The following is a 144,179-nucleotide window of genomic DNA, read 5'->3' on the forward strand; positions in this document are numbered from 1 at the left end:
GGGGACATCTCACTCTGGGAGGCTGTGAGGCTTTTCTTCCTGAAGGACCTGGGCATTACCATGACCCCTCTCCAGGTCATCTAATGGCTGTGGTGCCTTTTCCCTTGCTATTGTGACACCCACTACTGCAGTGGCAGTGAGGCAGTGGAGAGAGCCACTCATCACCAGCTCCCTGCAGGCCACTGCAGTGAGAGGAGAGCATGGCCATGGAGCTGGGTAACTATTGTCCTATCTTCCTGGACAGCTGGGTGGAGGCCAGCTATGTGATGCATTGACTACCTATTCTGCCACCTATGCATCCTGTGTGGGCAGAGAACAAGTCCACGTGCCAGACATTTTCCAGCAGTTTGCACGTCTCTCTTGCAAAGCACTGAGTGTCAAGGATGCTGTGGGGAAAGGTGGCTGCTGCAAAGGATGACAGCCTGAGCCAGCCACCCCAGGTAGGGCCAGCAAAGGCAGCAGCAGATCCCAGTGCCCTGTCTGCCTGGGAGATATCAAAAAGGCAGACAATGTGGCCTGTTGCCTGCACAAATTCTGCTTTGTCTTTCTCTGGTGATGGGCTGGAGAGGGATGCCTGCAACAGTATTTGGGGAATCTGCCATACTCAGTGGGAGGGGGCAGCCATTATGAGGAGTATGTAGTTGGCTTGTCTGCCCTCCTGCACAGCAGGATTGCTGTGGAGAGGGCCAGCAGCTAGTCCCTACAGCTGCACTACAACTTGCACATGATGCAAAGTTGTAGTGCACTTTTTTTGCACCAAAAACCACCCCTCACTGACAAAATGAGTGCTGTGGGGACTGACAGCACACAGAGGCAGTGCACAGAGGCAGGCAGAGCTCCAGTGCCCTCCAACATCCCCTTCCAGCAGCCTCCCACACCAGGCACTTTCCTGAGATAACCGTGCCAAGGGTGAGAAGCACTGGGTCAGACCTGCAGCTGCTGCAGATCCACATGACAGCAGGGTGTAGTGGCAGCCCCTCAGCGTCCCCCTCTATTGCCTCCAATAAACACCAGGGTGTGTATGTGTTTCACAAAGCTGTTGAACCGTCAAGAAACATCTGGCATACTTTTAATGGTATTTATGGGCTATCAGAAAACAGTGGCATGACTTCAACTGATTGTGCATGATCTATCTCTGTTTTTATGTTTTTCCTCCAAGTACACTACCCTGCACTTTCATGCCCTTCAGATAGACAGTATGTGCTGTCAACACTTAAAACCCTGGCCTTCTTGTCATGCTGTAAGCTTCTGGGTGTAACATTTTCCTTCTTCACAGTATACCTAAAGTACTGCTTTCCTACTTAAGTTTCTCTCAGAACAACTGGGGAACTTGGAATAGTTTCAATAATGCACTAGCTGGTACAAAATGTTGTCGTATTAGCAGTAGCAGCACAGGTCATTCACTAAAAGTGCTTGTTCTGGCTCTGTTGCCATTTGTTTTGCCCTCTTATATTGTAGCTTATCAAAAGCCCTTGATAATGGCAAAATTTTCTTTTATGAGATTGGAAGCCAGGTTATGATTACTGGCAGGTACCTGAGAACACAAGTGTGCACTTCCAAAAAGAACTTAGTAGGAGGTGGCTAGGAGGGAAAAAAACACAGATGCTGGGTTCCAGTAAGGCTTCATATTAAAGGGTCATGTTCACTGTAGTGGTATTTAACAAGCGTGATTAAAGGTCACATGCAGAACATTCTTTTTCAATGCAGCATCCCACAAGCAGAGGATACTTCCCCCTTGCAAATGGGCACTTGCACCTTTTTCTTTAAGCTAGGGACACTGCAGGGGAAAGAGGATTGGAAAAAATTCTCCCTGGCACTAAAGTTCAGTCCCTCTGCCATCGGTAAATAAATGGGAGCCTCTCCTGAATAGATCTGGCTTCCTCTGTAAAATTATCACTGCTTTTGCTTGCTGCACCTCAGGCTGTGATTGCTGTTGTGCTTAGACAGCTTCTTTGAGTTCTCAACATCCATTTTATTGCATGATACTTTGCACTCTTCTTTACCACTACTAGTTTCTTCCTTTCCTTTAAATAAGTGGTGTTTATGTTTGTCAGGAAAGAGTGATCAGACATGGAAACAGGCTGCCCAGGGATGTGTTGGAATCATGGTCCCTGAAGTTTTTGATCACTTTTTGATGCAGATATGGTGCTTAGGGACATGGCTAAGTGTTGAAACTGGCAGTGCTTGGTTAATGGTTGGACTTATTGATCTAAGAGGTCTTTCCCAGTCTTAACTATTCTACTAATCTGTGTCTGTATATCACAGCAATGACCCACTGTCCTTTCTGCCTCACAAAGTAGCTCATGCCTACAATGACACCAGGCTGAGCTCATTTTCCTGCTACATGAAATAATTCACTATTATGATGTTTTAGAGCACTGTAATGAAAGTTTCCTTAAGCAAAGGTCAAATAAAGTGATTTGGTGACCAGGGACTTAAACAATGGTAAGATTGGACTTGAATCATCTGTTTCTTGGTTCCCTCCTTTTCTGGAAAAATGTAAATTGTGTTTCTCTCTCCTCATGCAGCTTGCTCTGTAAGTTAAAGTTTGGAGTAAGGGAATGTCTCACCTTCCTTGTGCTCTATGGGCTAACATAGCCAGTAACAACCTACGTTCAAATTAGAGGGGGAAGGTAAACTGAGGAGGTGCCTTACCACCCCCACAGAGAAGAATTTCCTCCTGGCATGTAATTTGAACCCACCTGCTTTCAGATTGACTCCTTTAACTCTTGTCCTGTTGCAGCCCCTCAGCAGCTCTCCTGCAGGCTGCCCTCGGGCCCCGGCAAGCCTCCATGGGGCTCCTGGCAGCCCTCTGCTCATCTTCCATGGAGCTCCCCTCATCCCTCTGCTCATCTTCCATGGAGCTCCCCTCATCCCTCTGCTCATCTTCCATGGAGCTCCCCTCATCCCTCTGCTCATCTTCTATGGAGCTCCCCTCATCCCTCTGCTTATCTTCCATGGGGCTCCCCTCAGCCTTCTGCTCATCTTCCATGGGGCTCCCCTCAGCCCTCTGCTCATCTTCCATGGGGCTCCCCTCAGCCTTCTGCTCACCTCCCACTGCCATGGGGCTCCCCTTGGTTCTCTGCTCATTTCCCACCACCATGGGGCTCCATTTGCCCTCTGTCTGCTCACCTACCACTGCCATGGGGCTCCCCTCAGCCCTCTGCCTCATCTCTAGCCTCCATGGGGCTCCCTTTGCCCACTGCTCATCTCCCATCCCCATGGTGCTCCCTCAGCCCTCTCCTCACCTTCCATCCCCATGGGGCTCCCTCTGCCCTCTGCTCACCTTCCATCCCCATGGGGCTCCCTCTGCCCTCTACTCACCTCCCGCCGCCCATCCCTGTTCTCCTCACAGCAGTGTGCATCCAGAGGGACACGGCACACGGGGTGGTGCACTTTCTTGGGCTGAGATTTCTCATTTAAAGCAGGTGGACACTAATGATAGGCTGTTCTGTGGGAATGTTACAGACTCTGGCTGTGATTAGAGACTAGATCTCTGAGCTTTGACACATGAAACCTCTCCCTTGTGTTTTTCAGTGAAGTTGGATGTAACACAGGGATTAAGTGGTGTCAGCTTGTGTTGCATTACCAATTATCATGCACTTTTGAATGAAGGTATGATTGGTTGCATATCCAAGTAATCTCTCGACACTGTGTTAAGAAGCTGTTGCACCAAACACGGTCTTCATTTAACCAAACATACTCATTCCTACCTTTGTCTTAAATGTGAAGGAAAGATCAAACATGAAATCTGGAGAAATTTTTTTACGCTAATGTTTCAACTTAATTTTTAATCAAATCTTAAACTGCTCACTGACTCACAAATTTAATCTAAAACATCACTTCTGTTGTTTTCTTGAAGATATATATGATAATAGCATAACAGAGTTTGTGCCTGAGACACTTGGCTTCCATTATCCTAAAGCACTCTGCTACTGTAATTGTGCATTTCTGCAGCTTAGCTCTTCGCCCTGCCGTGTGTTGCAGACTAATTCCCAAGAATGAAAGTACATTGCAAAACAAAAGAAGGAAAACATTCTCAAGGCTTTATCTTGACCTGAATGTTCATGCTGACTTATATGATGCAAGTTTGAGTAATTAATGTACCTTTGACAAAGCGAACACTGGGGTCAAAAAAAGAATCCAATGTAAATGTTGTGATCATCATACAGTGGCTGCCTCTGGTTAATGTAGCTTCATATTTCATTGTGTCAGGAAGGTTGCAAATAATTTTTTCTCAGAAGGTCAGAGAAAGAGGTGCAGTTGGACTATTAAAAAAAAAAAAAAGTAAACAACTCCCTGGGAAAATAGTAAGAGAAGGCATATAAAGCCATAACCTTCAGATGAGCCTCAGACAAGGCACTGCAGGTTTTCCCAGACTGGAAATTCCTCATGAGAGCATTCCTTCTGCAGCCATAACATCCTTTGGCTGCCTTGTCTCAGTCAAAATGAGGGCAAGGGTTTTTTTGTTTTCTCTTGTGTTAACTGAGGTGTGAGGGTTAGGGAGACAGACACAAGTCACAACAGGGACGCAAAATTCTGATCAAATGTTGGGGGTTTTTCCCCCCCCATGAGGTGATCAAACACTGGCAAATGTTGCCCAGAGAGGCTGTGGACTCTCCATCCTTGAGAGTACTCAGGATTCAACTGAATGTGATGGCCTGAGCAGATCAGGTCACCTGCAGAAATCCTTTCCAGCCTGAGTTATTCTCTGAGTTATTCTGTCTTATAAAGGTGACATGCCACCTTCCTGGCACAGAGGGACTTTGATGAGCAAAGGGCATAAAGAAAGTAAACAACTTCTCATATGAGATCTACGGAAACTCAGAAGTGAAAGTCAGGAAAAATCAATTTGTGTGAGACACAAGATCACAAATAGAGATTTGTCTCTCCCACCAACCATATCCCAGTATTCTCATTCCTTTGGTTGATCAGGACTGTGGGGGGAAAAGAAAGTTTATTTGTTAGAAGAGGACAAATTTTTCCCATGGTGTTGTTTGTCAGAACAAAATAATCTTAAAATTCATGAGTTAAGACCTTCATATGCTCTTTTTGTTTCATATTTGTCTGAATTTTTGGATCATTTAATTGCAGATATCCTTCAATCTTAATGCATGGGATCCTCAGTTTTTAACTTGAACAATTATTACTTTCTCCACTCTGCCAGAAAATGTGAAATAGCAGAATATTTAAATTACAATAAAACACTTTTCACCTCATCCCTATCCTCCTATACAATGTCCTAGTCAAAGAAGGTTGAAAATAGCTTTGTTCAGTAAACCTGTTTCTTTAATGAAAGTGGATTATTGTCTGGAGACAAGGAGAGTTTCTCTGAGCTAAAAATTTCAGATTCTAAGAAAATCTCTCTGTGGTTGGCCTTAACTTCCATGTGTAAATTTCCTGCAGGGAAAACATACAAAACCAAACATGCAAACTGGCATAACTCCACTTTGAAAGATCCTCTGTCATTTTCAGTGTCAAAATCAGGATTGTGCTGACAATGTTTCAGTGAATTCTTTGCCCATTTATTAACTAAAAGTCTGATCATATTTTTGCATATCTCTATAGACAAAGGGGGATGAATTATTTTCTTAGGGCTGTCTAGTTTTCTCAGGCTATACTAAACTGGCAAATTATGTGTATACACACAAGAAAACAGAGAGAGGAATTGCAAAAAATTAAGATGAGCATGTGCCAAAAGAATGTGCTGTCACTCTGCTGTGGCAGACTAGCAGCTGTTTTGCCTCCTCCTCCCCCTCAGCCCTTGGGGGATGTACATTACATCTCCAATATTGGCCTCTTCCCCCATCAGGGAGGTCACTGACTTGACCCAGCTTTCACCAGTGTATGCTCACAACATTAAACATTTAACAAGGTGATAAGAGCTCAGGGGATTAGCATTTGGGGGAAAAGGTCATGACCTCTAAAACTAGCTCTTAATTAATAAAAATGGACATAAGCGATCTGCTTCAAAATCTCTATTTAGAAGGAATGGGACATAAAGCAGGTTCTGTTTGTTTTTGCAGGAGGGAGAAAAGAGCATGGCTGGGACCTGTAGTTGGATGAAAGTGGTAGTTCTTTTGGGGACTAGTGTTGTGTTAATGTGAGAAGCACCAATGAGCATTTTTTATTAACTGGAAACTAGTTAGCTGAATATTAATTCAACTACCTGTCTCTTCCCACAGTTGCAGGCCTCTCTTAAAAGGCATTATTTTCCATACCATTTGTCAGAGACAGGTTTCTTGCATGTGTGAATCTACCTAAAGAAGAGTTTCCTGCTTAGAATGAATTTCAAAGTATTTATGTCTCTTTTCTAGAGAAAGGAGATTAGGGGATTTTATTGAGACCCATTATTTAAAGCAATCCACTTTTTGTGGTTCATTATGACTTTTTGTACTATTTTAGTAAATGTTGGGTCAGTGTGATCTAAAACAATCTTTGAAAGAACCATGAATACTTTTTTGCACACAAACACCATCATTGCAAGATAGAAATAAAAACATGTAGCAAGTAAATTATTATAATAGTGCTTAATATGTACTTGGTCTTTAACACTATGGTGTTTTGATGGTTCATTATTTATAGTTCCAGTTTTTAAGTCTGAAAAATGATTCCATTGTTATATTTCTGTTAATGTTTACATAACTGCTTATCAAAATAAAGCAATGCATTAGCTCAATGTTCTCAAAAGAGAATAATTGTGTGCAATTCAATTATCACTGGAAATAAGGTAACCGTTTTTTTTGACTATATGGGTGTAACTGGGTTCTGTGATAGTTTTTTGAGACTTGCTTACGTACTGGGTGCTACTGCCATCCCCTGATTTCTCTGCTGAGACAACTGGGCTTATGAACTGCGTGGAAGGTGCAGGACATTCTGACATGGCCCTAGTCTGACTGATGGTGTGAATAGGGGCATGCTGTAGCACTACTCTGCAGAAATAAAGCAAACAGCCTTTGTGAGCCTCTGAAGCTTTTTTGCCCTAATTCAAGTTTCCTGGGTACTTGCAGTATCTCATGAAACAACTTGTATGCAGCTGTCAGAGATCAAAATTCAACCTTTTTCTTTCCCTTTATGAAATAAAATGAGTGAATAGTGGGCATTCACAGGGAACAGGCACAAACAGAGTATCTGATGTTTGTAATATATAGCATTCATTAATCATGCAAAAAATAGTTCCCAGTATTTGTTTATTGATACTCAGAAAAGGTGAAAGTGTGTTTTCATGTCTGTTTGCTTGTTTTTTTAAACACACTGATTATTCTACCTGGAAAATTCAATTTTCTTTTTGCTGTCATTTTCTATAAGGCTTTATCTCAACTCCCATGCAGATTTTGTATTACTCTGTTACTGATTTCCTTTTATGACCTGTCCTAAGGAAATAAAATCTTGGTTTTACTAATGTCTGTGTTCCGTTTCCCCATGAAATAATTTAATAGTATGCCACAAAAAACCCAGAAGAGTAGAGGGCACAAGTGAAAAATGCATATATATATAGTTTGCTTTTGTCTGCTTTTTGCCAGGGATAATTACTAGACTCAGCTTTTGCTGATTTTATTTTGAAAGAACTTAATGGTTTGTGTTAGTGGAAATTAACTTGAAATGCAACCAGTATAGTTTGAGAGCAACAATAATGTCTAATGTACACATACATCATTAATGTGAATTTACAGAAAAATTCTGTTTCGCAGAAAATATGAACATTTCAGAGAAATAGCCATGCAGGAATAAACAGCTGGAAACAACCATAAGATGACACATCCTAGAATTGTGGCTTGGGATCGAGGGGTGTGGGGGTAAGCTGGGGCTTCTGTCACTAGTCAGTGGTTTTTACCATGTGCCAGGAACAAGAGCGACTTTTACTTCGATGAGATTTTCACTAATGAATCATCTCTTAGAGTAGTGACTGCGGGGGAAAGATAAAACCCAATAATGCATAAAAATGGCAGTGATAGACAAAACACTTAAAGAAAGAAAGAAAATTATATCTCCCAGCAATATGCACCATTAAGTGGCATGAGTTTTTGTTTTTCTGGGAGCTGCTTTCCAAGCAGGTGACAATGAGGCTGGCAGAAATGACTACCAGAACCAGCCTTGGATGTTGGAAGTCAGGTCAACATGTGGCAGGGGTATGACTGAAGAATGAGACCTCAAGCAAGGCAGGCAGACAACTGGACGCTGGAGGAGTTGGAATCACAAACATCTCGTTAGTCCATTTTTAAGCAGCATATCAATTAGCAGACATAAGTGTGTCTAGCATTTTGCTGGTGGGCCCTGACAGCTCACCTTTTAGTCAGCTTGCAGGTGACTCATCCCTAGCATTTGACTGCCAACAAGAAGTCTGTGCTGCCTTACACAACCATGTATTAGCCTAAATGTCTTACTCTTCCCATCACTAGAGAAGAGTGAGGCTCATCCCAGCTACTTATCCAGCCAAGATACTGTGGGGAGACAAGAATAAAAAGATGGGCCAGGGGCTGTGAACACACACTGGCCTGGCAGTACTGTGCCCAATGTTTTAGGCCTGAGATAAGGAATGCTTTTGTCAAACCATGGGAAAGGCATTTGAATGTTTTAAATCTAATCTAGTTTGGGAAAAGCCAGATTAGCAGCAGGGCATGTCTTTAACTAGAAGCATGAAAGCTCAAAGCTGACAGACCCTTTTGACATAACCAGTTGGGCATACTACTGCTGGCAACTATGTCAAAACTCAGCCTGCGATCAGCTTGGAGTCATGCCCATCTGTTGGGATAATAGTGGCATTAACCAACTTTCCATGTGTTTGGATAACACCCAAGCACATTGTGCTCCTCCCTGCAGGGGCCAAACACCAGGCCAAGAGGTGCCTTTTATGGGCAACCAGGATACTTCTGCATGAGACATCTGTTTTCCAAGAGGTCCTGTGGGTCTAGTGTAGGGCACTGTTCATTTTGGCCACTGCATTGGGGTGGGGGGAAAGTTGCACATAAGCCTGGCTGCCAACAACAGTGATTGCTTTAAGAGCATCTCAGTTTGCCAGAATACAGGCTGTAGGCAAATACTATCTACCAATCTTGCAGTGAGAGAGCTGTGGAGATTACGAACAAAATGAGTCCCAGAAGGGGACATACAGCTGAAAAGCACAAAAGGCTTTTGTGACTGGTCAGCCAGGAATTCACATAAACCTGAAAAGTAATTTGCGCCTACTAGTATAAAGAAAAATGGAAAATAAATCCATGAATCTTGGGGGTGAAAGAAGCATATGTGTTATAAAAGGTGTGTCAGAAGTATTCCCTTTCAGCTTGTGAGATTGGTTGCTGTGCTAGCAGATGGATTGCAAGTGGGTCACGATACCCTTACAGCCCAGGTTTAGTGCAGCCAGGCAAAAATGAATGTCCTAGCATCACCACATATCCCCAACACACCTGTACACGTGGGACTACAAACTGAGGTGTGAGGTGTATCAGGAATTGTGAGGCCTTGTGAGTAAGTTTTTTTTCATCAATAAGTTTTCCTGCAGTAATTGATATTGTTCAGCTGTGAATTTGCTTACCTGGTAGCAGGTCATTCCTTTGCCTATACCCTGCTTCTTCTGCAAGCTAAATTGCTGGATGATTTAATGGCTTCTGTTATCAGTTTATAGCTGAGATGTGTATTAATGTGATGAAAAGAGACAATATATTCAAGTCCTCACTAGATAATGTAAGCAGTGTTTGTCAAGCATAGCTACTATTTTTCTATAATAATTCTTTAAGCCTTTATATGTTTTAAGGAAAAAAACAGCTTGTTTTTTACTACTTTGACTAAGAAAACACAATGTATTTGTTCTGGAGCCATCAGTTTCCTAGATTTATCTTGTTGTTCTAAGCAAAAATGAAATATAAGAACTTTTGCTCCTTGACATTTGAAAAATGAGATTCAGCATACAGATGAAAATATAGACCTAATTTTCAGGCACTTCTCTCTTAAAATTTTTGTCTGAATGTTTGAACTCTCAAAACTTAAAAAAGAGAAAAGAGAAAGAGGAACAAATTTCAAAACTGAAGGAACAGCTGCATTGGTTCTCTACTATGGCAAACCTAAGCAAAATACCAGAAAACACCAGATAATTTAATAGGGCAACTGCATATGAGGCTTTAGCTAAATGTATTAGGGAGATATGAATGATACTATTGTGTTATGCTGCTGGTTTGCTAGGAAAGCATATTTTAAAAGATTGTAATTCTAAGGTTTAATTTGATAGAAAAAAGATCCAAAATCCCCAACACATGAAAATTACTATGAATTGATTTATAAGATTTTGTATATATTTTTCTAGACCAGACCAGCTAACTTTTAAGAGTGTATTTCATTCTTCTCTGCTTTGGCACATCCAGTGATGTTTCACAGACAGGGACAGTATTTTCAGTTTGAAGGCTTCTTCCAGAAGATGGTCAAGGATAGTAACATCTTTCTTAAACAAATATCTCTTCTGATAGTCTGTCTACAGTGATAGCTACATAACTAGATACAGTGATAACTGCAGCATGTGTTTAAGTTGTAGAATTTTGTGTCCATACTAAGCATCAGAGTGAATTCCCTAAAGTGTATTATTTGTACAAACTATGTCAATGAAATGGTAAAGTACATAGCTGATTCTAAAAGGATGGGAACTTTCAGCTGAGTTTTACTTGAGTTCTGTTACTAAAGGAAAAAGTTTAGAAAAAGACAAGAAAAGTCAAAGGTGATGGCTTTTGTATATAGAAATATAGACCAACATAGCAAACCAATTATAATGCTTTGGTTGAGGTCCATATGTTTTATCTGTAGCTAATCCCCTAGACCACTGTAGACTAAAGGAAGCAAATACGACCCCAAAGGCAAGAAGTGGCTGTAAAAGTAAACAGCTTTCAGATGAAGGAACCAACAGAAATACTTTCATTTTTGGACTAAGTGAAACAGTCTCCACCACTTACACACTTGAGTTTTATTATGGCTGTACTAGATTTCCACAGCTTAAAGTATAATGAAGGTATGAGTGGTTTTGTTTGGTCCAGAGTTGGGAGACTGGACTGCTGTGCCTTGACATGAGCATATCATCACTCCAGACATGAAGAGCATGGTTTTCTGGGGTCTTTAAAATATGTGAATGCACTTCACTTATTATATAATACTTTGGTTTATATTGTATGGTAGGTATCCTTACTGAAAGGGTGCTGGTCAGCTTCTTGGAATGGGAATCTACTGAAGATTACTAAATGCACTGAGAACATCTCTATTTCAATAAATGGCCCAGGCACATGATGTTAGGAGCTGGGGGATCATGTGAGGCAAGTTCTGTGCATGCTTTTTCTGTGCTTCTTTTTCTGACTGTTGTCAATACTGATTACTGCCTGTGATCACCTCTAGCTTCACATGCTGTGACACAATTGCACCTCTAAATTAACAGAAACTTTGATTTTCTTCCTCACTGATTAGCCAGAGTGAGCTATAGGTCTAGTAGAGCTATATATGAAAATATGAAGGAATCTGGATCTGAAGTAGATCATTCATGGGCAAAGCTGGACACTTCAGAAGGAGATTTTCAAAGTCCAGCAAACTCATTAGTATTTACTAAAGCTAATAAAAAATGAGTAGCCTGAATCTTCCTGAATCTGGTTCATGTTTGTCATCTTGGAATCCCCAAACCTGAGCTTCCTACTATAGGCAGTCACCTTTATCTGTTATTTTAATTATCTGAGCAGGGGGTCACTGTTTCTTGGTAGAAAAAAATGGGAAAGCATTACTCAATATTTCTAGAATAGCCTTATAATTTAAAAAAAAATGGTTTAGAAGTAGGAGACATGAGTTAATTTCCTCTTTCCAATCAAAGAATTTAAAAAACACACTGATTTTCACTCCAGAGTTATGATCAAACTATCAGTTGAAGGGATATTTTTTTTGGTGGGATCTTTCCTGCTGACATATTGTCCTTCTGCAGGAAGAACAGAAGAGTAAATAGCATGATAAAAGCATGATTATTTATCCCAGTGGTTAGCCTGTTCATCTGAACAGGGAATTTGGCAAATAATTTTAATTAGAAGACCAGAATCACATAATCTTTATTATTTTCAGTAAAATCTCAGTCATTTTCATTTGAAGAGTCAAGGTTGGTGCATAGGTGGGAGGTGTGCTAAAGGCTTACATGGAAGTCTGAAGAAATGGCTTCCCATGGGTTTGGTTCTTCATTGTCATTGAACAGGAAATAGACAAAAAGCTTCTCAGAATAGATTGTCTCCTCAGATGCATCCAGTAATTTTGGTAATTTTGAGTCTGGGTAATTTTGAGTCAAACAGATAAATACAACCAACACTGGGAAAAGTACTAGGATTTCGGGATCAAGTTTTTGTCCCTTGTGACATATTTTCCTCCCTGTTTCCATTAGGGTATCAGTATGGAAAAAGCAAACACTCTGCAGCTGATTTTTCATGCAGATCTGAATCCTTTTATGGTGTCAGAGTTACTGGTGGGATGAAAAAATCCTTGTGCTTTCACAAAGCTATCTCAGATCTGGAAGCAGCATTGCTGTGTTCACACAGTTCTCTCTGCAGTCTGGTGATGTTGGCACAACATCTAAGCACAGCTGGACCTGTGCTAGTCGATTTACTAATACAAAGTATCTACATTAGAGGAAAAGATCTGATCATAAAGATAATGTATTAGCTTTAATTCCTATGAAAAAAATATTGTTTCAATTCTCTTGAAGTGCACTTCAGTAAATGTTGAATGATGCTACTTGGTACATGACAATTATATTACCCATGGTAAAGAAATTGTGGTGTATGTGTACAAATATCCAATTAGTAGTTCACAAGAAGAAATTTTTGATGAAGTATCTATTCTTTGTTCTGCTGAAGCTATGAAAGTCAAAGGAAAGTACATACAATACACTTTCTTTAAAGAAGACATCACAATTTACAGCTAATTAATTTTCTGGGGAAATTAATTGGAAAGTAAGTGCTGCAATCTGCAGGACAGAAGTAAAATTTTGATAGCCTCAAAATTATCTTCTTAATGTTCCAGCTGGGAGAGTTTCCCCCTGAATAATCAAAGCATGGTACAAATCTACTGAGTGTGTGAATGGAAAAATGGTGATAGAACTTGGTTCTGAAATAAGTCATACATGGGCAAAGATTCCACAGAAAGGAATTCTCGAAGTCCAGCAAGCTCATTAAGGATTTGCTAAAAGAAATGTAGGAAGGATAGCTTGAGGCTCCTTCAGAATGGTTCATGTGTCATAACCCTGTGTGCCACGCCATAGACAATAGTAAAACTACAGCTGCCTGACAGAAAAGATGCTGGGGGTGCTGGTCAGTGGTGGCTGAACCGTGCCCAGGTGGCCAAGAAGGCCGATGGCATCCTGGCCTGTATCAGCAGTAGTGTGGCCAGCAGGACAGGGCAGATCCTGTGTCCAGTTCTGGGTTCCTTCCTATGAGAATCATGAGTCCTGGAGCATGTCCAAAGAAAGACAATGGAGCCCATGAAGGGTCTGGAACACACGTCCTGTGAGGAGCAGCTGGGGCAACTGAGGTTGTTTAGCCTGGAGAAAAGGAGGCTCAGAGGGGAACTTTATCTCTTCAGCTACCTTATCACCCCGACCTGAAAGAAGATAGTAATAAGGTGGGAGTCAGTCCGTTCTGCCAAGCAGGAAGGGATAGGAAGAGAGAGGAAATGGCTTCAAATTGCACCAGAGGATTCTTATACTGGACATAAGGAAAAATTTCCTTTCTGAAAAGGTTATTAAGCACTGGATCAGGTTGCCCAGGGATGTGGTTGAATCACCATCCCTGCAGATATTTAAAAGACATGTAAATGCACTGCCTAAGGATGTGGTTTGGTGGTGGACTTGATAGTGCTAGGCTAGCAGTTGGACATAATGATCTTGAAGTCTTTTCCATGATTTCATGATTCTATGGAACAACCTGTACTTCTGAAATAGGCCTTTGAATTTAAGGCTGCAGATGTCATCAGCATACTGTGCAGCAGTACTGCAGCATCTTAAAATGGCATTGTGCTCTGTAGTGTGAAGGATGCTGCTCTTTCTTCTTTGACTAAGGCATCCAGAATGATTGCTGAAAAAATAATTAATTCAGACATTTGCTCAGGAAAAAACTGCTGCTTTACATAGCTAGGCATGTCTTCCAGAATACCCAAAGTGTGGGACTGACCTTGGCTTTCTGCTTGAACAAAGAAAGATACTTTTCATTATTCTGCAATCATTATTCTGCCTTTGCTACTGCATCACCTCTTTACACTCAGACACTGTAAATGTAAATTGACTGTTTTCCATTTTTTGAAATAGTAGTTTTTGGTAGTTTTTGAAAATGTTGTTCATTACTGTAGGATTTTTCTTCTATTTTCTTTGCTTTTGCATATAATTTTCTGAGTTCTTTTTTATTCTTTAAACTTATATCAATACTTTTAGTATTTATATAGTGTATTAAAAACCCATTTAATGTAAAAAGTGAAGCTGCAAATATAAAACAGTTCTCCATAATTTCCTAATAGTGCTGCTATAAAGAAAATTTACTTTGCCCACAACCTTTGAGTAGAAAATTTTTTTTTCCTACTCTGTTGGGAGATTTGGGCAGTGCTTGGTGGAATATTTTAGCATGCATGCTAGCAATCTCACCCTGTACTCACAGCCATGGAACACTTATGTACTTTCAGTTTTTCAGTCCGGACATGCAATATAGGTAGGGTCCCACAGTGGTTTTTGGTCCTCCACCAGCTTGTTCCCTTCAGGTGCCTGACACTAAACCAACAATTATACAAATCTCAGTAGATGCAGGACCAGTTCTGGCAAATACAACGATCTAGACTCACTTATTCTTTTGTTCTGAAATGTTGATGCTGCTTCACTGTCTTCTGCATGATGCTGACATAATGGTATTTTTGTTTGAATATTGTCAGAGCTGAGTCAAAGGGGATTTAAGCTTAATGGGGTTTAATTAAACTTGGAAAAAGTAACACTGAAAGATAAAATTCTTTTATGTTTCACTTGTGGTGAGAAGGCCTTTTATTCCAACCAACACCCAATCTCAAACTTCAAAGGCATATTTGGAACAATTATGCACACTAAAAATGGAGAACATAGTCAGCTGTCTTTTATTCCAACATTTCTTCCCTCTGCCACCAGCAATGCTTGTCATTCAACTTAAATGCATTTTTATTTATATTTGATACTAGCTCACACTGTAAAAGCAAATCTTCTGCCAGGCAAATTATTTAATGGATAAGAATATTTTCAGTCAATAGGATAAAAGGATGCTCTGCTCTTTCCCCATATTCAGTTAATGTTTTAAGTAAAAAATTAGTAGCATGACAATAATATTAACTACCTATCTGCTACTTAAATGCTATGATATAAAGGCAAGTGCTCACACCTCACCGTTGAAACAAAGAAGCTATTTTTTCACCTGCTAGTTTTTGTTAGTTTTTACTTTTTTGTTGTAAGGGCTGGTTTATTTTGAAATGCAAGGTGAGAAACCTGATAGGAAATACTTGGTCATCTTGATCTCTTTGCCTATCTGACCAGACTTGCAAAAATTATGTACAGAATTTACATACAGAGTGTATGTATTTAGCACAGTCCCTTCCACTGCAGGAACTTTCATGGGTTTGATGCTATGACATTATCAAATGGGATCTGCTAGGCTAATTCCAAATGGAACCAGGATCCCCATTACATTAGCAAGAGATACTGAATTGGTAGCAGATCCCAAGAGTGTAGGATGCAGCAGGTTTTGAGAAAGGGATTCTCAATTTCTGCAGAGAGAAAATTAGGGAAATCTCATACTGGTTACTCAAGATACCTCTTATTCACCTGGCAGGAATGACAGATTTTCCTGGGCTAAATGACATTTAAACAGGAAGCTACTCTTAATTGTAACCTACTTGTTTCTAGCATTGCCTGTTGTGTAATATTGTGGGGAAAATAAATAGTTATAGTTTGGTTTGTTTAGGCTCCAGTTCAGCTGTGAATTGGTCTCTGTGAATATTTTACTGAGCTGTAAAACACTGTGCTGTGCACTAGCCCTTGCAATATGAACACAGAGTGTGTAGTACTCTACTGTTTACTATGTCCTCATGATCCACACGCTGACTGAAGCTACAATCACCCTTGGAAGACTTCAGTACAAAGGACACCTCCACTTCAAATGCATGCAACTTTAGCCAAAAATCTTCTGTCTGTAGTAGTATTTTTTTGGCACCACTGCTTTTAAGACGATTTTTCTGCTTCATGCATAGCACAACTTGTCTCTAGAGAAACATTGCTCCAGAAGGGAATTAATTTTCAACAGATAAGCAATTCCAAGGATATTTATTAGCTATCAACTCAGATATAAAGGATGATGAAATCCCACTTCCTACCCTGCCCTTTTTTTTTGTTTGTGGGTTCCCAGGCATATGATTTATACTTCCTTTGGCCTTGCCCCTGAGACTTCTGAACAACAGGGCAGAGGCCACTCAGTTCAATTGCTGTGGCTTACATTTTGTTCCCCTGAGAATATTTTTAATTAACATGATGCTTATTCTCAAGCAAACATGTCAACTTCTCAATTTCACAAACATTTATGAGTGGCTCAGCCCCATGTGTACTGCTGACAGAGATAATGTTTGTTGGCTTTATGTAAATAAACTCTTGTAGTTGCGAGAAGTTAGATATAAAGAGACATTGGCACCATTGTGAGCTCTTAAATGTGACCTAGTTCATCTCCTTTTACGTCTTTGGAAAGGCAAGCTCCTTGAGAGAGATTTTTGTCAGTGGTGTAGTGAGGGGAGATGTAGAAGTTCCTGAGGCTTGCTTGAGAGGAAGGGTTTAAAATGATTTTTGAGATTATTACATTAGTTGTGCTTCCAGTTTTTGACTAAACAGTTAAATCACATGCTTTCTTCATTCTTCCTTCTCTGTGGAAATAACATCCTGGTTATTTCCAAAAAGCATTTCACTGGTAATCAGTGTTGATACAAGTTTTCAATAGCTATTTACATTCACAAAATGGCATCTCTTTAAGTATATTTGGATAAAATATATATAAGTGCCTGAGAAAGATGGGGAAAAAGTAAGTTTTTCAAGGAGCTGTTTAAGACATAATTTTAGAAAAATCTGTTACAAAATTTCCTGACATGGGCAACCTTTAACAGCTTGGAGGAAGCTTCACCTGAGTCCTGCTTTCTGGAAAGCTTTTACAGATTAGCTCTTTTTTTAGGCTAAAGGTCCAAAAACTCTAAAATTGTATTCTTCTTATTGTGTTGTGGTTGGTATCTAGTCTGATTTGTAAATGGTAGTTGTATAAACAACACTGATGGTAATACTTACATTTGTGTGACATGTGTCTTGAAAGCTAAATGAACCAAAATTTTCTTGCTCATATTTACAAATCCAGAGGGCTTTTTATAAATGAAATGTTGAGGTAAAAATGAAAATTTGCCTTTCAGGGCTTTTCTTACTCTTCTCACAGAAGAGATTGAAAATTGGACTGGAAAAATCTTCAGCCCAGCAGTTCAGCAAAAAATATCTGTAATGTGTTGTATAAATGGCATAACACTCAAGTACTTTGTGAGGCTAAGACCTCACAAAAAAAATTAGAATATATAAAAATTAAAAATATAGGCAACATCATCTTCCTTAGGTGGTTGGAAGTAAGGTAGCAGGTAAGGTAGCTTAGAGTAGGAATTCTGGCAATCACTGCTCCTCAAAATGCTTCAAAATACATTTTATCTATGATCTGATTGACTGTACTTTTTCTCTTCTATTTCTTAGATAGTAACTAGTCTTTGCATATTTTCTTCTTAGGTTTCTGTTCTGTTTGTACAAATGAATGCCACAGTAAAGGGTACGAAGTGGTTATGTATTAGTGGTATTCTGATAGCCCTGTAACCCAACATGGCCCATGGGATGGATCCACCCATCGAAACAGCACCTTCCCGTTCACCAGTGGAAACAGAATATCTATGCAAGCAAAGGCCACTAACTAAAACAACTTCTCATAAACTACCGAAAAATTCCCAATCCAGTGTGCAGCTGGTGTGTCTATGGCACTATACCATTGAACATGTGGAAGACAATATTTGTGAACTTTTTGACAGAGAGCAATGTTTGTTGCTATGTAGTTGGGAAGACAGAAAGCCTCTGGGTAAGAGACACGCCAGAATTGATGGAGTTGCTAGGTTGTTCCAGAAACCAGGGGGTCTGAAGTTTTATAACATGCTCCCCGTTTCAGGTGTATTCCTTCAGACTTATTTGCATAGTCCATAGAGAACCACCTCCAATTCTGTTTCACTCACATGCAAAGCCAATTTTTCTCAGGTCAGATGAAACAAATCCTAATTTCCCTCATTATTGCATTTCACAATTCAGTCCCTCTGAGCATGAATGATTCAGATATGCACTGTGCAACAGTTAAAAATTGTAAACTTAAATTGTAAAAGGCATGACCTACCCTGTTTCTGGTGAAAATACTAGCTTTAGCACACCCTGGTGCCTCCTTCAGTTTGTCTGTGTCTGTGACTGTGTTATGCCTGTGATGCACATCAAACCTCCCATGAGCTGAGAGGTATGTACATACTTCTTTTTCTGAATCATTTTCAGCAAAAGGTCTCCTTGTATCAGAGTACTGTGAATAATCACTTGTGCATGACATCCTATTTTCAGCTATTTTCAGCTGGTTTGTTGTTTTTTTTTTCTTCAGAGTCCTTTCTGTATGATACCCCAGTTTTCACCTGCCTTGGCAATTCCTTCCAGATTTGTCATCATAACAGCATACCTTGTTGCATCAACCTCATTCTCAGGTTTCCTTCCTACAGTCTTAAACAATGATTATTGAAAATTTAAAACAAAAGTGATACCAAGATCCTTAAGGAATTCCAGCACTGTTATTCTTTGAACCTTCTCAATTGCCACGCCCTTTAAATCCAAATTCATAGTAAATATTTTAATTTTCATGATTTCCAGTTCAATTATTTACTACACAAATTTATCCTAGGTGCTGTTGATGTCTATAACACATTTTGCCACATTTTTCTTAAATTAATAATTTAATATTTTCTAATAATGTATTAAAATACATGTAAGGTCTGTCCTAATTTGTCATTGTAAACATTTATTACATGTACAAAGCTGCTCTGTAGAGGAAGGGTACCTTACCTTGGAAACCTGGCTGAGTCACACCACAAGTACAAATACACATGACTTCTATTTCTTCCACACTGCCCCATTAGAGGTTAACACAATATATCTTGGCAGAAACAATACTGTACAATACTCTCAGAACAGAATAAAAAGGTTTTAATTAACAAGGCAGAGAATTTCCATGAATATTTGATCACATAAAAACAGACTTGATTTGGTTGTGTTTGCCTTCCTTTTATGTAATCCCATTGGAGTATTCTAATAAAAAATGTTTGCTGGCAGCAGTGCAACAGAAAGAACGCATTTTAAACAAATTTGAGAATATTCATATATACCACATTTTGAATGTGCAAGCGTGTATTTTTGCCATGACTCTGAATCCAGTCTTATTTTAGCAACATGCCTGTGCACAACTTCTGAAATAATAATATCTTTAGAGTAATGTTCACTGGGACATGAAAACAATATCATGGCTTTTGTGGACTACAAATGAAGAACTTATGTATTAAAAATATAGATTGTAAAACATTGAAGCCACAGCGTGTGTGGTAATTGCTGCTGGTGCTTGCCAAGAATCACTTAAGAAGAGTCATGGTGCTGCTCCAAAAGATTTCTGGAGAAAGAATTAATATAAAAAATCATAAATGGAGTAACTTGCAAGAAAAAAATGCTAACTATGATAAATTATTCTGTCTGCTGTAATTCTAAGTTAGGATTTATATGCTCAGTACAGGAAAATTGTCTTTGGAAGAGCATTCAGAATCTATGTATGTCTGCTTAAGGCAACAATATTTTTCCCTTTATGACAAAATGAGTCCACAATACACAAATGAAATATAGTTTGTTACAACTTCTCAAAGGATATCTCTGAATTTCCTTTATAGGCACACCAAAACATCATCACAATAATCAGCTCTGCTATCAGAATGGTTTTGGTACACATCGTGATACTCTCTGGAAGTACTTTTTAACAACTTGAACTATGAAGCCCATGGCACACCACCAGAAATGCAGTGTTTTGGGCTAGAAGTCAGAATGGAAAGCCTGGAATGCTACTTTGTGTAGATAATACATGGCTCATCTCATCTGTGGGTGACAGTTCATTTCTTCAGGTAAAGATAAAACACTGTATAGATACTGATTTAGATTTTATTAAGACAATTGAGTCAGTTCTATTATTATGTTTGAATTTAAAGTACATTAACTTTTCCGGTGTACCAAATTAATGATCACTATGTTTTTATTAGTATGATCTGTAAGTATTTGCTAAAAAGGAAGGCAAAAAAGCCTGTTAAAATATCTGAAATAGGTTGGTAAGTATTTGCTAAATGAAAACAGACACAGTAATTTCAATTCTTTTACCATCATTGTTTTGAAAAGTTTTGTCCCTGCTCAGTGGGGCATGTAAGGGGCTGAGCAGGAGGAAACATTTTTTCCCTCTTTTTGTGGTTTGCTGCTTTGCTTGTTCAGATGAATAGATTGATATTTTTATCAGCACTGGTGTAACCCTGTTAAGAAAGCAATAATACACAGTATACACTTAGGCCAGATTTTCCCTGTACTATACAGTAAATTAATTCTTGTGGTTTGGTCTAAGCCCAGTGTTGGCTACATTTGAAGTCTAATAGCTATTCTCACGGCATGATCCCTCCAGAGTCATAGGCTGATGTCCAGTGCCTGCCCAAATGCTCTTACTCAGGCACTGGAAAGAGTTTTTCCACAACCTGATTCTCTGCTGGGAGACATGCAAGCATGTGCAGGCTATATAGACACTCTGCCCTTCTGCACAAGGAACAGAACAGAGCAGTTGTGTGGTCACAGGGTGTACACCCAAGTGTGTGCTGATAACTCTGTGTTACTGTGAAGTGCACACAACCACAGAAATTCAGATGTTGAAGGCAGATAAACTATTTAGTTTGAATGGGGGCACATTTTAGCAGTACTTCAAAAAGCAGAAAACAAGCATAAAGTTAAAATAACTTAAACCCAGAAAAACTGACTGAAAGCAAGTGTTTACCATCCTAATTCCAGTTTGGAAATATTGTCATCACACAAAATATTCACTTGCTTGGACATAACATCTGGCTTTGTTCTTCCCATATTTCTTCACAGACTTGCAAGACTGGAGGAGGTACTTATGACCTTGCCATTGCATCTTCATAAGCATGTGTCACAGACATGGTGTTCCCTATGCTTGCAGCTTTGTCATGATGACTCTTAGTGCATTAGGGCATCCACAATCTTCATTGCAGCTGGCAGCATCAAGGTCCCTGTGAACAGCACAGACACCTCTGAGGTGTGGGAGTCAGGAATCCCTGACTTCCTCTGCCTCCAGTTCCAATGCCAGGAAATGCATCCTGGCAATATTTAAAATATCGAACCCTTTCCACTGTGAGAACTCTCAGGGATGGCTTTGTTCAAAACTAGACTGTCCTCACCAAATCTCCCTCATGCACCAGGGACTTAGTTCTGCCTTCCTACCACTTCACTTTCTGCAATGCCCCTGTTTGGTGACACAGTCTGTCCCAGTTCCCCAGTGCACTGTGGCTTGCTCCATCTGATGGAGGTAGGACTTGCACACCTCTGCTGTGTCCTGATGACAATTTTCTCTCTCCAGTGCCAGATCTTTTAGTGCTACTATAGACTGGGTTGCTCCAGAGCATGAAGATTTTGCAATTCAGCTATTTGGGGATTTCCCTCCAGGGCTGTTTTCTCATCCTGGTCATCAGTTCTTCTTACTCAGACTTATGATAATACATTTCTTGCATTTCTGTCTAAATTTGTGAGACAAAATCAACCAGCCTCTGCACTGCTGCCTTAGTGGGTGCTTCCTCCACTGCAAGGCACACAACATCAGCCTTCACATTTCCTTTTTTCACCCTCACAGGCCCTGCTTCTCCTTCCTGCCTTCCTCACCTAACCCCATCCCAAATTTGTCAAAGGCTGGTGGTGGGTGGCTGCCACCTTTGGAGATGGCCTCTGTACAAACCTGTGTCCCCATCAGTGCCTCCTGCAGGGTCTCCTTGCAGTGAAAGCAGCCTGGGAATCCTCGGGCTGAAGGCTTCCCGACAGTGGCCAGCTGCCACCACGTGTGCCCCAGGCACTGGAAAAGGCTCTTGGTGGGTAAAGCCAGGATGGTCCTGCAGGAAGAAGGCACCTCTCTTGTCTATCACACCTCCCCTCAGAAGTGGAAGTTTCTAAATTGCCAAGGCATTGTAGCACTTTCGAACTTGGATAGTTAGTGTTCATTCTTTACTGGAGATATTTTCTGTAATCATAGGGTGATTATCTTAACAATTTTGCTTGCAATGTTCTGTTCCACTCTCTTTTTCCTGCCCTTAAATGACAGACAAACTGGATTTCTTTCGGGCTGCTAGTAGTGACTGCATATTCTTACATACTGTTAATTAATGTATGTACAAAACCCTACCTTTTGATGTGCTATTGATGTTTTAAGCCAATTTAAGGTAGAGAAGAACTAGGCAGCTTTCTCTGTCTTCACTAAATCTCTAGATAATTACCAGTACTAGTACAATATTGCCTTGTACTGATGCAACTTATTAGTATAATAATAATTTTGAAAGAACATTTTAAATTACAACATTGCTCAGTTGGTCGAGATGTCCTGCAAAGATAGATTACTCTGTTCCTGCACATCTATTAAAAATGTACTCTTCAGCCAGACTAAAGGCCATTGGAAACAAGTCACATACAAATCTGATTTCAAACCTCCATAAACCATTCACTTTCCACTTTCCTAAGATTACAGTTTTCTCTGGGAGGCGACATTGATGGCACATCAGAGTGATCCTGAAACTTATAACTAATTGGAGAATTGGATTTTCTGTAACAAACTAGCACAATAGATATATATGACTTTTATATCTTCTGTCCCCACTCTTTCATTCTTGTGTCTCCTTATGCATGCCTGGCTTACAGACTTTTAATGAACATAATACATTTCACCATCTTTGTGTTAAGATTCAAGCAGTCCTCACCTGTATGTTTTAGACTTGCCTCCACACTCCAGAAGTATAGTTTCTTTAGGAGGTTTATAATTTATTCACTGGATTTATTGTTAGTTCACTTGGCTGAAGTGATCTACAGTCTTTGAATGCATATCTTGTCAATGTTAGCTGCATTTATATAGACTTATTCCATATGTTCATGCTGCTCCACAGTGTGAAATACTTTCTCCTGCTCTAGTTCTTTAGTCAACATTTAAAGAACCACCAATTGCAACACTGAAATTGAAACTGAATCTAGAAGAACATACCGGTTAAAAGGAATCTAGAAAAAGGAGCATGCATTTTTCTGCATGTGTGTGGATAGCTAGCCTTGGTGTAAGCTGCTCTACATATAATTCAGCTTGTAGCTCTCCTTTCTCCCCATAATGGACAGATGATACCATAGCAAAAAAGACAGCTGAAACAGATCTGGCCAAATATCTGCGTTTGGAAAATCTTAGCTCTTATGTGCTCCAGCATACAAGGGAAGGTGAAGTCTTACTTAGTTTTTGCACTTCACAATGAAAAGAAAATGGCAAAAGCAGCAGCTAATTGTATGATTCTTGAAAAGAATCTAATTTATGGTCAAGAGTCATAGAATATCCTCAACTGGAGAAGACACACAAAGAAGTCCAACTCCTGGCCCTGTGAAGGGTGCTCCAATAATCACACTGTTTGCCTCAGAACATTGTTCAAATGCTTCTTGAACTAGAAAGGCTCGGTTCTGTGTCCACTTTCCTTGGAAGACTTCCAATACTCAAACACACTCTGGATGAAGAACAGCTTAATATCCAGCCCAAACCTCTCCTGACACAGCTTTGTTCCATTCCCTTGGGCTCTGCCACTGGGCAACACAGAGAAGAGATCAGTGCCTGCCTGCTCCTGCTCTTCCCCTCACAAGGAAGCTGTACCTGCAAAGAGGTCGTCCTCAGTCTCCTCCAGGCTGAACAAATCAGGTGTCCTCAGTTGCTCCTTGTAAGTCTTCTATTCCAGACCCTTCCCTGTCCTCATTCCCTCTGGATGCTCTCTAAGAGCTAAGTGTCAGGTTTTTATATTGTAGTAACCAAAACTGCCTGTGGAACTCAAGATGATGAAGCTGTCCCAGTGCAGACCAGAGCAGGACAATCCCCTCCCTTGCCTGGCTGGTGATGCTGTGCCTGGTGCACCCCAGGACAGGGCTGGCCCTCCTGGCTGCCAGGGCACTGCTGATTCATGTTCAACTTGCCTCAACAAGGACCCCATGTCTTTCCAGTGTCTCCTTCCCCAGTCTGTCTGTACATCCAGAGTTGCTCTGTCCCAGGTGCAAAATCCAGTAGTTTTCTTTGTCAAACTTCATAAAGTGAATGGGATGGTGAATGCAAGCAGAGCAAAGTGCTATCTCTGGTCATCTTTGAGCTGCTTGGGAGGTCTTGAGGGAGAATATGGCAACTGTCCTCCTGGGTTGGTAGATGGTGTCAGGGACCAGAATGGTTGCCCTGTTATCCAAGAGGAGCCAGTCAGAGAACTGCTGAGCCACTTGGATGATCATAAATCCATGGACCAGATAGAATCTGTCCCAGGGTGAAGAGGAAGCTGGCAGATGAGTTTGCAAAGCCTCTCTCCATAATTTACCAACTGCCCTGGCTCATTGGGGAGGTTCCAGATGGCTGGAAGCTGTGACACTCATTCACAAAAAGGGTGGGAAGGAGGATCCTGGTAATTATAGGCCTGTCAGCCTGACCTCAGTACCTGGCAAGGTAATGGAGCAGTTTATATTGGGTGTCATGACGCAGCCCTTATAGGATGGCCAGGGAATCAGACCCAGCCAGCAGGGGTTTAGGAGGGGTAGGTCATGTTTGACCAACCTGGTCTCCTTTTATGACCAGGTGACTGGCCTGGTGGGTGCAGGAAGGGCTGTGGATGTTGTGTACCTGGACTCCAGCGAGGCCTTTGGCACTGTCTCCCACAGCACACTGCTGGAAAAGCTGCAGCCCACGGCTGGGACAGGAGCACTCAGTGCTGGGTTCAGAACTGGCTGCATGGCCGGGCCGGAGAGTGCTGGTGAGCGGTGCTGCATCCAGCTGGGGCCAGGCACCAGTGGTGTCCCTCAGGGCTCTGTGCTGGGCCAGCTCTGTTCAGTATTTTTACTGACAACATGGATGAGGGTGTTGAGTGTTTCATTGTAAATTTGCAGATGACACTAAGCTGTGTCGATCTGTTGTGGAGGGTAGGAGGGCTCTGCAGAGACACCTGGAACAGTTGGGTGGATGGGCTGAGTCTAACAAGATGAAGTTTAATAGGTCCAAGTGCCGAGTCCTGCATTTTGGCCACAATAACCCTGCATTGCTGTAGGCTGGGTACCTGTGGCTGGACAGTGCCCAGGCAGAAAGGGACCTGGGGCAGTGGCTGCCAGCCGGCTGAGCATGAGCCAGCAGTGTGCCCTGGGGGCCAAGAAGGCCAATGGCTCCTGGCCTGGATCAGGAATGGTGTGGCCAGCAGGAGGTCATTCTCCGCCTGTACTCGGCACTGGTGAGGCACACCTCCAGTGCTGTGTCCAGTTCTGGGGCCTCAGTTTGGGAAGGACATTGAGATGCTTGAGCACATCCAGAGGAGGCAACGAGGCTGGAGAGGGGCTGGGAACACAAACCTTGTGAGGAACGGCTGAGGGAGCTGGGGGTGTTTAGCCTGGAGGAAAGGAGACTCAGGGGTGACCTTATCACTCTCTACAACTCCCTGAAAGGTGGCTGTGCTCAGGTGGGGTTGGGCTCTTTCTCCAGGCAGCACTGACAGAACGAGAGGTCGCAGTCTGAAGCTGGGCCAAGGGAAACATATGCTGGATATTAGGAAAAAGTTTTTTTATGGAAAGGATGATAAAGTTCTGGAATGGTCTGCCTGGGGAGGTGGTGGTCACCATCCCTGGATGTGTTTAAAAAATGTTTGGATGTGGCACTCAGTGCCATGGTCTAGTTGAGGTGTTAGGGCATGAGTTGGACTCAATGATCTTAAATGTCTTTTGCAACCTAAAGATTCTATGAAAAACCCACAGGAATTAGTTTTTGTGTCTTTCTTTCTTTCTCTCTTTTTTTTTTTTTTTTTTTCTTTTGTAAATTCTAGTGAATATGGGAATATGGGAAAAGTGAGCAAGGAAACAGCTATTTGTTTCCATGCTCTTCTTAAGGGAGACAATGACCTGGTTTGTTTATGCTGTTTTATATGGCAATTCAGACACCTGGTTGATCACTCAGGCCAACACATATGCAGTGCAATTCAGAGTAAATAATTGCCCAAATGAATTTTTAAATGATCTGAAGATCTTATGCACATGTAATAGATACACATGGAAAGTCTCTGAGTGCTGAAAACAGATTTCTGCAGAATAAGATGCTTCTCTTCTGGCTTTTGAAATAAGGAGTGTCATTATAATATAGTATTTAGTTGTATGGGAGACTGTCCATGCTCATTCATAAAATCTTTGTTCCCCATGATTTTGCGAAGCCTGGGAGTGAAGTTTTAGGATCTGCACCATTCCTGTCTGAAAATAATGGATTTTCAAAAGCAGATGGCTTGCAGAGTCTGGATTTCTTTTCAGATAACTTCCAACTGTAAAATATTGTTCCTGTTCTAAATAATAGAAAGAGGAAATTTTATTTTTCTACATAGAAATTAGAATCAAAATTTATCAGTTTAGACATGACCACGCTTTGGAGGAGAGATTTCTGTGAAAGCAAGAGATCCCTTCATGTCAGGGATACATCTAATGAAGTGTCATTGGATTAGCCACATGAGGAAGATTAGCCACATGAGGAAGATTAGTTTGGTTGATGAATTTGAAAGAATTGCAACATCCAGACTGTGTTCTGAAACTTCCTTTCATAGCTGGAAGGCCTGGCTGGAGCACTGAGGTCCTGTCGCTCTGCATGTCAAACGCTCCCTCTGGTGGTGCTGCCTTTGAGGAAGAGGAGGACATTACCTGATGGGGTGCAGGGGTATGAGTCCTGCAAAGGAGGAAGGCAGGAGATAGCACAAGAGGTCTGATTTGTGGAATATCATGCTTGTAATGGAAGAGAAGCAGGACTTGTTGTAGGACGAGCTGAGGTTTTCACGCAGAGCTGCACAACAGGTCCATACTTCAGTGCAGGAGCCAGAAACTCAAGAGATAGTCTTGGCATGACTGCCAAAAATTTTCCCATTTATAATACTTTACCTGAAATTAGTTTTGGATAGCTATATATCTGAAGGCTATCCACCTTCACTGGAAAATTCTTGCTGTTATTAAAAAGCATCATCTGAAAAGTGAATAGTGGGGATTCTTTGTTTGTTAGATTGGTGTTCTGTTTGCTTGTTTGCTTCTGTAGTTTACACTTCCCTAGGTGAAAAAGAAGAATTTTCATAAACTATTGGCTTTTTCATACCACAGAATGGATGGGGCCTTGAATCTTCTAGTGTGCTTGACCTTAAAAACAATTCAGTTATAGTCTATATTTGACATACAAACCCACTTTTTTCCTAACATGTTTTAAGATATTCCCCTTTCACTCTTCAGCAGGACACACTGTTGCTGCACATGAAAGGCTGGGCTCCCACCTGTCCACCTTTCCCTATTTCTGTCTGAAATTCTTGGTTCTCTTACACCCTGCTTAAAGGTGTCTGGGTGGTGGTGCTCTTACCATATTCCAGCAACTTCATAAATTGTCTGCCTAAGAGATGGTCTGCATTTTATGCAGTTTTTTGAGAGAGAGAATGACTGTTATCTCAAAACTGTCATTGCTGTGGGATTGCTTAAGATAAAAGAAAATGCATCAACATATGTGGATGGATGTCTAAAACTGAGCTGTTTTTCTTTTGGGTCCTGGGTGGATGATGACAATACCTTTGGAATCCTCTCTGTCAACATCTGGAAGTCTCCGCACAGTGCTACTCCTGTCCGAATGTGCATATTTGAGAGAACAGGGGGAGTGTGAGCAATTAGGTGAGTGAAAGGTGCAGGTCCTGAGCCCTTAGTTACATTAATGGAGCACGTCAAGCTAAAAGAAGATAAGAGAGTGTTTGAAAATAAACAGCACATGAGCCAGCAATCAATAACTGCCTGAAACATTAGCTCAGTCAGAATCAGGGTTCTTGGCTAATCCAGGACATGTAACTGGTCTTGAAATGCGTAAAAGACTGCTGTAAAACCAAAGGAACAGTGTGTTTTGCCTGTCCAGGACAGTGTAATACTGGAATAACTTGTCTGTGAGACTGTGATGCCTTCATCCCTAGACATTTTGCAGAACAAGCTGGACAAATAGCAGTAGTAATTAGTTTGCATGTATTTGGGACAGCTTTGGACACAGGGAGGAGAACAGCCACATGACCTCATGAGATCGTTTGCCCCATTGTTTTTCTCTGATACTGTGGAATTATTACATTGCTCTTATTCTTCATTGCTCTTCTTTTGCTGCTCTTCCAGATGCTCTCAGATGTGCCTTTGTGCAAGTTTTCTTAGCAGGGATATTTCTGCTGAATGGGATCTTTGCACTTTACTGCTATATTTGGAGTACCATTTAGGTAGGCATCTTATGAACACCAAAACGCTCCTGAAAAGTCAGTGACAAATTTTCAGTATTTTCTGAAGTATACTGCATGTGTTGTATGATTTGTTCCTAAGTAGAGTAATTCTGTTTCAAGTCAGCCAGCAGGGAAATCTTGAAGGACTCATTCATTCTCATTCTGATCTCTGGACCTGGTTGGTTGAAGGAAAGCCAATGCAGCATAGACATGTATGTACATGTGCTTGAAACTTTTGTCCAGTGCACAGTCAGACATCAGAGACCATTCAGCAGCTGCCATGCCTACCTGACTAAGCAGTAAGATACCTCTTTTGTCTTGCATACAGACCCTTCATTTCTGATTTGAGATAAATTGTCAGCAGTATAGGATAGCACAGTGTTACACCTATATCGTGAGCTGCAGAATGAGTCCACAAAACTCTCCAGGCTTACTAAGCAACCTCATTTATTGGAATCCTTGAGACTATGCACATGCTCATAGTTAACCATATGCCCAAGTGTTTTGCTGCAGGTAGGAGGGGGTACAAATAATTTTCCGATATTTCCAACTTGACAACAACTCTCATAAACATCAGTTTATTTAACAAAAATTAGGTGTGGAGCAAAGCAGCTTTGGTAGAATATACCACAGCAGTACTTATGTTACAATTCTGCTATTGCAACAGGTGTACCAGCTGGTTAAAACCAAGGGATCAATAACTAAGTTTACCAAAAACCCAGGTGCTTAGTGATTTGGTGTTGTTTTAGTGTGCCAAATACTACTGCTTTGGCCAAAACTGATCCTCTGAAACAGTATCTTCCAAAGCATACCAATAACAGCCTTATTTTAGTCTCAGACTAGAAGATAAAATAAACCTGCAAAGAACGTTCTTATAACATTGATCTCACTTAAACATCTCTATTTCCAGAAGAATAGTAAGTATTTAAGCCCTGTGTGAAAGTTATTCAGTCAATGCATGCATGAAAAATCAGCAATTGTCTAGGATGTTCTCTATTCCATTTTTAACTTCCCTATAATTTAAGCCAAATGGCATATAAAATGCATGTACAACTTCTTTGAATGTGGTTATGGACCTTGCTGAGAATAGGTTGGAATTATAATTTGTCCCATAGTGCTGGTCCAAAGCTTAGAACAAAATAATTATAATGGGTTCAAAATTCTTCAGGTACATTTATGGGATTGTTTGGGTTACATTTATGCAGTCAAGCACAGATGCATTTGTGCCTGTATTTAAAGAAAATCACGCTGCACATTACCTGTATTTTGGTAATTTAAAATGCATTAATATTTTTGTGAAATCATATGACAGCAGTAAGAGGCGCACTTGGTAAGAGTTACACAGGAATTTTATTTGGAAAATAAGCAGGATCCAATACACAGCAGGGAAAAATTCCTTGTCTTTGAACAAGTGGAAGTGTATCTCTGTTCTATTGCATAGGTATTGCACAGTCCATCCCCAGTGTATGTCTTCCAGTCTGCTGCTGTGTAGCTCCACCAGAGAGCTAGAGAGCAGCAAAACTCATTCCTTGCTGCCCTTGTCCTGAGTAACCTGAGCTCATGACCCTTTGCCAGATTTGGGTGTCTAGTGCTCACACAAAGGCCCATCAGCTTTTTAGAACAGAGGTGCTGTTGCATGTGAACCTCATGATATGCCCAAGGGATACCAAAGGAGGAAGGACTTCCTCTTGCCTGGATTGTTCTTATGGTGACTACTCAACTAGCAGAATCAGATGTAGTGCTCATTGACACCAATGGGAAGACTTTGCTTGACTTTGGTTCTAGGGTTGATCTAGGAAACAAGATGAGTTGGATGCAATATAAAAGTGAAGAAAGATAGAATTGATAAAAAATGAATTAATTTTAAAATTTCTTCAAATAAAAGTAATAAATTGCCATTAAACCTCCTCAAACCAGCAAGTGTCAGACTCAGTCTTTAGGGCACAGTTGGGTTGCTAATTGAGTTAGGAGTGTGGGCAGCCAAATAAAGTGTGACCCATGTCTAGTACAGCAGAGTTCAGATTTTGAAAAAATTGCATTTTTGCCTGACAAATTCTTTCATAGGTATTTAAAGAAACTTTTTCTGAGCATTGAGAATTAAACTCTCACTGTAACAGAAGAAAAACCACATAGAAAAAGAAGGTTCTGTGTGAAATAACTTCTCTTTTTTCCCTTGTGAAGTTCAGCTATGTCATGCTGTTGGATTACAGTTACATAGAGTTACCTCAGTGCTAAAATTGCATAACACCTTTACTTTCTCTAATTTCCATGACATATTACACTCAATAATACAGTCACCATCTTGATGTGTCAATGTTTGTGGTAAGAAATTATTTTTTTTACAGAAGTAAATAGACATGTCTTATTTGAAAAGTAGATTTTTTTTTCACCATATGTAATATACTAGAAACATTTCTGTGTGATTTATTAATTTCACCCACAGGATAATTAAACTACTCACTGTTTGACCACATTTCACCAAATGTTAGGCTATGAGAGATGTTTTTACAGTAGTAACTTAGAGTCTGAATGCAACTTCTAGAGTAAAAATATGTTTTGATTCTTATATTTCCATCATGAGGCTCAGGTGTTTGTGCAAACTGGAGCTTTCTAAATACATTTCCATTCTTGACAGTCAGTTTTTAAGTTCAGGGTTATTCTTTTCCATTACAGTGTGTGATGTCAAACTTGAACTAAACCCAGGTACACAACCCTGAACTCCTTTTCCTTTTGTCAAATGAGCAGAATATAGCCAGAAGTTTTAATGGAGAAAAAAAACCACAACCTAAACCTGGGAAACATCAAACCAAAGTAAAGAATAATAAAAATGTTAGAGGGGATCTCAGGCAGTTTAAACAGTCTATGAAGGTCACTCAATAGCTTACTCTATGTCTTCCAAAGATGTAACAGGCAAAAAAAAAAAAAAAAAAAAAAAAAAAAAAAAGTGTTTCACCTCTCCTACTTGATGGTTCCTCCCTTAATTACTTCCCCCTTCAGACTTTTCCAGCTCCCAAGGCAGTGCAACTGTGTACTTCTATTCAGACCAGCTGCTCTTGAGAACATGGCTCCATGTGGGAACCACACAGAGTCACAACTTCCTGTAATTCACCTTTCTCCTCCCTACAACCCATGACAAACCTTGTATTTTTCAATATTAATGTGCTGCCAGGCCCCTTTTAATATATCTTTTAATACATTTTAATACAAGCCTTGTTTAATATCCTGGAGCCAGGATAGAAAACATCATGTTCTTCATGGCAAGTGGTTCAGCTTTAAATAGGTTCCAGGGTTTCTTTCTCCTGTACACTCCTTCATCAGGTAAGATGACTCCTTCTCCACCTGCCAAGCTCTGCCTCTGTGGTGAGGATGCCCTCTTTATGTGCAGCATTCCCTCTTGCTTTCTGCTCACTCAGCTGAGGGACTGAGCAATACTTAACCTGAATGACCTTTTCTCCATGTCCTATGTTTCCCATGGCTTTTTAAAGATCTTGTGCTGGGGTTTTTATCCACTGAATATATTCCTTTAAAATCACTTTGGAGTGCTAATTAGAGAGGATTCCTTGCTTAGTCTGTATGAATAGAAAGTCATGACCAACCACGATAGATGTCAGGCAACATATTTTAAAGAGGCATTTTCCCTTTTCTCTGTTGACTGGGAGGTGAAATGATTAGTGTGGTAAAGAACTGAGAGCCATCTCCATGGGGTGGCAGACTGAAGACGTGTGCTCTGGCAGGAGAACCAGTACCAGTGGAAATATGATGATCTAAATTCCTGATGGACATTCCTGCACAATGGCATCCTCTTCCTTTGGAGTATGGTGAGGCAAAACTAACATTACTGAAAGATAAGTGCTCTGCTCTAAGTCAAAACAGACTGAAAAGTTGAGTACCAGGCAAAGGTATGTAAAATGACTCACTGTGAGAGGGTATATTCTTAATCTAGATGAGTCAGTCCTCGGAGTGCTGGAAGACCTAAGACTTGTTTCTTCCAGAAATCTGTGGAGCAGTAGTCACAATGGTGAAAATACACTGATGACATCTGCCAGTTCAGAAGTGTAGATCCTGCAGAGCTCATGCCTGGCTGACAGACAAGACTTGCACTCTTCTAGGTAAGAGCTGGTGTGCCTTTTCTTCTTCCCTCATGCTGTCTCCTCCCTAAAATTACCCTGCTTACACTTCCTGTAAAAAATGACTTATGTGTTTGTCTCCTGTTTCAGACAAGCCAAGTCTAAGCAGTACACAGCTTGTGAAAAGTTGTTGTAATTCATGCCAGGGACATCAAGGACATTTCTGGACATCTTTGTGAGCTCATTTATGGATTTTATGACCAGCTGTTTGTCAGGAATGATGAGGCTGTGCACTCAGAAAGACCAGTCCCCTGTAAAGGAACGTAGTGTCCCATCTTGCATTCCTGCTGGTGACAATGCCAGGTCTGAGCAGGGCTTGCAGACCGCCTCAGCAGTCCTGGCAGATGAGGGACATCCGCAGTGCCGAGATGCTTATCCTGGACTACAGCTGTGTCATCACAAAGCTGGAATGTACAGTATACACTTTCCAGGGGCATAGCTCTGAGCACAGAAATGTGTATACCACCAGCGGCACCTGCCCCTCTATGGAGCAGTTCAGCTGTTGCGATAGCTGATGAGCTAAATTTAAAATTTGCACATGCTTGATCCAATTTAATGCCTTCCAAGGGGAGCTTAGAGGGGGGAAAAAAATCCAGCTTCGGGATCTACATTTATGCAGAGTTTTACAATATTTTTCCTCCTTTAATTTTATACTTAGCTGGATTGGAAGTCACACTGTGTTTTTATAGTAAAAATCTTGGTATATTATGTATTATTCCCTTTATTACAATATCTAATATGCATGAAAATAAAGCTGTAAGTTTTACATTATACTATTAATAGTATTTCCCTTATAAATTCTTGCCTTAATCTTAGATATATTATCAAAACTATTTTGCAACACATCCAAAATTGTCAGGGAGCATATTCAATCTTTCTGTAAGCTGAGAAATCCAGTTTCTACTAGATTTAATTCCTTTATCATTTCCTAAGAGTATAAAAAATAATGTTATGACCACATCTTTGGAAAGATATTCAAAGCATTGGAAGCATATGCTAAACATGGTTTGTTAATCATTCAGGGAATTGTGATACTGCATAAAAGAAACACTTTTATCTTGAATCTGTGCCAAAAAGCCTTTTCAAAATTATTCTCCTACTCTGGCAAAGCATAGCAAATCATTCCACCAGAGACATTTCAGGAGTATTTGAGTACTGGCAGCAAAAAAATGACTTGAAGAAACCTTAAAGTCACAGTACCAATATTATTTCATAAATTACAATCTCCTTAGTCAAATATGTGACTGTGTGTGATGTAATTCTTTGTCAGCAATATAAGCTCCAGCATTAGTAATGCAATAAAGTCATCTTTGGGACTAAAATTAAGCCTAAAGTCATGTTGCCGCATTTTCATCCATCCCTCTGTGTAGTGTTATCAGAAGTGAGATTACCCTCCCTCCATGCATCCAAGAGTGAGTTCATTCAGGTCAGCTTGTATATTCCAGGAGTCTTTTCATGCAGTGATAAACTTTGAATAATCACCTATCTTTAAGTATTATGATAGGCAAAGTCCAAAAAATGAGAAACTGAAACTGCTAAATTTGAAACATCAAGCAAGAAAACCTCATAGTAGCACATAAATTGAATTTCCAAGAGCTAAAAAAGGGGAAAATACAGAAAGGTAGACATATCTGTACCATGTTTTATGCAAACAAATGTTTGCAACCACTAAACACTGCCCTGGAGTTATAGTAAACAAGTAATGATAAGAATGGTGCCATGCTGACTAGCTAGTGTACCGTAGGAGGTATTGTGTATCAACAGCCTGGCAGTGTCAAAGCCAAGTTAGAGTAGCAGGAATTTAGCACTTCACAAACTCGTGACCCCAGAAAGGCCATGATGTGTGTCAGGATGGATTCTAAGCAAGGAGGGCGAGGGTGGCACCCTCCCCTGTGCCTGGAGACCATTCTCTGCTTGGTGTGAGAGATATAATTTGTGTAGTGATAGCATCTGACTGGTTCATTGGCGTTTTCTTTTTTGAGCTGAGTAGCTATGTGTCTTCTCTTTCACCTGGCTTAGAAAGACTTAATATGAATTTATATTTCCCTGCTTAGAAAATCTGGTGTACCTATTTATCTGCTATAGAAAACAACCTTTTATTAGCTGTAAGTAAGGACTTACATTCTGTTCTACAAAATGACTATCCTTCCAGCATAATTGCTCAAAACACTGTGGAGTAATTTACTCTTTAGCACAAGTTATATGATAAGTCCTAATAGTATTCCTGTTAACACACAGACAAATTCCTGTTGAACCTGGCATGAGTGTAACTGAGATGTTCATCAAATTCATCAATACAGCTGTGGCTCTGCACATCATACTCTGGATTTCTGAAAGTGAGGCTTTGGTATGTCATTCAAATTACCTGCTCTGATGTTTAGGTTTTTTAATAACTTAGAAGTATTGCAATCACAGTTGAGAGTTTGCATATATTTGTTGTCTAGTGGGTACTTGACAACAAGTTATCCTGTATCAGCGTGAAGTTTCCAAAGGACTGTTTTCAGTCATGTATTACACTTTTGTAGTAATCATAGGGGAATGATTTAAGGCAGGCAAGTGTGACTGGCAGAGGAGCTGTGTGCCAGCTATTATGACTTGAGTGAGTCCGTCTCTGCCACGGGACGGAGGCTGGCCGGCTGGCTGTCCCGCTGGTGGCCGCAGGGCAGACACGCGAGCGGCCGCCCCGAGTCTGTGCCGAGACTGCCGCGGGTGGCGGTGATTGCTGCGGCGTGGGGAGCACAGCAGAGGCACAGAGCACGAGGAAACCGAGGCACAGCAATGAGGGAAGGACACTTGTCCGAGTCTCCAAAGACTTCATCCTGAAGGAGGGCAGAGCAAGTGACACATCTGACCCTGAAGGGGCTACTTTTAAAGGGGAGGGGGAACACAGGGAGGACACAACCTTTGAGCAATAGGAGGGCATTAGGGGAGGGCTGCAGGGTAAGGGCTCCCCAACAGAAGCCAACACGGGGTGAGAGCAGAACTCACAATCCAATTCTGCTTTGAGGAAAGGATGAAAGACAGGGAACACTCCAGAACCAAAGGAGTGTGCTGTCTTTGAGAGACAGGGGTAAGACGAGGGAACAAGACAGGTATACAGGTGGATTGACACACATTTTGGTGGGGAAAACTGTGGTAAACAACTCAGGACTGAACCAAATGGGGTACATAGAAGGAGCCAAATGAGGTACGTAGAACGAACCACTACAAACTTATAACAAGGAATATCAAAACATACTGCAGAAGAACCAACTGTAAAATAACAAACTACCACACTTGCACAAACCCCATACTTCTTATTCCTACAAACCCTCTTTGCTTTTTAAAATCTTGCAGTCACAAGTTTCATGCATTTGGTTTTGCTAATGTTGCACAGAATCTAAAAGTAGGTTAAATGAGATATTGACAAGTTTCTCAGCTCACTCCTTTCATGTTTACTGTTTGAGATAAAATTAAAGTATTGCATTTGTCTTTGACAGCTAAAAACAATGGTCATTTAAGATGCTAGATATCAACTAGAATTCAGCATGTGAGGTCAGGTAAATACTAATGACAACGTTTTCCTTCTATTTCCCTTGCTGCTCCCTCTCTTTCTTGGGATATGATGTTCCCACTAACAACCCTCCCTTTTCTTTTTCAGAGTATTCAGAATCGAACTACATGTACCAAACATTTCAGACATGGAAAACCAAAGTGTTAATCAGTCACATTAACCCATGCAATTTCATGCATCTGTCATATGAGAAGGTGAAAAGGTCCCAGGACGCAGCTAAGAACTATCCTAAAAGAACAGTGTTGAAAATGCAAAGAAAGAAAAACAAGGCTATGCCTCTAAAATGTTGTCTGCAGCATAACTTCTTGTTTGGTTCTGCAGCGTGTTCTGGGCCAGCAAGTAAGGGAGCACATTTAGTACTCTTCTTGTGAAAGAGGATCTCAGTTCCTGGCAGGGGAGGAGGCACAATGACCTCCGCTGTCTTCTGTGGCATTTCTGAGAAGTGCCTGCCAGCACAGCCTATGCCCTGAGGGCAAACACTACCTCCAGGGCAGGACTCCTCTCTGCAGCCTGCAAAAAGACCTGACAGCCAGTGAAGGACCATTCTATGGTATAGACAGACATTCAGGGAGAGCAGGACAAAGAGCCGGGCCAAAATAACCAGTGTCTAAAGAAGCCCACTGCAAATTAACTATTGAGAATACGTCAGCTTCAGGATTTCCTGGAGTATTTACAGTTCTGGCTTAGTAGAAGCAGTGATCTATAGCCTGCAGTTTGATTATTGTGTTACTATGCTGCATGGCAGTGTACTGTAGAATAAATACAGTAACAGGAGAAAGAGAGAAGAATATGGAAAAAAGCAAGTGAACATACTTAAAGACTCTAGGGACTTAAATCGTAGACTCTCATTGGAGTCAATGGAAATCTCTTCTCATCTAGAAAGTAGGTGAATGGCAGAGAGCACTGAACTAAAAATTTATGTCCTCCAGTGAAATTTAACTAAATCAAATTGGTCCTGCACTTTTCCTTTTTAACTTTAAAAGGTAAGTTTTCATGGTGTCATGACAGACCTTGAATTCCTAACGCATTTTTTATGTAATGCTCCTGAGATTTGAAGTTTTTTGCCCCAAAGTGCAGAGTGCTGTGGGACAGTGGTGTTTGGTTAGAACAATGTTAACTCAGTCTTTTCAAAACGAGTTTTGTGAATTTTCAGTTCATTGCTTCACTTGGGATGTGGGTCTTGACTGAGCAAACCCTTCACCTCATGTGAGCTAGACAGGATATGGATTGTCCTTATACTGTCACCTGTTTAGAGATTTTTTTAGTAGAAGCAGGCCAAACACCATATTTACCTGCTGTAGCTTCTCTGAATATTTTGCTGTTCTCTGTGAAAAAAAGTTCAGCTATTTATTCTAATAACATCTCTGAGGTTAATTCATATGGATGATGTCTTTCTTTGCTTGGCAAAGTAAATTTGTCTTAAAATAAACAGAATTATAACCATGGGGGAAAAAAAAAAAAAGTAAACGTGGTTGGTGTCAGAAAAAAAAATCCAGTTTCTTCAATACAAACAAAAATAATGAGACTGATTTGAAGTAATCCTTACCAAGCCTTATGAGTACTATTTATTGTTGAAGAATGTAAGGCTGCTGAAATCAGGATTTGGTATTAATTTTCTATAAACATTTCTCATTTGTTTTCCATAAATTTGAATTTCTTGCAGGTTTTGCATATTTAATATTTCAAAATGTAAGAGAGAGTTTGAATGCATTTTTTAAAAACTGAATAGACTTTCAGAGAAGTTTTGTTAGTTTTTTGTTTTATTTGTTTTGTTTTTTTACTGAAAAGCAGTGGAAAATAGTGCAGGAATAACTACAATATAACAAAGTCATAAAGTAATAGCAGAAAATTTCAGACCTTGGTGTGCATTTGTGGGAACCAAAGCAATGACTGGCCTAAAGTACATATTTTCAGAGTGTCTCACACAATATCCTAAAAGCATGCTAGATAGTCTGCTCCGAGCTGCAGGTAAGTGCAGAATTACTTGGGTAATTGTAATAGAAATTTTCTGGGAGAGGAAATAGTTGCTGAATGAAAGGAAAGTCAAGTGAAATTTCAGAGATATGTGTTGGCTTTGCTACTGTTAAGACTTTCATCTATGATTTTAATCCTGGAATGAGGCATCTATTCAGTCATTCATTTATTCACATTTCTGTGACTGCAATTTGGGACATCCTGACAAGCAACCTCTGTAGTTTTTCAGGCTGACTTAAAAATTTAATGGAATTATACAGGAACCTAATGGAGAGAATCCTGGATCATCAAAAAAAATCTTGGGAACCAGATAATGAATGACACACTTTGATTTGTTTAATCTGGGTAGGAGGTAGAGAGCAGGCTTAAAAAGCACAAGGGATATTTAGGTTAGAAGAAAAACTTATTAGTGGAACATTACAATATGAATACTGTATTCCTGTAGGTCTTTCAGGAACACATCAGATAAACACTAGTTAGGAATTTATTTAGTATATCTGGTGCTGCTCCAAGTATAAGGCTTCTGATGCTCCTTTATTAATTTTTTTTTTTTTTTTTTTTTGCAACAACAGAGGGTTTTTGAAACATTTTGAGGATGGGTGACCATAGGAAAGAAAACATTTATTTTTATGCTGTAAGCATATTTACTCCTTTTTTCTAATAACTGGCATTAGACTCTGGAAAATTAATGGATTCATAAATAGTTCGACTAATGTGTGAAGGACTTGAACAAAAGCAGGACTGCCATTGCAGTAGGGGGTCCATCCTTGTAGCACAAAGCTCCAAAAATGCTGGTGCACTCATGTCTCATGCAATGGTGCTATGGCTGTGACTTTAATTTTTATGGCCCTTCTGAAAACTGCAGTTGAGACCTAGGACCTAACTAGGCATCAATCCTGCTGGGCTGGCAGCCAAGCCTGGCACGTTTGTGCAAGACAAACAATGCTGTTAGGATGCCACAGCCAGATAGAAGAGATTAGGGAGCACACGAGCTCCTGTGTGTGTCAGTTCTCCCAGGACAACATACTCTGCATGTAGGTGTGCACAACTCTCCTTAGCTGTTTTATGCTCAACTTTGAAAGTGGGTACTTTGGTAGTCAAGGTGAAACAAGAATTAATAGAAGGCATTCCATTCTCCTTTTCATAGAATATACTGTAAAAGTGAGAGAAAAGTGGTCAGCAACCTTTGTTCTTCTCACTTTTTTTTTCTCTCAGTCCTTGTAACATCCTCAGCTTAACGGTTTGGAAAGTGATAAAACCACAGACTGTCAAAATCAAAGAACAGAAAACTTACTGCACCCATTTGACCACACGGTTCAGATGGCAGGAACTGAGCAAATATTTACCTCACTAGAGTATTTTATGAAACTCTCATTAATGAGGCTGAAAATTTGCCCCTCTTAAATGCAACTGCTTAAATATTTTATAAAGCAGTTTCAGCTGAGGACTAACACAGACTCTTTCACCTTGGAGCAACTGAATTGAAACTTCCTACTGCATATGCTATAAATGCAAATATTTTTAAATTAAGAGAAGCTATGTTGCTGACAAAGGCATCAACCACAGGTATGGTCCCTGGCTCAAATAAATTTTTGTGTATCTATTGATATTTAAGGCTTTGTCAACTTTTTACTCCACCTGTCTAAAAGTTCTTATCACTGCTGTGATAAGAACATACGACACTGCTGTGTTGCTGCAAAAGGAATTGTTGATATCACAAGTTCATGTTAAGTGGTCTTAAGAGATTCAGAAAACTCCTTTCAGAAGGCACTACTGGTAAGTGATGACTCATACTTTCTGTATGTGTACATCCATGTATGTCTATAAAAATCTGTGGACTCATCAGCCTGTGCACAGTTCCCAGGGCTCTGAAGTCTCTGCCCACATCTCTTCATGCAAATAATTTTAGAATAGAAATTCTGAATATCACTTCATTCTGATTTTAAATATACTATGAGCACCAAGAAAAATATGATTAAGGAAAAATATATACTTATTCACTATCTTTATATACTTTAAAATAAGGAGCAAGGTGTAATTCTGCAGAAATACTCTACAGATTGAGAAGTTTTTTTGGTTTTTAGAGCCATCTACATTCCAATTAAGAATTCATAAGAGGTGACATTGGACCCCTTTGTTGTCCATAATGGCCAGCATATCTTGACCCAATTTGCTTCCTATCCTTTAAGAAGATTTTTATCTATTCACCAGTGAAACATAACACTGAGGTTTTTAAGTACATGACACGTTTCAGTTTTAATTTCTCAGAGTGGGGCTGACACATCAGAACACCTTATTTCCTTTAAAATGCATAAAACCCCAAGTAAACATGAATATAAAGACACTACATAAATAATGACATTTTATTTCTACCAAGTATTAAACAAGATGTTAAAATAAAAATTAGACTGGTATTTAAAACCATGTGGAAGGTTATATTTGAATAGCATGAGTAGTTGAAAAGCATAAAGAGAACACAATCCTAATTTCACCTTTTCTCTTGTGCTTATTTTTCTCAGTGGCTGCAGTGCACAGAAGCCACATGTGTGCACATGCATGTACACAGAGGATGGCTCTGACTTGCCCCATGACACATGCAAAAGAGAAACACTGTCTGACTGGCACAATCTACACTTGGCCCAGGATACTCACCCAGGAATAGACAAAAAGTGTCTTTGAGGCAGAGGGGAGAAGTCCCCAGCTGGCTTCCAGGCCTGGGCAGATACCACAGAGTGCTGTCAAGCGCCCTCACAAAGCAGTGCTCCTCTTTTTCATCCCAAATCTCTGCCATCCTTTATCCTGTCCCAGATGTCCTTTCACAACTGCCCATTCCCACCTGATTCATGTTTGTAATACTCTCAATTAAAAAATTAGTAATTAAAATGAAGCCTTCTTTTTCCATATTACTCCCAGACATTACACTGCTCCATCTGCCCATTCCCAGACCCCTTCTTGTTTTTAAAAGACTCATTAGCATGTGATCTTGTCTCTGCCAGGATACCCCAGTGCCATCTGCTCCCTTCCTAGATGATCAGTCTCACCCAGATAGCTGTTTACCACACTTAAAAATCTGACACATTTTCTAAGCACTGGTCTTGGAGGATGCTGCTGTATTTCTCTACCAAAGTCAATGGCTATCCAATGGCTATCAGTTTCTTGCCCCATTGACCCTGATCCTTAGATGGCCTGATTCATTCCCATAACTGTGGGGTTTTTGTGATAACAGCAGATCTGTGTCCCTCAGGCTATACAACTACACGCTGTGCTACAATTTATTAAAGGCATTTAGCTTCTTGTGCAGGGTCCAAAGACTGAAGTAACACCTCTCCAAACTCAGCATTCTCTTTGTGGGAACAAGTGGTGTCCATCTTAATTCCTGCAGCATAAAAATACTAAGTTCATGTTGTATTGCTTCAAAGAGTTTTCAAAACAAGGCTTTTCATTTTACCTGTTGGTCCTCATGGTTATTTTAATGCATGCTTATAAATAGGAGACGTAAGAAGTGTAATGCTGAAAAGTTATTTTAGGAAAACAGCAACAGTGTTTACCTCTGTTGTCTGAGAAATGTATTGCGGGAAAAGCTATTCAAGCATCCTTCCAGACATTTGAGCACAGGAAAAATGGGTGACAGGTGATATTTCACTATAGGTCTTCACTATAGGCCTATTCCCTTCAGTGAAGTGGGATCTGCTGTGGTTTCCCATGCCCAATTACCTTCCCAGGAATGATCTGGGTTCTTTCTTCAGTAACTCAGACTTCAAAAAATATCTGGTCATTATTTAAGATCCAGGAGTTTCATGTTCAGACATCTTAATAGCACAGCAGTGTGTTAATGTCCTCCCACAGAGCCCACGACAAGCTCCACATTTTACATGGGACTGACCCTGTTTTAGATAACAATTGGACCAGAAAAACACAGGAGCTCTGTAGGTTTACACAGACATACCCTTAACACAGGGAAGTAACTTCCAGTGCTAATTATCATGGAGTTGGCCCCTTTTAAGATCCAACTCTGCAATACTGGGAGAAAGTCTTGCTCCAAATCACTTAAAATAGGCAACTAAATTTGAGATTAGTGAGTACAAACACCTACAAAGACTTAGAAAGCCATAAACAACTAAGTTTTACATACATTTTTTGATAGATCAATGCTGGTTATGAAATCTGTCATTGCAAATGTGGTGGGTTGTTAAACCTGAAAATATGCTCATTCACTTCAGTGGAGTTTGCCCTTGATGGAATTTGAGAGCAAGACAGGGAGAACTTGTTTCCTATGATTTGTACATACACAGATTATTACTGGGTAAATATTTTCAGGAATTATGTAAACTGAAAAAGCAGATTTTTAACTTGATAAATGAGTGTCTTCAATGCAGTAGTGTTTTGACAATATGCATAAAGTTGCTGATGCTATCTGTGAAGAGTCGCAACTGCTTTTAGCACAAATGAAAGCTAGGACCTGAGTTATTCCTCCTCCTTTTCCGTGGCTGGACTTTATATACATATTTCTTAGAAGTACTTTTTGAACCCTCTTTCATGTTTGTATGTTTTTCTTCCTGTCCTTCTCCTCCAATTTAACTGAAATTGATTTAAAAAGAAAAATCATATGAAAATCTCTATTATGCTTTCAGAGAAAGAATTTATTGTCATACTCCCCCATATAAACCAATCCCTTCCACTCTTTCTCTAGTACTGTAATGTATGAAAGGAATAGTAAGAATATGGCTTCATTGGAATCATATCAGCGGGACTTGGCACACAAACTCCTTCCCTTGCTTTCCTCTAGACTGTGAAAATAGGGCAAACCCTGTAATTGGTGATGGAATTCTAACCTGCCTTTAAATTTCCCACATTTAAAATAACTTTTGTAAAAGTTTGGAAAACACTGCAAGACTGACAATGACTTGTGCTGACGTGGACCTTGTGGGAACCCACTTTGTGAAAACTTCAGACAGTGATGATGAGTTTAGCTTCCTCGCAACCCTTAGCAAAGGTTAGGCCATAAATTCTTTGTGTAGTGGCCCTGCCTCCTTTGAAAGCTTCCTAGCATTCTATTCCTTGTTCCTGTTGCCAGATGGGATCCTGTGATTCAAATAAACAAGGTCATTTTAGGGGATAACATCACTTTAGGCAAGGTATGCCTTCTTTTCCAAACAGAACTTCCTAGCTGTCTAAAAAAGAGAAAGCTGATACTTTGACTTTACTGGAAATGCTCCCTGAGTCACTATATTGCATATATATATATATATATATATATATATATATATATATATATATATATATAAAACTATTTTTATAGCTAAGCAAGGATTACTGTAACATGAAGATGGACCTAAACTTGCCCTAATTACCTAGAAACTTTAACAAATTCCAATAATCAGGGGAAAAAACCCCATTAAATAAACCTGAAACATTTCAGTGTTATGCATGCAACTTTCAACCTGAATGGCACTGCAATTTTAGTATTATAAAAGTATAAAATCAGATACAAAAGAATCCATCCTCATTGCATAGTGCCTCTAATGTACTTTGAATACACACATTTCATAAATAACCAGATTACAGGCACATTAAATATAGACACATATTACAAAAAATTATGTGATTCCAGGTTTTAAATTTAATATAAGCTCAAGAGAAGTGGTTTCTGCACATAAGCAATCAGTACTAAAGAAAAAGACTGGGATAAAAATGAAAGTCTTAGTGATCACATATATCTGGATACTGATATGAACTTGGCTCAACAATTAACTTTGGTTCACTGAGGCTTATTTTATTCACTTTGCATTTAATATTGATCATGAGATATTTACTACAGAACTGAGTTTTCTGATTTCAGTTAATAACTTTTGGTACTTTGCCTCCAAAACATACCTTTAGAGTAGGGGCATGATGTCACCCAATTCAGCATCTCGCCAAAACAATTTATTTTTCTCAGTCGCTATTCCCTGTCACAGCAGGTTCACATCTGCAAATGGTCATTGTGCTGTATTTTATGGGGGTTTTTTGTTTTCTTCCCCCACTTCAATTGGTAGCTTAGCTGCATAAGTGCAAAATTTATATAGGAAGATCTGTGCTTCAACCCAAATCAATGGTCACTGTTTTCTGGTCATCTACACTGAGCTGTGCTGTGCTGCTGCATGTTTGTACTTTTCTGCAGTATGACTGGATTTATTAGTATGTTTCCATAAATGAGTTTGGACTTGTGAATTTCATCCTCTAGGCCAATTTGTTATCATCATCATCATCATCAATCATCATCATCATCACCAATCTTCATCATTAAGATTTTTACCCCTATGAGTTGAGTCTGCTGCTATATGCTTAGATTTGGCCACAGTAGCAGGTGTAAGCTGAGTCACATTATTCTTGAGTGCTGCCATCTACTATGTGTAGTAGAAACTTCAAGTTGGTGCTTGAATTCCTAGCATGTCACCTTGCCAAGTGCTATTACTTAGAATTGTTACTGGACAGAAGGATGTGGTAGGCTGGAGTAAAAGCAAGGAAAGATGATGCAGGAATTGGTTGTATATGAAGCAGTTTCTCATAAGTGATAGTTCTGTGACTTGACCACTTCATATTTAGGTTCAAAGCCACTTTAGCTTAAAAAATATATATATATATTAGGAGTGTGAGAGTCCTCCTTTCCTGTCAGACTTAAATATTTTTATGACTGTTTTGCAAAGATGTATAGGGAATGGTGCTGCATAACAGCATCTTTTGAAGAAACACAAATCTGAATGACATAACAGCATGGTTAATTACAAACCCTCCCGTCATAATGTTGGGCCTATGTAATCAATGCTAAATACACGCTATCAGTACAAAGTAGTTTCATCAGGGTAGAAGAAAAGAGGAAGTCATAGAAGTAATTTTTTAAAAAGTGCATTATTTTGAAAAGACAGTGAGCTAACATTCTGTACAATGGAAGAGAGGTAGTAAATGCATAAAATCCCCTTATTGCCAGTTCCCCTCTGTGGTGACTAACTGTACCATGATTTACTGTGCAGCCTTGAACATGAAGGAGAAATTAAATTCATCACCTTCTGGGTACTGTCATAGTAATTCTTAGGTGTTTCAAAGCAAGGGTGGAATGTGATTCATTCATATTCATTCACTGAGTATGCCAAGGGAGTACATAAAATACCTTCCTTAACCACAGAGGCAGCATTATGAAAATATATAAAAACATCAGTAATACAATTGGTGAACAGTGAGACTTTGCCATATGCAGTTTGATGTTTGAAAAGCAAACCTCCAACATGTAAGTGCATACAGGCAAAGTGTGTGTTAGTATGCCACATATTTTGTTTAAAAACCTCCTGAATTCTTCATTAGGGACTTTATATTGAATTTCAGATATTGAAAAAAAAAAAGTTGACTCTTCAAATAAAGTTTTAACGGCTATATATTCACGATATTTTCTAATTCTGTATTCATCTGAACGTACATCAAATGTACTGAAAATCCCTGGGCTGAGGGGAACGCAGGAGATCCACAAGAGGCTGTTGCACGTTGTGTGTCACTGTGCCTTTGTCTCTGCCAGCCAGACTGTTTCTAGGAAGGATGGATAATTCAATTTCTATAGCCACCACACTCTGCTGGCAGCTATCCAGACGTGGTAATTGCCTCTGAGTATTCCACCATATCCAGGTGGTTCTTCAGCAAAAACTCTGTTGTATGTATGTCCCAAGGGGAGCATTGCTACACAGAGCCATGAGCAGATTATACCCCTGAATGTGGACATTCTAAATGTAGAAATGAGAAGAATGATTTCTTGTTTTCTGAAACTGTCTCACAAACCTGCAGCAGGCTTGCAGATAAGGGTTAGCTCAGAGTTAAAGGTTATGTACTGAAATAAAGTCTTAATGGCTATATCTTAATGATATTTTCTAAGTGAAACTGATGATTCTACTGCACAAAATGAAGCTATGTGATTGTACAGTATTAGAATTGTGCTTATTGTGTTTGCTTAATGAAATCAGCACCTTTTCTCCTCAATTTGTGTTGATCTTGGTGAGCAAAAGCAGGGGAGATAGAGCAGTGATTGCATGGGCTTTTTTGTGGTTTTTCAGTGAAAGTCTATAATGCCAAGCACAAGGATCCTCTGTAGCTACCTACCTTTCTACCTGCTCATCCTCATTTGTGGGAAACTAATTTATCTGGCTGTACTCTTATAGACTTAAAAACATTTTTTTTTTTCCCTCAGAGAATGAGTGTTATTATCCTATACAAACCTTGAAATGGATATGAATTTATAGAATAGGTATTCCCCTTACTTAGCCTGAAGGTATGACTTGATAAAAAGGCAGTCCAAAAATGCATTTGGGAAAGGTAGGGTCAGTACAAGGTTAAATGAGGGGAGAAAAACTCCAAAGAGGTAGAAGGAGGATGGTTGAAGCCTAAAGATAGCTTTATGTTCAGCTCATTTTCTTGAAAAATGATGATATCCTTTAATAGCTACATGCTTTCATAGCTACACTGTTCTGCACTACCTGGTAAGACTCATATTCCAATGCAGTTATGTGTACATTAGTGACAGACCAATCTTGAATAAGAGATCTGCAGTTTCTGGGAGAGTTGGATACAAAAGCACATTATTAAAATTTGACACTTCAATGACTTTTGCACTATGTGGGATGAACAGAGGAAGATACTGTATAAATTAAACAACAGTAGTCTGGCCATTCTTATCTACAATCAAAATCTAAGGATAATAACATGACTGGAGGAGAGGTCTGAATATGTGTGCATGATATGATTTGCTCATAAAGCCATAAAAAAGATTAATTACATGCATCTCATTGAGACAGTATGTATGGTGTCTTTTTCTCAGATTTTTCAGATGCATCTGATATTTACCTACCCTGCTTTTCGAATAACAGACTGTCACTAATTTATTTATGAGCCTTTTCTTAAGTGAAGCAATATATGTATACCAGACTGTGAACTGTTTTAGTGGTTCTCTTCTGACACCAATCACAGATACTATTAAGACCCTGGAAACATGACTTTTTTGTGAATTATTTCTCTTTGAAAGTTTCAGACACTGTAGACAGTACATGTGTGCAAGAGGGAAGCAGCATAAGACAACCAAGCAGCACACTGCAAACTCACTCCTGTCTCACTGCTGCCCTGTGTGGTCTCTGAGCAGCAGGGTGCAGGCAATCAGTAAAACCAAGTGTCTGTAGCTTAGTCACTTACTGCTTGTTGCCATCATCATTTGATTCATAGCAGCTGTGAATCAAAACATTTTTGCCTTGATTTTAAAGAGGGAGATTGAAGCAATTACATTGTACCCAATCTGATCAATTATCAAGTCATCAGCTAAACTACACTTGGTTATGCACCCACAACCTGGCATACATATTCATAAATTGTTACTTGGGAAAGTTGACTCCTGAGTATAGATGGCTTGACAGGCCACATCTATACCAGGAATTTTTAGCTGCCATTCTCCAGGCTGCTGTATATTGGTCTGGGTTTGTTCATCCTGACTATGATGAGTAAAAACAAATGGCACAGAGCTAAACCTCGAGAGACCTGACCTCGAGGAAAAACAGCAATTTTCCATTCCTACAACAATGTTGGGTATGGATGTGATGATAACAAGGGCAGTAAATACTCAAGTAAGAATCAAAAATTTAGCTAATTCAGCAATTTAGTTGAACTAGAGTGAGTCTAGCCTTAAATGCTCATCCAAAAAAAGACAAAATGCCTAAACCATTTTGTACCCCAGATCTTGCCACAGGCCTGACCACAAGCACAATCTTCGAACTAAGAGAGAAAATGTCTGGTTGGGGAAAGTGATATTCTGAATTTCTTCAAAGACTTGGCAACAGTCACGTCATAACTCATTGATTTTCAATACAACACATAGTGTTCTTAGTACATACAACATAGAAATACAGAAATATGCTGTTTTATTTACACTTTAGGTTTCTCAGCCTCAGTCAAGCACTAGTTAAAAGCAAACAGACAACATGAAAATTTCAGGGTATTGGCCTTCCCAAGAAGAATAGAGGTTAAATACTTACACTAGTTTGGCCAGCTGACTATCGAAGACGGTCACTTAAGACAAAAAAATAGTAGCAAAACACTCCTAGAATTATCTGCCCCCTGCTTTTGCCTCATATGTGGTGGGAAATAAAAGGAATACAGAGATGAAAGGATGTTTATTTAATTATTTATTTTAAAGTAGGAGGACTTTGTCATCAGATGCCCTATGTAGTCTTTGTGTTAACCTTTGTCTTCCCTGGCTGGAAATTGCTTATAACCATAGGGAGGAAAACTCAATTTTCCTGTCTTCCTATTTTAACAAAGAATCTGTATAGAAGTTTCCCACAGAGACACATGGATCAGAAGTATTACAAAAACATTGAATCAAGAATTCTTGCTTAGGAAATTGCAGAGTTTGAAGAATCATAATCAGGTTCACATCCATTAAATATAAGTTTCTTATTAATTTGACCAATTTGAACCTGAAAATGACTCTTTGTTGTGGTGAGGTGTTCTTTTCCAGAGTCCAGAAGTCATTATCTGATGATGTGCGAAATCATGGCTGCCTCTGCCCTCCCATGCCAGCTGTAAAGCCTTTCATTAAAAGCAGTAATACATAGATAAGTTTTCCAGTAGGTATAAAGGGTCTAAAAGCAGAAAACTTAAACCCAGAAAAGCTCTGATTAAGATAAATTGTTGTTTTCATGGTTTTTCTGGTCCAGCATGAAGCAAAAAGAAACAGGAACACACAAAAAAAAGTGCAAAGCTAATTTACTTCCAATAATCTCAAGAAGACTGGTGAGGGTTCAAAGAATCACCAGAAATTTCAGATTTTTATCTCAATGGTGGCTTGAACATTTTTAAAAATTATCCAGCAGAATGCTTCCTGTGTAATGCAGAGTAGCTACTGAAAGAACAGTTCTGTAGATATCTGAGGCTCTCCATTCCCAATGAAAATACAGTTCAGGAACTCTGTGCCAAGCTAAATTTTTAATAACCTGAAAAAGGAATCTCAGTGCTATAGCATCCTATCCATTTGTATTCCAAATATATTGGTTATAATTTTTGTATTAACACCTCCAAATCACTTTTCAAGTGGTCAAAATAGCTGATTTTCTTTTTAAATGTACAAAATTTGAAAAATTCTGGGATATTATCAAGACTCCTTCTACCTGTGAGAACTGTGGGTTGACTGGCTGCAGGAACAAAAAGAAATAGGATTTTTCTTTCCTAACAGCACGCACATCAGGCATGCACAGTGAATTTTCTTGTGATGTGCCAGTGAGAAACCAAGCTTCAGGAACAATAAGTAATAGTGCCTTTAAAGGGGTACTATAACTTCCAAAATAAGCCTGCAGTCCAGCAAGCAGTGGAACTGATGTCTCTGCTGCACAAGATGGAGTTATGTGATTGTACAGTATTAGAATTGTGCTTATTGTGTTTGCTTAATGAGGGTCCAAATGCAAAAAAAGTGAAATTTTAGCATAAATGGGAAATCAGTAATTCTTAAAATAGGCTTGAAATAAGAATTATTCCATTTTCTAATATTGACATTTATTCTATCATAATATTCACAGCAATAAGGTAAGGACTTTGGCTTTCCCACTTGGACTTTTTTGACAGAAATTAAATTGGATGCCAATTCTGCCATTTGCAGTATTAAAAATAACAAATTCAGAGTTTTAGGAATTAGGGCAAGTAGTCAAACCCCATAAACACCGTGAGGAGAAAGTACATTGTTCTTAAAAATCCCCAAGACTTTAAAGAAAACTGTAAGTTCTTACAAACTGTCTTCTGCCCGTGTCACTGGGAGCTGACACTGCCCACGCCCACTGTGCAGAGCGAAGTTGTGACTGCAGCAGGGACGTTCCTTGCTGGAAGAACACCGTGTCCAGCTGTGAAGGGGAATGGGGTGCTGACACAGGGATCCAGCATCACACAGGAGCTGCAGGGCATCACTCTGTCTCAATAGCCAGAGGTCAGGAGCTCCAGCAAGGGATAGCCTCACTCAGTGCCTAAGCTCAGTCATTAAGGAAATGTGCAGCTTGAGTTTGGCATCTTGCAAGAGTGGCAGGTGCCTTAGGAAGGAGCCTGGCCAAAGGACAGCTCCCTGTCTCTTCCTTCTCCCACTGAGGAAAGTAAGGCTACAAATTCACATGAAATAACTGAAATTGCCTGCACTGCTGTGTAAGTCTGTAGGTCTTCCTGTGACATTGTCTTCATGACTGTCTTCTAGAATTAGTTGTTTTTAGATTTGTAGTAACTAGGCATGCAGAATTTCAAGTTAGCATGTGCTTCTTACCTCCATCAGGCAGCTAGCCCAGTGCCTTTAACCTTCCTGCCAAAGAAAACATACAGCTTGTGAAATTCTCTATAAAAATCTCATTGTTCTCTCCTGCCAATGACAAAAAAAACCCCACAAAACACATATTGGAAATAAGCAAGGAGTAAGGCAAACTGATTTGTTGTCAAACAGCAAGAACCACTGGCCAGAAATTGTACACCATGAGTTCACAGCACTGGGACTCAAGCTGCAGAGCTTGAATGGTAGAACTATTAAGCTGCCAGCTCACTTTGTATCTGTATGAAGCAGAGCAGCCAATTCATTGCAAGGAATTCTCTCCCCTATCTTTGAAGAAAGATGACAGGGAAAATGCCCTAGGCAAAAATTTTTCCATATTAGCAGAATTTGGCCTTCTATGGGAAATTAGAGGGATATACTCTGTGATGCTGTTGATTGAAGATTTCCAGGAAAATTAAAAGGAAAAGACCTACAGATAACTTCCCTTCTAATATCTACCATTTTCTGTAAAGAAAAATGTAGTACCGTAAAGAGTTTCCACCTTAAGGAAAATTATTATACAACACAGGTTCTTTATGGTTTGTTTTTCTCAATTTTGCCAGAGAACTCTTCAGGTCTGGGTAAACTTTTTTTCTGATGTTTTTGCTTTGCTTTTGAGTTGTCATCTAGATTGTACAAGTCCTGACAGAATCAATTTCTCTAATATTTGTTCATGTACTTCACTGGACACTATGGCTTATTCCCATACTCTGTATTCCTTGTACTCCTTCCCATGTCTGTGGTCTCATAGATCTTCTTGAATCCGTCACAAAATTATTGTATTGAGTTCATATTGAAAAAAGCATGTCTTCTGTCTATGCGTGAGTTTTAACATGCTGGCCTCATGAATCAAGAATCAAAGAGACCCACATTGTCCTATTGATGAAAAATAATGATATACCTCATAGAGCTTAAAATGCTGTTTGTGAGGGATTTGAATATGTAAGATTACATCTTCAAACATGTAAGAAAAATTATCTTAATAAAGAAACTGCTGAATAGGAATGTGGGTTTTTTGTTTAGTTGCTTCCTGGTCTAAGCAGCAGAAGGGGAAATAAGACCCAACTTAAAAATCTATTTACTGTCTCCAAAAGCCTTCTTCAACCTGCTAGAGCTCTTAGCTCTGATCAAGGTTTCCTGTCATGTTTCAGCCTACTCCTATCTTTTTGTTGGCTTAAACACTTTCCAAATGCCTATATAGAGTTAGAGTCTCTTAATGTGATCAGTGCTGAAAAGTGCCTATCATGCTATTTGAAAAACATAATTAGTTCTAAATATAGGCTCAAATATAAAAAAGGGCTTTTGACAACTTAATAACTAGAAATTTATGTGACTCAGAGTAGAAAGTAGAAGAGAGAAAACCAATGGATAGCACATGTATCTTCTGCTACACACTTAGAAAATGAAGGGCCTGAAGTTGATAAAATTAGTATTGCCATTTGCCTTGGGTAGTGTGAGGAATTTTGTGGCTCTTTTCTTGCTTTATGCTTTTTTAACATAATTGCCAAATATTTGAGTTAGTTGTGCAAAAATTGTAGCTCTCAGTGAGTTTTGAACTCTTCTAATGAGTGTTTGAAGTTCCCAGTAGCTAGATGAAGTAGAATGATTTCATCCCACTTCCAGGGATATGGGCTGTTACCACATCATTGCATTGCACTATTCATACACTACCCTGCCTCACAAGCCAGTAATTCTTAAACCCATTTCCCTTTTCTTCACATATTCTATAAAACATAAGGGTGTTTCAACAGAGCCAGTGATATCTCGTGGAATTAAGTTTCACTATGAGTCTTGATGTAACTTTCTATATACTGGAAATAGGAAAATACCTGGTAGCAGATCACGCTTTTTTTGTGGTGTTGGACTCAGCCCTTTAGCACAGTTCAGCTTTCAGACTTTTACAGCCACAAAAATTAGATTAATTCTGAAATTCTGAGGTAATTGTCTAATGCAGTTGCCAAGCCATTCTACATGACACTCAAAAAGCTACAACAGTCAGGGGAAGTCCCAGGTGAATGGAAAATGGGAGATAGATATTGTCTTATCTTAAAAAAAGGGTAGGAAGGACAAGCCTGGGAATTATCCATTCATCAGCCTCACCGATATGCCCAGGAAGGTCATGGAGCAGAGCCCTTTGGAGGGTGTGCTAAAGCACATGGAGAACAGGAAGGTGATCCAAGACATCCACATGGTGAGGCGATGAACTTCCCATCCCTAAAAGTTTTCTGGCCCAGGTTGCATGGGGCTTTAAGTAACCTGAGCTTTACAGGATATCCCTGTCCATGGAAGGGGGATTGGAACTAGATGATCTTTGATGTCCCTCCCTCCAAACCAAATTCTGTGATTCCATGAAATAAAGCAGCTTTCCTGAAACTGAGTGGGTAGGTCTGTGTTTCTGTGCAGGTGGACTCTCATGGACAGGCAAGCAGCTTCCTTTGAAACAACCACAAATGACAACAATTCCTCCCCTGCTCTCACTTAACCAGTCTGTAATTCTGATGAGTTGTATGACATTTTCTAAAGCATGAAACAACATCAGCAGCATTAATTACAGCTTGGTTTTGTGGGGGCTTTTTGTGTTCTGGGATATTTTCTTCCCAAATAGGTCAGTCTCCAGATAAGTTTCTTCTGATGCAATGAACACTGATGCATAGAGAAATACAGGTCTGATTAAGCAGATACTAGCCTTTCTATTTCAATTAATATATTGATGTGATGGTCATAATTGAACTACTAATTAAAATCAATGATAGCCTCCTTCCTTTATGTCTGGTTTTTTTGCTGCAAATGAGAAGAAGTATCTATCTTGAAAATACTCTGATTTGCTGCTGCTCTTTTATTTACATTCTGATGAGTCATGATGACTTATACTGGGCCTCACTGTGCTTTCTCACTCTCATTTCTGCACTTAGTTCTTTTCTGCTTAAAATCATCAGCAAATGTCATTAGTGCCTTTTTCTGCCTCTTTCTTAGCTCATTAGGTAAGTGTGGGTCCTCTGGGAAGAGGAAAGGCTGGAACAGATAATTATCTTGAAAGTACATGGAGGGGAGATCTGGGAACACCTAGTTTGCTAACAAAATTACAGGTTACAAGTCCAAGGTGGAAAAGACAGATGAGAACAAGAGCTAGGAAGCAGCATCACTTTGATGTTCTCCCCCAGAGCCCTGTAGGCATGCTGCACTGCAGCAATGTTGAGGCAGAAAGGTCAGGAGGCATCTCTCATTCCACTCCTCTTCTTGTCCTCCCTGGGAACAAAATTAACCACACTGTGCTCTTCCTGACTTCAGCTATCGGCCTGAGCATCCCTGCCTTCTTAATCAGTGGAAAAGGACAGGGATACAATGAAAATGGATAGATCTGGTATATATGTATCTGCTGTAATCTGTGGAGGAATCATAAAACCAGGGGGAAAAGTGTCTTCAGTTTTGCTCTGTTACATTTTTCATATTTTATGAAATAATGAAATAATTTTATGAAATAATTTTATGAAATCCGTTACATTTACATATTTTCACATGGTGGGGTGGGCTGTGAGACATGTTGGCTGGCTTAATTATGGGAAGCTTCTGGGCACTGTTTCTGCTAAGTTTAGACAACAGATTACATGCTTTTATTTGTATTTTACTGTGTAACTGCAATGTATTAGTGCATCAACAGCACTTGGGGATTTCAGCAGTATATCCTTCTGTTTAGTTTGGCATCCATGGAGATAGGATGATGAAGCTATGTTTTGGTATGTATGCTTTTGTTGATTTTAGCTCCAAGTTGAATCTATGATGGGAAGCACACATTACTACAAAGCTGAACTCACACAAATGCAAGATATTCTTCCTAAAAATATTGGCTTTTCCCTTTGTGAGAGCAGGGTGTTTTTGAGTTTTAGGGTTTTGGAATCAATACAAAAAATCAGTAAATATACACATGTAATATGTTTCAGTAGTTCCTTCATTTCAAATACAGAGTCAGTGCTTTTCCCCCAGTCCATCTTTACTGTGCTTCCTGAAAAAATCCACTTCCTTGTTTTTAATGTTTAGTGTCCATTAATGAAACTAACTCCCTCCTTTCCTCCTTCCCTCCCTCCTTCCCTCCCTTCCTTCCTTCCTTGTTGCTTCTCATAACTCAGCCTGATGGCTCACATGATTAACATCACTCTATTTTATTGTGAATTTTTCTGTTGTTTAAGGTAGCATTTTTTCCATTTTGAGAAACAGATGCAGTTTCTAATTCTGTATTGTAAATTTACTGTACAAATAATTAATTAGTATATGAGAGTAATAATATTATATTGATATGATTATCATAACTCTAATATTGTCAAGTTCAACTTTAGTAGATATGCTTTTCCACTGCTCTAAGTATGAATGTAAAAATGATCTTGCAGGTGGAAAATAAGACAATTAAGTCCTTTTTACTTTATGAGTAACTAGAATAACCCTCACAACCCTGGCACCGTGAAGTAATTGTGCAGACTGAGTACTTCCGACCAGGAGGCAAAATTCAGAGGGGCAGGGTTATTCTCAAAATTCTGGGAATGCTCTTAAATTTTCATTAGCCACAAAACCAGAGGTATTGTCCAGGTCCAGCCCAAAGTTCAAGTATGTCAAACGCTAATCTCTGGGAGTTGTGAAAGGTGTTATATGTGTGTGTGTGTGTGTGTGTGCGTGTGTGTGTGTGTATGCACGTTCGTTTTTTTGTGTAAGTGCTTACATGTAAAACTATATATATATATATATTATAGTTTGCATTCTTAAGCTCTGTCCATAAGAGGATGTTCCCTTGTCACAGGCTGGCTTCATTGCTGCATGGTGTTTCCTGCCTGATTTGAAATTTTTCACCTCCCTTTGTGAAGCACCCAGATACCGCTGCTTTTTTCCCCCAATTTCACAGAGTAAGCAAGGGAATAAGGGAAGGACAGGGGGTTTTGTGCCGAGAAAGAGGTGACCTGTGGACTCAGTCTTTCTTGTGGAACTTCCCTTTTTCCTAGGCCCTTGGGAGTAAGAGAGGAGAGGAGAAGAAGATAACTTGTGCTTGAAGGAGTGGCTCAGGCATCCCGCCTCATGCATGTTAGTATTGAAAAAACAAAATGATCAAAACATGTTCTTAGTTTCTTATTTTTCTCAGTGTATATGCACTGAGCAGCGTAGAAGTGTCTCTTCTGTACCATATGCAAATGATGGAATGTATTCTGCAAAGCTTGGGGAAACAACGACAATAACATTTGTGTACCTTGGGTTTAAACAGGATCTCTTGCTCTTGTTTGAATAACTGCACAAAAAACTCTTGCTAATCCAACTGATTAAAAAAATTATTTTCATTGTTTCCCTACTTTGTAGAAAGGCATGCAGACTCAGGAAATCAATTAACTTCATAGAAAGTATTGCCCTGTAGTGCCATCTGCTTTCTTAATTTCTTCATCACTCTGAATAAACATAAATGCAGATTTTCACTATATACATATATATGTTGAAAAATACAAATATTTTTATTTATTAAGTAAAAAATTAAACATGAAACATCCCAATGCAAACACACTGGTCCTATCTGTGCATTCCCAGCCTTGCACTATGTCCTTAACATCTGCTAGACTCCATTTAAGTTATTACTGTCCATATGGTACGGCCGTGAAAGAATGACAGATCAGTGATGTAACTGCCTGCAATAGCTGCTGATGCTTGCAAACTGTTCACTCAGTGAAAGCAAGAGATAGATGATTATTCAGAATCATGTTACCAAGAACAAATCTCCTCACTGAGCACCAGGCTAATTAATTTCCTAGTGTATTAATTATGTAGCTTTGCCTGTGGTGTTCTGCTGCAACTCAGTGCAACCTCTCTTGCTGAAGTAGTACGCAAGAAGTGGGCAGGGGGAGAAGCTAATTCTAAATAAGTGTAAAATCTGCTTTTTGTCATGGGCAGATGCTAGAAACGTCTGATGCCAAACTGCTGAGTAAGGCTGTGCTAGGACTGCAGCTCTTGACTACATGAAAGCAGAGATGCAATGTTAATTTCGGATATGCTGGAACTTGCATAAGTCATGTCAGTAGGGACACCATCTTTCCACTTCCTTCTTGATCTTGAAAGTATTGACAGAATTTCCTTGGCTAATGATTTACTACAAAAATGAAGCATATTCCTCTAAGAATATTCCTTTCTGGTTCTATGAGGTATTTTTTTCTCTCTTTATTGGATATGGTCAGGGATTCTTTGAAGCAAAAATCATGACAGTAAATATCACTCTGCCAAAACCCTTTACTACTTTTGGAAAGGGACGCAGAAATTTAGCAAAACAAGTCTATCAAGAGAAATTTCCAGACTAAACCAAGGAGAATGGAAGTTCTCCATTCCTTAGTGTTGTCAGACTGCAGGAAAACAGTGCTTTTCCAGAGCCTACGGTTTTAGATAAACAGAGTGGCCCTCTGTACATTGGTCTTTTCCATCCCCATACCTACCCATGAAAGGATTGGATATTTCCAGCTTAGTTTCTTTTGCTTCACAGAAGGTTTAGCTCCATCCCGCTGAAGGATGGAGACATCAGAAAAAAAAAAAAAGAAAAATAAACAACAAAAAAAAACAGCCCAAAACAAGCCCCAAACCCAAAACCCTTCTTTTTTTTTTCTTTTTTTTTTTCCTTTTTTTTTTTCACAAAGCAAATAAACAGCTTAAGTTCCACATTTACCTGGGAATTCAGACATTAAAAAAATTGTGAATATTTGTCAGCTATATCCCCTTGCTATCACCTCCAGTTATTTTCTTTCCCAGATGAATCATTCTGAACACCTCAGCCTTTTTTTGTATCTTTGAGACTTTTGTTCTTGTTGCATGTCTAGTGGACTGAACAAAATTAGTTTAGGCAAACTTTTGGGACACTAATTAAATATAAGGAATCTGCAATTCACTCTTTTACTTAAAAAAAAAAAAAAAGCCATCTATTGAACAATTTCTATGTTGCACTGTCCACAGAAAGGGAAGATATTTTTTTCCTGAATCATTACCATTAGCTTAGGACTCAGTATTCCAAGCAAAATACTTCCTCCAATGTACACCATTCATCAGTGGTAAATGTCATCTGTCATTATGCTGTCTCTATATTTAGCTTTGAAGCAACCTTCTGAGGTTCTGGCTAATTATGTGTAGCTCTGCTTACACAAAATAACTTCTATATCTGTAAATTCTGACACTTTTCACAGCTTTTCCTGGCTACTGATGGATCCCCAATACAACAATCTGATGCAGTTTTACCACCTTGCCTCTAGTACATGTGCTCCTCTCCTTACCTCTTCTAAGGAATTTGGGAAAATTAGCTTTTGGACAATCTACCATCCTAATCTGGATATTAAAAAAGATCCCTTTGATCACTGTCATAAATTGATTATACTGTGGGTGTTCATGCTACTTTCATAATTTCATAATTTTCATAATTTCTTTATGCATCAATTAAATATAGAATATATGGTCTTTGAAAAATTGCTCACTTTCCCTCCCTTAGAATTCAATCCTGCTCAAAAAACCAGATATATTTATTGTATGTTTTCATCTATTGTTACTTATTGCTTCTTATTAAATATTTTATTAAATAAAAATTAGAGCTAAAAAAAAATGCCAGCACATGATTAGATAAGAGATCTGTCTAATAGCATTAATTGTTTATCATCCTTGATCTTCCAAATGCTTTTTACAAATTGCAATAACCAACCTCCAAAACTTAAATTGAGGTATTACTTATTTTGGATAAAATGAAATGGAGAGATGAATGCTCCTAGATTAATCTATTTTTTTATTTTGTTTTTTTTTTTAATAGACGCACATAGTTGGGTTTTGGCAAGACCACATCATGCCCCACTTGAACGTGTTTTGTCTTGAATCAGGTAGTCAAGTATGCATGAAAAGGTTGTATTTCACCCAGTGATCACTTGCACAGTGGTTTGTGGTAATTTAGCAAGTACTCAGGAAAGACCTTAATTATTTCATCATTCTGGTTATTTCTTGGGACAGTAGCCAGTAAGCAGCATAAGGTGCTGAATAAAGAACAGTATTGTTGCTCTTGGGGAGCATGAATTCAAGGCTAATAGATACAGAAAGTAGAGTGATGCCTCCAAAAGCAAAACAATTTGCAGGACACTGAACATAATTAATTTCTTCCAAAGCTAGTTACACTGTGTATAGTTATTCCAGCAGATTGCTGGCCTGCACAGCTGACCAGAAATGGTACTTCTATCCCACAGGAATGTTGGCAGTTTCAAACCTAGCTGTTTCAAATCTAATTGTTTTGAGATGAGAAAAACAACAACAAAACCAAACCAAGCCAAATCAAAACCCAAAAAGGTTGGAAAGTGTAACTCTTTGTTTTTTCAACTTTAAAGTTCTTAACCTTTTTTTTGATATCCTGAAATAACCATTAATACCCAGTAGTTGCCTTCTGTTTCCTAATTTTGGATGATACAGATCATAACAAAGTTCTAGTCATGAGGACCTTCATGCTATTCTAATAAGAATAAACGATTTTGTGATGCAGCTAGGCATGAAGATACTAATCCTGGCCCAGCTGGTCTTAGTTCAAGATACCAAAGCCATGCCCAAGGCTGAAGAGTGAGTGCCTGCTTTGGATTAAGAAAATGGAGTGGAGCTGTGAGTGGAGTGGAGCAGTAAGGAGGATTCTGGCATGAAGGAAGGAATGGTGATGAGGACAGTGAGCATCTAGAATAAATTAGAAGTGATGTTTGGTCATTCCAGGTGTCTACTTTCATACTAAATCTCAAACACTGTAAGGATTCTCAAATGCAGTGGGATTTTTGAGTGAGAAATGTCACAGCCCATGATGCTATAAAGTACTTTTCCCTGCAAAGCAAAGGACAAGGCAAATATATGCAGTTTTTTTCCTTTCTCACAAAATATGTGTGTTTTCATAGTGGGGCCCCAGGAAGCACAAACAGAGCTGCCAATCACTACCTTCTGTGGAGCAATTTCAGCAAGAACTATTGACAGACTTTTGCTCTGCATCTCTCTGTCAGCCACCTGCCTGCAAACTCATTCTTTCCCAAAAACTCTTACAGATTTGTTACTGAAAGGGGGAAAAATTTGAAACTTTCATTCCATGAGGAATTTCAAGTAAGAATCCCCATGTCTGCAGCACCAGCCCTGGATTCCTGCTTGTACTCTGTGGAGTAACACGTGTCAAGTGATCATAAGGCTCAGAGCAGGGTATGGCCAGCACTTGGGGGAGATTTAATTTATTGTTCAGTGGAACGAATGCTATTGTGCAGCGACAGCTGGTGCACTGAATGACACGCAGTGACTGCCTGGCTGACTCCCAACAATAATGCCCAGAGAGGCTTGCACATCTGGCTGTCTTTAGAGGAGTGCAGAGAGAGGAGGCATCTGAGAAAAGTAGGCTCTGCTATGTTTGCTAGTTCAGGCCTGGCTTATGACTACTTGCTCCAATGCTGAACCATCAGGTACATAGTGAAAAAGGAAAACATTAATGTGCTTGAGTGGTGTAGACTTTAGCTTTACTTCTGTTTGCTTCCAGCAGGTGTTTCTCTGCTCTCACTTGTCAGACGACAGGACCAGTGAATACGAACAGGCAAAACGAGTGCATGCTTCAGGCTGCAAGATGGTTGATAAGTTTATGCTTGAAATCCCTTTCCACAGAAGTATTTTTGCTGCCTAAGTGCTGGTATCTGGAATATTTAGGTATCATATCAGAAAGCTGCTATTGTTCTTTACACAGTTTGTAAAAGGCTGTATCCATGTGTCAAATCCATGTATCCATGTTTTCCTTATACATAACTGTTTTTTATACAAGGCCATGGTGAGATAAAACTGACATCTGCATAGACTGAGATAAATTTACTTCTTAATGGTTATAGCTAGTAATTCAAAAAACCTGTGTCTGGGATGGAAGTTGTGCTCCTTCTGAGTGGATTTAGCTAGAGTACACACAGTATGTTTCAAAGCAGAATTGACAAAACAATTCCCATGCCCACACTTTGCACAAATTGACTTTACTTCTGGACAGGTAAACAGATATGTGTCTGATTTAGAGGTGATGCAGAGTGCTGGGATAATGAACTCAATAGTATGGCTCAGAAGCTGTCAAATAACCAGGGCCTTAAAAGTCCAGATGATAGGTGAGGGGAGTCAGGACCTATGGCTGCACCACTGGAATGGCTGGAACACCATTTCCACCTTCCCACCATATGAGGCAAAATAAGTTTATTTGTTCTGATCTGCCATGAAGCTCTTGTAGAAAGAAAAACCCTGGAGCTGTTGTGATGCAGCCAGCTCTCCATGGAAGGCACATGAGTGTGGCACTCTCCTCCCTCTCTCACGTCTGTGGAACAGTTGTACCATTTAATCTCCTGTGCTGGATAAAAATAAGGTGCAGAATGGTCTGGAAAAGGCAGCAGCCAGGGAGTTGAGCAGTGAACTTTTGCAAGTGTCATTTTGATCAAAAAGTAACTGCTGGAAACTGTACTGAGGAAAGAGGGAATGCAGAATGCTTAAAGGGAGATCATTACATATTTGGTATAAGTATTTGTTTGCAAATAATGTTAGGTGCTTTTGAGGAATTCATGTGAACACCAACCACCTTAGATGCCTTTGGGGGCTACTGTGAGTTACCTTACTGTATGCTCTGGTTTAGCTTTTAGAAAAGTTTATCTTTCTAAAAAGCATCAGACTTTCCACTGTTGTGTCAAAAGATCATTGATTTTTATTTTTTTTTCCTGCTAGTGGAAGACATTGATTCTTTATAGGAGGGGCACTTTTCTGCTTGCTTATGCCCAGAAAAGTTGTTAGATTGTTTTAAGTAGCTAAGGAAACCATCCTCAAAACAAAGAGGAATAATTCAGAGCTCCTCCCCCATATCTGCCAGCTGCTCTTGCCTTGCCTACAGATAATTCTTCCCCATTCTATCTTGCAAAACACACAGGCTTTATATATGCCTAAGTTACAGACTTAACAGAACTGAATTTTCAAATAATTTGGTTCATTATGAAATCAATTGTGCTGAAGAATCAGTAAAAAAGAGCCATCATAGGAGCTTCACCATGAAAAATTTGGCATAACTTCCAAAGGGAAAGTGATTTTACCTTGATTTTTGCTGCTATGATATGCAGCTAAAGTTTTCCTAATGTGAAAAAAAAGTTAATCTTTTGTCTTCTGCATAGTTTTATCATTCTGCAAACAATTGATGTAAATTTGTTTATAAGGAAATTTGAGCATTTCACACATGCACATATTTCTCTTGATGAACAGCAAATTTTAGTAACATAATTTCTATATATTTCAATTATTATCTGCTTGTTATACACATCTCATTGCTCAAGTATTTTTAAGTGAGTATTGAAGTTCCTTCCAGAGAGGTATATTTTCTGTCCAGCTAAATCCACACTGATCAGCATCATGCAGATATGTCATAAAAATGTTTTTAATGGGCTTGGCTCTTCCATCTGAGATGCCATCTTCTTCTATACCTTCTTTTCTCATATGCTGTTCAGATACAATATGAACTAAGAAAGAATACCACACTAGAGAAAGAGAAACAAATATAGATGGAAATTCATAAGAAAATATTTCCAAGGTTAGTGTATGGTGTACTATGATTAACACTGCTGGTAGTTTGACAGATTATGCAAATCCACACACATAAGGGCAGCTATCTGTAAAAAAATAATTAGAAAATCGATTTCCCCTTTCTCTTCATGAACACCAGAAGTAGAGTCTTTTGAGATTTGTTTCTCTACTTACTGAGTAGAGTAATTTTGGGAATAATTTTTAGATAATATGGCCCTTGAAGCAGAGATTGAGTGTAATCCAGGATTCCAGTTTCCTTTTCAAAACCTAAGTTCTTTATAGAGCAGAGAGAAAAAACCTGGTGATGGCAATGCCTAAAGGCAATCTTCTGGCTGTAAAAGAAAGGATCAGTGTTTAATGTGCATGCAACAGCAAGAGGTATTGCCTATTCCTTATGCCATTAAGCTCTACCAGCTGCTTTCTAGCTCATGCAGGGTGGCACTGCAGCCGAGCTTCGTGCTGGTGGATGCAGCGTGGCTGCACTGGCCTGTCTGCGTTTGTACCCCTGAATCCCTTCTGGCAGCCCTGCCTGGCTAACACAGCTGCAGTAAAGGGGTTTGGCACTTGGAGCACCTTTCTTTGGTGCATTTATTGGCTGCCCATATCCCTTTCCAGCTATTGGATGTTGTCAGCCCATGGGGGTAGAGTTCCTCACTAGCACTCCTCTCACACCACCTTGTGACCCCCACTGCTTCTGCATTATATTGGTGTTACTACAGATGATTTGTGAGCCAAATTGAGAGGTGTATTAAGTCTGGTAGAAATAAAATATATGCTACAGAAAAAATGTTTTACCTAATTCCCAGTCAAAATCTTCAGAGAGAAGGAGTTTTGCACTGTTTTTTACCCTTTAGAATTAATGCAAAGAGATATATCCACATTACTGATTGGTGACTCAGGCATGCTTTGTGTTTAGGGTGAAAGGAGAAGTCTTGAGGCAGGATCTTTTTTATCTATGTTTGCTCATCTCTATGTTCATTTGCAATTTGTATGTTGAATGATCATGCACAACTGAACTTCATGTGAATTTTAAAATTTTTGTAGTGATTTAGTAATGAAAAGTATGATTCTCTGAATATTTTCAAACTGTGAGATTATAAAACATATAGACCAACAAAGCATTCTGAATAATTTTCTCATCTTTATTCTGTCATGATTGCTGATCAAGAATATTTTATTGATTTTATCTTGTTCCCTAAATTCTGAATATTTTCAATGTGTGGACCTGTGCATATGTGTGTGTGTATCTTCCTGTATTCCTCACTCCAGTTTGAAGCACAGTGCTGTGCCTGGCCAAAGTCTCCCTTCCTGCCCACATTTCCCTCTAGGGCAGCAGGATGACCCAGAATATCCCCGAGTCCTCAGGCTGGAGCTGGGACAGAGGGCAGTGGTGGGGGGATCCTGGGCACAAGTCGGGGACCACACTTTCTGCCTTCTTTCATGAAGTGCCCACAAACTCCCAGGAGTGCCATGCTCTGTGAAACTTGTTATTCAATGAAAGGGCAGCATTTTGGAAACATGCTGCATTGCCAGACACAGAGTGCTGTATCTCCTATGAACATTTGTTAATGTTTAAATTTTTCTGTTAGAAATATTTCACAAAATAAAAATTATGTTTCTTGGAGCCCTGTGATTGCTGGTTTGTGACTGCCATATGCCTACATCATTTATCTCTCATCATTTACCATTACCCTAGGGGGAAGTCTTTCCAGGATACACTTACACAGGACAGTGCTCCATGGCTTTTATAATCCATTTTACAATGTGTTTCTAGACTTTAAGTTTGCTTACTGTAATACAGGATGTAAGCAGCTGGCCTGCTTTGGGTTTTGCCAAAGGTTTTTGTGTCCTATGCAGAAGCTTGTAGATAGCTGGGGAAATCTGAGCTGGGAATATCACTGGCAGTGGGTTTTACTGCTATCAAAAGGCAGTAGGGTTATCTCACTAACACATAGCTCAGATGTGCCAGGCACTCTGTGAAAAGTAGGATTCTTCATTTGGAAATTTTATTAGTATAATACCTACACCAAAAGATTAATTTTGGAGAGTAGAGTGAGAAGATGCACACAAAGTGGAGAGATAAAGTCTTTGGGTATTTATGGATGTAGACATAGATACTGCTTGAGGGGAACTCAAGTGATAACCTACTTTCTGATTCACGTTTTATCATCAGCTAATCTGTGAAATTACTTTGGGTTTCTTTCAGCTGTCTGAGTTTCTTTGCCACTGACAGGCACAGCTACAGAATTTTAAATAAATTACTATAAATGAATACTCTTAATTCATGCATATGAACTGAGAGCAAACAATATGAGGGAAATCAGCAACCACTGAGTGTGCACACAGGAAAAAGGATATTTCATTTTATTAACAGAATTTTCTGCCTCTTCTTTGCCATGGAAATTAAATGTATTTTAATATTGGAGCTTTGCTGCCTCCTAGTGGCAGAAAGTTTATTATGTAGCCATTGATAGGGTTCTATTCTGGAATAAGATAAATTCCCTCTGTGGGGATATTTGTGATTATAGTGTATGCCAGCACTGACTTTTCTTTAAATATTTGATCTAAACAGAGCAATGAACTAAACCGGACATTTCTTCACCAAATTTTCCCAGCCTGTTTGTGGAGGGGTTTTTTTGTTTGCCTTTTTTTTTTTTTTTTTTTTTTTTTTCTTGGTTTTTTTTTGAGAAACTAAAGTGTGGATGGGAAGGGTTCACCACTCTGATCACAAGAAGGGAGGTGAGGTAAGAGAGGCATCAGGTCTCTGAGATACTGACCATTTGTGAGTACTCCTGCACTGGTAGTCCTCAGCACTTGTCAGATGACCTGTGTGCTTATTTAGCCTTTTCAGGTGTCTCACGCAATATTTGGGATGTTACTTTTCAAAAACTGATAACTGGAAAACCTAAGGACTTTGCCTACAGGTGCATCTGAAAACCCAGACATGATAAATATCAAGAGACACAGACAAATGAGTAGGAACCCATGAACACAGGATGCCACTAATTATTTAAATACTGTTTAATTGTGAACCTAGACTATTTTCTATAGTGTCACAAATTTGAGAATGTAGAGAGTGAAAGAAAAACACCTGTACTGTGACATTTTGTTGTCCTGGTACAGTCATAGTACATATCATATTTTACATGTTAAAAGGAACATTCCATTGTGTCCTAGTAGATTTATCCCACAAAAGTATAAAAATATCAGTTAGAAACTAGAAAGTGAAATCTACACACAACCTTTACAAATGGAGGCAAAGAAAGGTAACACTTTAGTGAGATGTGTCATTTGCTGGTATTCAGTAAAATAGGAATTTGCAAAGAACAAGAAGCATCGCTGAACTTTTTTTAAACCATGTTTACTGAATAGTTACTTTTTTTCTGTGAGAACCTTACAGAAAGAAAATGTCAGGACTGGATGAAGATTTTTATGTTAGATTGTGTGTTGTTCTTCATAAAGAAGAATTTTCTTCTGTTATAGGTCTCTGAGTGTCTTCTGTTATAGGTCTCTAATGTATTTGATGCTAATATATTTGCTGACTCCTAATAAAAATAATTTAATGACAGATATCAAAATGGCCTCCAACCATGGCATGACCACTTCTCATTCCTTATCCCAGTCACACCTTACAAAATTCAAGCCTCTTCTGGGCAATGTTACTTTCCATGATGGCTGGGCCAACATCTTTATGGTTTAAACCCCAGTACTGTTCCATGCTTCTGGTTACCTACTGGTTTTGGTTGAAGACAAATATTTTTCCAAGGCCACAAACCAAGGTGGAATCTTGAGGAATGACAAATGGTGAAGAAAAGTCAGTGAGTAGAAGGAAAACAAGTATCTTGCCCTGAAACTGATAAAGATGCAGCATTTTTGTTCTTTTTGTACATGTACTTTCTTTTACCATTGTTCTGAGGTATAAATCTCTGAAGGAATTTAATTTAAATTCTGAGGGTAAAAAAAAGCTCATGTTAAGTATGCAGAAAAGATGAGACCACTACTAAGTTGTTTGTGTGCCTGAAAAACTGTTAGGATGTAATGGACATTTGTCCCATAAAAAAACCCTGCTGCTGTATGTTTTAGGGCACCTTGTGCTAGGGTTTCCTGATATTTAGGGAATAAACTGCAGTGAAGTAATTCATAATGTCACATAGATATTTTAGGAGCTCAGAGAAAATACTGTTTAAAAGGTTGGATAAAATTGAGGCAATGCTTTGGAGTGAGGGTCTCATCACCAGTGATGAATCCCTCAGAATATTTACTTCTTTCTACCATAATCAAAACATAGTCATTTTGTTGATTAGAACTTTACTAATCTGAATACATTGCTGCTTACAGAAAATATTTCCTAGCAATTATCATGCTAAAAGCTCAGATGGCTTGCAGAAAACATCAATTTTTTTTCTCTTTTTCCAAAAGCTGTACTAACTTCCTCAATGCTGTAGGCGGATCACTACTTCTCAGTAGTGATTTCTCTCAAGCTAGTCTTTGAAATATTGCTGCCAGAATAACGCGTGATTCAGAGTCCCAGAAAAAATAAATGTCTTCCCAGCAATAATTACATTTCTAGATACTGACAGGCACTGCAGAAGTGCTGTGAGAACATGAGGTCAGGAAATGCAGTGTCTGCTCAGTACTGTATTTCCCAGCCACTGTGCTTTTTGGTCTCTGTTCTCAGCCTCCACTGTAGCTCAGCAATTTGACATCTCTGTCTGTACTTCCAGACATGTCTTTTTAACACCTTCAGTATTTTGATTGATTGAAAATACCTATGTTGTGTTGATATTTCAATGTTGAACATCTAGCCGACTTTATTTTTTTTTTTATCTTCTCCGCCCCTCTTCCTACAGTAGTGTTTTTCCAGTCCTTATTGTATTATGGAAGTGAATTTTTCCTAGTTAAAAAGAGGTTTAAATATTTTTCCAATCCTAAGGCACAGAAACCCTACAGTAAAAGTACCTGCCATAGAAATAGTGGTTAGCTTTGTGCATTTCTTTGTTTTCGACGCAACAATTTTTAGTCATTCACTTGACAACATATGAGCACATTAAAGCTCTTTGGTAAGCACAGGTAGAGCAAGAGATCAAAGGCTCTCTTTGTCTAACTACCCAATACTTTTTAATCAACACATCTCATGATTTAGGCTATTTTATCAGACACCTTCTCTGTGCAGGAGGGATCCAAAAGTAATCTGTGTAAAAATGTCTGGAAGGGAAAATGCTAATGGCCAGCAAGACTGGAGATGCACAAAAAGAACTATCTGTGAAATCAAGAAAATAAGAACTTGGCAGCCATTTACAAGTTCCAGCTTTACAGGAAATACCCTGTAATACTAAGAAATTCATTATAACTGCTTCAAAAACTTTACTGTTCATTTTTTCCTTTTCTGACAAAAAATGGAAATGGATGTTTCTGCATAAGATGTAGTGGCATAACAATTAAAAAGAACATTTCAAGAATTTTGGTTTTCACTAAGATTGTCAAGTTTTCTTTAAAAACAAAAAAAAATTAAAACAACAAACAACAAAACAAAACAAGTCCTAAGCCAAACCAACCAACAAAACCCATTACACAAACACACACAAAACCCCAAAAAAGCCCAAAAAACACAAACCAAAAAATATACAAATCCTGAAAACCTTACATTTCTGACATGGAGAAAAGAGAGAAAATGACTAGCAGTGCTGTGCATCACCCTTCCAGCCACAGCCACAGCTGGAACCTACAAAGCTGAGACATGGCAGGTTGGCTCTCCTTCCTAGGTCTTGGGTGGCTTCGTCAAACTGTAGGTGATCCTATGTAAGAGGATTCACAAAATATGAAAATATATTTATAATTTAATTAAACAGCAGAGCTTAATTTAGAAACAACCTGTCTGAATATGTTGTTTTTTGCTACAGACATAATCAATTTTCCTCCCTGACTTCAGTGAATCAAGGAACTCATTTGTCATCTTAGGTAGTCTAAACCTATTCAGTCTTTTTCTTTTCCTTCTGGAATTGTGCACAGAACTATGAATGCAAATACAGAGAAGGTGTAGACTTGCTTTTCTCTGCTTTAGTATTGCTTTTCATGAATTATGTTAACTTATGACTACAACTTTGGCAGTAGAAAATCTGTGAGTGATTTTATTCTTTAGCTGTGTTGTAACTTTTCTTAGATCATTTCAATATATAAATGGTCTTGTTTTCTAAACATTTAGTTTATCAAAGGAAGAGGTGGTGAGCTGTGCCTTCCCATGGCTTAAGCAAGGTTCTTGACAGAACTGATGTTGCAGGTATCATGTTGCTCCAGCTCAGGCACTAATCCTGAGACCTGCTGAGGCTCCAGATTGTTTGCGAGCTCATCCTGTCTCAATTTCTGTTGTTAAGCCTTCCACAAAGTCTGTTTTCTTGCTTTTTTTTTTTTGCAGTTCTCTCTTGTTGAAACAGCTTTCCTTATTCTGCACTGAATTCTGTGAGATGGGAGGACTGTGTTATATGGTGATATAGAGAAGGTGAAGACCATTGAGAAGTTTTGACTAGTGTAGGCTTTCTGCCTGCAGCATGAAGGGTGAGCACTGAAGACTTGATTGTATACTCTGACCCTTTTACTGTAGTCACCTCTGGCTTGTACTTTGTTGATGTCTGATAGAGTCTTGTTGTTGCCCTCTGTGCAATTAATGTAACCCAGTGAATATCCAAGAGTCATATGTCTATTGTGCTAATTATTTAGTGGTTTTTCTGTGATACAGAAGTATCCCTGCCTAATAATTCTTGAAGGCAGGAAGTCAAGTGTCTGGCATATATTTCAATTCCAATGAGCTGGCCTATGAGGTGACTCCTGATTCTTGTCTTCCTCTTGAAGAATATGCAGAAAAATGGATACTTCCTGAGAAAAGAACTTCATTCTCTATTAAGTTGTTTTCATTTGTAAAGATTTGGCTCTCCTGGAGCTGATACCAAGGAGTAGGATGAGTAAGTTGCTTAGCATAAGAATATCCACATCTGGCACTATTTTAATAAAATTTCCATATCATGCCTGCTCTTGTATGGCAGACAAGCTAACAAGTGTTAGTACCTACCAGGTCTGCCCCGGTTTTCAAACTCCCCTGGAATGCCCAAGACTTCTGATTTTGTGTAGAGATCAAGTTCTTCCACTGTCATCCAGATCAGAAATGTCTTTCAGTTTTTTATTGCTTTGAACCAAATTTCACAGTTGGCTTTGGATGAAAGGAAAAATGAGATGAAGGTCAGACTCACTAGAGTGTATAGGAACTGAACTAGCATTGATTTCAGCAGGCTGAAGATGCTTAAGTACTCCTGTTACTCCAATTTTAAATAACAGGTGGGGGCTTTGTTTCTGTGAGATGGATATTGATCACAAGTAACAACTTTACACCAAAAAGGCTAAATATATTGCACTAAAAAGAATAGAAAATTATGAGAAGAATGTGTTGATATACTGGGCTGTGCTTATTTGGTGTACAGAGGTCTGGTCTGAACTCCAGAGCTTCTGGAATTCCAGTGGTAGGTGAAATTCTAGTTTTACGTTTACATTTTTTGAGTGCTGGCATGAGAAAAATGGTAAAGATTTGAGAATGGAAATTCATGTTTGTATCACTGGTAATGTTTTTTTAAAGAGAGATGTTTGACCATCAGACTTTGAATTTCCTTAATCTCTTCTGAATAATTGTTCCATACCTGAGATACCTAGGCAGAACCTTTTCCTTTATTTGATGCCTTCAAAATTGCTGCAGGTGACAAAACTGCTATGTGATTGCCTATGAGACTGCAAATGAAAAATCTGTGGTATTGCAAGAGGGTGAATAAAGATGTAGGAACATATTGCCTCTGGCATGTATTACACCAAACATTCCCCCTGATTTGCAGGATGTTTATTCATTTTTCTTCTTAAAAAAATAAACACTGATTTGTGCTTAACAGAGCTTCCAGACTTAATGTTGTCCAAGGCAAGCACCACACTGCCAGGTTGTGGGTGTGGATTTAGAGAAGGGGCTCCATAAGCACAGAAGAAAAAGTTGCTGAGTGGTAACATAATGGTCACATATATTGGCTGAATCTGCTGCTTCTACAGAGATACAAAGTGAGCAAAAAGCATTTTCAGCTTTGCTTAGTTCACCTCCTCTCCCAGATGCAGACAGGTTTGAACACTGCTGAAGGAAAAACTTCATGTAAGAGTTCTGAAAGTCTTTTGAAGTATTTATCTAAAGAATTAGGAAAAAAATAAACCAAGACAAAGAAAAAAAAAGCCCCAGAACTTGTATAAAATTCTAGCTTATTGCTAACAACAGACGCAGAGTTTGCAGCAGCACCTACAAGCATGACCCTGTATTGTGAACAGTCTTCATTTCCACTTATCTCACTAATAATCTTTTGATGTTTGGATACAGAAAGATTGATTTGCTGGTTCTACTATAATGGAAATAGTTTGGAAGCTAGTGGGGTTCCCCCTCTCACTTCAAAATTGGTCAGCAAAGGTGAGATACATAAATGACATAAATAGCTCCTTTTCAGATGGTCCTTGTCTTAAAGACTTTTAACTTGCTATGTATTTGCCCAGTCAAGCCTTCTTTATTGACACAAAACTGCTAACATATTTATGTTTGCCTCTGCACATGACAATTTTACATTATGTTAAGTCCATGGTCTCTGTGTTGCCAGCTCTCTTTAGAGATAACATATAATAAATACATCAGTGCAGTATGTAGATTTGGTAACAAATATTTTGATGGGATATGTCCATGAAAGAAAATGTCATAATTCTCTAACCTGATATGGGGTTTTGTGCCATAACATCCCAGTCATTATTTGGATTCAATTAGAGGCAATTGCTAAAATTTTGACATGAAATACAAGAATAAATTTTACTTTCATACTTACAGTGGAGGCCTTTTTCAGTGATTAAATTTTTATTGTACTAAAATTTCACTTCAGATAAAGGCTTACCAGTATTTATTCTGTGTTCAGAAGAGATACTGAACTAGAATTTAATTTATTAATTTTTCCAGGATAGTACAGCACTAACTTTCTTTGGCTTTTGGGTTAGTAAGTCTTCAGTAATATATCAAATAGCCAAATTTTAAGACTTAGTCCTTCCAGTGTTGGATTCTTTGGACTAGAAATTTTTTATCTTATTAACCCTTGCCATTCATTTTGCTCTGTATTGTGCTGAGAATGGTGAACTCACTTCATTAAGGGTATGAGAACATGCGTTGGGCTTTGTATGAATCAAACATCTCCCTGAATCCTGTTGGTGGAAATCCAGAGAAATCACACATTTTTCAGCTTACTGTCACTAATTTCTTTAAAAATCTCACATTACAGAATAAGCTGACAGTAAGTCTGTATGTCCCCACCTCTGTCTGCAGCATCTCTGTTGCTGGGCAGGCAAGGACTGCTGATTTCATTTCCAAAAACTGCCTGCTGTGCATGACTCTGGCAGGTCCCCGTGCAGGGAATCTGCTGGTGGTGGTGTGCCAGTGAAAAAGTGTGATGTGTTGTGTTGAGGCAAGAGCCTGTGTGGGATGCCTGTGTTGGGACCTGGGGCCACCAACAAGTACCAATGGCTCTGCCCCTGCTCAGCCTCTGAGCAGGAGCCCAGCCTCGCTGGGTGCCCTGGCAGGACAGGTCTTCACCAGGCTGCAGGAGTGCTCTGCTCCTGAGGTCATGAGGCTTCTGGCAGAGGCTGGAGGTCATGCCCTAGAGGCTGACATAGTAGAGAAGCTAGACAGAGCCAAAGAAACAAAATAAGGTTTATTAAAGTCCTTAAAAGAACACACCTTGGGCAGCACAAGAGCCTGACTGGGGCTGTGCCCAAGAAGGACCCAAGATGGACCCAAGATGGACGACAGGTTTTCACACTTTTGTAAGTTTTGGCTCCATTTGTATATAGGGGTCAATTGTCCAATTACAGCTGCAGGTTATGAAGTCCCATCCTCCTGGTTTGCTCTCTTCAATTCACTGTTATTTGTGTTTTTGGGGCCTGAAGCTGCAATGGTGTCCTTGGTTCTCAGGCTGGAAAAGGATTGTTTTGTCCAACTACACTGTGACGAGAACTTGCTAACACCTCATATGAAGTTCAGAGTCACACACTAAAGCAGTACAGAACCTAAAAATTATGAAAGCTAAAACTTAAGGCATGTGGGGGCATCTCGGTGCTGGGCTGGCCCTGGGCAGGAGGGCCTGAGCTGGGGACTGAGCAGGTGTCTGTCATTGCCTTCCCAGCCTTGATGCCATTTTTTCAGAGACACTGGGTGCCAGCAGGACCTGGCCATGTGGAGCTGTACACTCATGCCTGGGATGGAGGTGACAGCTCCTGCAGGGAATTTTGCATGTTCCATAGTTAAACCTTGCTGAGACCACTTGACTGCAAGGCCACAGAGCGTTAGAACAATAGCCACAGCCAGACTGCTGCTTCTGCTGTGGGAGAATCTCCAATTTAATATCAGTTGCTGATTATTTTTTTATTTATTTAAATTATTTTTTATTTTCTGCAGAGCATCAGTTCTCCAGCAAAATGGTCAGGATCCTACCAGCAAGGATATTTTTCTTCCTGTGTTACCCAGTTGCTCCTTCCCTTCTCTTCCCTCTGACTTTGGCTGGCACCTGGCATCCAACCACAGTCAATCCACCACACCTGAAAATGTGTCATGGTATGTGAGCCAGACTGCATAATGCACTTTGTGGAAATATTTTTATAGTTAGCTAGAATGACTGTAAAGGTTCTTATTCTGAAACTGCCACTTTTTTCCCTTAGGCTTTTCTAGCTTGAAAAGGCAGAATGCGACAGCAGATGTCACTATAATAGCAGCAAAAGCAGGAAGAGTAAAATCTGTATCTTTCTTACCACATGTTATTTTGGCTTTATACAGTATTTGTCAGAGAAGAGGATCAAGGGCAGCTTGGTGCTTGCCCCAGTCTCGTGACTGTAGATTTATCAAAAACCAGCTCATCTTATGTCAGTATTTAGAAGCATGAACAAGGTTTGGGAGACTTTAACACTGAGAGATAAAGGGTACAGTTATTTTCCTTGTGAACTAGCAAAGAGACAGGAAGAGGTATTGCCTTTTGGAAATACTCTTTTGTATTTTCTGATTTTTATTCAAACCTAGACATTTTCAATAAAATTAAATTGAAAATATAGAGAACTGAATGTAAGTTTTAAGTTTTGTGTTTTAGACAGTGGCTAAGGCTACTCTTTTAATGAGATATGTAAATCGATGTGATATTCAATCTTAGGGGACTCAGTGGAGCTGTCCTGCCATTAAAACCTTGTCAGTGTATCTCACTTTTAGGCTCAACCATTCCACTTTTAGTATTCATTAGGAGAAAAATCTGTGTCTGCTATATGACTCCTACAGGGTACTGAATGCCACAGACTGCAGCTGAAGAGTATCTGCCCATGAAGGGAATCTTGAAATCAATTATAATACTTACTGAAACACAGATTAACCAGTAAACATAAAAAACAACAAATGAAATTTTTGATTTCATATATCTGTAGCTTAAAAAGAGATTAAATATGTCTATATTTACTGTAAAGACTTCAGTATGTAAAAAGTTGCAAAAATGGATAGCAGTGAATAATCCTCTATTCTTTAATTTAGGTTAAAGGATAGGTCTGACCATCCTTGAGTTTCAAAACTCTCTCACAAAGGTTGAGCTGAGGAAAACCTTAGGAATATGCCTCTTTTTCTGACGTTCAGGCAGTAGGATAGCATAGTAACCTGTCAAGCAAGTGTATTTGCTGTTTTATAAAAGTAGTGCTCTGCCCTTACTACTCCTGAATGAGTGCCAGTCTGTTCCACTATGGCATGTCTTGTGCTCTGGAGGCTTCTGTGGGGGGCTTATTTACATTCCTATTAGCCATATTTACAGCAGGCTTTATTTTCTCCAGCCATCTTGGAGGAACAGGTGAATTTTTTTTGTGTCATTATGAAGAGAATGTAGAAAAAGCTGTTAACCTGGGCCCTAAAGCCCCATAATCATCACATTTCAAAGGGCACTTAATGTAGTCTTACAACTCAATACTAGGAAATAAAATACTTCCCAGTGCATAGTGGAGGATATCAATGAACCTAGCAAAGAAACTTTGAAATCACAGGCAGCTTCCCCAAAAGTTCCTAAGCTTCCCTTCAGTAATATAGATTCTTTATACAAATTAGCTGCTGAGAATTGCAGGGGAAAAATAGTTTTATAACCAGAGCTGTATGAAATGGAGGACAGTGAAACCAGATTAAAAGGACTAGATAAACATGACAAGCAGAATTCATGTGGGATCTGAACTGACATAAATCATACCCTGAAGTTCAGAAGAGCTGTTATGCCTTTTTCATGCTGTGTCTTCATGCTGCTAGCCAAGACATAGCCTGAACCCTTGTGGAAGCAAATGTTTTCACATGGCTTTGAGAATCTCTGAGAGCATTTATTACCTTCTGCATTACATGAGATTTGGTTCACAATTTAAATAGTTAAGATGCATACAGGTGAAGATAGGTATAGGCCAGTGACAAATACCAGTTTTAAAAGTGGTCTGAACATCCATAGTGTTGATTTCAAGTCACATTTTCAGTTCATTCTGATGCTGCAAAGAGTCTCTGCTACAAAGGAACAAACCTGGCTCTTCATCCGGGTCCATATAAATTTTATATACCATTGCTGATCATAGGGGAAGGGTGGGATGGAAAAGATTATGCAGCTGAAAGAATTTTTACAAGTATTTTAAAACTAGCAATTAGATTAGAAACTGTTAGCGACAAACACTGAGAAAACTTTGTACGTGCGACAGTTCATTTGCATATAGGTTCAAGGGCAGAAAATAGCACACTTCTGTGTTCCTCTCAGATTTTAGCTTTCTGTGTACTACTTTTTAACTTTTGGTGGTTTCATATCCTTAAAACATAACCTTGCTTCTAATGGAGTTACCAGCTTGGGATTTAGCTATTACTTGTCATGTGTTTCAGAGGAACTTGTTTTTAATCCAGACACACCTTTCATAGTCAGGCAAATTATTATAAGCTATTGCCTGCATGTTCTTGCTAAAGAGGTACTGTGTGGGCAATATCTGTTGTGTGCTTCAACAGACAGCCTAACACTACCTGGAATAAAACTTGTCAAGGAAAAAATGTGTTTTTCTAACACCAATAAAGAAATATGGGTTAGAATAAAGAAATTTGTTGTGCTGTTCTAAATAAACTGAATGTTTGCTGAAAATGAATACATTGAGGGGGAAGAAGCTGAGACATATGTCATTTCCACATTTTTAGAATAATGCCAAAGACTTTGTGTTTTTTCATTTTCATTTTATTGTACAGGAAGCATACTAGTTACAAATAGCAAACAATGAGTTGAGGTCTGAGTCTAGATCATGAGTGACTCAGGTTAAACTGAGGTTCATGTTGACAGAGGCTTTTTTGTGAGCTAGGCTTGTTTAGGATGGCCCTGAGATGAAGCAGTTTTATATTAAAGAAGGATCTTTGGACCTTATTTCTCTGGCAGAACAGCCAAGGAATTGTGAGGGACCTGCATAAAGCTATGGAAATTTCCAGGCTGAAACTCAGAAAGTAGTGACCTAAATCACAGCAAACACTCAGCTTCAGAGGGAGAACCAGTGAAAGGAAGCAACAAATGTCTGCCTAGCTTCCCAGCATATCTGGAAAGTGAAGACGAGCGCAGATATGCATGAATTTTCACCATACTTTATTGAAGAGAAGTGTTTTGTTCTTCCCTGATTGCTCCATAAACTCTCAACATGCAATTCTGACAGGTGAAGTTTCTGCAAGCACATTTAGCATCTTACTTAATATCCTCTGTTAAGTAGGAATTTTCTGAAGCTGTGGTTTCTGACAACCTGTGAGGAAACACTTCAAAAAACTTTGGGTATAATGAAAACTAAGATCTTTCCCTTGCTGTTTAAAGGATTAAGTATGGGGAGTTTTGTGAGTGTAAGAGAACCAAATGGTTGCCAGTAAATATCCAAGGTTGCTTCAGTATCAATAGTTGTGTAAGCATGGCATATCCTGTGGCAGTGTAACAAGCCAACACTGCTTGTTGCTTGTAGCAAAATCTTTATTTCTGGGTGACCAGTTGATGAGGGCATCTTCAGAATACAGTCTCAGTCTCCTCCTTGGCTCAGTGTCCTTACACCCTTGAGAATCTCCAAAGAAATCTTGTATTTTTTCCTCTCCCTTAACAAATGCATAGTGTGTATCGTAGTCTCCATGGATGGTAATGAATTACCATGGTTTGTTGTGACTTATCTTTGCTTCCTCGCTTTTTCCTGCTACAAATTCTGTGTAAGATCATTGTGCAACCTACTAAATCCATTAAAGCAACAGAAACCTACAGACTTTGAAGATCAATTCATTAGTACATGGTAATGTTAAGGAGAATGTAGCCTTCCAGAAGATTGCACTAACTTCACAATTTAGTAAACAGATCTCTAATGGTAATAGGAGAGAAATGTATGCAGAGATCTGTGGAAGAAGCAGAAGACAACCACAGTGGAGGCTTGAATTTGAATAATAAAGCGAAACTCTCTAGTGTGAAATAAATTGTGCAAATTACTATGTGTAACATACTTGTTCTCAATATACATGTAAACATGAATCCTTTTTGCTTCAGCAAAAAATCGTTGATTGAAGCTCTGCAAAAATCTGCAAAAATATTCAAATATGGAGAAGGAACACTGGGGACCTAATAGTTCTGAGGCTGTACAGAAGTCTTCACTTTGATCTGCATCAAAGCTGCTGCTTCAAAGTTATTTCTAAACGAAAATTGGAAAAGGAAGGGAAAGTAGTGCATGAGCCTAATGAATTAAAGAGTCTCTGTTTTTCTTTCTGCCTGGTTTCTGTGCTGCAACAAATGCAAGATGAGAAATGGAGAGTAAATGAGCTGTAATTAAATAGCAATGGTAGCAATGCATTTAATTTTGGCCGTTTGTATTGTTGATCTGTTAGACTGTTGGCCACAGAATCTACCCAGAGGAATACTAGAAATATTCTCTTTAAGGAGTAGAAAAGGAAGAGAAATGGAGGAAAAAGGGAAATAGCCACAGAGGAAATACTAATCAAACACGAATCTATAATAAACATCAATGTTAGAATGTTTTTAATGTGATATGACATCTGGTGTTTATTTAATGTATGAGCTCCTATAAAGACACAGCTCTTACCAGAAAGACTTCATAATATTAATATAATTTTATTCAGTGGGCTTAGTTGTTGTGATTTAAATATTCTGTGTTCAGATACATATATTTATGTATATGTATAAAATATTCTGCTTTAGTCAGGTTTGACCTAATTAAAAGTACTTCTTAAGTTTCCTATATAATTTGTAGACCTGTTGCCTAGGAAAAGAAGCACAAGAGAAGTGATATTAAACTGCTTCTTCACCTACCTGACTTGCCTCCCAACAGTGCTTGGCAAGCTTTGGTGATTACTACACCTGAGATGAAAGCCATCTGGATAGTGCTTCTGTCTTCTTTTACCAAACTTAAAAAAAAAAAAAAAAAGAATGTCTGCTGAAATGTTCAGGCAGGAAGCATTACTCCCATTTCCTATGTGAATATCTCAGTTATGTCTAGAGAAGTTCTGTGTCAAAGTTTGCTATACAATTTACAATATGAATAGAGAATAAATTTGAAATTTTTCTCTGCTACCAAAAAAATTTAAAAAAAAGTAGAAACCGATTTAAAGAATCAGTATTATTTTGAAATTATGTTGTCCAAACTCATAATATTTCTATGATGTCTATATCTATCTATCTATCTATCTATCTATCTATCTATCTATATATATATATCTATATATCTATATATCTATATATATATATATATATAAATGCAGAAGTCTATAAACAGAAAATTGCTGTCTTAAAAGCACAGACTAATTCTCTAGAGATGTATTCTATTATTTTTGAAGGAATTAAGGCAGTTCAATATCCTTTCTCATGTTTTTTGCATGCAAAAAAATGGTACAAGCTCACTTGTGAAGAAAAACAAGAGACATCCAGTTCACCTTTAGAAGCCAGGACTTTACTAACTTTGTGAAAAATACATAGAAATTAATAAAGGTAAGGAATAAAAATACAGGAAGTATTGTTTCTGTATATATTTTACAAACTTTATTATTCCACAAAATTGAAGTGTTGAATTTAGAAAAAGCTTTTAGTGATTCTCTATGATTAATTTTATAATGCCCAGAATAAATGGAAGAAAATAATTACAGGCTTTGTTGCTAAGAATGAACTTCTGCAGAAGCTAGGATCAAAAATGGAACCTAACCTTGTATCTATCTAAATACATATTTAAATATGAGGGCAAATGTTTTTTTTAGTAGCTCTTTGTAATGAAGAGTAAGAATTAGCCTTTGTATCAATAAAATAACTGTGAGCTTTACCTTTGAATTCAGGTAACTAAAGAGAGCAGTAGATAAACACAGAGTTCTCATAGTCAAGGAACCATCATACCAGCACTAATAGTACACTCAGCTTTGTGTTTTATAAAGAATAAGTGTAAAAGGGAATCGGGTTTGTGGCTTAAATGAGATACTTTGTGATAGATGTTTGCTTTTGTCTGTGTAAAAATACATTAATTTTCATATGCCTGGAATATGAAACATAAGTAAATCAAGTAAACAAATCAGTTATAAGCATCATCCTTTGGGAATCTTTTTCTTGTAATACATGATTTTCATCAAGAAAATCCGCAGTTGTTTAGATGTTTGGATCATGCTTTGTATAAGTTGAGTAAAGAATTGAGATGAAAAAGAGATGAACTCAAAGAGATGAACCCTTTGAAGACTGTGTTCAGATCTTCCTATAGCCTCAAGGGTGAAACCTCTTTTCGTGAGTGATAAGTCCCTTTTCCAGCTACATGTATATGGCTTACCCACATATGGATATCAGATGGCTGTAATTTGTGGCATAAACTTATCATTCAAAGTCAAATAATCCATTGCAACAGCCATTTTTGCCTAACCTAAAATAATATCCAGGGACTCTGAGTACAATTCTCTATCTGAATTTGGGACTTCATTTTTTCCTGGCCTATGGTAGGTTTATGTTGTTCTTGATTTGCAATGTGCTGTAACAGTCTTATTAAATGAGTCTTGTTTTAGTAAAGTGTCTGTACACTCTATCCTTTTCACTAGCCAAAATAAAAATGTTAATTCGGGAACTCATGAAAAAACTTCACCTTTTATAGACAGAGCAAATTCAGCAATGACCTATTTCACTTTTGTTTTATCCCTTATTTGTTTAGAATTCTAGTGGTTGTTGACTGATGGCCTGAATTCAGCAGGTCATTTATCCATGAGATTCTTCCTTATCTTGCCCTCTATGATTTGGGGCTGTCATGGGTGAAGTGGTGGCTGATGACTTTCTGGGCCACAGCAACCATGTAATGTTGAGTTTCAAACCTTTAGTGCCTTGTCTGCCCCTGCCTTGTTCCCAGGATGGGCCAGGCACAGGCAAGAATGGTTAGAAAACCAGCACATTTTGTTAATGTGTCTTCAGCAAAACTATTCTCCCAAAATGGATTCTTTCATCCCATGTGCAAGAAGCCAATCTTCACAAGGGTCAAGGTATTTTCTTTATTTACAGTTCTGCACAGAAAGGGGTGCTGGGTGCTAGCCTGCAAAGCTAGCATGATGACTATCACACCTTTTCATTGTTTTTATAAATTCTAGCAAAATCAGTAATCTTCATTGACTACAGGTTGTATGGTTCTCTTATTAATTAGTGTTCTATATTCTATTGGTTAAAAGATTTCCTCGCTTCTTATACTGATTAATCTATATGCTCAGATCTGGTGGTTTTCTTGGGTCAGTGGGCCATGAGTAAGTAGTTGTGATTCCTGCTAGAATTATCTTTTACTCAGCAGAGCTGATTTCAGCACAGTTTCTGAGTTGGATTTATCAGCTACTTGTAAATTCTGTATTTGCTGTGTCCACTTCTCCACAATGGAGAAGTTCATGGAGGACTGTGTCCTGTGTGAAGGATCCCACACTGGAGCAGGAGAAGAGGTAGAGAAAGAAGGAGCATCAGAGACTACATGAACTGTCCACAACCCCCATTCCACCTCTAGTGCTGAAAAAGAGGAGGCAGAGAACGGGGACTGAAGTTGAGCCAGGGGAGAAGGGAGGGTTAGGAGAAATGTGGTTAAAATTTTGGTTTTATTTCTCATTATCCTTCTCTGATTCAATTTGCTTTTCATGGTAATTAGTGAATGACCCATCCCTGTTTTTATCTCAACACCCAAGCCTTTAATTTTATTTTCACTTTCCTGCCCAGCTAAGGCAGGGAGTGACAGAGCAGTTTTAGGGGGCACTTGGTGTCCAACCAACACCAACACACTACACTATCCTTTGGTTTGATGTATAAATTTCATGGAGTAGTGTTATTAAGGAAAAAAATAAATAGCTATTTGTTTTGTTTTAGACTTCATCCTGAACATAAATCTCTCACTGTAGGATATCAGTTTTGCTTATGATTGTGTGTCTATTCTCTCACACTCCTGCAGTTCTCCAGTAAAAACTTTCAGTTTATACAGAAGACTTAATCATACAGAGCTGCACCCTTCTCTATCTTAGCTCGTTTTATTATCAGAATATTTACTTAATGGGTAGTTCAAGTGGTAGTGATTTAGTGTGTATCTGCATATTTGCTTAACCTTTTGACTAAACCTAGTGACAAGTGACAAGACATTGCTAACAATGCAGTATCTCCTTTGAAATATCAGAACAATAGCAAGAACTTAAATTAATACACTTTAATATCTCTTAGAATAATCAACAATAATATTTTTATATTCTGCAGAAGATGTTATTGAAATGTCCATATTTGTTGGAACTATCCTGTGTAGCAGTGCTCTCTCATTTATATTCTTTCATTGGATATTTTGGGGAAGCCTTGGTACCTCAAAATAAGGATATCTGCTAAGATAGAGTGAATAAGAAGAGTGGATAAAGAAAGACATTTGCACGAGTGTCCTGTCCTCTGATAAAGTTGTGAACAGGTTCCTTTGCACAATGTGTGATGGATTTCTTTCTGCCAAATGACATAGTGTCCTTTATCAATAAAGTGCTCTGAATTTTAAAAATAACATCTGGTTTCTCTCTCTACTTGAAAACCAAGAGACTGGTCCTCATTCGAGATATATTTCTGTTGTTATCCTTACTATTCTCAGCAATACACATATCAAAATCTATCCCACAGATAAATGAACTGAGGCTCAGAGATGAATACACAAATCCTTTCACAGAGATTTCACTTCCTTGAGATGAGCATTATGAAACTGGACCTATTTATTGGTGCTATTTTCCTCCTGCAAAAGGTATGTAGAGAATACATGGTCTGGTTAATAGTGAAGTAAAAGAATCAATTAAAAGTATGAGAAAGTTCCAAAAAACATACCATATAGGAGACTATCCCTTTTGTTTTGCTCTTTTTTTTTTTTTTTTTTTTTTTTAGCAACAAAAACCTCTTATTTAAGAGAGGCTAAACAAATTGGCTATGAGTTGTATCCACAACCATGGGGCATACACTACAGGCTTTGTGGAGAAGGCCCTGGGGGTGCTGGTCAACAGCAGCTGAACAGGAACCAGCTGTGCCCAGGTGGCCAGGAAGGCTGATGGCATCCTGGCCTGTGGCCAGCAGGACCAGGACAGTGATTGTCCCCCTGATCTTGGCACTGGTGAGGCCACACCTCAAATCCTGTGTCCAGTTCTGGGCCCCTGAGTTCAAGGAGTACTTTGAGGTGCTGGAGCATGTCCAGATAAGGGCAACAGAGCTAGTGAAGGGTCCAGAGAATGTGCAAAACCCATGTGGATGTGTTGCTTAGGAGAGTGATTAATGATGGTCCTGGCAGTGCTAGGTTAATGACTGGACTTGATCTTGGAGGTGGTAACCTAAGTTACCTCATGATTCTAAGGAAAGGTTTATTCCCTTGTCTGCAAAGATAGAAATTATTTTAGAAACTCCTAATTATGGTGTTCTGCATCAATTTCAGGGTCATCTTTTCTTCTTCCAGCAAATACTTCATATACATTCTCATATCACACTGTAAGCACCTGTTACAACCCATCTCTGAGTGAGGGCAAATGAGGTTCTTATTAACAAATCCCTTGCTGTGGGAATCCAGGGCTTCCCTCTGGCTGCCCTGGAAGGCCTGGGATCCTGGCAGGGGGTCAGAAACCCCCCTGGACAGAGCCCCAAGAGACACTGTCTGTGATCTCTGTCCATGGAAAAGAGTTTTCAATCTTACAGGATTAATTACAAGCTCTGAGTGTTTGATATAAGTAATAATTAAGTGTGGTACGGGTGCAAAAGTAAAATTTTAGGATTCTAAATTAAGAGTCGAAAGGGGACAAGATAGAAAAATTGTGTGTCTTATCCTTTTTCTCCTTCTTCTTGCCCTCCATGTTTCACTATAGTATTAAAATTTTTCTATTAGTTTAAGCTAGAGACACACTGTTCGACGTAAATAATAAATATTAACAGATTATTGTAAGTATAACACACATAATTTCTAGTATATAATGTTTATAACATCCCACTGAAAGGCAAAACCCCACACGCTGCCCTGCAAGACAAACCTACAGCAGGGCAGCAGAGCATATTATAAATAAACAAAAATAAACAACCTTAAAAAAACAACACAAACAAATTATGACTTCTTCGTTAACAATGGGGCAGAAAGACAGAGACTTTCTACAATCTCAGAATCATCAATACCACAGATTCCAACACCTTGGGGTTGTTGCAGGGATGTGGCAAGATGGATACATGAACCAGGCTTATTTTTAAATCAATTTGGTTGCAACAGAAAGGTAGTTTTACACTGCCAGCTTTGTGGGGAGGGAGGAAGCTGGCAGGATAAAAAGCATTACCCCACCTCTGCAAGATCTGCTTCTTACCGGCCTTTCCTCTCATCTGGAATGAAAATCCTGTGTTTAACATGTCCTGGGTCATCAGGGAAACAATAGAATGCAGAACTCACCCAGCCAATCCAAGGCATATTATTAGGTCACACACCAAAATTACAAAATTCACTCAAAATGATAATTTGAAGTAAAATTGGCTGAGAATCACACCGCAGTTCATGGACATACAGGATCAGTAAAATTAAAAGGAAAAAAAGGCAAACTCCCAAAAAAACTCACTCCAAACACAGAAAAGCAAATTACATACTTAATACTTTCATTTGGCTTCTCAGACGAAAACTATGGATTATGTAAGCAAAATTGGGCTAACAATCTTAATTTCTGCAGTATTGTCTCTGTGGGATGGCAGAATTTTCATGTCCTGATGCGTTTAATGTAACTTTTCAAGGAAGTTGTCTTCATGCACTGATCAAAGAGAGAAGTTATGTGTGCTACAGATGCCAACTCCCTCTTTTTAAATAATTTTAAAAGTAAAAATGTACAAACTGCCACCTGTTTAGAATGTTGCTGGCTTTTTATGTTTTCACTGTCAGATGTCTGTAGTGTCTCAAACATGAGGGTACATTGGATGAAGGAAAAAATAAGGCTGTTTCCCTTGGCTGCCTTTAACCAAGCCAAAATAGGAGAGCAACTGTGTTCTCTCAGGCACTCTCAACAATCTTTTGGAACTTTTGAAGCCTTAAACCAGGGCCCAGCATCTGATTACAGAAGTTTAACTGAAATTTCAGAAGCTTTTTAGAGCTTTTCCCTAGTAAGCATAGAAAATCTTTCAGTTTGGTGTGGGTGGAGTAAAGGAAAGAGAAAGCTGTAGAATTCTAGCACAGTTTTAATACTGAGAAAACCTAAACTAGAGTCGTGTGATGTGTACACCTTGTTCAGTTTCCTTAAAGTCAGAGACACTTAAAACTCATTTTTAAGAGCTTTTCTCACTTGTATATCCATTTTTTTCTAGAGCTCTGCTTCTTTCCACCCAACCTTCTGTTTTGCTGTAGTTCTAAACAGAATGTAGAGTGGTTTTGGGCAAGACACACTTATCAGTGATTCCACGAGACAATGATTCTCTCAGCTCTGTGTAAATGCAGTCCAGACCTGCAGTTACAGCAAAAAATGGCTTCAGTAACCTTCCTAATAGCACGCCAGAAACTATTATGAAAGTCCTCTGCTCTATGATGAATATCAGTGTTAAGAACCTGATTCTAGTATACATAGTATTTTTAATGTGATGTCACTTTTAAAAACCTACCATACCTTCCTATTACCCCAACTATGATTAAAGCTGGTATCAGGGAGAGGAGTATTTTCATGTACAGCAGCAGTGTTTCTAGCTAAAGATCTTTTACTATCTGGGTCATCATAGATGATTTTACCTTGGAGGTTTTTCATGCACATACTTCTTTTCATCTGCTTTGGCAACCATCCTGCATTAATTGTAGAAGGCAAGGAACATTTATGCTCTTCAGCTTTCAGAACGCCTTCTATTCTTTAGGCAAAACCTAACAGTTCTTGACTTGCATGCAAGATAAATTAATAATACAGCTGAAACCTTGTAACTTTTCAAAATCAGTAGAGTGAGACATTAGTATGCATTTAATGGCTAGATTTCTGTGTTTATGATCCATATGCAATTATAAAACATATAACAGTAATGAAATCATTATATGTTCTTAACAAAGTAGCAGGGCTGGATCTTTTCAGCAACAGTTTTGATAAAGTGCTAAAATGACTGTGATCAGGGTTAGAAGAATGTGACAGCTGTCCATACAGCACTGTTCAATGGACAAGAGGTGACACTGAGCCAAAGGGTGCAAAGCAACTGATGAAAAAACGTAAATCTGCTTTTGTTTTCTTTCCCAATTATTCTCTGCCTATTCAGAGGCTGGTCGTGGCCTTTACTCATTTAGCAATGTTAAGGGAACAGTGACGGAGGGAGGTAAATTTTCCAAATGTATGCATTGATTTTTCATACACTGTGTGCTGATTAACAACACTAGAGCACAAACAGTTTTGCCATTTCTTTTATCAAGAAGTGATAATTTTACCATTTCTATATGAATAATCCCATTAAAGTTGCTAGGACCTACTTCAAAACAAGATTTTTTTTTGCTAAGATCAACCTAGCAAAAGATCTTTGCAGCTTTGCTCAGATCCTACAGAGGCTGGCAGTTCCCAGCTGGTGAGCATTCACTTATCTAGTTCATATGTTTTTCAGACAAGTGAAGACTCTGTGCCTATCTTGAAGTCCCTATACTGCAACTTGGTACACCGTAGGTTTTCCATAGCAAGTTTTGAATAAGTCCGCTGGTGTTACTGAGTAGCTTACAATGGGTTAAAAAGTAATGTTTCAAAATAGAAAATATGATGGTGACAGTGTCACTGCCCCAGAGAGTGCTTTATTTTCTTGGCACTGTGTGCTGATGCTAGACTAGTTCGATGACTTTCCTGTTCCTTGTGAACTTTTAGAATTCTGACATCAATTCTGTTTTGCTTCCTATATTGGACAGGCTATATATGAAACCAAAGGAAAACAATATATCTCTGTCTATCCAATTTCTTGTTTGCATTTTAGCCTCTTCTATGTATGTAAATTACAACACTGAAGGAAAGAAGTATCTAGTGTTTCTATATATATTCATAGTGTGGCTATATAAGGTATTCTCCTCCACTTCATATCCCTAATTTTTAAATTATAATCTCATCATTAATCAAACAAAAGACAAACTGAATTTTCTTCTCAGTCCCAATTTATTTAGAAGTGCATGAAATATGCCCAAGTGAAACAAAATGGTTGACTGTCACATTTCAATCTACAATGAGTTACTGTACTTTCACTAAGAAAAAGAGTAAACTTTTATATCCTGTTGTATGTATTAATGAAAAGTTGTACATATTAATAAAAAGAAAGAATCTGCAGTTCTTTTTTCTTCCAAAATTTCTGTTGAGAATAGTATTCAAATATCTGTCTCTGTACAGAAGAGATTATTCTGTAGTAAAACAGCAGAGACTGGACTCCATGACCTAGAAAGGCTGCCAATTTTGTCTGAGATTAATGGGAATTTTGTTGCAGACTTGCAGAGTCTTTACAGCACCTACATTTGGCAAACCAACAAGAGTGGAACAGGTAGGAATGTGAGACTCTCTGACAGTGCGGTGTATTTAAATCACAAATCTGAAATGCTTAGGGAATGTTGCCTCAAAACTGGTTGGTCAGGCTGGAGATTGTGACAGTTGGCCGGATTAAACAGCACTTTGGGAATTAAAGATATCCCTGAAAGGGGAAAAAAAAGAAAAGAAAAGAAAAAAAAAGTTAGCCTAAACAGAGGTCCAGAGAGGTCTAGGAGGAGCTGGTGGGCACAAATCAGCCCGGGGTGTCCCGGCCTCTGCCCTCACAGGGGTGCTGTGATCTCTGTATAGTTCACTGATTGCCAGTTAATTGCATGTCATTAATAAATCAATAAACCACTTTGATCCTGAATTGGTTTAACACCATGAACATGTTTTTGCCCTGTGATACAGGGTTTATTCAAGTAACTGAACAGAACAGTAGCAGACACAAAAAGCCAGGAAGATATTTAAAAATTTTGTGTACATACTATACATAGCAATAAATGAGCTTAATCATTATATGGGAAGAAATTATCTCTCTTTGGACATCAAAGATTGTGTGCCAGCAATTTTTTCTATATGCATGTCTGAAAGACTGAATTTCAAGAGCTGAACCCTTTCAAGTGGAGATGCCTGATATCTGCAAAATGTACTTTGTTATTCTGGTGGCCTACAGCACTTTCCTAAATCTAACAAAACATAACAGACAGTTGGATGGATTTGGCTGACAAAGCTGGTGATATCCAATATAAAAAAAAAAAAAGTCACTTAGAAATCCCTCTCCTCTCCCCCCCTCCCCTCCCCTCCCCCTGCTCCTTCCCCTCTTTTTGTCTTAGGTGTCTGTGCACTGGTCTGCTTCTGGGCATGCTGTTGAAGGAAGAAAGATATGGTGGGTTTTGCTCAAAGCATGAAATATGTATGACAAAGATTTTCTTGCAGAAGAAGCCTGAGGGGTCTTCTCAGCCGTTTCTCATGCAGCATGTGGCTAGCTTTGAGAAGTCTGGGTCAGGCTTCTGGCTGTTGCAGTACTGGAAAAGATAAAGAATCATTGTTTAATTATTTTTATTCCTGATCATACATCCTTCTGGCATGTTCTGTGTATTTTTACTTTGCTTATTTTCTGCCTGCCTTTATAATCATATATTTTTGTACAGCATCTCTTTGAACATGCCTAATAAAATTTAGTGAAGGTGATGATGATGGTAACAGTAACCATGAAGCATATCAAATTCTTCCTTTCTTACCCTGTTCTTGCCTGTGTCCTCCTCCTGGTTTTTATTCTTTATGGCACCTATTACCTTTGGTGGATTGACCTTGGCTAGACAATCAAAGCTCCTCTATCACTCCCCTCCTCAGCTGAACATGGTAGAGAAAATGTAATGAAAGATTATGGGTCAAGAGGGACAGGGATCTCTAACTCACCAATTATTATCAAGGGCAAAAGAGGCTTAAATTTGGGAAATTTAAACTTGGGAAGTTTAATTTATTGTCAATTAAAGTAGGATAATGAGAAACATATCCAAATATTCCAACACCTTTGTGACCAAATCTCTGAAAACCAGAATGAGACTCCTAACACCATATTTTTATGTTAAGGAGGCATCCTTTATTTAGGAACCTGGAAGGGCATAGGGGACGACTCCTCCTAACATGCTCTCCGATTTCTACAAGTGTGTTACTAATATACAGTCAATACATGCATATTATAATTTTCCTATTACCATTAAACCTCTCCCCATGTTCCCCAGCTTCCAAAACTCAATCCTTGTTTTGGCCGTAGCTGCATTCCTAAGCCAGATGTTCCAACATCCTTGCTTGGAGATTAATTTCTGCATGCCTCTCTTTGATGCATTGTGTCCACAGACACAATGTCTTCTTTGCTAGAAGTTCCCAGTCACAGTGTCTTTCTACTGAAAGCTCACATTTGCAGCAGAAATTGGATTAATGTTTTTGGTATCACCTTCCTCCTATCCGTCCCTTCTTCCTAGGCTTATATTTATTCCTGATTCTTTACCTCCTCTCCTCCATCAGCACAGGAGGATGGGAATGGAGGTTGCAGTCAATCACACATTGTCTCTGCTCCTCTTCTTCCTCTGGGGTAGGACTCCTCATACTCTTCCCCTTTCCCAGGAGACAGTCCTCCATTAATTTCTCCAACACAATCATGGTTTTCACATCATTGCCATGGAGGACAATGGAGCCAATGGTTGTCTCTAGTTATCTCTTAATTATGCATGTCTAACCAAAACCTGTGGATTATATTGGAGTGTTTTGTTTTTCTTATGCTACTGTTTGGTTTATTAAGGGGTAAATATGATTATTTTTGAACAAGAAAACTGGCAGTGTTGTCAATATAAAAATAAATGAATGATACAATGCTGCTGTATAGGGGGAAAAATCCTAGCCTTTAAATTAAAGGAATGGCAGTGAACAAAAGACCTGAAACAAAACCAAGGGAAAAATTTCAACTATACACTAAGGCAGTATTTCTGATTGCAATAAAACTTAAATTATATTGTCCTTTTTTGTTGGGTGTTTATTCACATACTGATGTGTCTTTTAGTTACCAATAAGAAATTTCCTTCCTTAGTATTCAACTGTGAAAAGTATCTCACATATTAGACTAAAATAGTTTACATCTAATATCAAATGCAGTGTGGCTTCTTTGTTTTAGTTAGTGACTTTGCTGATCTATTTCAGAACGACTTGGAAAGCAATGGTGGTGTTATAAACAGGTGGTGGAAACTTGACTTACTGATGGTAATGCTGGTCACATGGGTGAAAATGAGAGGAAACACTGGCTTGCACAGGAAACATTTTTGGTATTTTCTTTGATACTGCAGGTAGAAAGTGTCAGGGAAAAGAGGTATTGCTATTGCCTTGCTACAGTGCCATAAGTAATGATTACTAAAATTACCATTGACAGCATGGCCTCTGACTGTAGTCATGGTTCTGAAAATAGATGGAAATTTAATGGTTTTCCTTAATAATGTATTTCTCTTCCCAGTGAAACGCTGTCTTCCAGGAATATTTTTTGGACAAATCGCTGAAAGGATTTAAGAATTGCTAATGTGCTATAATGATGTACTCAGCAATACATCAATATATGGTAATTAATTGTCTTTCATCCATCAGATTTTATTTCAGTGTTCTGAGCTGAGTAGTATGAGTTTCACTTCTCTTGCTAGCCTCTGCTAGCAAACGCCTCTGCTATGGGATTTTAATTATATTTTTGTCTTAGAAACCAAAAATAATGTCTCAGCCCAAAACTAAACAAGTCCTAATTACTGATTTTTTTTAATTTAATGTTCACAAATTTCAGCATTGCTGAAGATAGTCAGAGATAAGACACTCCTGGGTATATATTAATTATCTGACTTTGGAACTCTGTGAAACAACATCAATATTAATGGTGATAATAAAATAAAATTATATTTGAATTCTTTGAACCTGTGCCAGAATGGTGTCACATTTTATAACCGCAAATGGAAGTAGAATTTGTGTACATATTCAAATAATATTACTGTTGTAATCAGTTTATTTATCCTGCAGATTTCTAGAGAATCCTTTCAAAGAGAGATTTAGATCCTTGAAGGTAAACCAACTTCTGACTTCTGTTGTTTTATACCTTTTTTATACCTAAGCTGTTCCCAGTGAAAAGCCCTCTATAGATTTATTATGATATAATGTATTACTTAAATAAATGCCAGGTGAGTGAAAGATATTCCATCTGTTTGGAAATATAGCAACAAAGATCACATTTTTGAACAGTATGCTTTTGCAATTTCATCATCTCTTTCTATACTTCCTGTATATTAAGAATATTTCTTTACTTTTCTGATCTTTTCCTACAGACATCATGGGATACTGGTTCAGTAAAAGACCTATACCTGGTTTATTTAATTTCTTTTCTCTTTTTTTTTTTTCCCCTCCTAGTACCAAGCTCTATGAAATTAAATATTGAGGTAATTTTACATAAACAAAACCTGTGGTCTACTAAAAATAATTGTAAATTAAAGGTTGTTTAAAATTACTGTAAATATTGAAGCTTATTACAAGTTGTTTCCTATAGCAATTGTGATCCTAAGAATCTTCCTGAATTCCTGTCTTATCTGATGTTTTTTCTTCATAGTGATCCACCCTAGAACAAGCAAATGCTTAACACGAATCTTTCTTGTATGTCACCGGGTGTTGCACTATCCCATTTCCTTTATTGTTTTTCTTTTTTCCTTTTTTTCTAGTTCTCCAGTGATAGGGAATAGGGAAAGTTGACCAATTAGCATTGAATGTGCTTAGTTGATTTACTGTTCATAAACTGTTAAGGAACTGATTACTGCATCTGACAGCTAATCAAGTGACTGAGTGATATTTTCATAAGCTTGGAAAGGATTGTGCAACTGTCTCAGCTAAGATTTAATATGCTAGAAATGGCTCTGAAAGCATAGAGCCTGCTATTATAGTCTGTTCAAAGGAAATGCTACCTTTCTCACTCCCACGGTAAAGCAAGACCTTGCTTAGCAGGTGACTAAGCACAGCAGTCCTGCAGAAAACAAAGACCCATGCAGGTTATTTAAAAGACTTACCACAGATGCATGACATTTGCTGGTTTATATTCCTGCACTTTAAATGCACCAACTCGACTTGATCTTTAGCCACTCCTTTGGAGGAATTTTGAGTGTTACAGTAATAAATTTTTAATCATACTTTTGGCACTATAATAACACAGTAATTAGTATTTCTGACAGAAACCTGATAGACAATTATGTAACATGAATTATTCCTAGAAGTGATGTTACTGCCTGGCAAACAAGTAATCGATCCAGGATTTTCTCACCTGAAGGAACCTCATAGATAGTGCATCCTGTGATTTCTCTGGTACAGCTGTTTAAAGCATAAACATCAGAATTTATCTAAACATTTGCAGTGTTTTGAAAATTTAAGTGTATCTGTCTTAACTTTTCTGCTTTGCGAAAAAAAAAAAAAAGTACTATTTACACTCTCTAGAAAATGATGCATTGAAAACTGAGGAAAGAATCCTAGACTTCGGTAAAATTTTTGTCATAATTTCTGTTCCAGTTCTACACTAAAAAAGTTTGGCTAATTCATTCCTTTCTTGACCTTTTTCTCCACAGTAAGGCAAAACTGTATTTTTTTTTTTTTAAAGTGGGGTGTTTGCTCACAAAGAAGGTGCCTTCTAACAGATTGTTTGATTCAATTTGATTTATGCTACCTTTACTTCAATGTAGGTGGTGTGTGTGCACTTGCAGTCATAACCACCCTCACTGGTGCCTTATGTAATTTATTGATCCTTTTCTAAGAAAAGTATGATTTTGTATTTGCCTATACAAGTAACAGCATAAGGAAATTTGTCCAAATTTATTATGAGTTCACAATAGAAGCAACTACTAATCAACAGAACAGCCACTGACCTGACATTTTTAATAATACCAACTTTTCTTGGCCATAGATCTCAATAAAGTAAGGTGCTATGGGCATGTGCATTTTGAATTGAAAAGAACTCATCGTAAGTATACTGTCAAGGAAATGTTGTGCAGATAACATGTACAGAGATGCAAGGAAACTGTGCTTTCTATCTGACTTTCTATAGAAGCTTTTGGAGTCAGGACAGATTACTGTGTGTCACAAAATGAAACAGAGAAATGATATCTCTTAAAGTATTTGCTGAGCATGGTCATGCTTCATCTGTATCATGGCAAAGGAAATTTCATTGAACCACCTGTTGTATTTCTATAAATTTCCTGCCTGCCCCAATGAAAAAGATAATCCTTGTTTCTCAAATGTGTTAATTGCTCTTCCTCTTGCAAACAAAGTATTGGATAAAGCAAGTTTCAAGCTAGTCTTAACCTTTACTTTTTCCTTCAATTTTTTGGCATGTGTGAAAATGCATGTAGGGATGTGGCAGCCTTACCTGATACAGTTCTGCTTCATGCTGATGGTAGAACAGCAATAGCTGGGATAGAGATACTCAGATACTATTTACTCTGATCAATGCTTTGACAGAGCATCTGAAATGGAGAAAGGCCTAAGACTCAATACTTGGGCTAGTCTTTTTCAAATTTTGGATGCACGGATGGGTTCTGGTTTCATTTTTTCACTTGTATATGTTCCCATGTGATTCCTAAATTATATATCATTTATCTTACAGAATGGGTCCCTACTCAGCAGTACTTCAGTTTGTGTCCTTGTATTAGGTTATTTAAGACATTTTCCTTGTCTAAAATACACTGAATGATATTCATATTACTCTCTTCATAAGCAGTCTTGATAAAGTGCAGCAGACTTTCCAATCCATTAAATAAATCTGAGACACATAATTTTACACAGTTGTTACATTGCAAAAATCAGTGATCAATCTTATTCTCAGCCTGTTTCCTAAATATGAAAGTATTGGGATGTCAGAGGTATTTAGGGTTCTGCAGTCCGACTTGCAGATTCTAAGTGCTATTGATAGAAAAATATTAACTTTGCTCTGTGAAAAATAGCTGAACTCCTAAAACTGAACTCCTTACCTGAATGTGTGGCTTTTTGAAATAATACAGTGTCACATGAAAACTGTCTAGAACGAGGCTGGATGTTGAAACCAGATTATTTGTGATGCATGAAGTTAGATACTCAGAAGGGATTTGAAAACAAATCCACAGAGTATATGGGCATAAAACTGTACATAAAAATAGCGGGATGAAAATGCAAATTAAAATTTGGCCTGATTGACAGCAATCTCAGAGATTTCTGAGACTGTTGAACAGCCTCCTAAGGAAACCATCTGGCATTGGCAAAGAGATTGGCACAGTGTTTGGCAGGGTGGCATTCATCTCTCCTGAATCTAATGACTCAATTTTGTTTCTTCTGTTTTACTAATAGCATCATGTTCTCCTGCAAATGTGAGTGATTTCTGGTCTCATTTACTGCCTTATGGTCAAATGAATGTATACACAAGAACAGACTGGGCATTTGATGAACATCTGAAATCATGCTTGACATGAGGCTCCATCATAAAGGAATATATAAAAATCTGATTTTTAGTATGAAGTTGCCACCAGTAAAACTACTATTTTTTGGTAATGGGATAGAAAGCTTTTGCCATTACAGTTCTGTGTGATGCCAGCACTGGGTGATAGACTCCATAGCCCTAACTTACCACGTCTACTGAATGGAGAAAAATTAAATCAGAAGCATGTGTCTAGCTAACTTCTGAATTCTGTGCTTTTAATGACAGTATGTATGTTCTACAGGCAGTAGTTAAGTAAAAATATATCTGGTTTAGTATAAATCTCTTACTTTGAGGGCAAATAACATAAGATAAAAATGAAAAATTACTGGATTTCATAAGCCAAAAATTTCTGTGAGTCTTTTAATTTTTGCAAAAAGACAACTGCCTTTACATTGGTACAGTTGATCCATTTTAGCAGTTTGGCTATTGTTTTCTCAAGTCAGATAAGATGTCAGACTACTGATGTTAAAAAATAGCAGTTTCTTCTCTTTTCCTATGCTTTTTACTTATACATGAAATCCCCTCACACAGCGACTTAAATTGTCACTGTGATGCTCCACACTGATGTGACACTACTTGAGAGCACTGAAATCTGAGGCATTATTTTATTAGACCTTAGTTGTCTCTTACTTATCCAGTGTGTGCCATGTTCAATGTTTCTCCAAACCAGCATGCAATGACTGGAGTCTGCTCAAATGTTGCAGTGTGTTTATATTTTTAGTGTCCTGTACTCTTCTCCAGTAATATGCAGAGCCGTGGTTCTGATCCTTAATTCTCAGACACTCATAACCAAAATAAATGTCATGCAGACACTATTACATTTTTCCTACTTGTCAAATCTCATTTGGCTTTCAGCAGCCAACCTAAATAAGAGTGGCATAAGTGCTCCTAAGCTCCAAAGATATAAAACAGAATTCAAAATCCTCAAAGGTAATTTCCTTGCTAGAATGACTGACCACTGCTGTCACTATTTTTGTAGTCTCAGATCTCTAAACTGATCCATGAGGAATACAGATAAATATTAAATAAATTAGTAGATTTTTTCCTCCTTGTTTGTCTCATCAGTTCTCAAACATCTAAATCTCATACATCTTTTATTCAAGCTACACCAATACTATCTGTAGAGCATTGTTTATCTGAAGTTCAGTTTGTGTGAGTTTATTTTTTACTTTCTTTGCAACCTTGTAGATAAATAATTCTCATAAATAAACTGGCTGTATCTTGGCTGAGGATAAGGAACAGAGCTGAAGTGGTGAATTTTTAGTGTGATAATCTTTTACTACTTGTCCTGAAATACACTTATTTAGATAGGCTTAGATATTCACTTCTCTAAGACATACAGAACATCTTTTAAATAAGGTTGTGAATTATGTATATTTTAAACTGATTGAATTCCTATAAGAAATCAGGAAAAAAAAAAAATTAGTCAGAATTCTTAAGCAGAAATACACATTTTTTTTTTTCCATCTAATTCAGTGTTTGGACAAATATCCTGTTCCTATATAAATTTATGTGATGTCCAGTTCAGTTGTTGCCTCTAGGCCTGTCTGCAATTTAAGTAGTACTCACTGTTTAAACATTTTTCAGCTTGATTTACACCATAATAGAGAAAGTTGCCTCCTGTTCACCAACAGTGGCTTTTCAAGTATCAGGTATAAAATCTTATCCAATCCCAGTGTGAAAATTCTTCAGCTAATCTTTAGTAAATGCAGCTGGTTAAAATGTTTTGATATACACAATAAATTACATTTTTCTTTGGCATTTCAAGGTGGTTCTGAAAATTTTCCAGAAAAAGGAAGGAAAAAAGTCTACAGTCATGATTTATATGTTCATGTCAGTAACATGTTATGACTAAATATCTCAATAAATAATTCTGTATATGGATGGTTGCAGTGTTTTTTTGGAAGTTTGTGTTTCATATATGAAACTCTTTTATTGTTTTAGGTGAGCAGATTGTGAACAACATAAGTGATTATATGCTTGGGTCTAAGTGGCAGGATGAAGAGCTCTGCTGTGTTCCTTTTTCATCCTGTTTGAACTGTCTGTTGAACAGCTGAAGGTCTATTTAGAGCACTTTCTTTCTCAAAGGTGCTGCCAGGTCCTTTCATCTGACATCTTTCAAAGTACCCTACTTTGATTAGTTTCCATGCTTTCTCTGCACTACATCATGCAACTTTCATTAAAGAAAAGCCATTTTTGGCACAGGAAGAAAACTCCTGCTGTTAGCAGGAAATCTCTTGGAAAAGCTCTTTAATGCTCAATTACATATGTTGAAATTTGGCTAGAAATAAAACCTTCATATTCCTGTTATGCAGCCTTCGTTCTAAAACTGGAAGACACTGGCCACCCAGCCACTCTACCAGTTACAAAATGAGCTTTCCTGGTTTTGCAGAGTTTTTTATAAAACCAGACTGCTTAGGAGGAAGTCAGAACTGGACTGAAGATCCACAAGATCTTGATGGCAACTTTAATGCTACTGCTATGTTACATATATCACATATTACACAGAACTTTTATAAAAATTTAGTTGTTTTAAGTTCAAGTTGTGGTCCTCTGAGATTCCTTAGAAACAAACACTTCAATTGTTGAGATGCAAGCTTTTGTTGCAGGGATTTCCTTAGCAGAAAAATACACAATATCTGTGCAGCATAATAGTTTAAAAGCATTTTTAATTTTATCTGCGATTTGGTTAACAAAACAAGACATAATTAAACGTCATGTGATAGAAAGGTACAGTAGTTTGCAGGATTTCAATATGCCTAAAAGTGATAAAGGGCTGTACACACTTTTCTTCTGGCCATTTAATGACCTTTCCCTGATATTCCCAGAAACCACTGAAAGGCTTTATGTCTAAAGTGAGATGTCTGCTAGAAAACAGGTTAATTACTAGCAGTACGACCAAAGCAGATTGGGAAAAGAACAGATCACCAAAACACAGTTTATATTCTAGACAATGGAAGTAAGGTATGCAGGTATGGTCAATAAATAGAAAAACAGTATTTACATAATAATGCTGTCCCTCATATTTTTCTAAATAAGTTTTTTCTTATATTTTACTTCCTGATCCAGAATGCTGATTAGTATCCTACTGTAACAATCTTGTTACTTGTTGCTACAACATTTATTAGTAGTTCTTCAAACCATATAATATTTTTATAATGGTACGGGAATTCATTAGAAATTAATGAAAATGACATGCATGACAATGTGTTAGCAAAAAACTAGCAATGACCTATGGAGGATGAGGTGGACAAAATGCCTGGAATTTCTATGTGAACTGTGTAGCTTGAGAATCTAGTGGAAAATATGATTCCTAATTTTGTCCCTGATTAGATATAGAAACACTAAAACTTTTTGGTATTGTCATAGAACTCAAAACCTGATAATGGCTAAAGAATAGCTGATAGGGTTTGTCAGCTTTGTACTTCAGAAAGTATTTAATTTTAAACAATGATTTAAAATTATACAGAAGTATTAATGATTAGAAAAAAAGAAAACAAAAGAGTTCAGAGACAAACAAAATTGAAAACCAAACAAGTGAATATCTCTTGAAACAAAATGAAAGATGATGTGGGATGAGATATATGCATTGTCAAAATGCAGAAGGAACAATTTTAATAACATGGAAAATCTTGAAAAGATGAGAAGAAAAGGGAGAACAGCTTGAAAGGCAAGAACAGCCTAAATATGTTTTAATAAAAAGGTAAGATTCAGGTAAGATTTACGCTTGGTAAAGACAGTTTTCCAAGAAAACAGCAAACCTGGAGGTTGTAACAAAAAAGCATCACTGTCAATTGCAGATTGCAGAACATCAGTAATTTCCTGAAAGAAGGATTTAAAGAAATTTACAAGAAATGCAAGCTGTAAGAACCAGCAGTCCAACTGAGTGGGTAATCTCCATTTTAAATCTCAAAAATTTATTTCTGCTCACTATTTTAATGTGATTTTTTGCCTTTAACTGAACTTGCTGCTTCATCAATTGTGTTTGTGTTTTGAAGTTCTTAGATAAATAAAGGACAGTGATTTCTATCAGAATTAAAAGAGGACACATGCATTGGTTTCAAGGTGTGAGAACAGACACTCTTGGATCGACAGGGCACCATACTTCACATGCCCTTCTCTTGACTTTCAGCAAGATTTTCTCTTGCGTAAAAATCTTCAGCAACTGTGTCACAGCAAATGATGAGGATTTTTGCTCCCTAAGCATTTGTGTAGATAAGCATGCAGGCAAATTAGCTTCATGGATGCGTTTTGGGGGGTTTTTTACCAACAGGTGGAAGCAGAGAACAATTTAACTTTCCCAGTGTGAGAGGACAGAGTTTATAAAGTTATTTCCTTATCCTCATTTTCACAGCTTTTAACCTAATACTATCTTCTGCTCTTGACAATTCTGCATTGCAGTAATTGAAAATGCAAAACAGGAGTACATTAGTTGCAAAAGCAAAGTAAATTACCACCTCAAAACATTCACTGACGAATAGTAGGAGCTCACAGTCAAACCCCAGATTAATTAAAAGTTCTGTCATGACCTAAATAAATACAAGGAAAAACATTAATCCAACCAAATCATCTGTAATGGATAATATTCTCTAATATTTCATAACCACCCTTTGTATTAGCACAGGATCAAGATTTGTGTTTTGATCAGACTGCTGGGGATTTGCAATTGTCTACAAAATGAATATCAGATCTACAAGATTGAAGTAGCAATCCCTGGTGTTGCTGTTTTTTAAATTCAGTATCAGATGAAAAAATCATTACTTGGCTTCAAAGTTTTTCCCATTTGTATATGACAGGCACTTGCTTATTGGACTTAAGAAGTTGATGTTTTTTTGTCTAAAGGTTTTTCTACACCTTTTTTATTAATGCGGTGGCAGTTGTGTAAGGTTTTCTTGTTGTACATTATAGTAATCCACAATAAATATATTCTATTTGTTGAAAATATTGATTGTAGATTATTCACCTGTATTACTTTAATCTTTCAGAATTTGAACATCTCATCACTTTTCTTATTGGTTCTAGAATACATTTATATCCTCTCACAGAGGTCGTATTCCAGATGCTTATCTCTTCAAACAATGTAAATTATGACTAAATTCAAACCTGAAAAAGAGGAATGTTTTTTTTTTCCTCTTCCTTACCTACTTTACAATGAAGACATGAATTGTCCATGATATTTCAGTCTATTGATATGTCTGGGTTTACCAGATTAAGACAATTACCCACATTCACAAAGAGGCTCCTGCACAAAGAAGAAAACTGTAGCCAGAGCTAACACTATTTATAGCTTACAGCATCCCTGGGCTGGAGATCACTGGCAAATAAATGTGAGTCTATTCAAGGGCAGTGTCAGCATTTACTTGCTGTTCACCATCTGCCCTTGCCCTGTGCTGGCAGGGGTGGACTTTGGTCTGAGCTGCTGTGTGTCCTTCTGACCAGAATTTCACAACTGTGAAATAGAGAATAGGAATTGCAGATAAATAACTACATCTTCCCTTTACTGCATATGGACAGGCAAATAAGTTCTTCAATGCCTTTTGTCAACTGATATTGAATAAGTTGGACAGTGAATTTTTCTTGTAGATTAAAAAAAGAAAATACGTACTTTCAGACAAGCTTGCCAAGAAAATATTTAGTGTTTGTTTAAGTTTTTGGATCCAGGTACACTAGAAATTTTGCCTTTGTGATGTCTTTAGCCTATTAAATATCAATCTGAATATAAAAAATATTAAAATGCTGTTAGTATTAAAGCATGTGCTTGTCTCCACTGCTTCTTTATACTCAAGAAAGTTGTGTGCTAAATTCCTGAAAGATCTGGCAGACTGGATGGCAGATAAAAGACATATGATGAAAATTTCACACCCATCTACAGAGTAAATGAAACTTGGCCTTATGTTTTTCTACAGACTTCTTTTTATTGTTATGTAGGAGTTACAAAGTGGTTTTTTAGTTTGTGGTTTCTTTTCTTAATGTGGTCTTTGCATATTAAGTTATGAAAAAGTATATTCTGAAACATGATTAATTTATCAAATACAAGAAAGAAACTTGTGTATCAAGGCTTATAAATTAATTCAAGAGTGCTAATTTCCTTAAGTATCTAATGGATGCAACAAGAATGAAAAGTGAAGCCAATTAAACATAAAATGAATTTCAGGTATTTTTGCATTGTTAAATACAGAATGATGTGTAATTTTCCAAAGTTATGGAATTTCAATTGAACTTTGTATTGCTGCGATTTGAGTGCTCTATTTTATTTTTTCTGCTATTATTCTTTTCATAATGTCCACATTATTCAATGATGAGAACAAAATCAAAAATGCTTAAAAAATCTATGAAGCAACTGTATTCAGCTCAGCTGTAATTAGAGAACTGAGAACCTCAGTTCTCTGCTTTTGCAGCTAATGTACTCCTGTTTTTCATTTTCAATTACTGTAATGCACAATTGTCAAGAATGGAAGCTAGTATTAGGTTAAAAGCCATCCAAATGAGGATGAGGAATCTTGATTTTTTTACGAAAGAGGAAAGGAGAAGACAGCTTTCCATGAGAACAAGACTTAATAATAAACCACACTGAATGTCCAGAAAAAAATTGCATGGTTCAGAAGTCTGAACTGCATAAAAGCTTGATGTTAACACTGCTGAAAGCATCCTGCCCTCTCTAAGTATCGTTCTAATGTGGTTTTGTTTACCTCCAGTTCTGGGAAATAGAACAGAATGGAATTTCATGCATCATGGTGGAAGAAGAGAATTGTAGCACTGTTAGAACAGCACGTCAAAACCTGTTATTTCCAGATCATAAAACTCCTTAATATTCTGACCTTTTAATCCAGAGCTTACCAGCAAGCAGAAACATTTCAATCTGTGAAAATATCATAGAGGTAGATTCCAGAGTATTGAAACAATTTGGATCAGTTCAGCATGTATCTTTAATGAAATGGAAATGCACTTGACCAAGGTTTACCCTACAAGCATGTCCTGCTCGCCCTCCAGTCAGAAAAATCTGTCACAGCACTGGGTACTTTGCCCCAGAGGAAGCTCTCTGTGGTAGCCTTGTGGAGCAAAAGCTGGCACTTGAGGTTTAATAGTTAAGCAGGTGGCATCATCAGCACTGAGATGTGTTTTCCTCCTGGTGGAATTGCTATTCACTGGAAATAGTTCTTTAGCAATGCAGGCTATAACTGTAATTAACCATAATGACTGCATATAAAAGGAAGCCCTCCCTTTGCCTTTGTTGTCAGGTTGGAGTTTGGGGCCTTTCAGAGAAGCTACCATTAAATTTTATTAACCTTTGGAGTAATGGCACTTTAGAAACACACTTTATGTATTAAGCAACAAACAAACGTGCATTAACAGTTGCTGATTGAAATGACTGGATAAGAGAAATGCTACCCCAGTTTTACAAGAGGGACTGAACAGCAGTCTTGCCTAAAGCTATACACTGATTCTGTGGTAGAGACAGCTCTTCCACTCCAGTGCTTTAATTACAGGAACAAATCTTTCATTTCACCAAATGTAGGCTCACCTGAATGTCTTAGCAAACAAGCAAGGGGTTGATATAAATATTCAGATGCATCACATTTCTGATACCACAGTTATCTGGAAGTGGTATATTCTCTGAAAAGCATATTTTCATTTTTTAAATGTATCTTTGGATTGATTTTACTTTTTTTCTGATATATTTCAAATCTATTAACTTTTTTTATCTCACCAAAAATAAATATTATGAGGTTTTTATTTTGCTTAGGCCAGTATTTAAGTTGAGGAATCACCAGTTTCAGTGTATAACAGAGAAGCTGCCACTGGTCTCATAAGAATTAATTATTAATTTTAATTAAGGAAACTTTGTTATACAGTCAGGTTTTTGATACAGTATAACATTATAAAATGCACTAGCATTACTAGCATTATAAAATGCTAGTATCTCCCTTTCTTGTCTTTTGTAGAGGGCACTTCTTATGCATTTCTCTGTGAGTGATTCTGATTGGGGTTTTCTTAATGGATTTGTCTTACACATAAGTCTCTAAAACAAAAGTTGCTTGAAACAATATTCAGCTGTGGTATTTCTTTTGTATGGTATTCTGAAGATATTTTATATCTGGGAGAGTTTGACCTCTTTGGACACTGAACTACCAATATTTGTATTCAAACATTAGTACTTCAGGGATGAATCAGCTTACACAGCATTTTGTGAAGATGCTCAGAAGCACAAGTTCAGTTTTCTGTCTGTTTATTTCTAGGGGAATATAAGAGTTTTTGGAAGAGTTTGTCATACACTAGTGTCTTGGTTTGGAATGAGAGGTGTCTGCTAAGGAAGGCAGGATCCTCTCCTGAAATGGAAAAATGTAGACACCTTCCCTCCAAATTGTTATAAATTTGAAATTAAGGGGGACTCTCAGCCAAAGATATGGGAGCAGGAATAACAGTTCTTTATTAGAGAAGAAAATAAAAAGATAAAATAAGCAATGCGGTGAACCAAAACAACACTGACAGAGTCAGAATACAACCTGATACCATGCTGGACAGGGTTTTGGTAGCAGTCCAATTGGGAATTATGGCTGCAGTCCTCCTGGAGCAGCAGGTGTGGTTCTGTTAGACCAGTGATCCTGTAGAAAAGGGTGTAATCTTCCTGCAGTGGAAGAGGCAGCTGTTCCTCTAGGAAATCCAGTACAGGAAAAGCTGTGCTGGTGTTCCAGAAATGCAAGATTTTATCCAGGTAGTAATGCTTGGCTCCTCCCTCTGGGCAGAGCATCTACCAATTGTGTGTTACAGTTCTTACCACACACACAGTGACATTCATTATCAGCAGATGTCTCCCCTGAGAGAGGTTTGGTTGTGGAAGAGATAAGGAAAAACTGCTCACTTAACAGAAGACAACTGCCATACAGATGGGAAATCTAACACATCTTGCTTCTCAGTCTGGGCAACTGAGTGATGGATTGGGTAACTGCTTAATTAAAATTCCTAAACCAAGTGAAAAGAGAGTAAATCCAGAGAAAATACTACTATCTTGCAATTAAAGTAAAATGTATTTAGCTGGGCAAGCATACTTATAATTTACTGAAGACTTGGAAAATGAGATTAAATAATATCAGCTGGGAATATTCATGGAGGAAACAATTCCGTAAAGCAGCTGTCATAATTCAGTGTGTATCATTAGGATCACTTATTGAAGCACAAGTAAAGAGAGGAACTGTCTGTATTCCTCAGATACATAAAATTTCATGTGACTCTTCCTTGAATAGCAATGTTAGGTCTACATTCTTGTCTGGAGAAGACCTTGTGGTTGATCATGATATAATTGTGAATTTACCAATATTGTTTACAAACCAAGATTTTCTCTTTGCAAATCACTGCCTTAGAGCAAAATGTCCTCAGAGGCATTAGATTTTTTTACTATTATTATACTGTTTATATAAGGAAATTCATATAATATTTTTTTTCTTTCTTCTTTTAATTTTTCTATTAATAAAAGAGGACACATTAACAGTTTGCAAAAAATATAACCAAATACTACTAGTAGGAAAGGAGCAGGATAAAATCCTTTCATTTTTATCAATTCAAATGAGTAGTCAATGAATTCACTATGAACAGCATTGTTGCCTTGGGATAATTTTCTACTATTTCATACTGTGAAAATGATTCTTTGTCAAAGATTTTAGTGCTGTTTTTTAACCCTGTTTGAATAAGAAATTTTTAAGCATGTAATCAGGCTTTCTTGACAAAAGAGGAGATGGGAACTAAAAAGTGACTTTCATTCAGAAATAGCAAACAAACAAAGATGAGGATGTCTGCATTTAGACTTGATCTTGTATCTCTGAGGCTTCAGAATGATTAGACAGATAAGGAACTGAGTCTCGTCAGAGCTGCTTAGTATAAAGAAATGCAGAATCTTTGTAACTGCTAGTTTTCTTGTAATAAATCAAGTGTGCATTTAGAAACACAGGTACAAGAATTTAGAGCAGTATGAAAGTATTTTGTGTCCCAAAGGAGCATGCTTCTTCTATGCTGAGCAGTTACTAGAGGAAAACACCTTCTTCAGTAGACATCATGCAGATAGTGAGTTAGTTACTCAAAAGACTTGGAATATTTTTGCAGTTTTGCTTTTCTATATTTCTCATTGCATATTATAGGTGTAAATTAGCATGAAAGCCTGAGATGGAGGATAGGTGGATTTATCTCTTTTCTTCCTCTGATTTAAAGTTCATTTCTTTCTGAATTTGACCCTCAGTTTTGTTTGGAATGAAGAAATCTTCCAGAGAAAAGCTACTCTTGTTCAGGCTCTTTGTAGTTCTCCTTCAGCTGTAGGTTGGGTTTTGGTTTCTGGGGTTGTTTTATCAGGTTAGCATATTGGCATTTTTAATTAAAGTATCACACAGAATAAATCACCACCTTGTCAGTCTTTTCTTCAGTCTGTGATATAAATTGGTTAGCTCTTGGTATGCACCTGTCTTTACCTCACCCTTGGCACTTAAAATATGTCTGTATTTATTAATACATACCTAACACTTGTGATACAATACGTTGGTTTTTTTGGTTTTGGTTTTTTTTTTTTTAGTGTATTACTATGTGGTTTAATGATGTGTGAATAGTAGGAAAGCCTAAACACTGAAATGTTGAAAGATCTAGTAAAGGGCGTTTTTCTGTGCTTTAAATTTATGTCATACCTCTAAGCATTGCTACTGTGGTTTAAAACAGGTCTCAGGCGAGAGAGACTGAAGGCTGAGATCCTGAGTTTAGATTTTTTTCCTGCTTCTGAAGGAGTGGTTGTCAGACTGTGCCTCTTACCTGAATAACTGCTTGATATTCCAGCTTTCACTTCAGTCACTTCCAATATTTATTATCACTTCACTTATAATAAAAATACTTAATTATTATTTCTGCTTCTGTTCTGTCCTCTCCCTTCACCTCCATTCCAGATTGCACCAAAGAGAAAATGTATGCTGCTTCTGCATAACGTGTTTCATTCCAATAAATACCCTGGAAGTAAATTCAAATTTTGGTCCTTGGTGTTTAGGGAAAGCCCTAAGTCTTGCAGACAGGGGTTTACTACTAGAAGTTAGCAGAACTGCTAGCAGAAGCTGCAGTTTCTGGATCCAGCTGGTCAGAGCAGAGGCAACTGACTCCAGCAAAAAAGGGGTACGTGGCTCTGTTGTAAAGCTGACTGCACTATAAACTCAGGTGTGAGGGACCTGAACTTATATTTATTTAAGTGCCTTCAGGTATTTGGTTGAGCAGGATTCAGCTGAGTGCAGCACAAAAATTTTACTGTTACAAGCAAACTAAAAAGGAGTGAATGGATGTGGCGGCTGCTCTGTCAGCTGAGGTTTTGCCTGAGCATCCTCATTCATTGCATCTGTCCAAACTTAAACAACTATGTCATTGCTAGCTATGCCAAGAGTACAGGAAGAGAAACTAGATACTATTGCTATAGTCTTGAAATTGAAAAAACTAGTGTCATCAAAAAGTTTGTTTTCTCTCCTGGAACTGTCCATAGTAAAAGCCATTTATGGTGCCTGTTGTTACTGTTGAAATTTAGTCTGAGTTAGGTGGCTTCATCAAGGAATTTCAGAATGCTTATTTATTATTCACTTTGGTAAATTGCACCCTATATTACTGTTCCCTTCATTTTAATGAGTTTTATTTACTGATAATGCTAGAGAATGTAAACTATTTAAGAAATTTATGTTGGGCCTGCCATGATGACTCAGTGGAGTAGCTGGATGTGTGTTGCCCTTTATGTGCTTAACTGCTGTCCTGGGATTCCTATAGCAAATAAATCATAGTCAGCTCTGTGATCTCTAGACAAATGCTTTAAAAAAAAGTAAAAATGTTTCTTTATTTTCAGAAGGATCCTTCATATCTTTCCAATTGAGATAAATTAAATCAGATCATGCTTTCTTGACAGTAAGAGGCTAGACAAGAAATAAAAGACATAAATTCTTATGCATACTAAGCTAGATAAAATTTTTGTATAGTGCAACACAGCAGTCTTATTTATTTATTTATTTAATAATCTATTTTATTTTTTTGTAGTTCTGCTATTTAGCTAACAAAGAACCAAAAAAAAAAAAGAAAATCCATCTCTAGATAGAAGGTGACCAAGAAAGCTTAACATGCTTCAGAATATAATATTGCTTAAGCTGACTGATGTATCATATCACCATTCAGGTGAACATTCTTTAGTACTTCTAATGTGAATTCTAACTTATATGTAACATTGATATAATTGATTAAGAGTAATAACTATTTAAGAGTACCTTTCTTCAGTGCATGAAAGAAGACATCAGTCACTTCATTCATGTATTGATCAGCTGCCTAGCTAGTTCTGAATAGCTGAGGTCTCTAGAGTTTCTCCAGATGGTTCCTGTAAGTGATTTGAGTTATTTTGAAGACAGATATTGAAAGATCTCATAGAGGGTTATTTTTTATTTACTCTAATCAGTAGAATCTACAAAACTGATGCCCTAATTTTTGTTATTTCCATTTGCAGTTCTCTTCTGCTCCTATGCTGCGCTGGATCAAAATATCTTTCTGCTTTGCAATGAGAAAAGATTTATTTGTTTTGATTGTTAAAAAATCGGAGTGGACATTTAAAAATAAACACAGAACAAAAATTGTTTTAAACTGGTTTGGGATAACAGAGATGTCACACCAGCTGAGCGAGCTGGGGTTGCTTAGCCTGGAGAAAAGGAGGCGCAGGGGTGACCTGATCACTCTCTACAACCACCTGACAGGAGGGTTGTAGGGTCGGCCTCTTTCCCAGGCAACCAGAGACAGGATAAGGGCACTGCCTTCAAACTGCACCAGAGGAGGTTCAAGTTGAACATCGGGAAGAATTTCTTCATTGAAAGGCTGGCTAAGCATTAGAATTGTCTTCCCAGGGAAGTATTGGAGTTGCACCCCTGGAAGTGCTCAAAAGATGTGTGGTTGTGACACTTAGAGTTATGATTTTAGAGGGGAAGTAGTGCTGGGTTAATAGTTGGACTCAATGACCTTAGAGGTCTTTTCCAACATAAATGATTCTATGAATCTATCTGTAAAAAAAAATTCTATTACATAGTTTAAATTCTATACTACAATGACTGTAGAGAGGAACAAGGAAAAAATGTTATCTATTTTTACTGTGAAGTGTACAGCTTATCCCTCAGTGCAAGGGAGCCTTGACAGAAAAATGCTTGTACAACAAATGAATGCTTTAAAATCTAAGATGGAACATGGGAATTATTTTCAGTATTATAGCTGTAAAGCCTTAGTATCTTCACATAGGTCATATTACATGTAATATTTTAGAGGATTAAAAATTATCCAAGAAGATAAGTAATCTTGAAAGCAAAATGAAAGATTGAGAATAGAAAATAGAAATTTATTTTAATAAACTCTTCTGCTTTTCAACAAGGAAATATTCTGATGCCTCTTTGGGGTATTATATTGCAAAGCTTTCCTTTTATTACTACTCTTTGAAGGCAACAAGGAAGCTCAATAACACTAGGGTTTTCTTATCTACCTAGTGGTTTGTGAATGTCACAAGATATCTCTAATACGTGGTTAATTTTCAGAGAGCTTGATAAAGAGTGCAGTGCATTTAGATGCTGAAGAGAAGAATGAAATTCAAGATTCTTACACCACCAAATTAGTTCTGTCTTATGACGTCCCTGTAGTAGCTGATACGGAAGGACTGTAACCTACTTTTACTGCAAAATGCTCTTGTGGCTGAAAGCTTGTAAAGACTGTGACTCGAATTATATGAAAGAGACACAGTGCAATGATATCTATCTATCATCTATCTATCTATCTATCTATCTATCTATCTATCTATCTATCTATCATCTATCTATCTATCTATCTATCTATCTGTCTGTCTGTCTGTCTATCTATCTATCTATCTATCATCTACCTATAAAATTAAACCTTAGGACAACCTTCTGAAACTGTCATCCCCTTTCTAGAATAAGTGCCAGTACATGCATCAAATTTTTATAATGGCCTAGTCCAGTTCTTTTTAATGTGTACCTGAAAACTGTACTGAAACTACTAATTAATTAATTGAAACTTCCTCAGACAATTACTTAGTATTTTATATTAGAAGCACAGATTTTTTTTTTAATGCAAACTTTTCATTTAACTGTTGGGAGGAGGCTGTGAAGATCATGTTGACCAGGCAAAGTGCCCATGAAGTGGAGGGCCTGTTTCCAGGTCAGGATTTCAGACACTTTCCAGAAAGACAGATATGAATCTAACATATCTCAAAAGAGACAAATTCCTAATATACACGTTTACATATCAGGTAAGGATATATTTGCCTAGCTATAGGCCAGGTCAGGACTGTTTGATGCTTTTTCTATAAGACTTTCTAAAAGAATGGTTGTGAGCAGCTTCAAATTGTTCAAATTCTCACAGGCACACCTTGCAGCAACCTACAGCAAAAACCAGAACATGCACTCTTTGTAGGATCTGAATTAGTAATTTCTCATACATTGTGGTTGAAGTGTATAATGCATGTGGGAGAACAGATCTCTTCCTATTGAAAAGATACTTTGCTATGACCCCTATAAGAATGGAGATAGTAAGCCTAGAAATATATTTTAGTAGGCTCTCAAAGTTAGAGTTTTGAATATATTTCCAGATGGCATTTACAACATTTAACAGTTTTGTGATGTTTAATTGATATATACATGTGACATACAGATGTATTGTATGTATATATGTCAGAACTCTAACCTTGAAAAACTGTTTTATATATATGTATAAAGATTATATATATATATATATATATATACACACACACATACTGTTATACTATTAGTCATTTCTCCCCTTTATGTGAATCAAGAACCAAGATGATGGTATGAAAAACTTCAAAATTTACCACAATTTTCTGTAGCTTTTTTATAACTGAAACTATTCAGAAAAACCTAGTTACTTTCAGCTGCTTTGAAACAGAAGGTTTTGTGGGCTATATGACTCACAGAAGCATTTTTACCCAACTTCACACGCAAAAGCAGATACCAGTTTTGCATAGACTACATGAATGACTATAGTTTGTTTATCTAAATACAAAATTTTATCTTTAAGACATTAAAATATTCTTTCATGTATTTCAGGACTAGAATCAGGAAGACATATACATTTAATTTATTTCAAATCTTTTCCAAAAAGCTTGATAACTTCCTTTAGAGCAAGATATTTAATATACCTTGCTAGCTAGGGAGTTGTATGCTCATAATAGATATCTCCTTTTTAATTGTTTAGACTCATCTACTATCTGCAAGCTACAGTTCTTAATCCTGCAATTTCAGTGGAAGTATGAGAGTACTTTAAAACCTGAATGTAGGAGGACACCGACTGGTCTAATTCTTTACCATGTTTAAAGCTTAGCCACAGCTATTTGTTGTACATCTGCAAAGAAAGCATTTGAAATTACAACAAATCTGAATGGATGAAAAGTGGGTTGACCCTGAAAATCTCTATTTAATCTCTTCTTGGATTTCATCAGCAGATCAGTTCCTGTTATGCAATAAGCCTGCAGAGTTATCAACTGGGATTTCATCTGGTGATTGCAGACATGCCATATGGGAAGAAAACAAGCATTTGTTTTCTGCAGTTTTTAGGCTGCACTATATATGTCATGCTTATGGTTTCCTTTCATTACATGCATAATGCATGTGTAGTTCTGAGTCTCTGTTTTTTACGATTGAACATTTTTAAATCTGTCTTTTGTGTGTATGTCCATGCATCAGCTTTTCTTTATTCCCCTTCTGTAGCACTTCCCTTGCATGCTTTTATATTTGCTTTCATTTTTAATCTTCAGATTAATCTTCTCACAGCAGGAAAATAAGCAAATCCAACAAATAACTATAAAATAAAGCTAGAAAGAGTGAAGAAATATCCTTTAAATGAACAAAAACCAAAAACCATGGACTTGTGCTTTCATCAGATTGTCTAGTAATTATATAAAATATACTCTAAAATATTTCTTAAAACACCCTATTTTTTGAGATGGAATGTTTGAAGCATTTTCCTTCCTTTCCTTTCCTTTTTTCCCAACCAAAACCATTATGCAACATTGCTTAAAAAAATGAATTCTTATTGGATACCCCCAGAAAGGGAGGAATTTCAGAACAGAAATTTCAGAAGTAATCTGTCTTTTTGCCAAGCTATATTTGTCATATTCAGTAGTCACCTTGACCATCTACCTAAACTCTGATCCTCCCTGTAAAATTTCTAAATTTCTAGTCTGGGATAATAGCAATTTGTTTAGTGGTGTAGCAGAGATAGTTTATTGTGTGCAGGAAGCAACAGAAGAGCAACATATGCATGGATAGATTTGAAACTATATCCTTCTACTGTTGGAACACTGGGGTCTTTCCAGCTGATAAACTTCAAACCTTCTTAAACAAAACAAAACCAAAAAGACAAACATACAAACAAACAAACAAAAAAACCCAAAAAAATTTTTTCAACCATTGTTAATAGTAGATTATATAGGAAAAAATAAGCTAGCTCAATGAGAAGCATATTTAAGATTAATCAAGGAAGTAATTTTATTTTTTAAATTGAGACTCTAGTTTGAAAGAATAGGGTTAAAATTGTTATCATTGTTGCAGTATTTGCATGCCATACTGCAGTGAGCATGGTGTGCATGCTGAGGTATGATCTTTTGTCCTTCATGAGGTGGTGTGAATAATACTTTGCCCTCAGCTGCTAGCTAGTTTTTTGCATTTTGAATACCTAGACAACAAGTGTTAGTCACATACATCTGGCCACTGATGTGTTTAGAGAAATGTCTGTTCCACACTGTCAGAAGGCTATTGAATATATTTCCTGAATATATTTCATGCTGGTTTATGTAAAACATATTTATGAAGCAGTGTGGGTAAAAAATATTTTTGGTTTGAAATTAGTAAAGACTTCAAAGACCAGAATGTCCAGAAATTTCTTGAAAAAAATATTTATTTAACCCTACTTAACTTTCCCTTTACTGTAAGTTTCCAGAAGCCTCTCCTGCCCATAGTCTCAGCTTCCTCCTTGAACAGTCAGTTACAACAGTGAAAATAACTGGTTGCCAGTCTGATGTTCTTAACATATGTTTCACTATATACTGAGAAAGACTTCTTAAACTTATAATATTTCGATTAATGCCATTCCCACTTTTGGGGAGATTTTTTTGCAATGGCCATATTATAAGATGGCATTTAAAAATTTAAATTCTAGACATAAATTACTGGCAGAAAAGTTGAAAATATGAACTAGACTCAGATGAGCATCAGAAAAATTTAAACCTTGTAGTTAAAAGGAAGCCTGAAGTACAAATGTGTAAATTATTGACACAATGGAGGGAAGGGATGCCATCCAGAGGACCTTGAAAGGCTTGAGAGGTAGGCCCATGAAAAACTCATGAAGTTCAATAAAGGTGCTGCACCTGGGTCAGGGCAATCCCAAACACAATACAGGCTGGGCAGAGAGTGGGTTGACAGCTGCTCTGAGAAAAGGACTTGGGGGTGATGATGGATGAGCAGCTCAACATCACCTGGCACTTGTAGCCCAGAATCAGATCTATATCCTGGGCTGTGCCAAAGGATTTGTGATCAGCAAGTCAAGGAAGGAGATTCTTACTTCCTATTCTGCTCTGATGAGATCCCACCTGGAGCGCTCTGTGCCAGGGCCCCCACCATAAGAAGAACATGGAATGTTGGTGTGAACTCAGAGGAGGGCCATGAAGCTGATCCAAACGATGAAGAACCTCTTCATCCCTTGATGAAGAAAGGTTGGAAAGGAGAAAAGGAGAGAGAGGTGGGGCTGTTCAGTCTGGTGGACTCTCAGTTGCTGCTTCTGGGGACACCTTATAGCAGTCTTCCAGTACCTGATGGGCACCTACAGGAAAGTTTGAGAGGTGCTTTTTCAAAGGCAGGTAGTGATGGGAAAAGTGGGAATGGCATTAACTGAAAGATTATAAGTTTAGGATGTGAATAGATAAAAGAATAAATTCTTTAGTGTGAGGCACTGGAACAGTTTCCTCAGAAAAGTTGTGGATGGACCATTCCTGAAAGTGTTTAGGGGTAGATTGGATACGGCTCTGAGCAATCAGGTCTAATGGAAGGTGTCCTTGTCCACAGCTGGAACTCAATGACTTCTCACTTCCAACCCAGGCCATTCTATGATTTTATGGTATCATCATGTGTGAATGCAAGCAAATCACCTATTCTTTTCTCCTCTACCCTGATTTTGCATAGCTGATTTAAATAAAGCCAAAATCTCTTTATTAAGGATTTCCCTGGCAGAATATGTATGTGTCACTACAATACAGTTGTATCTTGTAATATCTGTGTACATGTATCTCTTTGATCAATCTGTCATGTATATTGTATAAACTGTAACTTTTTATTTCTTTTCAAGCCCATGAAGACATGCACTTTTTTTTCAGTTAACCACAAATTCTCTTACAATAGCAGTAGAACAGCCCATAATTTAATGTCAAGAGATTTAATCACAAAATGAAAGTAATCCTGAATGAATCTTGAGAGATTAACTGACAGCTTGAATGAGGAAAGATGGCATTTGCAGTCTACAAAAGCTTAAGATAAAAAACGTAGTATGATAGCATTTCAGAATATAAAAATGTTGCTATGGCAACTGTATGTTCTTCACAGGCTTATCTTTCTAAGAAATGTTGTATGTGGGTCGTGCTACAGAATTCTGTGTATGTTATAGAAAACAGAAGAATGTTAATCATGATTCACATAATCAAGAAAATCTGCTGCAAACAAATAATCTTTTGTACAAAAATGTGGGTGATTTTGAATGATTGCTTAAGCTTCTGATGAAACAGATGTCAGAAAAGATTTATCCATAAGCTATTTAAGTACCAGTTTAACCGTGATTTTCTTTTGTTCAATAATACGTTTCTTGGAAGTATTAAAAATAGCTCCTTTGTCTTAGTTCTCCAGAGGACTACTAGTGGCTGTAAATAATCTAGGAGGAGACGTGTTTTTCCTGAATATTAGAGTAGGATATGAGTTGATAGGAACTGTGAGACAAGAAAAAACTCTGCTTCAAAAACGCATCTTTAAAGTTTGCTTTTCGCATCATCTTGCAGTGTAAGGTGGAAATAGTGAAACATGTGACTGGTGAACACATGTGATGAAGTGGAGAGAAGCAGCACTAAGCTAAATAGCCCGAGGCAGTACAGACTTATTGCCAGCATTTCTGGGTCAGTATGGGTACACATCTGTTTGCAAACACAACTCAACAGTATGCCAGGAATTCAGAATCCTGTAAAAATATAATCAAATGGCAGAGATGCTCACAAAAGAAGTAAATAAATTTAATCAAAAGAAATAAAATAAAACCTAGCACTTTACTCTAAATTTCTTTATTTTTTTAATAGTATGCTTATTTTCAGTCCTATAGAATTTCCAAACTTGCTTCATTGATTAAATCATTACCAAATTTTAGAAGTTAAGTTGTATTTTCCTACTTCTACATAACATTAACACATGTCTAGCCACACAGCATCACATCTGTTCTGTATTCTCCTCAAAACAGATGCCAATTCTAGATAGTCTAGGAGGGAGGTGTAAAATTCCATATTTAGATGTGAGAGAATCTGCATGTTTATTCAGCCTCATGTTACCAATTTATCTTTCTTACTTACATAATGCATTATTAATCCTGTGGTTTAATTTTGTTTCAAATATTTTCCTTGTATAGTGTTTCTAATAGTAATATTCTGTGCCTCTTTAAACGTTTCAGGGCTCTTGATCTCTAACTCTTTCTGTGATGTATAGAAATTTACAGGCAGAAAAAGAAAGAACTAAGACATCAGGGGGCACAGTGATCCATTTTGGCATGTCCACTGATAACAACTGAGAGATTAATTCAAGAGGCGCCACTGGCCTGAGATCAGACTGCTTGTCTGTTGCCTGATTAGACTTTTTCTCTCTCACAGTTTTTGGGTCAAGGAGGATGGACCAATCTCTGGCTGAGTCCGGTAACAAGTGTTGTGTGGTATCAAAGACTTTGCAGCATGTGAACTCTGAAGTACATGAAAAGGATATGAAATAATGTAGCTACACAAACACACACACACACACACACACACACACACACACACACACACACACACACACATATTAAAAATTATGTTTTCTTTTTTTTTTTTCCTCAGATACGTATGGTAGGTTATGTGATAGAGCATATTTGAATACCCTCAAGTCACTCTGAGCAGCCTCCAGATCACATTTCAGACTGAGGGGTGTGCTGCTGCCCAGGGGTGGGGGATGCATTCCGGATGCAGGGGGAATGCACTTTGGGATGAAATAGGATTTATCATGGGATTTTTGAAAACGAGAGGGGAGCAGGATGAAGCCCTCAGTGCACTGTGTGTCCATGTGAGTGCTTTGGGTGCCTGTTTAATTCATGTGGGTGTGTGTATTCATAGGGATGTGGCATGTACACGTGCTCTGTGCACATCTGCCTGCTGGGATTGTGTCTCCTCACTGCTGGTTGGACCCAGGGATGTAGAACTGAGCAGTTGTGCCTCTCCCAGGCTCTCAGATAAAATTTTTCTCTAACTGTATTTATGGAACTTGTAAATACCCACATACATGCAAGGTAAAAGGAGGCATTAAAGCTAATTGCTGTACAGGCAGCAGGTAGTGCTCAGTTACACAGTGTGAATTTACCTGCTCCACAGGGGCTGCATTGATATACCTGATCATCCTGAGTCTCCAAGATGTACATTCCACTATTAAAACATACATTATTTTAGTATGAATTTGCACAATACAAGGGCATTAGTTGATTTCTTAGGAAATTCACCGACACATCCTTGAGAATGAGAAAAACACTACCCGACCAGCAAACTGCTCACAACATTTCAGGTGAGGGAAAGGCAGGCACTGGGATTCTGGATACATGGATGAGAGATATTGATGGTGTTGTATCAAGTTGTCCAACTCCTATGATTTTTTTTTTCCTTTAGAAATATCAGTCATTTGAAATAGGTATCACTGATTTTACATGTATTCTTATTTTATTTATTTTGTACTTCTCTTTCAATTTTGTTGAAAAATGAAAACAGATTTTTTTTTTCATGTATAGTGTTTCATTTTATTAAAGATGAAACAGCAATAAAGTAAGATGTGTGAAGCAGTCATAAACCATTTGCTTAAAAATCTCTGGTTGGAATAAAGTGAAAGTATTCCAAAGAGGGGAGAGGAAGCAGAGGAGGGAAAATGGAAGAGCAAGAGAGGAAATTAACGTATGTAAAAAATAAGGACAGATGTACCATTACCAATCAATGACGAAGCATCCTTCAAGATAAAGACAAAAGGTCTCTGTGGGAGAATGGAAGAAAGGTGCACTGCAAGTATGGCTTATCCAGATGGAACACCACAAGTATTGAAGATTCAGACCAAAAATTGTTATGGAATAAAGTAGTGGGATCTGTAGATCAGAGACTGTTTTAAGAAAATGAATATAAGCAGCCAGAATACTGCAGGCAACTTGTGGGTCACAGGATGGAGGAGTTGAAGCTAAGACCCCTTAGTCACCCTCAGACAAACCACAGCACCAATCTTGATCTTCACCAAACTGCTCCTTTCCCCAGCTCAAGCACTGTCAGGAGACAGTGTGGTGGAGGCATTGTCTGAGAACTGGACACTAGGCTTAGCAGTGGCTGCAAAATGTATACAACTCTTTTTTTCCACCCACATTTCAAACTGCTTCAGGGAGCTGTACAATTCAAATAAGCTGAAATGAAAAAAGTCCACACTCTTAGCACTGAAAGTAGGTTGTTTAGACATATTTCACTTTGGCTTTTGTTTTCAACTTAAACAAAACCTTTTTAATAAATATAATTTTGCTATGTCTATGAGCAAATTAACACAATAATACAGCAGATAAGAAAATGGCATGCCACTATATCCCTTTGTATACCAAAAAGGTTTAAGCTGCACTGAAATAGAAGTTGTATATATATATATATATATATATATATTATAATATATAAATATAATATATAATAACAAATATATAATAATAATTATATAATATATATTATATAATATATAATAATAAATATTATATATAAATATTTTGGCAGTTGCAAAGACTGAATGAAAAGGTATATTTAATATTTAACTGCAGTACTGATTGGTTTTCATTATGCTAGGTGCAGTGGTGTGGCGATAAGTGGGAATTATATTTCAGTAAATATCTCAAACACAATTAGACCAGAGGGATAAAAGTGTTCTGGAATGCAGTTAAGAATAAATATTTACCCCAGACCTTGCCTTTTATCATTTGCATCAATTCAGTTTCAATAACAAATGTCTCCAAACTGTAGTCAATTATTAACCATGTACTATGTTAACCTAAATTGTGTAGTTTGTAGTCTTTATTTCCATTGAAAGTTTGTCTCTGTAAAGCTAGCTTTATTTAGGTTCAGTGTAAAAGCAGAGGTACAACAATGGATTGTAAAAGTTTTTAGCCTATACACTCAAAAACCACCTAATTTGTTAATAGAATCTCTATTATAAAATTAATGGCAAGAACTATCACAAGCACTAGTTACAAAAATGAATTTTAAATTGTGATACATGTTTTTTTGATTCAGACTGTCCATTAGCAGATATACTGCAATTGTAAAATAATAACCTTTAAAAAAAGCCATGTGATTTGTCTTGCAATGATTTCAATTGTAAATCAGGTATCTTTTTGTATGCTTTCTCTTGCCTACTGCTCACTATATTTGAGTTCTATTTTTGCTTGACCATTACTCTTGTCTCATAGTCAAAACTGACTTCTGACTTGTTCAGATGTGAATGATTTCCTATCTGAGTTTGGTTCAAAAATGGGTGCTGGAATTAAAATTGAGATCAAGGTAGGATTTCAGAACCTATTTGCATTTTATCTTCAATGTGTATAAACCCCATATTGAAATGCACTTACAGGGCTTTTTGAATAGTGTCTGTTTGGGGAAAAAGATGTGTTATCAGGCTTCAGATTTGTGACTGGCTGAAGCCAAGTATGAAGGAGGTGCCTCTCCACGCAGAAGTGTATGGTGCATAGAACCCATATACACATTTAGTATGGGTTGTGCTTCCATAATGATTTTCTTCTGCGAATATTTTAGCAGGTCAACTGGATCAATTATGAGCTTGAAAATACTCAAAGGCAAGACTTTCTAGAGTTCATATCAGTTTGTTGAAAAATAATTTATAATGGTCTTGTTCTTATGACTCATTCATTCATTTATTCATTCAAAACAGCTTTGTACTCTGTGAAAGTAATCAGAATTTGAATGCTTTTCTATTTTGTCGAAGACTGATGTCTCTTAGAAAGATGTGTTGCATAGATGATCTTTTAAGTTTCCTAGAAAAGAAGAAAATGTAATCAAAACTATTCTGGGAATGTCTGCTGAATTACTTGGAAAATGACAAAAGACAAACAAAATCCCATGTGGAAGAAGGAATCCACAGAAAATTTTCTGAGGCTTGCTGCTTCACTCCATCACACTGGGTTGGACCACAGCCACCAGCAGAGAGGATACGATGGAGTCAGACTTGAGTTATTTCTGTAGGCTTGGAAGAACAGCATGGACTAGAACAATAAATTCAGAGCTAAAATTTCTCTGATGAGAACAAATGGCAGGAAAGTAGCTGTGGGAGAACAGTAATAAGTGAAGACCTAAATCATTTCTCTGTAAATGACTGGATATATATTTTCCAGATAGGGACTAGTCTGAATTGCCAGGGGATGTTTCAGAAGATAAAGGAAGCTGGCAAACAGAAAGCCTTGACTGATTTTCTGAAAATTCCATTATATCTTCTGTATAGGCTTATGAATGCAATGAGAGTAAGAACACATGAATTAATGAACTTTATGCAGAATCACTGTCTCATATGTTAGAACATATCATCAGAGATGACAACTCAACAGCCAAGTGGCTTGTTTGGGATCTGTGCCCAGGGTCAGCAGCACAGAAACAAGCCAGGATCAGAGTCCTGATCCATGGCCAAAGGCAGCCTGTGTGGCTTAGACTACAGCCTTAAGTAACAGACCTGAGGATCACCATAATGAAAGTTATATCAGAACCAATTGTAAGTCAAGCAGGAGTTATTTCAGCAACATATTCAAAGTAGTGCCCTTGAACATTTATTTTCAGAATCACAGAGGGAAATTGCACTATGCAATCATAGGAACCCTGGATAAACAGATTGTTATTGAAAGCACAGTGTAAAGCATATGTGAAACTTGATATTTGTAGTGATGGATTTGTTGAAATTATTGGATTTATGTATTTTCATCAAATACTTTTAAAATCTCTAAATAGGCTGGTCACACTATCACGCTGATCACACTGTTTTTTTAAACCAGCCTCCCAAAATGTATGTGAAAACAAAAATCCTTATAAACCTGTTATTAATTGCAGCTTGTTTTAACTTGGAATTGTTAATCCTGGACATGACTCTGTGAAGAAGAGATGCATGGACTAACATGCCAATATGCTCTGCCATTAATTAAGCTCATAAGACATACTATATTTGTAGGACAAGTGTTGACAGAAGTGTACATGTTGGAATAGGTGGAAAACACTGCCATTTGCAGAAAGACTGTTACATATTAATAAGCCCACGAACCTTATACTAGGACCTCTGCAGCATTGATTAGTTTGTTTAGGTAACTTGGGATCTGCTGTGCATTCTCAGCTCCCTGTACTTGCACTTGAATAATAATTCTTAGGGTACAGTGAGAGAGGGGGCAGACAGACAAAGGCATGAAAACCAATTATTATGCCCACCTATAAAGGTTATGTGATTTACTCCTACATAACAGTTAATGTGGTGAAAGATAATATTCTGGGAAGATTAACTTCTAGCTGTTCATCTACTACTATCTAGTTGTCCATGTAGGATGAGTCTTTTATATGGTTAACATTTTCAGAACCCACTAGCTCTGGCCCGCCCACTTTATACCTTTTATTTTTATACGTACATGCAATCTATGATAGATAAATGCTATCTCTCCTGAGAGCTCAGGGCAATACCCTGGATCTACAGCCCCCTTTGAACCATTAAAGACTACAGTCCATGAAGGCCTTTGACTAACTTATTTCAGGACATATGCAAGTTCCTTGTACCTCTTTGTGGGGAACAGAGGTGAGAAAGTAAGAGAAGAAATATTTATTCTGTGGCTTCCAGCTCTCTGCAGAAAAAGGCTGGGTTTTCTTCCTGGAGTCATCTCTCTTCCTACTCAGTGTAAAGAGCATCATTGCAGCACAGCTGCACTGAGCAGCACCGCATTTTTCTCCAAAGCTATAAACACAAAGCTTTTCTTGCACTTGAAGCATAAAGAAGCAAAAAATAAAAATGGAAGAGACTCAAGAGAAATGCTCCTTTTTGGTGTTAATTACTTCATAAAAATACTTTCTTACAACACTGCATACAAATTTTCAGGTGTTAGTTGTAAGTTACTTACCCAATTATTCCGAGGTTTGTTAACAAAAGGCACTGCATTCTGTTGATTTCCCATAAAACAGCTAACTCAATGGCAACACAAGCCTTTTTGTGTCTCCCTTTTAAAAGACTATGGTTTGGGGTGAGGGGAATGGTTTCTATTTTTCAAGATGCAAAATCAAGTAATCCCACTCTTCTGCCTTACTGATTTATGTAGGATTTCTTCAGTTCTGTGATTGCCTGCTCATGTACTCCAGCTCACCTCTGAGATTAAGTTTGTTCAACACAGCCTGATGGTAAATTGAAGGGTCATTATGGGTCTTTAAAAGGTGATTCTTTAGTAACTTTAATTGAAAAACTTTGTAAGGCACACTGTGCTCATGACCTCAAAATAACTGCCAAGAAAGCCAAACCACTGAAGAACAAGTTGTGCCAGCTACTATGCTGACAGAGGCCACTTTATGACTTAATTATATTAAATATTGAGGGATAATGTCTGTTATCTGATGGGAAAGCACTGTTTTTAAGTCATGTATTCATTCTCATTGGGGCATTAAGGAGGAGAGCTGAAACAACAAAATCTTCTGAAACAAAAAATATTTTATAAAATGTTAGTTAATTTTTGGACAAATGTTAGTATTGGACCTGAAATGTTAGTTTGGTTTATTCTATTAGCATAACTTATTGCAAATTCCAAGGGACAATAGGACTGAGTTATATCAGGTCCTTTTGAAAGCACATCAGAAGATAAATGCTGCTAATGTGGTGTTTTATGAACACCATATCTTATTATCCTGAGGATGTTTGAGATAGCTGTGTTTAATTTACATTGGGATTGGTGCTCAGTGAGTAACCCTAGCTCAGCCAAAGGTAAAGTGAGTTCCCATTGACTCATTTTTATGACTCAGCCCACAACCACATGCTTATTTCTACTCCCACTAGCTAGAGCACTTGTTTACACTGATCAGCATTTAACCAGAGAAGATACCAAAGTGAATGGAGTCTTAGTATTTCCTGATCAATACAAAAACTGGAACTATTCTCCTTTTTTTAGCCTTTTCTAAAATAAGATAATTCAAGTTACTTATGGATTGTCTGAATCTGCAGATGACTTAGTCCTCACATAGCTCTAAAAATGCCTTTCCCAGAACACTTTCTCTCTCTGTAGTATAATATTTAAATCTTAATTGAAAAGGATCTTCTGATTAATTATTTTTTTTTTAAACTTGCTTAGGCTTTTCTGCAATTACAGCTCTTACAGTGATTCACTGAACTTAACTTTTTTGTAGCCTCTTGTAATTCCTCTGTCCAAAGGTCACTGTCTGTGGGGATTATAGGGACCAAAGGGATTTTTTATAGGTTTTTAAAGGGGTGTATATGACTAGACCATGCACACACTCAGTGGGTGCACCTGCATTTGGAGTGGTGCACAGAAGGAAGGACATATTCACACCATCTTTCCCAGCAATGATATTCATGTTTTCTGATCCTAAATATGTGCTGTGGATGTGCAGAGCACTAAGTGCACATCCACACTGCATCTCTAGCCATCTCATTGGTGTCTCATGTGGACAGCTCCAGCCTGCTTCCACCAGGAGCAGAACTTGAGACTCACCACTGGAATACTCCAGAGCATCCTGCGTAAAAATAATTCACACCAAAAATAACAGCCTACCCCATGCTCTGACTTGGTAATACAGATCAACCAAGCTAGTAGCTGGGACAAGAGTCACAGAAGGATTTAAGTATCTAAACTTAACAGATTTTAATTTCAGGAGATATTTTCATAATTGATGAAGACATACATACTGTAGCCTATCACTGAGTAAGAATAGTTGAAGGCTGGGAGAGTGCACAGAGAAGCAGCATCTGTGCTGGCTCACCTCTTCTGCACTTCCCTGCACTTCCCTGGGCATTGGCTGGTGCTGAGAATTGGATCTTGTCTATCACAGCTGTCAATTTTTCAGCTATCTGTTTTGATGGAGACTTTAATCTGTGCAGAGACTTTAATCCAAAATGCAGGTTCTAGTGGTAGAGATAAGTTAGCAGTGAAAGTTTTATGTCACATATAATTTAATAGATCTAGTCTTCCTGTGTATTTATTGTAAATTTTGTATAATCCCAAAAACAGAAATAAAAACCAAGGTCTCTTCTTTCCCAGCTGATTGTCTCAAATGAAAGATTACAGTAATTTTCCTTAATATTTTTTGGCCTCATGAATTTTAACTTGTATCTTTTACTATACCACAGATTCAAAAAGAAGGAATTGGTTTTGACTATCCCAAACCCTGACAATGACAATGCTGTAGAGGTGGGACGTAGAATTAAATTCCTTCAAACCAAAGAGACCAAGTACAATTTCTGTCTCCTAGCTGATTGCTTTTACAATTTTTTTGGGGGGGAATAAGGCATGTGTTAGCACCACTAAATTTTTAAAAGGTCTAAGCTTCATTCTGACTTTCAAAATATTTATTTTCTTTCATTAAAAATATATATGCTCCCTCACAACCTTCAGAGACTTTGTTAATACTAAATTATTGATCTGTGGTGGATGGAGAAGATAGATTCAGACATCTAAGCTCTGGAAAATATTAGCAGTTCAGATCTAAATGATAATTTTATAGTTTCCATGAAAACAAGAATGCCAAGGCTTTGCGGGCTACAGCTGAACTAATATGGTTGGGATTTCAGTTCTCTATAATAGCCATAGAACTGTACAACTTGGAGCCTGAAGGGAAGGCAGTCTTCTATTTTCTTGGACATCTTCTATTTGCAGTTTTGCAAAAGCAATCTTAGACTACTCCTTAGTCTAAGCACCTGTCTCAGAAGAAAAAAAAAAAAAAAAAAAAAAAAGTGTTACTCCTTTGCAGTGCCATGATTTTTTATTTGAAACACGTATTATTCTGTATAAGGATGGTGTGGATGGATTACTGAGGAGCTGTAATGGCAGTTTTGGAAGAGATAATTGTGCAAACATCTGGTTTTGTGGAATACAGATTATGATTGAAACTGCCATTGATTTACCTACAACACAGCAGAAAGGCATTCACCTTTTAAAGTGATTGATCTAAAATTGCTTCAGTGTGTGGGGTTTTTTTTAACATTTTGCCACGCTGCCCATTGAATTAGGAGGGTATGTTACTAATTTACCATCTACAGCTCTAATAACTCACATCTAGGAATCTTTTTGCTTTCCAGACAGAATAACCTCAATTACCTTGGAAAGTGTGTTGTAGTAAACTCTTGGAACTCTGAAGGCATCTCCTACATTTGTTTAGTCCATTTTATATCTATATATCTATATCTCTATATATTTATAGAGATATATATAGATAGATATGTTACATATAACAGGAGACCCCACTTAATTACCATGTGGGTTTAAAGCCATTGCCAGAATTCTGTCTTTTTTGACCATAGGGCAGCCAGCACCAGGCCTGCTGTGCACAGATGGGATCTACCTGTCTAATACGGGGGGAAAGAATTTTAGCCCATGAGTTGGCAGTGCTGAGAGGACTTTAAGCCAGGTTTGAAAGGGAAAGAGAAAAGACCAGGCTCACTAGAGATGAGCACTGGGGGGATGAGCCTGGGGGAGCACCAGTGCTGGGCATGGCATGCACAGCCCAGCTGCAGTGCAGCTGCAGCAATGCACCTGCACAGGTGACAAACCATGGGAGCCATTGGCAGCAGGAAGCCGTGGAGCAGTTCTCACCATGGGATTGCTGGGATGGCTGCAGTGCTGCAGGGCTGGCTGCAAGCTCCCAGAAGGGACAGGTGAGGAAGGAGGGGCTGCGGGTGGCCCTGTGCCCTGAGGAGGGTTTTGGCTGTACAGAGCTCAGGGACAGTGGGCACAAGGCTGAGAGCCCGTGGGTGACAGGCAGAGGGATGGCCAACAAGGCAGAGATCCTGCTGGGAGCCTGTCCCAGAGCCCCCAGCCAGGATGGAGTGAAATATTCTGTCAGTGGTGTCTCATGATCACCAGCCCTTGCTCTTGTGGGAGACTTTGACTTGCCCAATGTCTGCTGGAAACTCAGCAGTGGAGAGGAGACAGGCTAGGAGGCTCCTGCAGTGTGTGGAGGGTAAATTCCAGACACAGCTGGGAGGGAACCTGCCAGGACCTGCCCTGCCAGAGCTGCTGCTCACAGACAGAGAAGGGCTGTGGGATGTGTGGTGCTCAGAGGCCATCCTTGGGCACACTGGCCATGGAATCAATCACAGAGTTTTGGATTCTTGGAGAAGTGAGCAAGAGGGTCAAACAGCTTGGACCTTGGACTTCCAGCGGGTGGATCTTAGCCTGTTCAGGCCACTGGTTCAGAGTCACCTGGGAAATAGCATTTAATAACAAAGGGGCCCTGGAAGGCTGGATATACTTAGGAAGAAAATCTTAAAGGTGCAGAAGCAGGCCATCCCTATTGTCTAATGAACATGTCAGTGAGGAAGATCATCCTGGTTGAACAGGAAGCTTTCAGTGTAATTCAGGGGTAAAAACAGAGAGTTCATGATATCTGGAAGATGGGGCAAGCAACTCAGAGTACAAGGATGTTGCTAGGTCATGTAGAGAGAAAATTAGAAAAGTGAAAGCTTAGCTAGAACTTAGTCTGACTTCTGCTGTGAAAGACAATAAAAGTGTGTTTAAAAATACATTAACAAAGAAAAGAGGTACAAGGAAAATCATAATTTATTGGACACAGAGGTGTTATTATCAATAAGAATGAAGAAAAGGCTGGGTTGCTTGATGCCATCTGTGCCTCAGTTATTACCAGAAAGCCCAGTGAGCTCAGGGCAGCCAGCCCCTGAGTGGCAGACAGGGATGGAGACCAGAACAGACCCCAGGCAGTCCAGGAGGAAGCAGTTCATGACCTGCTGTGCCCCTGGGACACTCACAAGTGTGTGGCACTGGGTGGGGTTCTCCCAGGCACTGAGGGAGGGCAGGAAGAGCTTACCAAGCCACCCACCACCATTTATCTTCAGTCCTGGGTAACCAGGGAGGCCCCAGGCAGCTGGAGGCTGGGCAGTGTGATCCCATCTGCAGGAAGGGTTGGATCCAGGGAATACAGAATTGTCAGCCTGACCTCAGTGCTGGGGAGGTTTAGGTACCAGGTTATCTCAGGGGACATCAGGCAGCACTTACAGGACAAGGAGGGTATCAGGACAAACACTGTCCCAGCCAGTGTGGGTGGGTTTAGGAAAGGCAGGTCCTACTTGACTCCTGACCTCCTCCTATGACCAGCTAGGGGGCTCAGGCTGTTGGATGTACCATGGCCCACAGGCTGCTTGCTGAGAGCTTTTTTGCAAGCACACCCACATCACTGTCTGTGATGTGCTTTGACCCGGCCTCGCCTGAGCACTGTGGGTGGCAGTGGTGGCTCTGTGTTGAGTACTTACTGTGCTGCAACTTAACATTTTCTCATCATGTGCTGGCACCTCCACTGCCCTCTAAATAATCCTGGGGCTTCCCAAAACATCTGTGGCTGTTGGTTTTTGTGCACAGGTCTGCATCTGAACGGGTAGGTGCCTGGTGTATGATGCTTACAGTGCACTCATGGGTTTTGCTTTATTGAGAAGTAAATAACTTGTGGGCTTATCCTGCTTTGTTCAGCTGTAGGAGCCAAAAGCAACAGTAAGTGTGAGCTCTGAATATCTCAGAGGTCTCATTTTCATTTGGCAATTATCATTGCTGTAAGAGTTGCTATTTGTTTATGTTGTTTACTCACAAGTTTCTCTATATTAATGTGGCAAAAAGCAAAGAAAAAAAGTTGTGTAATTATTGCTGTTATACTGTAGAGCACCAGAGAGGTATTTTATTTTGCTTTAGATTTTCTTCAGTTCTATAGACTGTAGTTAATGAATGGCATGGAAGATAGGGAAGTTCAAGAAGAAATGTTTATATTCTCTTGCTTTCTTTACATTTTTTACTATTAAAAAAGGCTATAGAAATTAGCATTAACCTTTTAATGAAAAAGGACTTAAACTAGAAATGTATTATACATTTAATTAGGCTTCCACCAAGAATGAAATTTAAAAACATGCCAGTTTTAAATTATTAGGAGAAATAGTTCATTAACAATTTCAGATTTAAAATTGCTATTTTAAAAATGGCCTGTTTAAATGTGTATAAAAATAACAATTGTGCTTCTTAGACACATGACTGACTTCATTTTTCATTTTTTTAATTGGCTAGTCACATGAAGATAAGCAATTTATGTGTAATACCTGCTTTCATTTTATTTGTTGGTCTTATGTTATTAAAATAAGAATAGAAGAGGAGATAATTAACCTTCTAAAAAAAGAATCCACCTCATTGATTCAACAATTAAACATAGTGAACCTGTTCAAAGGCATGTATTTGAACTGAACTCTAAATAAATATACAATGCCTCCTTAATATATTCCTCAGGGAAGATAGAGACTGTACAGTGTTAATAAAGGGGACAGTGCTGTTGTGTTATACATGTCAACTATTCTCAACATGCAAAAGAGGCAACCAATGTTATCCTACAGGTATATATAAAGTCTAATTCTGAATAGATTTTTACTACCCAAAAACTTATCTTTTCAGAGAACACAACTTATTTGTTTTCACTGATTAGCTACTGTGTAAATATCTCATCTGCATTTACCTTGTTCCTACTAAATTGGGTTGGGGTGAGGTGTCAGAAGGCAATGATAGAGCTCTTGCCTTAGCTAACGTGATAGCTCTTTCTAGGGAGTATATGACTTTATTCAGAATTTCTTTTTTTCTTCAGTCTGTTACCAGATAATCTGAAGAGCGGTCATTGCAGTTGGTCCCTTCCACACCTGAGCCTTTGCCTGCGAAGGGGGCTTGACTGGTTTGGCTAAGATCATCATTCCTGAAATTAGGGACAATTCCACTACAGATCAACAAGTGACACCCTGAATTTTAATTTTGCCTGCATTGAGAAGCCTGTTAGCAAAATCTTGGGTAGGCTGATGTTACAAATGTACACAAACCACCACTGAACCAGTAAACCTCTACATGTGACTGAGGAAAAGGATAATTTGCTCTGGAAGGTATGACTGCAGCTTCAAGGCAGCCAGCTTGGTCCCATATAGCTGGGACCACAGGCAGTGTGGGGCAGGCTGTCCATTTGGAAAAATTTCTGACCAGGTCCCTACCACCTTCAATGAACTTGATACCACTGCTAAAGTTAGCTATTATCACACAAAAGGCAATCATTTTTTTATCTGTGTCTACATGGCAACAGAATGAAAGTATTACTTTTCTTTATTCTTATTTTCTTTGATACCTCAAGTAATAAGGTCTTGCAGTCTCACAAAGTACCTGCAGCTTGGCAATTCTCAAGCAGCAGAAAAAAAATAAAAGGCACACCTGAGTTGTCATTTCTGTTATGCTTATCAAGTGGGAATTCACTAGACATAGTTTACTTGTGGGAATACCTGGGGTCATTTAGTACTATAATAAAAAAGAGTGACAATCATAACACTCTTGTCAGCATCTGGTCCTCATAAAGTGCCTAGACTACATCTTCTACCAGTCACAGAACACTAAACCTTTTTTCCTCTGGTTCCTAGTCTTGCCTAACAGCTGTGTAGCATTTTTAGGGTTGTTTTCCAATAGAAAACAAACATTCTTCAAAACTAATTTTTATACTGTGTCCTTTTTCTTTTTTAATACAGCATAGCACTAATCCCTGCCTGAGGTAATTTTCATTGCAACAACGAAAGACTAATACAGAACTTCATGAAGTTAAGTAAGATCTGGTGAGTTCCTGACTCATATTTTAAAAACCATACTGTGAATTTTAATATACATCATTAGTTATGAATTTTCATAGTAGAGGACTGAGTCCTGTAGATTATTACCAAACATTTGCAAGTTAATAGCTTACATTAAGCCGATGACACACTTGGACAAGGAAAGACAAACAAGTTCTGGGATTTATAAACCTTTATCCAGTTCTACAAAAACATTGCTTGTAATTGTTGAAAACTTTGTTGGTAGAATGTGCAATATTCTGGTATAGTTATGAGGACTACTTTTGGTTTTATATATTTCATTATTTATTTTTTAAGTTTATTTTATTCAGACTGATTCTAACTTATTCGGTGCCTTGAAATAGGATATCTAAAAAGGGCAAATACTGCTTTTAAAGTGTTATGGAATATTTTTTTCCAGCACTGATATATTAATTCACACATTGCATATAAAATATTATCTGTTTTTACAGACTCTTCCTCAGTTTTTTACATTAATGTATTCTTTTCTAAGTGCCTTTTATATATTTGTTGCATCTCATAATGTGTCTTCCCTCAACAGATGGAGTTGTTGAATGCATAGCCAAGTTCTTTTAGCACCTGTGAGAATGGGCAAAAACATACTGTCCCAAGATATCCATAACTGCCACACAAAAACCTGTATATTAAATAGATACAGATAGAGCTTTGTTTTTAAACCAATAATGCATTCTGTGAGATATTGAACCAAGGTTATCTCTTATAAAAATCCATGACAAAGTCTGTGAAATGATCCTGCCCAACACTGATGATGGGTTGGGTTAATGAAGGAAATGATGGTGTGAGCAAACACGCTCTTTTCTTTCTTGCAGAGAAGTAGGGCCATAGAGGTGGTGATCTGTTTTGGCGTGGTTGACAAGTGATATGTCATTAAGCCATGGTAACTTAGTTACTTTCAATTATTTGCCCATAAAGTTCATGCAAAAGCAGAAGGAAAACAGGACCTGATCAACCAAGAGTCCACAGGAGATTTCACTTCTCCAGTTTCTCCTTATATAGATAAAACCCAACCAAATCACTGTCCACACTGGCAAATTTTGTAGAATCGTAACCAGAAAAAAGCTCTGAAATGTTTACAATGCATCTAGTCTTTTGGCTAATTTTGCACTTGCTCAAGACTGAAAATAAATAATAAAGCCAGATAATAAGCTAGTTAGGTTGGTTGCTATTATTGTTCTCTATTATCAAGACAGTGAAGAAAGATCATTTGTTATACAAGTAGTTTTGTCTCAGCAATTCTGTGTTCACTGTTATTAAAATTTTCAGTGCATGTGTGCAAAACCAGAAAACTATTTTTTATAAAATAATTTTAGTACAGACACAGTAATAAGCAAACTTGAATTTTGAGTTTGCTTTTTGAAGAGTGTGACAGCAGCCCATAACATCTACAATTTATTTATCCATGCAGAATTAAAACATTGTTCCTTTTAGGTACTTAAGAGACTATTTACAGTCCAGAATGTGTAGATAGTGATAGAATAACTATGTCACACATGTAATCACAAGATTTTTATTTTTTGAGGCAAACCATGAGTTTACAGTAATCCTATCAAATGTTGCTTCTAAAGAGGCCAAATTCCACTGTCTGAAACCCTCAAATATCATCAGCATTTTTCTTTTAAGGTCACCTTGGTAAACCCAATGGTTTACCAAGTGATTAGTGCCAGTTTTGCTTTTACTAATTTCTGTGCAACTTGTAATCAATGCTTCATTGTTGTAGAAACTAACAATCTGATTTGGATATCTTCATAGAATTCATTGTGGTTTATTGCTATAAGGGAAATTGAGATTAAGAGTTAAGACAGACTTCCAGCGAGAAACACTGAATATTTTTCCTATTTTGAGCAGAAGTACTGTGTTTACTGTTTAGACACACAGCAACCAGACTGATGGTAGTGCTATAAAAATCTGGGTGAAAGAAGCACACCCTGATGTCACTGCCTCAAAAGCAGTGACCTGTATTTATAGGATTATATAACATTGATGTAAACACTATGTACCAGAAGAGCAGAGAATCTTATTTTAAAGTCTGTTCCCTCAGCAGTTTTCAAAAGCCGAAAGTCTGTGTGTGGTAAATGGAATCACAGCTGAATTGGAAGAGTCCTCCAAAGATCATCCAGTCCAACTCCAGCCCCTGCACAGTGCCATTGCTAAGAGTGCATGTCCCAAGAGCATTGTTCAAAATTCTCTTGAACTCTGGAAGGCTGGTGCTGTGGCTACTTCCTTGCAGAGCATGTTCCAGTGCCTCATGTTTTTTGTGATGGCTTCTGTAGTGGACTGACCCTGGGTGTATGTCAGGCACGCCCCAAAAGTGCTCTATCATTTCCCCTGTTATGGAAAAAAATATTCCATAACACTTTAAAATCAGTATTTCCCCTTTGTAGTTATCCTATTTCAAGCCACCTAATAAGTTAGAATCAGTCTGAATAAAATAAACTTTAAAAACTGGACAGGGAAGACAAAATATAACAAAGGTTCAGAAGCTGACATGAGGTCTGGGAGAGATCACTCACAAAATACCATTCTGGGCAGAAGGAACACCACTGGAGGTATTAATTGAATTCATTACTAACAAAATAAGAGCAGGATAATGAGAAGTAAAATTAATCTTAAAATTGTCCTTTCCCCACCCCTTCCTCCTTCCAAGATTATTCTTCCCACCAGCAGCACAGAGAAGGGGGAAATGAGGGCTACACTCAGTTCATCACATGTTCTTGATGCTGCTCGGGGAAGGAATCCTTTCACTACTCCGCTGTGGAGTCTCTCTCATGGAGTCTGCTGTCTATGAGCAAGAGTCCATCCCATGGGCAGCAGTTCTCCATGAACTGCTCCAGCATGGATCACCCTTCCACAGGGTGCAGTCCTTCAGGCACAGCCTGCTCCAGCATGGGTCCTCCACAGGGTCACAAGTCCTTCCAGGAGATCTGCTCCAGCCTGGGCTGCCCTCTCCATGGGTCTGCAGGTCCCTGTCAGGAGACTCCCAAGGGGTCACAGTTTCTTCTCAGGCTCCAGCCTGGGTCTCCTCCATGGACTGTGGGTGGATCTCAGCATCCCCATGGACCTCCCTGGGCTGCAGGGGCACAGCTGCTTCACCATGGGCTGCACCAGGGGCTGCAGGGGAATCCCAGCTCTGTGTGCCTGGAGCCCTCCTGCCTCTCCTGCTGCACTGACCTTGGTGCCTTCAGGGCTGTTCCTCTCCCATGTTCTCACTTCACTCTGGCAACAGCAACATCTGCACCATAACCTTTCCTTAAATCACATTTAGGCATTTGAGGCATCACCACAGTTACCACAATTGAGGCATTACCAAAATTTCTGATTGCCTTGGCCAGCAGAACCATCCATCCTGCAACCAGCTGGCAATGGCTGTGCAAGACCTGGAGGAAGCTTCTGGCAACCTCTAACACAAACCTCTAGTGTAGTCCCCTGACACCAACCTTGACCACACTAACCCAACAGGGCAGGGATTCAGTCAAACATCAGAATAGCTTTCAGACATTTTATTAGTATATCTAAAATTAGTGTTTTCATACTTGAAAAAAATCAGTGTTCCAAGATAACGTCATTTATTTACATGTGCAGCTTACCACAATATAATTAATGTTTAATGGCATTTACAGGTAAGAAGTGAAAATATGCTAAACATTCTGAAGAACTTTCTGATTTTAACATGGGTTCAGAGAGCACATGCATAGCAAACTGGCACTGATTACTGATGCTATCTGTTTTAAGATTTTTCTTGTTAATGAAAAACATGAAGTGACATATTCAGAAACAGTTTCTCTACTAAAAGTCCACATAAGGATAATCTTTTTGTTTCTAAAACAAAAAGTAAAATACACTCTCAAATTAGATTATTGCAGTGAAAAACACAAACATCTTTCTACCTTGGTTTCACATTAACACCACTCCCCAATAGCCAAGTTATAATTTAAATGAAAAATTAAGGAAAAGCTGTTTCATACATTTGAGTTATCAACATGTACCTCACACATGGTTCTTTCTTTTTATTTTCTTCTATGACTCTCAGGTTATTTGAATTTGATTTGAATCAGTAACCTGATTTTACTTATTCTTGTCCTAACCAGCCATCCTGTTTAATCATGGGTATTAGCCCATGGTAGTGGAAAATGCTGAAGGAGAAGGATTCAAGTAATTCCTACCAAAAAAAAAACCCCACACATTAACAAAATATAGCTTATTTAGGAAAAGGGGTTTGCAATTTATCAACAAATCTAAGGAGCAACAGGACAAATTTTGTCCAGAAAAGTCTAAGGTTCCCTCTGAACTTTGATGAACTTAGTCAGGACTTAACCAGAAAACTTCTGGTTTGTGAGAAAAAGGATGGCATTAGGGCTACTTCATATCAACAGAACCCCAGAACCCCTGGGGTTTTTACAGAAAAGTCTCCTTTTATAATGTGTATGCCTTTACATATCTCTTTCTTTATCCATTTAGTAAGAAAATGTTGACTTGCAAGCATGGTAAATCATATTTATGAGAGCTAGCTCAGCAATTGTTTTTATGGATCACTAATTATAGAATAGTTCCCTACAAAATTTCACACTGCTTTCCGCAGTTAGACACTTGCAAAGTTGTAATGTCCTGTGCCTTAGGGAAATTTGGCTTCTCAAGTGCAAATAATTACATCTAGTTTCTAAGTATAATCTTACACTTTCACACTATTTATTCACAGAACATATATTGAACAAACATAGAACAGAAATAAACTCTACACTTTCAAAAATGGCTAGGCTGGTCCATAGTATTTAGGATTGGTATTAATTGTAAAAATTTTGTCCATTACAATAAAAATGTTCACTGAAATAAAAAAAAAACAAGTTGTTTTGAGGTCTTCTGAATATTATTTTTGCATCTTATAATAAAATCTACCTGTGTGTTTAGAGGAGATGGCAGTAGTTATTGATTTTAGATGTCATTGAATCTGATTTCTTGTGGAGGCAGTGGGGATAGTGCTTCCTCAGCAGGCAGTTTGTAGTTCTTGACTCTCTGGAAATACTTTTTGGAAGACTTCCCACCTCCCCACTCAGCAACAGCACAATCAGAATTATTCCTTCACCTGGCATATCCTTTATATCCATGAAACATCTTGTCTTCTCCAGTCCCAGAAGAAGAACTCAGCAAAAGCAACCCTGACCTGTACCCCCCATCAGGTTTTCCACAGTTGACATAAGGACCATGAAGACAATAATGCTACCTGGCAAGAACCCATCCACTACTTTTCTCTCCTTCATCTATTTAAACTGTGAAATGATGTCCTATTTTTAAAATTAATGTCAGGATGAAAGAGGTTAAGCATCAAGGAAACTTAAAATATCTGAGAAATGTATCTAGCTTAAACTTTGTGGACTGAATCAGAGCATTCTGATTTACAGAATGTGTTAAAACAAAATGACCATTTCTGCAATAAAATGTCATGCTCCCAAATATATGAGGAGCATTCCTTCTGCATGAAGACAGTTTATCTAAATAAATGGATTTGAAAATACTTCAATAAATAGATCATAAATCCAGAAACGATCACTATATCTCTATATTTTTGTGCACCTTGTAGTATTTCTATGCTTTTATACCACAGTTCCTTCAGAGATTTTCAAGCAAGAAAAGCATAAATTTGTGTGGAATCAGCTCTAACATATTTATTGCAGTTTGGCAGAAGTTCTTGTTAATATTAGCTGCAACACTGTGTTTGGAGTTTAAATTATGTTAGCTTTTTTCACACTATCAAGAGTATTTTAATAGCTTGTTTAGCAAGGAACTATTAGAAAATAGTATTGAAAATTTTTCTTGTGCCTAATAAAAAAATATATTTTACTAGTTTTCCAATAGCAGCTCACCATTGTAAGTAAAACTTGGAAACATTTTCATAAAGAACAGCACACATGGGCTCATGCTAGGTTTAGAGTTGTATCTGTGGGTATCACTGGGCTGTGGTTTGGGCTAGTATGGACAGCAAACATTCTGCCATGTTTAAGGCTAAATAAGGCTAAAAATGAGGCCTCTGAGAAGTGCTTGTGTCCATCCTGATGAACAATGCACTTACAACTTTGAGGAGGAAGCTCTCCTGGCACATCCATTGGAAGATCCACAGCACAACCATGCTGGAAGTGCCAGAATGTTCTCCTGCTTTCTGTGCCCCAGGCTGCAAGGAGTTGTAGGGTCTGAACAAAACTGAGGCAGCACTGCAGCCACATTTGTCATTGGATCAATAAAGATCTGTGAACTATTTTTGCAGCTTGTCTCTGATGTGATAAACAAATGTTTTGGACTAAAGCCAGCTTAATTATAATTTTCATAGCTGTACAGGTTAATAGATCAGAGCACTGAGGAGCCAAGTTTAGGTCCAAATCCAGAAAGGCTCACTGCCATTTATACTCTGATGAACACGGCATACACATCTTGTTCCTTTGTAGTTTAATCATCACACACAGAGTTTTTAAGTACATCTTAATTTCTGTGTCATATATGCTGTGTATGTGGAAGGTCTGAAGACTTATTCTGGTGAAGACCTTATATGATTGTCTGAATGTTGACTTTCACACCAAAGAATACCCCAAAATTGTTATTATAACAATACAGACCACCTCAAATTGACTGCCTTTCCCCTTAGATTTCTCCCCAAAATGCCAATTACTAAGTCAGGAAGTTTTCTCCTTTATGATATCCACAACCAGGGCCATGGACTTGGCACAAAATAATTTTCTAACCAGAGCACCGAAGATTGAAAATCTCTGCACCTGGTGACAAATGGTGTTCAGGTTTCCTCTGTCACAAGGCCAGGGCATTCATTGCACACATTTATCCAGTAAAAGAACAGTTCATTTTTCACTGTTGATAACAAAGATTGCATCTAAAAGATACACAACAGAGTTATATTATGTTCAGCAAGGCAAGCTGAATACACTGCTACAAATGAAAAAGTCTTCGCAACATTACATTCCGAATTTCTAAACGCTTCTTGAAAAACAATTAACTGAATACAAATGCGGCATTTCTTCCTGTTTCTTGGTCCATGCATTAGATTAATTTTCTATATTTTATTAGGAGACATCTATGCATCTAGCTTTACTTGTCAGTGAGATGCAAGCTGACAATGCCACTACTTTCTATCAGTGGAAGGAAAGCAATTCTAATTGTCAGCAGGTTTTGGAAGCAGGCACTGTGTTTTTAGGTTCTGCTTGTGGCAAAACAAGATCAGCACTATAAGCAATAAGAACAAAGATTTAGCAGATACCTGGAGATTTAACAGAGCTTGTCACAAAGCATCCAGGTAGAAGAATTAGTAGTGGAGTCTGCTTGAAGGACCTAAGAAGGTAGGTAAGGGATGTGTAGGTGAAAAAATAATTTCTTCCCTGAGCTGTCAATTCTCTGTCTTTCAAATTATTAGTGGTTCAGCTTTATTTAAATTAATTTTTTACATAGAAAATATAATTTAAGTGCCAGGACCTCAGTATTCAGAGCTGACCTTCCATGATGGAAAGGCAGTTTAAGATGTGAACAGGACCTTTAAAAGAGGAAGACATCTTCACATATGGAAGCAAAATGGTGTGACACACGTTAGTGATAGAGGTTAGGCTGCCTACAGAGACATAAATCATTTCACTCCAGGATATAATTTCCAGTTTCCCTCTCTATAATAACATGTATTTTATTCTATGTTTTGATTGCAATTATTTATAAATATAAAGTTTACCAGAAAACTATGGCTTGATCCGTAGAAATTTCTGTAAATGATATTCACATAAGAATTTATCCATGTTTATGATGCATCATTTTTCCTCTTATATGAACTTACTGACCCTGTAGGATTTCCAGGGAAAAAATTACTTACAGTTATCTTGGGATAAAATTAATTACAGTTAATTTCTTTTTCTGAGAAAATAGTTATTATTTCAAACACAAATTTTTGCACTTACTTAGCTTTAAAAATAGAAGTAGTAATATGGATGAGAACAAGCTAACTACTGTCTATGTTGACTATAATGACAAAGATGTCTTTATTCCATTTTGACAGACATGAATAACAACAACATTCTCAAAAATAAAATTATTCAAATCAGATCATTCAGGGCTGGATTGTGCTGCTCTTACTCATTTTGTTTTGACTGGTTGGAGGGAGCTGTGTTACTGAATGTGAACAAATACAGCATGGCTAAAAATAAGAGCTGCTTTTGAGGCTATTTTAGTGAGTTTTAAAAACTATTAATCTTTTTCCCATTAAATTAAATGTTTGTAAGAAAAACAAGCTCCCTGTAAATATATTTTACTGTGTTATATTCCAAGTGGAATGAAAATGAACTTTAGTACTTAATATTATTTAAGAAAATTTAGCATAATCTTTGCTATGACAGAATAAAATTGCATATACCAGCATGCACATATTATGTGCATAATCACACATATATGTGTGTGTGATTTAGATGTGTATTTGAAGCCAGAAATACGCAGACCCAGCAGAGAGGTCCATTGGATTTTAAAATTTTAAAATTTCAAATTAATTTCAGCCAGCAAAATCATGTCATTATCTATCTATCTATCTATCTATCTATCTATCTATCTATCCATCTTGGAATTATAAACTTAAAAAGTAATTGCTATAAAAGTTAATGTAGTGGCTTCAGATTTAAAAACTACATAAATCCTTATAATTATGACTAAATTAATGCCCTGTAGGCACATCAATCATCTCTTCACCCTGCTTATTGGCTTACAAAAGGCATTTACTGTTACAAAGCCTGGTGAGAAAGGAAATTTTTACAGTGGTTCTTGAACTGAAAAGGATTTATGTTCAGGGATATTAGGAAATAAACAACTCTGTTTTGACCTGAGAGGTATGTGGAGGGAGGTCTCAGGCCATCAGTCCAAGCTCTCCATTAACCACTCCAGCTGCCAAATGAGGCAGAGATACTGAAATGCACTTTTGAATTTACAATTAGGAAGCTCAGTAAAAAGACTCCCTGCACTGCAATTCCAGTATCTCCATGAAGTTTCCCTACAAAGTTCATCTCTCCAGAGGATATCTACCCTACAAAACTCCAGTATGTAAACTGGAAACTCTGCCCAAAGGTTTTGTTGAAGAAATTATTTCCTGACCATCAGCCTCTTGTAAATTTCTCTTTGCACTGCTAATTATTGTTTTGATATCTGATTGCAGAGAAATGTTATGAATAATGTCAATTTTCCAGCAAAAACTCATGACTTATGATCTATTTTAATTCTATTATTTCTTAGATAACACCAGAACCCATTCAAAAATAGCAGTTGAATAATGCTCTGTTCAAATGATCACATAGTCTACCTATGAATTTTTGAGGGATTTAAAAGTTCTCAGATTTCAAACTCAATTCTTTGAAACAAATATTTGTGAGAAGGTTGTGCCTTCAATTGATAGCTGTAGCTAACGGATACTGGGACTAGGAATAAAATATGCATAAATTCATTGTTCTTTGACCCTTTTTTCCTCAAGGTCTTCATTGGTATTCCCACAGAAAATGAGACCTTTCCAGGGTTTATGGCATATGGGGATGTTGAAGGCTTTACCCAGCTTCAGGTGCACTGAGTGACTGTAATATAGATATCTCTGTCTACTTAGAAAGATGAGAGAATTTTGTTCAAAGAAAGCATATTTACCACTTATATCCTGGGGAGATCATGGTCTGTAACTTCCACATTAAAAAGTTACAGATATAAACAGAGATTCTTTCTTTGTATATTATTCTATGTATTTTTCATATCTAAGTGGTTTGAATTTTCAGGAACCATTTGGTTTGTTATTAATTTATTTATTAAAATATGAATGCCATCAGTAATATGTAACATTCAATTCATCCATAATTATGTAAAAATATCATGTGCATGCATTAGCATACTGACAAATAGATACTGTATATTGAAATAATGCCTCTCCTAATTTATTTGAATTGTGGCAAAGCATTGGCCAAAATTACAGAGTAGTTTAAGAAGAATTAGTCTGTTTCCCAGGGAGAACTTGGAATGAGTGACAACATGGCCAGAATCAATCAGACAATGACAGATAAGAAGATGCAACATAGATTAATGGAGCAGCTAAGCTCAGTCAGTATATAATATAGTTTAGTATTTCCTTCTAAATTAATTTGAATTTTTTCATTGTGAACTTCAATCATTACAGCTTCTTAATATTTCTGCAATGGAAAGGTTGAAGATTCCAACAAAATCAGAGAACAAATTCAGCAGAGGCAAGAGAAGATCAGAATCTGCACCCCAGACTGACACAGTGTCTTTGGAAGGTGGTGTCTCTCTTTGTGGCTGATTATGCTATGTAAGGGACCCATGCCAGGATCATTTATCCAACCCTAAGCTCCTCTCAGGCTTATCTAAAATTAAACCATATGATTAAAAGTGTTTTTCAGGTGGTGCTTCAATTCTAGCAGGCTTGATGTCATGACCACTTCCCTGTTCCAGTGACTGACCAATGTCTCACTGAAGAACCTTTTCCTGATGTCAGATCTTCCCCTGATACAGCCTTGCTCCAGTTCTTTATGCTTTATTGCTGGTCACTGAAGAGAAGAAACCAGCACCTCCCACCCATTACACACCTTGCGGAAGCTGTGAACCACATGAGGTCTCCCCTCAGTCTCCTGTTCTCCAGGCTGAATGGACCTTTCACCATCCTCATGGCCCTCTTCTGGATTCTCCCTAATAGCTTATTTCTCATATTGAGGAGCCCAAAACTGCATGCAGCATTTGAGGTGAGGCTGTCACAGTGCAGAGCAAAGAGGGAGAATCCCCTCCCTTGCCTGGCTGGCGATGCTGTGCCTGATGCTCTCCAGAACAAGGTTGGCCCTTCTGGCTGCCAGGGCACTGCTGACTCACGTGCAACTTGCCATGTGTGTATGTATAGATAGATATATGCGCATATATGTGTGTGTGTGTGTGTGTGTGTGTGCATATATATATATGTATGTGTGTATAATATATGCATGCACACATATATATGTATGTATGAATAAACAGCATTGCCCAATCCCAGGTGGACAATTTGCTTTTCTTATGTTTCATATGGCTGGCAATTGCCCAGCTTCTTATTCTTTGTCTAACCAGATCTCTCTGCCAGGCCTCTCCACCCTTGAGAGAGTCCACCCTTGAGAGTTATCCTAATTTCCTAATTTAGTATCATCCATGAATTTACTTAATGTATTTTGTTGGTTTTGGTTGGCCTGTTTCTTGGTAGCAGGGCAGCCACAGTGGTGGCTTCTGTCAGAAGCTGCTGGAAGCTTCCACCATGTCTGGCAGAGCAAATCCCTGATGGCTCTGAAGATGGGCATGCCTCCAGCCAAGCCTGGGCCAATGAGACATGATGGTAAATCCTCTGTGATAACATATTTAAGAGGAAAATCAAACCAAAGGGAGGCACAGTGTTTTTGTTCTAGCCAGAGAAGAGAAGGAGGTGAGAACATGTGAGGGAAAAAAAGAAGACACCAAGGTCAGTGGAGAAGGTGGGGCAAGAGGTGCTCCAGGCACTGGAGCTGTGATGAGCCCATGGTGGAGCAGCTCTGCCCCTGCAGCCCACGGGGATCCAAGGGGGATGCAGAGATCCACTACAGCCTGTGGGGAATGTTCTGGTGCCAGAGCAGGTGGATGCCTGGAGGAGCTGTGATCCTGTGGGAGACCCGGTGGACAGAGGGGCCCTGCTGCCAGGCTGGAGCAGCCTGGAGGACTCACCCTGTGGAAGAGTGACCCACGCCACAGCAGTTTTGGGAGGACTGCTGCTCCTGAGAGGGGACCATGCCAGAGAAGTTCACAGAGAACTGTCTCCCATGGGAGGGACCCCACAGTCTCACAGGGAAGGATCCCTCTCCCAGAGCATCAAAAGCAGTGAGTAACTCACCGAAACCCCCCTGCCCTGTCTCCCTGCTCCGTGGGTGGGAAGGAGAGAGGGGTTGGGGGAAGAAAAGGTGTTTTTAAGGGCTTATTTTATTCTCATTATCCTCCTCTGACTTCTTTAGTAATAAATTCATTTTGTATCCTTATAATTCATGTAACCCTCATAAATTTTTTCTCTCCTCTGCCCACTGTGGCAGGGGAGGGTGAGTAAGCAGTGCTGTGGGGGCCTGGTGTTTGGCCAGTGTCAAACCATGACAGGTAAATTCAATTTCTGCATCTGTGTGATTAATAAAAAAAATTTTAAACCACTGAACCTAAAACAGAGCCCTGGGGAACCTCAGTGGTGACAGTCTGCTAGTTTGGTGCAAGCCCATTTATTGTGACTCTTTGAGCCCAGCCCTCTAGTCAGCTGTTCCTCCAGCATGTTGTGGATTTATCTGCGTGACTGCTGGACATTTTTTACAGAAGGATTCTATGTGAGACAGTATTAAAAGCTTTGCTAAACTCTAAAAAAGCCCACATCTTCTGGGTTTCCACAATCAACAGGTGTCTGCCACCATCTGTGTTTGTGGTGTTAAATGGAATTCAATACCATTTCACTCAGCTGAGTGGGATGATTGCCATGTGGCAAATAATCTGGAATTGTAGCAATGTGGTAGTGTCTCTTTGAGTCTTCTGTATAATACATGAAAAATAAGCCTTAAGATCATCTGAAAAGGCTACTTTTGCACTGCTCAGAATGGCAGATTGATAGCCTCACATGACAGCTTTAATGTGACAGATGTCTGCTTTTTCATGACAGAGTTTTACAGTAACAAGTCGAAATTAGAAAGGTATTGAAGATCAAGGGATGAAAACAGATGAAAAATAAGTTAGATTTGAAGGTGCATTCAGTACAGGTTTCCTGCTCTTTAACATAGTTTATTAATCCTACCACAGTGGACTGACTACTTACCTCCAAAAGAAAACTTGGCATAAAATGTGACATGAAAAAACTTAAAAATTAAATTGCAGGTTAGAACAAGTATGAACAGTCTCCATTTTTTATTTCTTTTGTCCTTTTAGTTTTTGCTAGAAGGATGAAAGGAAACCATATCACACTCCAAATTTTGTGAATCTAGAATTATCTAGCAAAACTTGTCATCTGGGACAGACAACTAATGACAGGGAAGTGCATTATAATTCTTCTTGGTTCGTTATCATCAGAGTTTGTTAGTACAGCTATGCTCTAGCTAACCTTGTATGTCCAATAGGATCTAATTAATTTTAATTAAAATTCTCAGTTAATTAGTATGAAGTGGAATTACATCTGTTATATCATCTAGGTTTCTGTTCTCAGAAAACATTTAATGATGATAATTTTCAGTTTTCTCCTTAAATTAATATTATGCAGGTAATTTTTTTAAAGGGCTGAAATGCAAATTTTACATTCCCTGAAATTTTATGGATGAAACAGTTGTAGTTTTTTTCCTTAATTATTAATATATTAGCATTCAGAATATATTAGAACTCAGAATATGATACTTAAAGAATGACCAGTTTAGATGCTATCTATTTTATAATTTGGGGTGCTAAATTTTCCCTCTCTTCCCTTTTTTTTTTCTCTACTTACAGAGAACTTTATATTTGTTGACTGTATCATTCAATCCAGAGGTGTGGCTCATCTATGGATTGGAATGAAAATGGTGAGTGATGACATCTACATCCTGATATCTAGTTTCTGATTTGCTGTAAAGCTTTATATCAGGACCATCTACACATCTACTTTTTATTTCTCTTGTAGAAGTATCAGCTGATTGAAGCAGTTTCTGCTTTTGTGAATAGCACATTGGAGCACTCAAATCCACTGAGAACTTTAAGAGAAAAATATGATACTAATAGATTAAACAGAAGCCAGAATAACTGTTAACATTTTATTATTTGTGAATAATTTCCAAAATGTTTGAATTTAGCATCATTGTTCTACAGGACTGTGAAAATCTTGTGGGAAGCACTGGAACTGAGGACAGACTGAGCAGCTGGCTTCTGTGGTCAACTCTGACACCTGTGGCAGACAGTGACTAGTAAAAATTTTTGTTTTAATGCTAATCATATAATTTTATTAACATATGATCTGTTTATTCTGTCTTTTTGTTTAGTGGAGAACACCTTCCTGTTGTGTCAAGAGAAACAAGAACATGATATGGAAGCCAGATTACTGAGGAAAGGAGGAGTTTGAGGCATATCAGCTGAAGCTATCTGGATTTAGTTGAGAAGTTTCAAGGCTAACTTTTTAAAATGAGTTTGGTTTTGGTTCTTTTTTTAATTTGAATGTTAAAATGGTGGTGGGGGGGAGAAGGATGTTTTTGTTTGGTTTATTTGTTTTCATTTTAATAACATTTCTACATGAGTGGAACTTGGAAATAATGCCAGATAAGGGAGACTATGTGTTTTTCATTGTTTTTCAATAAATGTACAGGCTGGAGAACAGGAGGAAGTCTCACACCTAGCAGGAGTATCTGAAATGGAGCTAATTTCAGGGGCTTGTTGTAGCTTTATAACAAACAGCTAAATTTGCTCTGTGACACACAAGATTAAAATTAAAATTTTAAAATGACAAAAAAAGAAGTTCAGCTAGAATTGATGCCATGGCAAGAAACATTGAGAAATTTCTGCCTCAATTTTACCAAATTCCTCCTGTAACATCTTCTCTCTTACCTCATATTCCCTGGGTTGTCTGTCTGTCCTTGTCATGGCACTCAGCATCTCGTGCAAGCACAGCACCAGGAGCAGTTTTCAGAGACAGACTGGACTTTGGGAGTAGAAAAAATAACTGTCATGATCATGGTCAGGTATAGCATCTAAGAACTAAAGGATATCCTACCCTCTAATGCCACCAATTCTGAGCTTAACCATCAATGTTGATTCAGTCACAAATTATTTCACTTAAAACGTGATGGACACTTCCAAAGAAAATGTGTGAAATGGCAGCTCCAAGCTATCTGCAGACTGTGGCATATATGAAGTCATGTTAGACTCCCAAAGGGATTAAATAGAAAAAACACTTGGCTGCAACTGCAGCAACATGGCTGTTCTCCTCTCCCTGAATGTCCAGTGGTGAAGCTCCATCAAAAAAAAAATAAGACATTCTAATGCAGAATCAGTAAATCACAATAAAAGCTGCTGACTCTGCTCAGAGGAAATAAAGATAGACTAGAAACTGCTCTCCCAAGAGCAGTGCCAAAGTCATTATTAACATTAGAACAGCTGTTACAGTGGGTAATTTAAAGACAAATGCTAATTTCATCCAAATCCCACTTTCAGGAAACCTCAAACCCTTTCTTGTTACTTGTTCACATAATATAGGATATGCCATTGCCATGAATATTTCCTCCCTTCCTCAATATTACTAGGAATTCAATTGCTTCAATAAGCATGTGCCACATGCTGCTCATGTATATGACACTGCAAGCTTATTTAATAAATCAATCCAATGAGGTATGAGCCCCAAATCTTAGAAACAGAAGTGAAAAACTAATTTTAGAAGGTCTATTTTTGAAAGGTTTATATGTATAATTCTAAATAATTCCATATGTCTGGAAGATTAATCACCTCTAGATGATTAAATATTTGAGCCTAAGGCTTTGGTAGCCATTCCTCCTAAGAAAAAAAATATACTTTAGATTTGAGATGTTTTTTAAATTCTGCAAAGAAATTGCAAGTTATCTGAGGTTTATTTATGTCACTTAGTCTTCTTACCTCTTTTTGACACTGAAATATAAGGCTTTTCTAAGGTCAAACTGTGTTACAATTTGATAATTTACAATTATCAAAAAATTAGAAGCACTCTTAGCTCTTGTTTAGGCATAAGGTAGGAACACATAATACTTTTTGTGGAATATTAATATTCCAGCAGCACTGTCACTGCTGTGTACCTGTGGGGTCAGGCATGTCCCTCTTCAGAGGCCACAGCAAGCAAAGGCTGTACTTGCACCTCTGCTTTCCATATTACAGTGACATCCATCTATTCCATGGCACAAAGCCTGAAACTCAGGACTGAGTGTGTTATGGCAAAGGGAAACAGAGGTGATCAGAAACTCGGGAAAGTCAAGAGTGACTAGCCTCTGTAAAGCACTGACCAAGCATCCTTGCCCACTTTTCTGTATGCCACTATGCAATGGGAAAGCTTCCAAGCAAAAATGTGTGAAATTTTTTTTGTCAACAGATTTTCCCCATCAGATTTTTTCCCTGTTTGGATCCATTCTTCATGCTCCCCAGCAGAGAGGGAAATTTCAGACCATTACAGACTGTATTTTTTGTTATTTTTCACATGCAGCGTTGATTGAGCACACAGCATTTGGAAGGTGTGAAAGCTGTAAGGAAAAAAGGCATTGCTACATTTGAGCTCATTCTTTTCCTTCCTTTTTTCTTCCAGAAAAAAAAATTTAGCACTTCAAAAATACGGTCCTTGAGCAAATATTTTGCCTAATGGTACTAAGTGATGTTGAGAGGACATTTTCAACTGCAATATTTACAAAGTACTTATTGTGTACCCTTAATTACAGGTTAAGTGCATATTTAGTTCCTAAGATGGGTAATAAATATAATGCAATCAAAGTGCTCTTTGCAGTAGTTCTTTTCCATTAGCAAAAAATTGCTACATTCCATTAATTATGAATAGAAATAATAATACACAGGCCAAATAATACATGCCATTTAGAAAGCTCTTTTATGAAAGTGTAAGGCCTTTTTTCTGTTATTGTTTTAATGTAGAATGTCTTGGCACAGCTGTAAATAGTGCAGTTTTCTGTAATTCTGAAGATTGTATTTTTGAGTATTTTACTTCTTGGTGAAAGCAGAGAGTAATGACCATTGTACATAAATCAGGGTGATGATTGTAACAGGAGAAGTCTGTGGGAATGCAGGTACCTCAGCATAAATCAGATACATGATTGCTTTGATTTATGCTGAGAGAGAAATTCCTATCCTCCTGCCCGTGTGATGCTCTTCATGGTACTCATGGATCCCACTGTTGCAAACAGTCCCTCATGTCTTTCCCATCAGCTCATCCTTGTCTTGAGCACTTGCATCTGGTCAGAGGATTTGAGGAAGCTCTGGACTGTGGTGTCCCAGCCATGGGGCAGCAACAGAAGAAATGTCATCTCCCCATGGATCCTGCACCCACTGTTCTCACTGCAGGAAGGCTGCACCCCACTGCTCCTCAGTGCCCAAGCACCTCTTCCAATTTCTGCTTGCAGTCTCTCCTGGGGACTCACAGAATACCTTATTGCCTCCTCCAACATGCATCCTGGTGCACCCACTCTGCAACTCAGCAAGCTTTTACATGTGAAGAAAAGAAGCAAGTTTGTACTTTCCAGCAAAAAATTTTCTACCCACACAGCCTCTGTCAAGAACAACTCTGCTCTCTGCTTCACCAGTCCAGCTGACTTCACCACCTGTGGGACAGTAAAAGGCCACAGAGGATTTTTCCAGGTTAAAACATACACATCAGAGCTAGTGAACTCTCAGGTTTGTGACACTCAGAGCACTGATGCCAGACTGTCCCTATGGAGCATGGACTGATACACCTACTCCTTAAAGCACAGCCCTTCACCCACTGAGAAGGTGCAGATGAATCTGATGTGAGCATTTCACTGAACTCCAGAGGAATTTTTGCAGGTCTATACCTCATAGTCAGTTGTCTGAGGCTGAATGTGCTAGAGCAACTAAATGTACTATGAATATTGCACACTTAGGTTCTTAAGTACTTTGGATTGTTAGTTAGGC

At 38.2% G+C, this 144,179-nt stretch overlaps 1 long non-coding RNA gene across 6 annotated transcripts; it reads left to right on the forward strand.

The window, feature by feature from the left end:
• Positions 1-29,879: 29,879 nt before the first annotated feature.
• On the forward strand, positions 29,880-99,670 carry LOC146763901 (uncharacterized). Of its 6 annotated transcripts, XR_014951617.1 has the most exons (6): positions 29,885-32,774; positions 35,031-35,139; positions 36,272-36,331; positions 36,433-37,328; positions 68,646-68,785; positions 72,732-99,670. It is a non-coding gene; the product is annotated as an uncharacterized LOC146763901 (long non-coding RNA). The 6 variants fall into 6 exon arrangements; XR_014951616.1 differs by having other exon boundaries at positions 29,887-35,139; XR_014951614.1 differs by having other exon boundaries at positions 29,880-37,328; positions 72,732-72,887; positions 76,858-99,670.
• The last annotated feature ends 44,509 nt before the right edge of the window (positions 99,671-144,179 follow it).

This window comes from Lonchura striata, chromosome Z (genome assembly GCF_050655825.1).
Source record: "Lonchura striata isolate lonStrDom1 chromosome Z, ASM5065582v1, whole genome shotgun sequence".
Lineage (NCBI taxonomy): Eukaryota > Metazoa > Chordata > Aves > Passeriformes > Estrildidae > Lonchura > Lonchura striata.